General features: G+C 32.9%; 3 protein-coding genes and 1 long non-coding RNA gene across 6 annotated transcripts; 2 read left to right on the forward strand and 2 right to left on the reverse strand.

Annotated features, from left to right (window-relative positions):
* Positions 1–6,590: 6,590 nt before the first annotated feature.
* On the reverse strand, positions 6,591–8,686 carry LOC146995334 (uncharacterized). Its single transcript, XR_015042963.1, has 2 exons — positions 8,366–8,686; positions 6,591–7,505 (listed from the first exon to the last, which is right to left on the reverse strand). It is a non-coding gene; the product is annotated as an uncharacterized LOC146995334 (long non-coding RNA).
* A 379-nt stretch (positions 8,687–9,065) lies between these two features.
* On the forward strand, positions 9,066–48,555 carry CIA30 (complex I intermediate-associated protein 30). 2 transcript variants are annotated; one of them, XM_085823387.1, is made up of 4 exons: positions 9,066–9,589; positions 17,353–17,535; positions 30,686–30,871; positions 47,860–48,057. In XM_085823387.1, the coding sequence occupies exons 1-4, from the start codon at positions 9,242–9,244 to the stop codon at positions 47,974–47,976; spliced, it is 834 nt and encodes a 277-aa protein (XP_085679513.1). In that variant the 5' UTR covers positions 9,066–9,241; the 3' UTR covers positions 47,977–48,057. The 2 variants fall into 2 exon arrangements, with proteins under 2 accessions (XP_085679513.1, XP_035226160.2); XM_035370269.2 differs by lacking the exon at positions 47,860–48,057 and adding an exon at positions 48,203–48,555 and having other exon boundaries at positions 9,071–9,589.
* Positions 48,556–48,614: 59 nt separating this feature from the next.
* On the reverse strand, positions 48,615–79,341 carry Gnpnat (glucosamine 6-phosphate N-acetyltransferase). Of its 2 annotated transcripts, XM_035370270.2 has the most exons (6): positions 79,105–79,340; positions 78,768–78,921; positions 62,596–62,658; positions 54,600–54,730; positions 54,384–54,445; positions 48,615–48,892 (listed from the first exon to the last, which is right to left on the reverse strand). In XM_035370270.2, exons 1-6 carry the CDS (start codon positions 79,129–79,131, stop codon positions 48,739–48,741), a joined length of 591 nt encoding a protein of 196 aa, XP_035226161.1. In that variant the 5' UTR covers positions 79,132–79,340; the 3' UTR covers positions 48,615–48,738. The 2 variants fall into 2 exon arrangements, with proteins under 2 accessions (XP_035226161.1, XP_085679515.1); XM_085823389.1 differs by lacking the exon at positions 62,596–62,658 and having other exon boundaries at positions 79,105–79,341.
* A 207-nt stretch (positions 79,342–79,548) lies between these two features.
* On the forward strand, positions 79,549–83,747 carry LOC118198568 (gamma-tubulin complex component 3 homolog). Its single transcript, XM_035370268.2, has one exon. It carries the CDS (start codon positions 79,820–79,822, stop codon positions 82,517–82,519), a length of 2,700 nt encoding a protein of 899 aa, XP_035226159.1. The 5' UTR covers positions 79,549–79,819; the 3' UTR covers positions 82,520–83,747.
* Positions 83,748–144,179: the final 60,432 nt, after the last annotated feature.

Raw genomic sequence — 144,179 nt, forward strand, 5'->3', positions numbered from 1 at the left:
AGAAATTGAATTTAATTAAATAAATTTAAATTTAAAAACAAATTTAATTAAATAATTCTTTGCGCCATTGCTGCAAGGAATGAAATTTAAATTTAAACAAATTAAATTTAAATTTTAACTAACACGTATGAAAGTAAAAAAGTAAAAAAGCAAATTTAAAGTCAAAATTAAAAAAAGCAAATTTAAAGCCCAAAAAAAATGTGTAAACATATAAAAGATTTAATTCTCGAACTAATCTACAATATCATTTAAATTCAGAAGCATAAGCAAATCAAGTGCAAAACCAAACCATGAAAATAAATTTAGCACATTAAAATTAATCCAAACAATTTTTTTAAAAAATGCATTAGTGAATGAATGTTGAGCAGGCAGGAGACAGAAGACAGACTTAATTTTAATTTGCTAAATTAGTGAATTTATTTTCATGGATTGTTTCATGATTGTTTAATTTTCATGGATTTATTTTCATGGTTTTGCACTTGATTTTCTTATGCTTCTGAATTTAAATGATATTGTAGATTAGTCCGAGAATTAAATCTTTTATATGTTTACACTTTTTTTTGGCTTTAAATTTGCTTTTTTTAATTTTGACTTTAAATTTGCTTTTTTACTTTTTTACCTTTATGCGTGTTAGTTAAAATTTAAATTTAATTTGCTTAAATTTAAACTTTTTAATTCACTTTCAACTCTGTTGGCCCAAATAAGATAATTATCGTCACTTAATTTTTCTATATGACTCAAATTTATCATATTATATGCCATATTTTCTAATTTATATTCACTAATTATAATACAAGTCTAATTTATCTCTTAGAGAAATTGGCGATTTTGTTAAGCCTAAACAACATCAATGTTCTATCTGAAAGTTTATTAACAGAGGGGGCAACCACACTCTGCTTCCAAATGTTGGTTTTTTAAGATTGGCATATATATATAACATTCTCAAAAGAATCATCCACTTCTAACAAAAATACATTATAGCAATATACAAAAAGAAAACTTTATTAAAGAAAATCAGACATAAGAAATCTTACCACATTCTACCAAATCATAATAATGAAAAACTCTCTCTTCCAGATACATTCTTAACTCATTCTTTTTACAATTTAATATCAATGTTGCCAAAATATTAAAACTTAAAATTATGCTTTATAAACAAATACTATCAGTGTAGATGAAAGAAAAGTACTTATCTTAAAATTCCAGGCTTTCGTAGTATATCCTCACATTGTCCGCTGTTTTATTCTCGTCAACATCGGAGCGGAAATTCTTTGGAAAGATATAGGTTTTGTAAAAAAAAAAAAAAACTATTTCAAAGTAATTTAATTGATAATCACCAAGGGGAAAGGAATTTTTTTCACTTTTTTACGGAGCGCTGCAAACGTGCAGCCGCTTGCCTCGGTGATCGCAGCGCCCTCATCTTTTCCACATTCAAAACATCAACATTGGCGATGTTTTGCAACGGGTACATTAACCCTAGACTAATTTAATTATAGCTATTATGACACAAATTAGCAGATAATTAGGTTATTGCACACAAGAATTTCACTCTACTTGCACATTATAAACATCGGAAAAGATATAAACTCTAAATGAAGGAATAATATTATATTTACTAAGCAAAGTTGAGTGCCTGGACTAGGTTTCCAATTGTCTCTTCGGCAATTCTTTACCCATATTTTTCTTCTTTCTTCATTTTTCGGAAATTTTACCAATATATGATCTTTCCGTGAATGATTTGAGCAATTAATAGCTGCACATCCGCCTATTTTATACAAGCACAAGAAGTTGTTGTACCGCTATGCAGCCGCCATTAATACTCCCACTTGGGATCCTGAATGCCTGATGATTCAGCCTGGTATATAGGAGCCTTACTTTAGAAAGATGGCTCAGTAAACTGATAGGGCGATAGTTCTGAGAGAAGGTGGGATTTATTTGCGGTTTAGCAAAAACTATTAATATAGCTTGCTTCCACGGGTTAGGAAAATGAGCGAATTTGATAATGTTATTTATAATCTTAGTTAGGAAGCCTTTGATGCAAGGTCGGTGCCTTTGATGCAAGGTCACACGAAGATAAACTTGATTTAGCAAATTTCTGAAAACATTAAAATCAAAAGTGTTAAATTACAGCAACATCTATTAAACTATTTTTTAAGCAACTGCCTGGTAAATTCTAACTTTTATATAAAAACTTAATTAAATTACGAATACGTGACTAAGCTTGTACAGTATTCATGTTCATACATTGGAAATAAATTGCACTTAAATTAAAGAGCTGGAAATAGAGTCTGCATGATGCATAAAATATGATCAAATCTATTTGTTAAATATTTGAATTAATGCTTACTTTCAGGGATGTAGCTAGAGAGGGACAATTTTATATATCACTATCGGGCAAGCCCGCTACATGAGGGAAGGGATGCTTTCGTGGAACGCCCGCTTTATTCACGTTAGGTCACTTGATTTACGTATGCAATCACAAGATATACGCTAGCTCGCATGATTGCTAGCGGAGAAGCCCGCCATTTGAGCGGGAAGAAGCCTGCTTTCATTGGCCTTTATTCGAAAGTTGGACCAAACTACCAGTGAAGCCCGCTTTAATTCGATGGGATTTGAAATTTGGAGCAAACTACCAGTGTTCAGCGATTTTTTTCCCGGGCTGCGCCCGCTGTATTCACATATGCATCCACAATTTCTGAACAGTACACCGGGAATCGAAAGTTGGACCGAACTACCAGTATTCAGCGATTTTACCTGGGCTGCGCCCGCTTTATTGACGTTATTCACAAGATACTGCCACGAAAACACCTATGCAGTCAGCCTGCTTGCCGGGATTCGAAAATGGATGGAACTACCAGATTTAGCGCTTTATTCACATATGCATACAGAAGATAGTGCATAAATGATACACATGTGTAAAATCAAGAAAACACACATGGAGTCAGCCCGTTTGCCGGGATCGAAAGTTGGACCGAACTACCAGTGTTCATCGGTTTTACACGAATATGCATCCAGAAGACACTGCATACACGATACACATGCGGATTTTTATATATCATTCTAAAACATAACTTAAGATTGATTTGCAACACTTGATATAAATGATTTAATGTATTTTTACTCCTCCGAACTATTTTAATGACAAATTTATTCATTCATTTACAATGTTTATCAGATAATATCAAATCAATATGTATATCTGGTGTTACCAAAGGTTTTATTATCCTTAGCATTTTTTATATGTACTATAATTTTCTTAGTAAAAGTGCTGTACGCAAACAATGACATACTGGCAATGAAAATTTTGAGATTGTGCTAGTAAAAAAAAAAAAAATCGCTAAATCTTCTTAGCACTGATGAGGCTATCAACACTGCATAGAATCGACACCAATTCTAGTTACGAACATATAAGCAACACCATAAAATCGAATTTTTATAACGACATAATAATACATAAGAGAATTAATGCATATTTGCCCCAGAAATACAACTAAGATAATGTTTGAGATAATAAATATGGTTGCATCATTAAATAACTATGCAAAATCTTTTTTCTTGCAACTAAAAGGCTGTGTATTCATGTATTTTTCTTATTCTACTAAATGTTCTACACGTTCTTATTCTACTAAATTAAAGCTTGTTATAAATAAAACAGGAATACATAAACAATCTAATAAATTACTGAACTGATCCAAGTCCTTGCTTTCATTTGCTAACCTGTATATCTGTATACACATGTCTGTGCACGCTGTTTAATTTACTCCAAAGTTATTTAGTTACATGCAATCATATTTTGAATAATGGCTGAGAAATGAAATTACTTAAAAGTCTCTCCCCTATCAATATTTAACACTGAACAAATACTTGGGTGTTTTACATTACAGAATAACAGATTTTCTCGAAAAAGATACATGTACCCGTTTGATACTTCAAGTGAGGAAAAATACTTTCATCATTAGCTAATTTTCACCATGGAGAAAATTTTTGAAGCTACTTTAAAAACTTTTTATTACTAATACTTACTTCAAAACGAACATTGCTATAAAAGATAAGAAAAAACATTTAACTGTGCTCAGCGAGTAACAATGGTATGTATATCATTTTATAAGAAATTGTTTGGTGCATGCTATTCTATAGTGGAAAAGATTTGATATCTGTAATACTTTTTATACTATTACTCATACTACATCATCATAACTATTTTCTGAACTGGAAATTTTTTATGCTAACTATCCTGAACCACTGTAAACAGTTCTAAATAATTTAACAGGAAATGACTCACACACAGAAATTTCAACATTACTAGAATATGAAATTCAGAGTTCATCATTAACGTTAAAATAATTAACTTTTACTTTTATATGTGTCATTCTATAAATTTTCATTTGAATCATTGCTAACATAAACTGAAACACAATTTAAATTTCTGCAGGTAAAATATGCATAAAAGCATAATTGTATATGTATGTGTATTAATAATATTTAAGAGATTAATGAGCTATAATGATTTATATTTCAATACACAAATATGCATGTTTACTTTCGAAGAACACACATACACATTTATATGTATGATACACGAGAAAGAAAACTTTCCTTACGAGAAAAAATGTAATCAGTTTTTTTTTTTTTTTTTTTTTTTTTTTTTTAAATGCTTAGAACGCACGTTCATATAATGTCCAACTTTCTTTCCAATTCGAAATACGCGAATCCACCCTCTTCGTTTTGCTATCTCGTTCGATATTTTTCGAACCAAGAATGCGATAGAAGCATAACTCAGGTTCTTTGCAAGCTCGTGATTTAGACTAGTGTACACAAGAAAACGTGTGGTCTGTACTTCTTTTTAAGTTATACATATGCCCACAACAATAAAAAATAAAACGTTTAATTACTTTCCGATCACAACTCGCTTCACAAACTAGGTAGCATTGTCAAACGTAAATACCGAGCTTTAATGTTTCCACCTTTTAGCCACTAGATGGCGTATCAGAGCGCTGGAATCGCGGATAGCGTTGATGTAAGGCTCCTCTAAACCAGGCTGAATCACCAACGTTTCTCTCTTGGCGAGGGAGTGAACGCGCTGCCAATTTTGGCGCGTTTATCGCACACGCTGGCTGAATGTCTGCTGTTTTTTTAAAGATTTATTTTATAGACTCGCGGTATTTAGCGCATATAAACTTTTCGGTTAATTTATTAATTCTCGAATAGTATATAGACGTTTTCACTTAAATAAAAATTTCGCGTATATTTTGTAAACATATTCAAAATAACTTATTCTTTAGATGTTTCAGTTTCGTTAGCAGACTATAATAAATAAGATATGAATAAAAACTTTCAATAGTGTCAAATGGGGAAATAGTTAAAGCGTAGAGTGTGCAAATAAATTTATCTTAATGACATTTTAACAAAAATTTCCATAAAAACACTGTAAATTCATACTAAAAAAATAACTTAAGAATATGTTGTCATTTAAGTCTGAGGTACATGGAAATAATTGTGCAAGATTCTGAAGAAACACTTTCTTTTAAATGTGTGAAATATTTCATAACATATATGGAAGAAGAAAGTACAGCATTCTGTGTTTTGGATGCTTTTCATCAAATGTAATATAAATACGAACTAGAAACCGTAATAAAAAGTCCTTCCTCTTCAATCAGATCACCTTTGTGTTGCATTGTATTTGTAATACTTCTAAAAATCCAGTTTTTACCTAAATTAAAAAAACAGTTATTCCATAAAAGATAATAACTTTGAACGTATATAGAATGAATTTTGTAATTTGAGTTATGTTACAAAATAATTCATAGTTTATATATTTTATACTAATAATTTAGGTAAAACCTGTCCAATTTAAGAATGTGTGTTAACCACATTCTTAAATTGTAAAAGGATGACTTAACCACATGTAATTCATTTCAAAGCATAAAAGAAAGCTTATTTTTTATTTTACACAGCAACAGCATTTTCATGCAGTCAAGTTTTTTTAACTGCTAGTTATTATACATAATACTTTATTTTAAACCCATTCTTATTAGAAAGCATAACTAAAAAACTTCTTTTTAAAGCACCACAGTGATTGCAAAGAATGTCGTTAAATTTACAAAAGTATTGAAGATATATTGAACAGCATTATAACAAGAAAGTACTGTACAAAATATGTAAATTTAGCATAACTTCTTTTTTAATATTTGCATAGTTTCCTCCAAATGAACCTTAATGGGAAGTTATCTTGCGAAAATTTAAAAGTATTAAAATGGCCTCTATTTAAGATGTAACTGCATTTATAATTATTTTGTAATTGCGAATAGATTATATTATTGCAATTAGATTATGCACTTACAACATAATTGCATAAAGTAATGAAATTAAGAGTTCACAGATACAATGTAATATAATTACAATGCAATTACCTAAATTTTAATTATAATCACTTATTTCATACCACAATATTATTACAATCACAATGTAATTTAAATTGGGTACTATATTTGCATACCCTCCACTCAAAAGGAGGTACTGATAAGCCTGGAAGTTATTATCAACAAAAAGCCTGTTCAGGACAGTTTGATGACAATTTCCACCGGGCGAAAAGTACATTCTTAAGCCCAGGCAAATCATGACAATAAAAATCATTTAGTCTTATTATTGACTATATTTTAAACCCTAAATTTGAATTCTGCACCAAATTATTTACCTATATTTTAACATACTTTATGAATTATTAGAAGCGATATGGCAAATATCTTCTAAAAATAACTGTAAAATATTTGTATCCATTAATTGATTCAGATACACACTTTTATTATTTAAGTATATCAAAATAACAGTTTCATGTTCCTGAAATACAAAAATTATGGAAAAAGTTAAAGTAATATTCTTAGAAGCATATGATATTAGTCACCAGATGCAAAATTATAGTTAATTTTTTGCCCTAAATGCAATTTTATTACACAGTAGTCAAATGTGTAACTTAATAACATGTTATATAAAAAATTAATGATAATAAGTTTATCAGAAATGAATTAATTCTGCAAATAAACTTTCTGCACTTGAAAATTTTCTACACCTGAGGGGAGGGAGAGATCTAGTAAAATTAGATTTATTATAACTTCAGTTGGACCAAACACCTTCTCTCTAAATATATGCATCACTAAAGAAATAAATAAAATTATCATGCTTAAAAAACAGATATACCATACCAGTTTTTTTTCCCCTTGTTACACTTTACATTGAGAAATAACAAACTGTACAACACTGAAAAATACTATCCTTGAAATTTTGTTTAAATGAAGGAACACACACTATCTTTTTATTTAAGCATTACACTTCAAAAACAGATACACATACCAATTTATTTTCACTAGCCTTTATACTGATAACATGCCATATAAAAATGAAAAGAATTATCCTTGAAATTTAGATAAAATGAAGTAACACAATGGGAAAATTTATGCACACGGACATCTTTTTTCTATTGCATGTTGTCTGACATGATCCACAAGTGCCTAAAAATGTACCCAAAGAAACGCATTTCAATATTAACAAAAAATTGTTTACAGATTAAAATTCATTCATTTCATACCAGTATTATAAAGATCATGCATGAAACAAATCTGCTTTCCCATACTTTTAAGTAAAACTTTTATACTGGAAAATAGACTATATTTCTATATATTAGAAACAAGAAAATACTAATTTGAATGTTCTGCATTCATTTCTAAATCTTTACTCCATTGCCAAATTGTATAATACTGTGATTATAAATAAGCTTGCACAATCCTTGCAATTATTGAAGTCAGATTATATATATTTTGTCTCACACTATTCAATTTATTCTATTGACTTCAGATGTCAATGTCAAAATTCTGGAAGTTATTTTAACCAAGAAACAGTAGTGGGCACCGTGCATAAACAACTCATCTAACTTTTTAACAATAGTGATTATAAAATAAAGAAAAAATTATATATCATTCCAACGATATTGCAACTATAGTATAATGTTACATATATCTTTAGCAAACATTCAGATTTTATCTTGACTTTCCAAATTATTATTTATTTTTTAATAAATTTCAATATGCTAATGATTTTCATGTTACATTAGTATAAATTCCACAATTAGCACAGGAAAACAAAATCCGCGCTTTATATTAGAAGAGAAATTTCTTTTCCATATTCAAAACATCTACATTGGCGATGTTTGGCGACGGGTACATTAACCCTAGACTAATTTAATTATAGCTATTATTACAGAAATTAGCAGATACTCAGGTTATTGTACACAAGAATTTCACTTTACTTGCACATTATAAACATCAGAGAAGATATAAACTCTAAATGAAGGCGTAATTAACATTATACTTACTAAGCAAAGTTCAGCGCCTGGACCAGGTTTCCAATTGTCTCTTCGGCAATTATTTACCCATATTTTTCTTCTTTCTTCATTTTTAGGAAATTTTACCAATGTATGACCTTTCCGTGAATGATTTGAACAATTAATAGCTGTACATCCGCCCATTTTACACAAAAAAAACACAAAAAATTGTTGCACCGTAACCACTCAGCCGTCATTAAATCTCCCACTTGGGAGCGCGAATGCCTGATGATTCAGCCTGGTAATATTAAAGAACCTTGAGCCTGGTATATAGGAGCCTTACGTTGATGGGGAGATGTTTCAGTGCTTTGGTCGAGAGTACATGTTTTTAAATTCGGGGTCCGTTTGTAGCTCAGAAATAATAGTTTCACAAGAATTCAGAATTACTGCTGTTAGTATAGCACATTTAAGTTTGTTTACCTTCTCATCTAATTTTACTTTTAATAATTTTACATTTATTATTTTTTAATTAATTTTTTATTTCAACAGGCGTCCAGCTTTTTAGAGCATGTGTGTAAAGTGTTTCCGAACTTGAACCCTTAGCCCACAAAAATACGAAGACTTTCTTTTTGCAATATGTATATATTTTTTACATTCTTTGAATACTTTTTGATATTTTAGAAAATTTATCTAAAAAAATGTATTTGTGTTTACTAAGTTTGAAAATAATATTCTGTATTTGGTAGTTAGCACTCTACAACTCAACAGAAGGGTAGAGTTATGTTGTCTGCTACATTTAGGAATGTATTTTCAAATTGCAATGCGTAAACGGACTTTTACAATGTAATTTATTAAATGCGGTGTTAATTTTTTTCAAGTTTTATATGTTTTTCTTTCAATACAATTTTTAAAACGTACACATCCATTATGAGCATTTGTAATATTAGTCGTTTGAGGAATAACTTATGTTTCCCGTTGTATGCAATCATAGCACATCATTTTAGAAACCAACACTGTAGAAGAAATTTATTACTTCTACAGAAACGATCTTTTTCTCGTACGCAAGTTCGAAATTCATTTTATGAAAAAGATAATAGAGGTGCAGGGTATGAAGTGTATCCCGACGCAACTTTGATGGAGCATTTCAGAGATGGCCGGAAGATATTCATTGAAGAATGCAAATTATTTTTGAAAGAAGTTAAAGAAAAATTTGAACAAGATCCGAAATTATACGAGCATGGTGATACAGACGTGTTCTTCAGGTTCGATTCTGAGGTTAAGTATTAATTTCAAATTTCCCTAATTCTGAAATGTAATTATATATGTGTGTGTATATAACCTTAAAGCATCTAAAGAAAACTGGAGTCAAAGCAGGGCAATTCCTCAACAATATTAATAATTGCATCCTTGTATAAGAGGTTTAACATGGTATCTAACCAATTTAAAAAGGGATCATAGTAGTACAAACTCGAAAACTAAAAATGCAAAAGGTAAAAAATATACAAGATAATAAAAATATAAAAATTAATCTCCTTTTACTGAAACTCCAAACACCTCTATTCAATTTTTAACTACCTTTTTTAAATTTCTCATGTCACTATGTGATATGATAATTATTACTTAAACCTTAATTGGAGGTAATAGTTGGATGACAGCGTTCAAAAATGTAATGTAAATATGTACAAAAATCTTATTTCTTTACCCTTTCAATTCTTATATATATTTTCTGGGGTTTTCATCCGCAGAGAACCCATTGGCGCGTCGGGAAAGAACCCGTTGGCGCCGTTGCATTTTTACTCGCCAAGCTCGCCGTTCATTGACGATGAGCCGATCCGTAAACATGATATTTTGTAAACGTGATTTTTAGTGCATGTAAATTCAAATTAGCAGACAAAACAATATATTAAGCATATGGTAGTAAAAATTCACAGATAATAAGCATGTAGATGTAAAACTAACCGGTTAAACGTGATATACGAAAATAAATGTGTATTAAATTCAAGTTAGCACAGAAAAGAATATATTAAGCATAAGACAATATATAAGGATTTATAACGGAAATAAAAATTTATTTAAAAATATAAATTAGTATTAATATACTGAAATTAACCGGTTAAGCGTGATATACGAAAAAAATTTGTCATAAATTCCAGTTAACACAGAAAACAATATATTCCTTACACCAGCAGTGGTTTGCTAATTTTGATGACCATGGTGATGCATCGAACTATTCTGACATCTTAGATAATCAATATTTTTTATTTCAATTTAATCATCTATTTATGTCACACCTGCCATCCTCTGAAAGGTTATTGTTAGAAAAGCATTAACAATATGTTATGTTGTTAAAATTTTACTCCATAAAAAATGGATTTATTCTCATAATTTTAGATGACAATAACCAATAATAAAAATAAAAGCATTACTTAATTATTTAAAATGCACATGCACATTTTTTCGGTCTACGAAATCAAATTATTTTAGACTTTGGAAACCTCATGGTTCTTAGAGCTGTTAATAATTAAGAATACAACGTGAACAGCCGTGTTACAAATTAGCATTCACCTCTCCTTTCATCCCGAACCAAAAACCGGCATCTATCTACGAAAATATTTCTATCTATTCGTTGTTAAAAATTCAGAAAAAATAATAATAAATAAGAGAAGAATAATATAAATCTGCAAATGCGAACAACGACAGTGTTAATTCAACAAAATAAACGCAAGAGAATGGTTGCAAACTTCGAACAAGCGAATAGGATAAATCCGATGGGTTACCAAGTTTGAACTATTATCGCCAATGTTGGCGATGTTTACATTTACCGGGTTCTCTGTGGAAGTGCTTCCATTTTCTGTATCTTATTTTATAAATATCAAATATTCGGCTGATCTTTGGAATATGGTAACTGGTAGTTTGGCGATAAAGGTTACGGGTTACTACCTAGGACTTTGGTAATAATGCGAGAAGTACTCAGTTCCGATTACGCATTATTTTGTGTGAGGGAAATGAGAGATCATGAGATATGTCATGTGACATTAATGGACGAATTACAGTTCTTTAATCCGAAAAGAGGGGGAATTTGGAAAACTGTAGTACTATATTATTTTGTATTAAGCTTCAGGTTGATCTTTACATTATGGTAACTTGGCGATTTTTTGGCGAAAATTTGGCAACCAACTCTCCTACAGCAACCCTCTATTTTTTTTCCCCGCCGCCATTTTGTCTTCATGAAGTAAAGACATGTTTCTTTTCTTTTTATCTACTGAACACTTCTTCCAACACTCTACTAGCCGAATTACACTTATGCTAGAAATTTTATCAAACAAAACTGCTTAATCATGACAAATATTCACTGCAAAATTGGGAAAAAGTGCACAATACCATACTCCTTATGCGTTTTTCAAAATAACACATACACATAAACCATGTACATGCCGACTTATTTTTACTTAAAAATACATTCCAGAATTGCACAAAAATGGCATTGCGCACACTCTTCACTATATCCATGTACACTGCTTTTTTCTCATAAATTAGAAAAATTTCACGAAAATACATGACAATTTTCTGAATCTTTAAACCCGGTAAAAAGAACATATATGAAATTACCTGATCGCGAAAAAGCATTTACCCTTTCCAAATATGAACATTTCCACATATAAAATAAATAAAATATCCAAAAACTTTTACCTCTAAATCATCTTTTATATTATAAACGTCACCAACGAATTCATACCGCAACCATTACAAATACTTAGTGTCAGATATTTAAATTATTTCCATGCACGTTTATTTCAACTAAAACGTATACCAAATTCCTACAAACATAAAATTCACAAAATAACTATCATTTCATTAAAATATAATTAAATTCAAAAACAATACTTAAAATATAAATGAGCACATACATTAAATTAATAAAAATTACCTTACAATCCTAATTACTTTAAACTAAATCATTGCTAATAACAATTTTCCCAATAATACCAAATTCCTTTCCACCTTACATTTAGAACAATGCATAAAAATAATACCCTCAAATAATTAAAAATACTAACTTACCTAATCTTCTTCAGAATCTTGATTGCGTGGTGGATACACTTTTCTAATTCATTCAATAAAATTATTGAAAGATTTTTTCTGCGAATTTTTCCTCCATACTTCCTCCGCTAAATAAAAAGCAAACTTCTCTTTATCACAATGCCTAAATACCCATTTCGAATTCACTTTAGTTAGGGCCATGGGATCCAAAAATTAACAAACACTCTTTCACACAACACAGAATAAAGCTGAATACAAAATTTCCAGATTTTTTCCCGATTTCCCCTTTTTCCGATTAAAGAACCGTAATTCGTCCATTAATATCACATGACATATCCCATGATCTCTCATTTCCCTCACGCAAAATAATGCGTAATCGGAACTGAGTACTGCTCACATTATTACCAAAGTCCCAGGTAGTAACCTTTAGCGCCTCCAAAATGTTGCCAAACTACCAGTTACCATATTGTAAAGATCAACCAAGCTTCATTGTGTGTTGTGTGAAATAGTGGAAGTGTGCCTGCCACGTAATGAAGATTCTGAAGATTAGGTAAGTTAGTATTTTTAATCATTTGAGGATATTATTTTTATGCATTGTTCTAAATGTAAGGAGTAAATAAATTAGTATGATATTATTGGAAAATTGTTATTAGCAATGATTTAGTTTAAAGTAATTAGGATTGTAATCTAATGTATGTGCTTATTTATATTTGAAGTAGTGTTTTTTTTTAATTAAATTTTAATTTAATGATCGTGATTTTGTGAGTTATATGTTTGTAGTATTTTGGAATACGTTTGAGTAGAATACGTTGAGTATTTTCATACATTTTCGTGAAAGTTTTCTAATTTATGAGAAAAAAGGGTGCTACTTTGGTAGACGGTTGCACGGATTTTGGCGGTTTTCCTTTGGCGAGTAATACAACTTATGGTAAACCCATTGCTGGATAAGTTATTTATAGTAACCGATACTTTGTTGTCATTTTATTTTTAAAATAATGCATTTTATTGTGCATAAATTCCGTGTTTAAAATATTATTTATGGCTTTTAAATATTAAAAATCAATTTAATTTTGCATTTTTATTTGAAATAAAAATTGTATTGTTTATCATATTTTATGAAATTTTATGTTGTGGATGATGTAATCAATGACGTCACCTTACTTTAAAAGTAATTCGTTTTAATATGTATAAATTTAATCTAAAGTTTTAAACATTATTTATGGCTCTTAAATATTAAAATACAATTTAATTTTGCATTTTTTTTAAAAATGATTTTATTATGTATGAATTTTTAAATAATTTTAATTCTAGCCGTGATGTAATAAGCTCTCTGATTGGTTATAGAATATTTGTGCATTAACGAGCTGTAATCAGCTCCCTGATTGGTTACTGACAAGTTGTGCATTTCCGCGCCGATTTAAAATTTAATTTATATCTTCGAATTCCTTCAAAGATGTTATCTAAATTATGATTCTGATTTTTTATTGTGGTACTGATCAGTAAACAACAGGTTAAACACTCAAAAAAATGTAAGTACATATTTTTTTTTTTTTTTATTTTATAATTGTATACTTCAATTTTTGTTAAAAAAATTAATACACTATTTTCAGAAATTGCTGAGATAATTATTGTCCATATGTTTTAATGTTAATTATATTCTATATAACGTATTTTAAAGTATTTGAATTTAATAATATTCTAATTCTTTTAAATGTTGGTATGATGGTTTTTAATTTGATATTCAATTTCAGTAATATTTTAATCTAATTAAACGTTGGCCCAATGTTTTTATAGCGGTGTTTTTATTCTCTTCTTTGCTATATGAAAGTAATAATAACCTTACTTTAGTATTTTATACTCATAGTAAATGTATTTATTTACACTTGCCTGCCATCTTAAAAAACGACATTTTCAACAAAAAATTAATCCATTACTTTTAATGATATTTATTTATTTATTTTTTAAGTTTCAAATACTTTACTATGTGTAAAAACAGCGTTTTTCAAGATGGCTGACGTTTGTAAAAATCGCGCCAACAATTCGGCCAACGTAAATCGCCAAAAATCCGTGCAACTGTCTACCAAAGTAGCACCAAAAAAAGCAGTGTACATGGATATAGTGAAGAGTGTGCGCAATGCCATTTTTGTGCAATTCTGGGATTTTTTTTAAGTAAAAATAAGTCGACGTGTACATGGTTTAGTGATATTTTAATTAAATGATAGTTATTTTGTGAATTTTATGTTTGTCGGAATTTGGTATATGTTTCACTTAAAGTAAACGTGCATGGAAGTAAATTAAATATTTGACACTAAGTATTTGTAACCATTTGTAATGTTTGCGGTATGAATTCGTTGGTGACATTTATAATATAATAGATAATTTCGAGGTAAAAGTTTTTGGATATTTTATTTATTTTATACATGGAAATGTTTATCTTTGGAAAGGGAATATACTTTTTGTGATCATTTAATTTCATATATGTTCTTTTTACCGGATTTAAAGATTCACAAAATTTTCATGCATTTTCGGGAAAGTTTTTTAATTTATGAGAAAAAAGCAGTGTACATGGATATAGTGAAGAGTGTGCGCAATGCCATTTTTGTGCAATTCTGGGATGTTTTTTTAAGTAAAAAATAAGTCAACATGTACATGGTTTAGTGATATTTTAATTAAATGATAGTTATTTGGTGAATATTATGTTTGTAGGAATTTGGTATACGTTTCAGTTAAAGTAAACGTGTATGGAAATAATTTAAATATTTGACACTAAGTATTTGTAACCATTTGTAATGTTTGCGGTATGAATTTGTTGGTGATGTTTATAATTTACAGTCAAAAGTCGTTAATCCGGACTCGTCGGGACTTCGGCGATTCCGGATTATCGATTTTTTCAATTTTCTTTCTAATAGGTTTTTCAGTTTTTTACCGAAGTAGGCTCAGATTAGATTTTATTATTTAAAGCAATCTTTGCGAAAAGTTTTTCGTTTTCTTGGAATTAAAAGTTAAGCATAATTGGGAACTGCCAGTGTTTAGAGTATTATTTAAATGACTGTTTTGTTTTAAATGTATTTGTATTGCACTCTATATTTATATTTGATTTTTAAATTTTGGATTTGCACATAATGTTTTTAGAGCAATTTGGTTTTTTTCGAATGGTCATTTTACATAAAGTTTTATGATTTTCGTGCAATCAATTTGAAACAATATTTTCTTTATTCCTTTTTCCAAATGTTTTGAAGGCATGTAGGAAAAATCGTGGTACATTTGAGATTCACTTGAGGGTCATGGTATGGAGCGGATGGAATGGCCAGCTCAATCCCCAGACCTGAATCTGATAGAGCATCTTTGGGACTACCTTGGGAGACAGGTTGCTTCCTATTTCACTGACCAACAACATAATTGACAGCATGGACAATAATTTTTGTAATGTTACCACCCCATTTTTCCTCAAAACACTGTGATATACTGTTTCTTCAAGACTGGATTTCTCGGCCAAGAGTGCAATTTTTTGTTGTAATTCATGTTTGTGTTGAACTTTAGAAACATTCTTTGTCCTATTCAATAAAGAACTTTTTAGTGAACATGTCCTGTAAATTTCTTATTCTTATGTTGCTTCATTCTCAGATTGGACACTGAAAACATGCTGTTCCTTAAAATAATGTTCTTTAAAATCAATTAATCAATTAATTTGTACTTCAGTACTTTTAAATTATTTAATGTGAAGAAAACAAGTAAATTAGTACATTATGGAAAAAATAAGTAACTTTACTTGACAATCATTTAACAGTATGTAATCTTAGGTTCTTAAAACAAATACAGTCAAAAGTCGTTAATCCGGACTCGTCGGGACTTCGGCGATTCCGGATTATCGATTTTTCCAGATTATAGATCATCAGTTTAAATCTCGTAAGATGGCATGCAGAAATTCTAAAATTAAAAATATGAAACCGTAATTTATGAAATAAAGAACAATTATGATCTAAAGGGTATCAAAATTTGCAAAAAGAAAAAGTTTAATATTTATTTGTTTAATATCAACATAAACATTTCTTTCAATCTTTTTTAAAAGTTTAATATCAACATAAACATTTCTTTCAATGTAACTTGTTTAAGTTTTGCTTCGTTTCATGTGATAATATTTTCTCTTTAATTCTATTAAACAGAAATAATTTCTTGTTCAGTTACAAAGTTCCACTGTTCAAGTCCTATAATTGCTGTGTCGAGAACACCGACTAATTTGTCGATCGAAATTTTTTCGTTTTCAATAACCTCTGTTACTTTCTTCGCTATCGAAAGCGAATTATAATGACGAGGAACTTTTTTAAATCATATCAAAGACGGAGCATATCAAGATGAAATACTACATTTGGTAAGGAATTATAAGCCAAATAAAATAAAAACATCTGCGCTGAAGATAAGGATAGTGCTGACAGATCAACTTCCAATTCATTACGCGCCAGCCGCGGCGATCCCCCCGCCGAGCAGCGTGAAATTGATAAACAGATTTCGGATTTCAAAACATACTACTTTCGCTTTAGATCCTTTACATATTAACAAATATATATCGGGAATTCTATTTGATATAATCGAAAGTTTAAGCTTACTTTTATAAAATTGCTCTTAGAGTCTGCAAAAAATAATAAGCCGGATCCAATTCAAAAATTAAGGAACAACGCAATCATCAACATTAACTGAAATAGATAATTTTAGCTTATACGTCCATTATACATAAAACGCGCACGCGAAAACGTATTCTGCACTTGCGCACACTTATATGCGCAGTCGTAAAAGGTCTTACGTGCACGCATAAACGCCTATGCGCATGTGTCAACGCGCATGTGCAGAAAGTTTTTAATTTTGAGGTCCGGATTATAGATCATTCCGAATTATGGGTGTCCGAATTAACGACTTTTGACTGTATAAAATAATTACTTCATTTAATAAATACATAGTAATTGTTATCTGCAAAAAATAAATGTAGATACATTTTCTTTCAGGAATGCTTGAAGAACTGGAGAGTGTCTTCTGATAAAAGTTTCAACGAAGGGTATAGTGAATGTAATTTAATAGTAAATGACAATCGCAAGGGTGTGTTTTATGGAACTATTGATACATCACCTCCTAAAGATGGAAAAAATAGATATACTGGTTATTGTGCTATAAAATCTGTAAGAAAAAGAGTAAGTATTGCATTCTTTTCATGTTATTAACGAATTTTCATTGACTTACATATCAGTTCTAATTGTGTCTTTATATGACTCATAATTGGAGATTTACATACTGATTTGGATGTGCAGTTTTGAGATATATGATAAGAGCTCTGGCGGCACAGTGTTCCACTTCATGGAATGCCCACAAAATTAAAACAGTAAGTGCAATTTTTACAAAATTTTACATGTATACTCCTTTAGGCCTAAATAGACTGCATATAACTATTTGTGTTAAAATTTCGACTTTAAAGTATAGTGTGCCACAAAGGGTTAACAACAAGAGTTAAACTTTTTTACTGAATAATAATCATAGCAATACTATGTCCCTGTGCTCAAAAAGAAAAAAAAAAAAAAAAAGAGTATACATCATCATTCATAATCTAATTCCCTTTTTGGAATTCTCGCTCTTTGTTCTGTTAACATGTTGTTCACTGCCTTTTCATTACAAGTTTTAGATAGTGAATGTAGCAGTTGCATCACTTTAGCTATGCATGTTTGCTCAAATAATGCTAAGTCAAAAATAAAATAGCTGACGATGAATGTATCTCATTTTTTATACACTAGTACCATCTTGTATGTCATCATCAGCATTAAAACAAAATTTTCGATATATTTATAAATGTACCATTCAGCAGAAGTTTTGCATATTTTGCATTCACTTTGTGCTAAATTCAGCATGGTAACAAATTCTGTTGTAGAGGCAAATAAAAATGATCAACATAAAAGAAGAGTGCTTTTGAAAATGCATCAGGGGCATCCTCTTAGGGCATGTGGTACATGCCTGTGAATTTTAAATTATGAAAAAAAAATTACTTTTAAGCTTAATCTTATATATCATTAATTGCAGTATGTGTTATCATGTTGCCCTTGAAGTTTTGATACCATTGAACCAAAAAGGTTGGGGGAAATCCTGCCAAAATTGCACCAATTATTCCTGTGGAATTCTGAACAAAATGACATCTCTTTATTTAATTAACAATCAGTATTTGACCTGCTTGGATTTTACTCTTCATAAAAAGACTTGTCAATTTCTACTTATTCTGTTAAGCCCTCTGATTTCACTTAGAGCTGTGTTTAGAAAAGCTTTCAATAAAAACCTCTTGCAAGTAATTATTCCAGTTGATTGCTGTTTTGTCAGCCATATTAAGCTTACCATATGACATTATTAATGCACTTTCTTTTGTCTTAGATGGTAGGATAATATAACTTTAAAAATAATCTACTGCTACTTTAGAAAGCACATCCCAAATATATATATATATATATATATATATATTTCAGAATGTAAAAGAAAATACAGCAATAACAGTTACTTTATATCCGTGTTCATAAAAACAAAATGTAGCTTATCAAGAATCAGTCAGGAGTGCATCAAATGAAAGTGCAGATTTTCTGAGTGTGTTATGCAGAGCCAGCGAAAGCGGGCCTGCAAAGCCTTCTTCGCAGGCAGGCGCCGACCAGCCAAAGACATAGAGGGGGGGGGTTGTTTGTTTTGTTTTAATGCAGAAGAATGTGCACTTACCAGGGAAGAAAAATAAATGTACCTTGAATGCTACACAGGACAGGGATCATGGGCGTTTCGGCCCCTCACCTTTCCTCACACCTTGCCACCCAACCATCAGTCGTTAGATGAAATGCCACACAAAGATGTTCGAGTTCCAAAAGGCATGGGAATTCAAACTGTGAGTAAGTTTAATCTAGGTAATACCCTACACCAACTACACCCGCAGACATTGTGCACTACTCAAAATAACCCTTCTGAGCACCTAGTACCATCTAATGGTCATTTTCCATTTGTCTAGAAAGCCACATGTTATGTATCATCTACACATTCCTTCTGCGTATTTATTGAATGGTTGGCTAAGAAAACTTTCAATGTAAAATAACCTTACTACTATTGGCAAAGCAAAATCCATTTGATGAAGTATGTACTTATTTTATTTCACTTAATACAATTTCTATTTATCTTTATTTAATCGATTTTATTATATTTTTGTTTTAAAAATGTATACACTGAAATACTGCTTCTTTTTTACCATAGAAAATATTTCTGAGAGTGGGAAGGAGGGGAATTGATTAGCCCTTTCTATGGGGACAAATTTGTCATTTTGCCACATGTAAGAATGTATACAGGCGCCAACTTTTCATTTTCTTCACTGAAGTTGGAGAGGGGGGGCAAGGTTTGCATGAACGAAAATTCATGGATTATAGAGGATTTATTTTCCTCTATCATGGGAAAGCAGGTAGCATCGGTCTAAGTCCAAATTCTCAATGTTTATATAATTTATTTAATGACTAGACTCCCAATTAAGCAGCTTTTTGTGTTTGTGCAGAAAGGCCAAAGGTATATAAAAAAGGCCCTTGAGGAGCTTGTCCATTAAACACGTAGGCAGAGGCCCCAAGGTAAAGAACTGAGTTTTACATTCAGTTATTTTCATAAAACATTGAGAATCTGCATTAAATTTTTTAATATTAAGTTGGCTTCTGGGACTTCGCCTCGTACCCTGCTGGGAAATGCTGCATCAGATGCTCTTGAGGACAAGACCATGTCTTTCTTGTTAATGGTTGAAATTTCAAAATTTGATTAGTTCCTTGGAGCTAAAAACAGAATTGTCTGCATTGGTCATTTAAGCTTGGGTTTACAACGCACAGTAGAATTCATGCCAGGTGTAAACATATATTTTTTGTATATTAGAAAAACATTTTGCATTTTCATCCTCTGAAATTTTCCAATTACATGCCTTGTATGCATTGCCCCACCTCCCTGTCATTCTTTGGAGAAAATCTGAATCTGCTCAACTAGAAGGCATTTCAGATATTGAATTTAATTTTAGGGGTTTTAGGGGTATTTTTAATGGTTGTTTCTTCAAAATGCATGAATAATATTTACATAGAAAATTGAACTTCAAAATGAGGTTTACACGAGGATGGTTCTATCTGTTGCTAAGACTTTAGAGGTTGTATTCCTCCATCGGGGAAATCGAGAGTGGTTCTATCTGTTGCTAAGACTTAAGAGGTTGTATTTACATCTGGGAAATCGGACCATTTGTTGCCGCTCTTCCGCGACAGCATCTGTTGATTCCATCTTGATGAAAATTTTGGTAAAACGAAGTTTAGAATTTTTTTTTTTTTTTTTGTCTATGAATTTTATGTCCAAACATCTGTGATATTTTTAAAAATCTAGCTTTTGTTGACTGGTGATATATTAAAACGAATAACAACAATACAATAAAACATTGGAAGCATGTACGAGATTGAGGATAGTAACAAACAAAAATCAACATTAGAATTTCACAATAATTCAGTTATAAAAGGTAATGCAGTGCAACATCAAAAAGAAAGATGTGTACAGGAGTACAACAACTTCGCATAAAGCTGTTGAATGTACAGGGGAGGGATATTTACAGGGGCATTATTATGTGATTAACATTAGCTGTGAACTGATATGTTTGTTTTGTTTTCGGTGCTGTTGTGCTGGTATACAGATGGATTGGGTAAGACTTAGCTGGTGATTGGGAAGAGAGAGGGTTTGGGATCATTGTACACTGAGCTCTTGACAAGCATTTAAGTTTGACTCATCAGAAGGTCAAAATTTTCCTTATCGTTTGTTAGAAAGACGCTAATTTTTCACCAGCTGCTCGAAAAAGTTATGATAAAGGTTATTTATTGATTTATTTATTATTATTATTTTTAGTTTTTCATTATCTACAATTTAAAAAAAAATTTTTTTATTTTATTTTTCATCTTTATTCTATATTTAGCTGATGTTATGGTTTATTTTAAAAGAAGGATTAGATATTTAATATTTAAAATTGAATTTTTAAATTTAAATGAATGTAAAATTTTGATAATATGGAAACAAAGAAGAACCATCCCGTGCGCAGAAGCATACACACAAAGCTGAGAAAGATGCTGACCTTCAGAAGCAGGCAGACGCAATGTCTCACTTCATAAAAAAGATGAAGACTACTTCGGATGTAAATGATGTTCACATTGAATCAGCATCAGAATCAATTACAAAAGAACAGACATCATCCAGCCAAAGAACATCAGCTATATTGGATGAAGTTATTGAAAGGACTGACGTAACGCCAAAGGAAGAGAATGATGATCCAAGCATGGAATTAAATGAATCGGAAGTTAAAGATTACCCAGATATTTCGATGGAAGAGACTGGCATAAATGAAAACTCCTTTCCTCATATTGATTTGATGAACCTCCAAAGTGGCCAACTCTTAGCGACAAAGTGAGAATGACTTTGTCTAAAATGGAGGCCTTTAAAAAAAAAAGGTTAATGTATCTGAAAAGTATTAATGGACTTAAATTTAGAGATACATATTACAACAGAAAAATGGAAAACGGAGAATTAGTTTCCCGTACATGGCTATTATATTTCTTAAGTAAAATTCTGATTTTTGCTTCTGTTGCAAGACATTTTCACCGAATGACAGTAGTAGCCTCGTAAAAAGCTATAATGATTGGATAAATGCATCTAAAGCCTTGCATAGGCACGAGACTATTAGAGCACATATGAAATATTTCTTGCTTGAGAAAATTTGAAAAATAAAACATTTGACTCCCAAACACAAGAGATGTATAAAATGAAACAAAAACATTGGTCAAGTGTATTTAAGAAGACTGAGATCACAAAATTTCTTGGCAGCCAGAATTTAGCCTTTCGAGGTTCATCTGATGAGCTGTACCAAAAATACAATGGAAATGTCTTAAAATTAATGGATCTGTTTGCTGTTTGCAAAGTTCGACCCAGTTATATAATTTTGCATAGAAAGACCTAAAGGTAGCAGCAGAAAAGTCGTTATCTAAACAAAGATAGTCAAAATGAAATGCTGCAAATTATTGGCAGTAGTATAAGAGAGAAAATCTTACTATCTCTTCGAAAAGCCAAGTATTAATTCAGAAGTCAAACAACAAAAATCAGCGTTATATTTTCAAAATTTTCATAGGACTACTTTCGATGGTTTTACTAGACCACCATCCTCAGCTGCAAAACCGCAAATGAACGAGATAGGATATAATGATTAGATAAGATAAAGCCTGGACAAGAATAAGCAAGTGGCACCATCTGTTGATGAACCAGAACTATAACATAATTTCTTTTAAGGCCGAAGGCAAAGATAGATTGGAATTCGGATCGTTAACTGGAACAGAAAGATTTTTTTGAATGTGAAATGCCTCTAGAAAATCCAGTTCTCCAATGGAAGATGTTTTTTGAATAATTTTGGCAGCAGAAAAATTGAAAGTGTGATTTTCGGACCAACATTGTTGAGCAACAGAAGAAGACTTCTGTGTTTCCTTTTTTTCTAACGTATGCCTCATGTTCCTTGACACGAAATTTAAGGCTCCCTTAGTTTGGCCAATGTAAATTAAACCACACTGGCAAGGAATCCTATAAATACCCCAGGAATTCATATTCGGAGTGGAGTCCTTGAGTATGGAACTTGAAATTTTATTGATAAGAGAATAAACGACCCGAAAGTTAAATTTCTGCAAAATATATGCAATTTTATAGCTAATTGATGGAAAGAAGGGAATGACAACAGAATTTTTATAATCTCCTAAAACAAGAGTGTGCCTTTTAGTGTGTTGAGATGAGAATTTTTAAACTGCTTCATTAATAATTTTGGGTGAAAAGCCCCTGTCAATAGCTATTGCTTTTAAATAATTTAGTTCTTCATCAAAGGATAGTTTGGGGAAGCAAACTTGAAGAGCACAGAAAACATAGGAATAAAATGAAGCTAACTTTTATTTAGTCGGATGACATGATTTAAAGTGTGGTGGATCTTATTTTAGGAGACTATAAAAATTCTGTTGTCATTCCCTTCTTTCCATCAATTAGCTATAAAGTTGCACATATTTTGCAGAAATTTAACTTTCAGGTCGTTTATTCTCCTATCAATAAAATTTCGAGTTCCATACTCTAGGACTCCATTCCGGATATGAATTCCTGGGGTATTTATAGGATTCCTTGCCAGTGTGGTTTAATTTACATTCGCCAAACTAAGAGAGCCTTAAAATTTCACGTCAAGGAACATGAGGCATATGTTAGAAAAAAGGAAACACAGAAGTCTTCTGCTGCCAAAATTATTTAAAAAAATCTTCCATTGGAGAACTGGATTTTCTAGAGGCATTTCACATTAAAAAAAAATCCTTCTGTTCTAGTTAACGATCCGAATTCCAATCCATCTTTGCCTTCGGCCTTTAAAGAAATTATGTTTTAGTTCTGGTTTCATCAACAGATGGCACCACTTGTTTATTCTTGTCCAGGCTTTCTTATCTAATCATTATATCCTATCTCATTCATTTGCGGTTTTGCAGCTGAGGATGGTGGTTCGGTAAAACCATCAAAACTAGTCCTGTGAAAAAAATTTGAAAATATAACGCTGATTTTTTTTGTTTGACTTCTGAAATAGTATTTGTTCGGCATGTTAGTGTGTCTTAAGCCAAGTATTATTATAAATTTTTAGATTGTACTCCCGATATTAGCAAAACTTAACAGATGACTGTCGTGATATGTTTTGTCTTCTGCAATGATGGAGTATCAGAAATCAAGGAGCACTTTTAGGCTTTATTAAAGTTGATGATTCTACAGGTAATGGCCTAAACAGTAGCGGAAATGTTGAAAATGTGGAACATTCTCTTTGATGATATGAGAGGCCAGGGATATGCCAACGGCACAAATATGAAAGGAAAGGAAAATGATCTTCAGCATAATATCTAAAAAATAAATCCTCCTGCATTTTATGTTCCTTGTGATGTTCATAGTTTAAATATAATGATTAACGATGTAGCAAAGGTAAATGCAGATATAGGGTTCTTTTTTTTTTTTTTTTTTTTTTTTTTTTTTTTGGTAATTCAAGAATTATACAATGATTGATTTTCAGTTCTTTTAAAAAGCATTTCCTGTTTAACCTTAAAACCCCTCTCAAACACTCGATGGGAAAGCAAAATTGAAGCCATTCGACCTTTAAGATATCAACTAAGAGGTAATCTATTATGCTCTTTTTGAAATACCGAAGGTGAATGCTTTTCAGAAGAAGTGCAACATAAAGCACAAAGTCTGTGTTCCGAAAGCAAATATTATAAATTGATTAGTTTCTTGATACTTTGGCATGATTTGCTTAACAGAATTAATCCTTCAGCAAAGAACTGCAAGAAAAAGGTCTGCATGTTACATTAGCCTTAAAGGCAATAAGTAACTTAAAAGCGTACATGAAGAATATAGAAGTGACATCAATTACAAAAGTACTCTTGAGAAAGCTAAAGAACTTAGTGAAGAAGTGGATTGAGAGCCGCAGTTTAAAACTGTTGAAGAAGTCCGACAAAGGAAAAAGAAATGTCACTTCGATTACGAACATGTTGACAAATTCCCTCAATCTCCAGAAGAGAAGTTTACGGCAAATGTCTTTTTTGGAATTCTGGATATTGCTTGGACATCTTTAAATGAAAGATTTGATGCAATGAAAAATCACTGTGATCATTTTAGTTTTCTGGGTAATTTATCAGAAATCAATAATGCAAATCTGAAAATAAAATACAGTAAATTAGAAAAGCTGTTAAGTGGGATGACAATAAAAATATTAACGCAGAACACCTTTATGACAAAACAGTAGCTTCAAAAGACATTTTTACAGCCAGTATGAATGACCCATTCGATACTAATTGTGTCAAACAATTTATGCTTCCCATACTTCAAGCTCATATTGAGAATACTACTTAGTATTTCTGTTAGTGTTGCTAGTAGCGAAACATCATTCTCCAAATTAAAATTGATCAAAACATATTTACTGTCAAACATATCGCAGGAAAGGCTTATAAATCTAATGCTGATTGCCATTGAAAATAAAATTTGTCAAGAAATAGATGTAAAAGAAATTATAGAAAAATTTGTAAATATGAAATGCAGAAAAATATATTATTCTCGATAAACTAAAAAAAAAATTCAACAAATGCTTCAAAACTTCCTTTTCCTATACAAAAATTTAAAAAGGGGGGGCCGGGACTTCAGCTATTTTGCATTCGGGCGCCAGATAACCTTGCGCCAGTGCTGCTGTTATGAATGCTTATCCATAACTGGCACTTTGCAAAAGTTTCATGGATAGGCTAGTACATAAATAAGTATCTTAATTACTTTAGATATTCTACTTTGCCTTGAATCATGGATTTTAGAACCATAAATTTAAAACAAAATAAATTGTGTGCTACTGCAGTGGCACATACCCAAGATAGTGTAAAGGGACATATGCTCCCACCCACAAAATTTGTTCTTGCTTCTCTTCATGCCTAAAATGTTTTCATTATGAAGAGAACAAATGATTCCATCTAAATCAATTTATGAAAAAAAGAGCAGACAAGTTTTTGCCTCTGGATCAGTGTTTGTAGACGAAGACATCCCTGTCTGTAGAACATGTTCCCTCTCTCTCCACCCAACAGTTTCCTAGGAAAGAATTACAGGAGAATTAATTCTTTTTTAGCAGATAGTGATCTATGAGCACCAAAATAGGTCTTCTGAAAGTGCAGACCTCAGCATATCACCCCTATGGAGCTGAATTGTCCACGAGCGATAGTCTCAGCTCTTGATTTTCATAAACAGATAGTAGTCAGGAAATCTGGTTCAATCTCTTTTCTTTTGCTCAAATTGTTTAGTTTTTAATTTTATATCTTTAAATTTGTTTGAATGTTTTTCTTAATTTTTCAATTCGACAATGAGCAAGATGAAACAGCAGTCGCTTTTAAGTTACTTTAATTTGAAAAAAAAAAAGAATATGATCACCCAAAAGAATTTTTTAAGCTATTGTATGCTCTCACTGATTTGCACTCTACCAGTCTGTTGTTGCACTCACTTCTGCTAACTTATTTCTTTGTGTCTTTTTATCTTTGTTATAAAGCATTGTTTTCTTCGCACTTATATACAATTCGACAGCAAAATTGCAAAAATTTTAAAACCAACATATCAGTATATGCTTAGAATTTTTGATGCAGGATTAAGTTTTGGCATACATTTTCCTATTTTTATTAGTCTTTTTTAAGTTTATCATATCAGTGCTTAGTTTTCTAAGATGGCTTACAAAAAAAAATATTTTCTCCCCTCCCCTTTTTATTATTAACTAGCAGCTTTGCTGCCAGCCATCGTCTGGCTTTTAAATGTACCAGAGAAATGGCTGAAGGAAACACCAAACATTAAATTTTAAAACTGCATAGAATTTTACTCTGCAGAACAACTTCATAAAAAAAAAACGTTATTACATATAACAAAATTACAATGAAATAAGCAATATCCCTTAATACAAATATTATCCTAATAAATAAATTAACCAACTTCCCTTTGCAAAATCTTAAGAACTCAAATGGTATAAAGGAGGTTAAGAACTTTGTTTCCTAAAAAAATTACTCAAAACTTTTCAATATCTTAACAGTGAAATGAGCAATAAATAACATAAAAGAATACAAAAAACAAAAAATTCTGAAAAGCGAAGTATAATTAACGATATTTTATCTTATATTTTCAAGAGAAAAAAATTACAATGAAATAAGCTATATCTCTTAATACAAATATTAATTATCCTAATAAAAAAATTAACCAACTTTCCGTTGAAGAAAAGAAATCATGCAAAACTTTACAATATCGTACAAACAGTGAAATAAGCAAAAAATAACATGAAAGAAACTCAAAAAACAAAAAATTCCGCGCAGAATTTTACTCTGCAGAACATCTTTATAAAAAAAAAATCAATAAAAATGTATTATATATATATATATATATGACAATGAAGTATGCCAATCTCTTAAAAACAGTGACATAAGAAATACAATGAAAAATTGTTGCCGAACCCATATTTCTATAAGAATGAAACTATTCAAAATCATGCAATTTCATCAAAAATCTATCAACAACAATAAGAAAGGAAAATTGTTGCCAAAATCACATTTTTAAAGATGTGAGAAGTGTACTCGGAAGCTTCATTTAAAAAATTTTTTTAAAAATACAAAATATCATTTTTCCAAAATTCTTTTTGTAAAAGCAGTCGCAAGGATGAAAGTTTAACGTGTCCAAAAATCAAAGAAAAATAAACATTACATTTTTAAAAATAAACTTTTTTAGAAAAAATCCTGTTTAAAGGTGTTAAGCTCCATTTATTAAATAAATTCGTATTTAATCAATTTATTGAAACACGAAATTTATTTTAAGTTCGTAAAATAGCTAAGTGCCTACGTTTCATGACGATGTGAAAATGGAGTGTGTAGAGTAAAATCTCACTTTCCTATAGCCCATTATATCTCAAAATGACGCAATTTCATCACAAAACATTAAATTTAAAAAATTTGAATTCGAATTTCAAAAAAATCGCGTCAATGTGCACTGGCTCTTGTCTAGATGCACCTATGTACCAAATTTCGTAGCCGTGGGTCTATTAGCTTACATGCAGGGCGAGCAAAAGACACACACAGACATACTCTTTCTTTTATTATATGTAGAGATGTTCTGTTAACTTTAAATATCATGTTGCCACATAAAATAATGCCACAGAAAATTCAATTCAACAGCAAAATCACAAAATGTTTAAATAGAGCATAATTTTAGAATTTCCGACACATAGTGTCGTATGCTGGAGATAAAAATGTTTTATTTCATACAATGTTGAAACTGCTCACTTTTAGATCCTTGAGTTTGTTAAAGTTTTACAAAATCTGAAATATTAAATTCAAAATTAGGGTTTCCAAGTGCACATTGCATTATTCAAAATTTGACTACAAAAAATTTGGACTATGTCATTCATCTACGACTATTCATTCAAAATTTGATGGCTCTAGGTACTGCATTTTCTCACAAAGGTGAGCAACATACATACATAGCAATTCTTCATTGTTTAATATCTTTAAAAATAATACAGGATGTTATTTGGTGGCGACAGTTTAAAAAATGATTCACCATGTGAACTGACTGTGAACTGTGACTAGGGAACTGATGCAAAATCCCATTTCGAGACTAATAGCCCCTTTTTGGATTAATAACATTAAAAATTTTAAGTTGTTTTAACTTGATATAACTTCACCCTTGCAAAAATTCCAAACACCAGTTTGAAGCAGAAAAGTGGACATTAAATGATAGTGAAGAAGTAGAATATCACCTGCCTGAATTGGAAATGGAAATACAAATACAGAGCTCAAGAAATCACTGTTCTTCAAAAATTATCCAAGTTGGTATAAAAACAACACCACAGTTTGAAAAATATAACATATCAAATTATGTCAATACTAAGCTTACTGACGAAGAAATATTTTTGAAAGGTTTTTGGATGCCAATAACCAGATATGTATTTCTAAGCTTTTTATTTGGTCATGAAAGAGTGAAGTGGAAATTTCGATATAATTTGTTAGAATCTCGTAACTTATTATACAACTGAAGATGTAATTTACTGTAAATATATAATTTTAGCCAAGGAATATGCAGGAAATCAAACAATCAACCATTGGGATAATTAATTTTTCAGCCTTTTCATTTCTGGCACAAATTAACAGAAAACTTCAAAATCTCTGAAAATCAAGAAAAATAATATCACACAGATTCTTCCTTATCTTCTGATAATTTAAGAAATATTTTTCAAAGGCATAAACACACTGTAATAAATATTATTGATACTGTTACTAATGCTCGACAGGTAAAAGAAAATATTTTTAAAAAATTAGCTCTGATATAAAAATAGTATTTTTCTTGGCAGAAATAGACTTCCTTTAAGAGATCATCATGATTATAGTCAAATTAACACAACAGAGAAAAGCAAGAAACACAACCATCATGATGGAAATTCCAAATTGATGCAGGAGATGAAATGTTGGGAAAGCATTTTAAATCATCTGCTAATGATACATCCTATATATTGCTTAAAATACAAAACAAAACTATATATACTTGCAATAAAATAATGTTAAATTTGATTTAAAAAGTAAATGTTTTTGTATAATAGTAGATAAAACCACAGGTATTTCTTTGATAGAGCAAGCTCTTTTTTTTTTTTTTTTTTTTTTTATGTATTGATATATTTTATGTATCATTATTGAAAAACACAAAATATGGCATATGAAATATATGACAACTTAATGACTTTGACACCAGATTTAATGATCATACTAGCATACTTAAATTACAGCTTTACAGAATATTCAGCATACTACAAATTGAGAGCCATGTGTGCCATACATGTTGCTTAATTGATTTATACTGACTGATTCAAAATTGAATTGAGATGTGATTTGATGCTGCATCTCCCACTTTGATAGATGAATAATCTTCTTATATTTAAACATATCTATTATTATTGCATGCTGTGGGTGTTTATCTGAAATTTATATATTTGCTATATTTTCTTACATATGATATCCATAAAAATCTCAGCATTCCACAATCTCTATCCTTTTAGCATCTACCTGCATTCAAATTATGATAAATGATATATAACTATATATATCCCCTGTTTGTCAAACTTGCACTGAAATGTGAGTGTAAAGAATGTTGCCATACATCCAAAGTGTGTAGTTATGACTAATTCACTTATGGGAAGAGAAGCTCTTTCTAGGTTCTGCTCCTATTTTTATGCAGCTAGATAATTTTATGTTATGTTTCCCTTTTGAAATGCATGCTGTCATAACTTTTCAGTATTTTAACAATAGTGGTAAGGTAGACAGTCAGTTATCTTAGCTTTGGGTCCAATTTTGAATCCTGGAAAAGGCATGGATATTTGTATCTGCTCTCTCCAGAGGTTGGAAGTAAGGCAAAGAGGTGTAGGAGACCATCAGTTTCATCTCTAGGAGTGTTTTCTGGAAGTGTTTCTGGGAAATTAGCAGAGTTTCTCCTTTCTCATGGGTGTAATTTAGTCACCTTGTGTAATGTACCTTGGGAAACATCTTGAAGAGTTACAAATGTTGAGTGTGAACAAAATAATTTTGCTTTCTGAATGTATGAATCATACCTGTAAGCATTATAAATACAAATAATTTATATGTATTACAGCATAATATTAGCTGATATAAAACATTTATATTGAATATTTGTATTGAGATTTTAATTACATGCATTTATTATAATAAAGATTTTTCTTTTCAGAGATCATTTCTGCGTGATGATACTTTTTTCTGGTCATGCTTTACGCACTTAGAGTTACGAGTAAGAGGAGATGGTCGGAATTATGCTATTAATTTAGGTCTAGGAATGTACTTTGATGTTACTTGGTTTGATATGTTCACATATACATTTCATACTCATGGTGGTCCATATTGGCAAGTCATACGGGTCAGTATCATATTAGCAAATTTTGTGAAATGCATATTAAATTTGGTTTACTCTACTCTAAATTATTTACCATATTAATACACTCCTTTTGGTACTTCTCCATTGAAGAAATAGAATAATGACTTATAACTGAAAAAAAAAAAAGGGCGGGTTTGGCATTTTCTGATTATTTGTATGCCCAGTGTCAACATTCAGTAGCGTTTGTAGTGTATTTTTGAAAATGCATGTCGCAGTAGCTATTCTACTACACACATTTAAGTTATATGGATTTGCTTGCATTATATTTAGCCATTATTTCATTTCCATCACTTGTAAAATTGTAAATATTGAGCGCATAGACTTTTTCCTTCATAAAATTTCTTATTTATTATAAAATCACATTTATTATTATTATTATTTATGAGTAAAACAATTTATGAGTAAAGATAGTTACACAAATATTTTTTGGCTGATTCACAAAGTTTTAGTGCATTAACGACTTTTCATGGGGTGCAAATAATCAGAAAGTACCAAATAACTTATTATGTGCATACACATTTTATGCAGTGTAACCTCGAGATAAGAGTTTAGTTTGTTCCAGCATTGAGCTCTTATAGTGAATTTCTCGTATGTAGAAAAAAAAACTTCCTCATTGAAAATAATGGAAATCCAGTTAATCCTTTCCCCACCCCCCCAAAAAAAAACATCAACATAAAAATAAATTTTTCTAATAAATAACACTGGTAAATAATATAACTGTAGTTTACCTTTATGAAGAGTCCTGACTGGCAATAGGAATGTGAGGAAGACGAACCAACCAGTTACTGTGGGGAAGAAGAGGCCCCCCTCTGTTTCAGGAAGGCTCTCTCTTCTTGAGAATTTTACCCCACTGGAAGCAGGCTGTGGGTCATAATTACTTAACTTTCTTTCAGTTGCAGGTTGCTTTACCAAAAACTTATCTAATAACACTTGCTTCTGTCTCCTTTTTAAGATGCCTCTAAAATGTGACACTACATTGTCATTATACAATTTCATGGTGCAACCACAAACTGCTTTATTAGGGTGACTTTCTTCAAAGAAAGTTTTCACTTCTTCCCACTTTTCCAACATTTTTTTAAATCTTACTAGAAGAGAGGGCCTCATCTCCTGATCCCTCCTCCCGTAGCGAAAGCTGTTCTGCTGCCTCTTGCTGCTCCTTATGAAGTTCTTTAAGTTTGTTCATTGTAAGTTCTCCACTATGCTCCACTAACTCATCCAGATCAGCACCATCCACATCCAGAAACATACTTTTCCCCAGAGATACAATTTCTTCGACTAGCTGCACTGTGTTGTCCACAGGTTGAGGATTGAAACCTAAGTCTGAGGAGGCCTAGTATTATTCTGAGGCCACTGTTTTTTTCCATGCTGAACTCCACTGAGACTTCTTTCTAAGCCATATCAATGAGGTTTAATCAATTTAGGATGTTGAAATGATTCTTCCAAAATTCTCTGAGGGTCAGGCTTCTATTTTTGGTCACTTTAAAATACCTTTGAAAAAAGTCTTCGTATACAGCTTCTTAGGGTTGGAAATAACTTCATTCATAGGCTGGAGAAGTGGAGTGATTTTGGGAGGAAGAAACTTGACTTTTATGAACTGGAATTCCTCCAGCAAATCATTTTCAAGCTCTGGAGGGTATACAGGAGCATTATCAAGGACGAGCAAATCCTTGATCAGCAACTTATTTTCGTGAAGGTCACTTCACTGAGGGACCAAAATCTTCATTCACCCACTCAATGAAAAATTGCTGCATTACCCAGGCTTTGCTGTTGACTCGCCACATCACATTCATTTGGTTTTTCTGCATATTGCTCTCTTGAAAACTCTTGGATTTTCTGAGTGGCAAATGAGCAATGGCTTGATTTTACAATCTCTGCTTCTAACAAGAGGGTAAGCCTATCTTTCATTGGCTTGTGCCCAGCAACGCTTTTGCATGATGTAGCTCCTCTTAGGCATTTTCTTCTAAAAAAGACCTGTTTCATCACAATTAAATACTTGCTGGGAAAGAAACCCTTCACTAGTTAAGACACAATAACATGCCGAATAAATACTAATTCAGAAGTCAAACAACAAAAATCAGCATTATATTTACAAAATTTTCACAGGACTAGTTTCAATGGTTTTACCGAACCACCATCTTCAGCTGCAAAACCGCAAATGCACAAGATAGGAAATAATGATTAGATAAGATAAGAAAGCCTGGACAAGAATAAGCAAGTGGCGCCATCTGTTGGTGAAACCAGAACTAAAACATAATTTCTTTAAAGGCCGAAGGCAAATTTGGATTGGAATTAGGATTGTTAACTAGAACAGAAAGATTTTTATGAATGTGAAATGCCTCTAGAAAATCCAGTTCTCCAATGGAAGATGTTTTTTGAATAATTTTGGCAGCAGAAAAACTGAAAGTGTGGTTTTCGGACCAACAATGTTGAGCAACAGAAGACTTCTGTGTTTCCTTTTTTCTAACATATGCCTCATGTTCCTTGACGCGAAATTTTAAGGTTCTTTTAGTTTGGCCAATGTAAATTAAACCACACTGGCAAGGAATCCTATAAATACCCCAGGAATTCATATCCGGAATGGGGTCCTTGAGTATGGAACTCGGAATTTTATTGATGGGAGAATAAACAACCCGAAAGTTAAATTTCTGCAAAATATGTGCAACTTTATAGCTAATTGATGGAAAGAAGGGAATGACAACAGAATTTTTATAATCTCCTAAAACAAGAGTGTGCCTTTTAGTGTGTTGAGATGAGAATTTTTTAACTGCTTGATTAATAATGTTGGGTGGAAAGCCCCTGTCAATAGCTATTGCTTTTAAATAATTTAATTCTTCATCAAGGGCTAGTTTGGAGGAGCAAACTTGAAGAGCACGGAAAACATAGGAATAAAATGAAGCTAACTTTTGTTTAGTCGGATGACATGATTTAAAGTGTGGTGGAAGGCAAACCGATGAAGGTTTACAGTAAACCGTAGTACTGAAGTTGGATGTATTACGTGCTTATTCTTATTGCGCCACTTGCTTATTCTTGTCCAGGCTTTCTTATCTTATCTAATCATTATTTCCTATCTTGTGCATTTGTGGTTTTGCAGCTGAAGATGGTGGTTCGGTAAAACCATCGAAACTTGTCCTGTGAAAATTTTGTAAATATAACGCTGATTTTTGTTGTTTGACTTCTGAATTAGTATTTATTCGGCGTGTTATTGTGTCTTAATTATAGAAGCCCCAAACAGGCTTATTTTTTGCTTTCTTTTTTGCACGTGTTGTGGCCGCCATTTTGTGATTGCATGAGTTTCGGTAAGTACTTTTTTGCAATTTTCGAGTTATGTTTATATTTTGTATATTTGGATATTGTGCTTTGCTTGTCTGTTTTCATGCATTTTGCTTACAAACGTTTTGTTTTCTATTAATTTCAGTGAGGGGTTTTTCTGCTGTTTTGTGTGTGCTTTATTATTGTTTAGTTAATTTAGTTTGATTTTCTGTATTGTTTATCATGCCTTCATCCGTTAATCGTTTCACTAAATTAGCCAAGATGATTCAGGAATTTTTGCCTGAAACAGCAAAAATTCCTGAATCATCTTGGCTTTTTACTTAAATGTAAATGTAAAAAATTGATCCCCAATTTTATTCAAATCAAATCTAATCAAAAACCTTCGAGTCGCGTTTCAAGAATTCTGTTGAATTGCAAGCTTGCCTTACTTCGGTCCGTCATAAGGGATACACGTCAACAATTGTCCAAAATTGAACGTGAACTCAATAAGCTTCATCTGGAACTCGCTAAATCATATTCAAAATTCACTGCCCTTGAACAAAAGTCTTGGTCTAGAACGGAGAATGCAGTTAACCGTCATAAAAACACCCTTGCAGTTAAATTCGAAAAACTTGTTTTACAATCTTCCAGTTCAAGTAGTTCAAAAAATCTTCCCATTGTAAACATCAAGCCAATAGTTAATATTTCTAATGTTAGTCTTTCAGAAGAACAAGAGAGAATTCTAAAATATAATTTTAACTTCTCACAAACCTGTAAACCCTCAATTCCAAAGATTTTGGCTCCTATCGAAAAAGCTTTCAAGTTCAGTAAAGTTTCAGATTCACAGAAAGAAATGATTAGGCATCTTATCGCTCATAATGTGAAATTCAATAATAAACCTTTGAAACCAAATCTAACTGCGAGAGAAAGAGCTACATTGCGTGAAATTCATTCTAACCCGGATATTATTATTTCAAAGGCCGACAAAGGTGGCCAGATAGTCATCATGGATAGGAACACTTACATCGATGGTGTCACTAAACTCTTAAACGAAGGACCATATAATCTGATCCCTAAAGATCCTTCACCTTCGGACTTGTCAAAAATAAAAACTGCGATCAAATCTTCGCAAATCATTTCAGGCAACTTAAAACATTCACTTATCCCCTCTGTTGCGAATTGTGCCAGATTATATGCTCTTCCCAAAATTCATAAAAGTGGTATTCCTTTCCGCCCTATTGTATCAAATTTAGGTACTGCCTCGTATCCATTAGCTAAATATTTAGTTTCTAGATTTTCAACTCTATTAGACAATAACATTTACACCATAAAAAATTCAATAGAGTTTGTAAAAAAAGTTAAAAACATTTCTCTTAGTAATTTACTCATGGTTTCTTTTGATGTAAAATCATTATTCACCAATGTCCCAGTGGAGGTTGCATTAAGATGTCTAGAAACCAGACTTCGCGAATTTCATTTCTCTTGCATCGAAATTGATGAGCTAATTTCTCTCACTCAACTCTGTTTGAAACAAACACATTTTGTTTTCCAAAATAAATATTACAAGCAAACTGAGGGATTAGCCATGGGAAGCCCCCTCAGTCCCATCCTGGCTGATATCTACATGCATTATTATGAATCAAAATTGTTTGAAACTTTAAACTTCCCGGCATGGTTCCGCTACGTAGACGATACTTTTACTCTGTTTGAAGGTAATAAAGATGATTTAAATAAAGTTCTTTCAACAATGAATTCTATTGATCCCGCTATTCAGTTCACTTTTGAACTTGAGACTTGCAATTCTCTTCCGTTTCTCGACATTCTGGTCACACGTAATACATCCAACTTCAGTACTACGGTTTACCGTAAACCTTCATCGGTTTGCCTTCCACCACACTTTAAATCATGTCATCCGACTAAACAAAAGTTAGCTTCATTTTATTCCTATGTTTTCCGTGCTCTTCAAGTTTGCTCCTCCAAACTAGCCCTTGATGAAGAATTAAATTATTTAAAAGCAATAGCTATTGACAGGGGCTTTCCACCCAACATTATTAATCAAGCAGTTAAAAAATTCTCATCTCAACACACTAAAAGGCACACTCTTGTTTTAGGAGATTATAAAAATTCTGTTGTCATTCCCTTCTTTCCATCAATTAGCTATAAAGTTGCACGTATTTTGCAGAAATTTAACTTTCGGGTTGTTTATTCTCCCATCAATAAAATTCCGAGTTCCATACTCAAGGACCCCATTCCGGATATGAATTCCTGGGGTATTTATAGGATTCCTTGCCAGTGTGGTTTAATTTACATTCGCCAAACTAAGAGAGCTTTAAAATTTCGCGTCAAGGAACATGAGGCATATGTTAGAAAAAAGGAAACACAGAAGTCTTCTGTTGCTCAACATTGTTGGTCCGAAAACCACACTTTCAGTTTTTCTGCTGCCAAAATTATTCAAAAAACATCTTCCATTGGAGAACTGGATTTTCTAGAAGCATTTCACATTCATAAAAATCTTTCTGTTCTAGTTAACGATCCTAATTCCAATCCAAATTTGCCTTCGGCCTTTAAAGAAATTATGTTTTAGTTCTGGTTTCACCAACAGATGGCGCCACTTGCTTATTCTTGTCCAGGCTTTCTTATCTTATCTAATCATTATTTCCTATCTTGTGCATTTGCGGTTTTGCAGCTGAAGATGGTGGTTCGGTAAAACCATCGAAACTAGTCCTGTGAAAATTTTGTAAATATAACGCTGATTTTTGTTGTTTGACTTCTGAATTAGTAATAAGTTGTTGGAACTTTGGCCAAAATTTATGAGCAGTAGCTGTATCAGAGCTTGCAGCCTCCTCATCTCGCACAACACTGTGATCACTGGTTCTCTTTTTAAATTTCTCGAACCATCCATGGTTTGCCTTAAATGCCATCTCATCTTCAGTTGTTGTGCCTGGTGTTTTTCGGAGAAGGTCTGAGTATAGATTCTTAGCCTTAACCCAAATGATAGCTTCTGATACTGGATCACCTTATAAGTAACTGCTTCTTGTTAATCCACACCAAAAACAGCTTCTCAACATCTTCTAAGAGTTTTGGATGGTGCTTGCAAGTAATGCTAACTCCTTTGGCCACATCAAGCTTCTTAATTTCTTCCTCTTTCTTCAGAATAGTGCAGATTGTCGATGTCGAATGGACATAAGTTTTCACCAATTCCATCACTCGTACACCACGCTTATGCTTATCTATGATTTCTTTCTCAATTTCAACGGCCATGGCTTCCTCCTTTTTCTTTCCAGCATTATCTGAGGACACAGTATTCTTGAGAGGCATCGCGAAATAATTTTTTTCATATTAAATGTAAAAGACAATCAGCTTGCAAGTGCACAAACATGTAGATCAAAGAACACTAAGTGATAAGACGAGGGGATTGCCCAAGTCGAGCCTTATTGGAAAATGCGCCATGCATGCCAACAGCCTGGCTCATTAATTGAGTCAATGCGAAAAATTCATTTAGAGACGAATTTTTTGCTCATATGTTCTGTTGAATTTCTCATATATAGAGGTGCTTGTATCTCAAGGTTCCATTGTATTTTAATTAGATATTTTTTCCGAAAATCAGTCACTGAACCTACTTACAAGTTTAATTTCTTTTGTTTGGTGGAAATTTTGTTGCAATTGCTGTAAGAATAGATTTAAAGCAATTGTTCCTTTAAGTTTTGTAATAAAATGTATTTCTACAAAAATATTACTGCCAACCCTTCCACTGCAGTGTATATTTTAAAAACAAGTGTAAGACATAAAGTATCATGATTTATCTTTAAAAATCCTTGGAACTTTAAATACAAAAAAAAAAGAAGAAAAAAAGGAATGGAAAATGTCAGTGCTGTTTATGCACATGGTTACCAGAGTATGATGCAATCTGAAAATTTGCCAATTTCTGCTGAGGTGGTTATGCTAATATGTAAGTACCATCCTTCTACATAAGATAACTAAAAACTAGTATGGTATTTTTCCCTCATCATAAAAGAAGAAAATATACACCAGCAGCTACAACATTAACGAATTATTGCTTACTATGTGAGATTTTTTATACTTGTAATTTGAATAGTGGCTTCATTACTGTTTATCCATAGTAGCTATTCATAATAGTATTTCAAGGTCTTCACATAAAGGGAGTAAACAAAATCATAGTTCATAAAAGAGCTGCTCGAAAAGGGGCGTCATATTCTTTGTAAAAATAGTAGAGTTTTTAAAAAGTTCAGATCCTTGATGCGTACATGTTATTGCAATAATATATGTATTGTCTTTTAATAGTCTTTAATAGCATAGTAAATGAAAGAATTGCTGTTATTTAATATATTGAGGCAATGTTTTTGTTTAAGATTTCAATTTTAAATACTAAATCTAATGATGTAAAGCACAAATACAACAGTTATTCTATTAGGTAATAATATTGTGTTTATTTATTTATTTATTTATTTTTCCTAGTTGCTAAAAAATATTTCTAGCCACTGAAGTATGTTTAATTATAGTAATATTTACATTTAAACCTACTTTATTTAAGTATGAATAACTTTTTGATTTTAATACCATATATGAAAAAATGACTTTCTGTAAAATAATGGGTTTTTTTAAATGATTTTCCCCTTTTCACAGAATAATAAAAAGAATTATATTTTAACTCATATGAATGTTAACTCTATTTTGGTGTGTTGTGCTCAGAAAGGGATTGTGAAATTCTTCATAATAACAAAATAAATATTTTCAAATTAAAAACTGCATATTGGCAAAATCAAATTTTTGAAAATTTTTTAATATTTTTGTTATTGAACTGATCATGCATGCTTCTCTGTTTATGTAATTTGATACTCCATAATTAGATATTCTTAATATACCAATAAACACACTTGTTAAATCTTTTGTTTTACAATAACGCATCTATTTGACAAGACTTAAAATACCATTATTTCAAAATATACTCAGTTTCCAATTTTTTTGAAAAATTACAATATAATTGCACTTAATAATAGAGTTCTGATGCTACAAGTAACATTTCTGAGTACAGCACTTCTTTTTTTCAAGTAGTCTCTAACACTGAAAATTCATCAATAATTTTCCAAGAAAATTTCAAGTTCTTTTTTTCATTTTTCAATTATGATTTCTTTGATTAAGATTTCTTTTGACATATCTTTTAATGGAAATACCAAAATTTTTTTAACTGGACCTAGGAATTTCACTTCCCTTGAATTGAAATTGATTAATTATTTTTTTCTTACAAGCATTCTTTGAGCTTGTAAGCTTAAAGATCCATCTTAAAGATCTTTCCATTGTGATAAAATGTTGTACTTAAATACAGTCAAAGGTCTTTAATCCGGACTCGTCGGGGCTTCGGCGATTCCGAATTATCGATTTTTCTGGATTATAGATCATCCGTTTAAATCTGGTAAGATGGCATGCAGAAATTATAAAATTAAAAATATGAAACCATAATTTATAAAATAATGAGCAATTATGACCTAAAGGGTATAAAAAAAATAAGCTTACTATTTATTTGTTTACTTTATTAAACATTTCTTTCAACGTGCGCATGCGTAAAGCATACATTACGCATAGCTGAAATTAGAAAATTGCAACCAGAAAACTATTTGATTTGTATTTGTGATATTTATAATGACGAGGAATTTGATTTAAATCATATCAAAGATGGAGCACATCGAGATGAAATACTGCATTTAGTAAGGAATTGTAAGCCGAATAAAATAAAAACATCTGCCCTGAAGATAGCGATAGTGCTGACAGATCAACTTCCAGTTCATTGCGCGCCACAACGTTCCCCCTCCTCCCCCCGTGCAGAGCAGCGTGAAATTGATTAACAGATTTCAGAACGGTTAGATAAACAAAGGATATGCCTTTATCCAGCAATTCCACTTTTTGTTTGATGGACATCGAAACATACTTTCATTTTGTAGATCCTTTGGGAGCTCCAGCATCAGAAATTCTATTTGACATAATTGAAAGTTCAAGCTTACTTTTATAAAATTGCTCTTACAGTCTGTACAAAATAATAAGCCGGATCCAATTCGAAGATTAAGGAATAACGCAATCATCAACATCAACTGAAATAGATAATTAGATAATTTTAGCTTATACCGTCCGTTATACATTAAACGCGCACGTGAAAACGTATTCTGCGCTTGCGCACACACATATGCGCAGTCGTAAAGGTCTTACGCGCACGCGTAAATGCCTATGCGCATGCGTCAACGCGGCACATGCGCAGAAAGTTTTTAGCTTTGAGGTCCAGATTATGGGTGTCCGAATTAACGACTTTTGACTGTATAACTGTGTATTTTACTCCGTGTTTTCATAACTATCAATGATATTATCACATTGATATTTAGGTCATAAAAGAAAGGAAGTGAAATATTTCAAATAACCAGGTAATATATCTTGGGATACAGCAGATCACATAGCCATGATAAAAGTGAACTGCTGAGAAGATTAAACCAAACTTCTAAAAGAATAAGTATTATTCCTTAGGCCTCTTTTGCTGATATTTTTTATTCTTATTATTATCTATTTCTTAACCATATAATCGATGTTTCTTCTAAAATTATCCAGAATTATTGAATTAGTGTATGAGATTTCTTCAAAACTTTTTATATTGATCAGTTCAATCTTCTGTGTCCATTTTTGATATTTGCTGTTTATATAATCACCTTAAACAGTTACAAAAGTCACAAAATTTTTGGAATGCGTCAAACTTTAGCAACCATGCACACAACAGTTCTTCAGGTTTATTGAGCTGCCATTTTCATATGCATTCTTTTTGTTGTGTTCCAAATTCCTCAATATTTATTGATAAGTCATGATATTTTTTGTTTTAATTTGACTGCAGTGGAATAAACTGTAGTACAATATCTGGAGGAATGTAGTATTTTTTCACGTAATCTGTAAAGAGAACAACTGCTAAAAGTCTATTTTAAAGCGATCAGCATGACATTTCTGTCAAAACAGGAAAAAACAAAACAAAAACCTACTTGCAAGTAAGTTTATTGATTAACTTTTCAAGATAAATGCCTGATTAAAATATATATGCAGTATTCTATGTGAAATAATGTGGATGTTGTAGTCACATTGGCTGAATTGATATCCCCCTTTTTCTTTTCTTTCATTTCATGAATAAATACTTTTAATGCATGAAAAATTGATGCTAAGTATATCCATTCTTCAGTAAATTTTACATTTTTTTTAAGATATCGCAGTAAGAAGGGAAGAAGCAGCAACAGCAGTTTATCTAGAGAGAAAAGCAGAAAACAAAACTGACATGACCAAAATGAAAGTTTAATTCAGAATGATTTAAAATGTGCCTCATTGGCTTATAAGTTTTGGCTTCTAAACATGAAAGCATTATTGGCCTTATGTAGTGTTATTATGTGAGAATGATGTATTCTGTAAGAATCATATGGCTATATTTAATTTTGAAGTGACATAGTTAAAGAGATTATCCTAGGCATTTACTGTTTTTAGGACAAGAAATGAAAATAACCAAATTTAAAAAGATTGTTTGCGGACTGTTCCAAGTTAAAATTTTGATTCATATATTTTTATTTTACATGTATTCAGTACAAATTCTGAAATCTGGATGTACAATATCCAGAATGATCTAAAATTCAGACTTCCTGACAACCAGAAATTATTTTATTTATTTATTTATATGCATTATGCAATTGATATTTTTTCACAAGAAAATGTGGAGAGTTCCAATTCTTAATTTCATTTTGGTACTAAACCTCCGTACTGAAGAAGCAATCATTTATTAATATAAATTTTTCTGGTGAATAACTTGGCTCCATAACCAATTTTTTGTTTGGCATGCATCTCAAACCGTACAGACTTCAGCTAACTGGGCTGCAAAGTATTGAATGTGTTCATGAGGAAAAATTTAACAGCAATTTCTTTCTGTATGAAAAATATAAATTTCATAAATGATACTTTTAAGTTTGTTGATTAAGGACAGATTTATTAACAGTATACTGTAGAGGAAAAAAAAAACTCTTTAAATAAATTTATTAAAGTGAGAACAGGAGTAAAAATGATAATGAGTGTCTTCATTCAAAACAAATTTTAATGTTTATTTTTTATATCGAATGCTTTTACTGTTGCCATTTAAACAAAAAAAAAATCTCAACATGAAGAATTTGACAAACGGCATTTCAGTATTGCAAATGATTTTGCCATGCACCCCCTTTCCAATGAAAACTTTATACTTCATAGTCTTTCAGATATGCAGGAAATCACACTTTTCGACCAGTTCGTGTGTTTCTATGGTTAGTGTCTTTGAAAGGATCATTGTCAGTAGGAAGTGGTTGTGAGATTTTAGAATTAACGGATTCAGATGTCTGAAGATTTGTTTTTACTTCGTATTTGAGTTTTAAATATAATTTCAGTAAATCTACCTACATTCTTTGAATTTTGCCTGAAACTGTCATATCGAAAAATTTCTGAAAATGTTGTTTAACTAAATATGGCCAAGATAGGTTGATTGAAGCGAAGATGAAATCATGTTATTAAAGATGAATACATGTGAACAAATTTGCTAAGTCCTTATGTGCGAAAGCTGAATTTTTTTCTTAGCTGGTTGTTAAGAGTTGGTTTTAGAATTTGCATGTGGCTTTGCAATTTTTGTATAAAATCTGAATGCTTAGCAGTTGGGGATTCACTGAAAAATTCTACAAGCAAACAGGTCGGTGTGCCGTACATAAATTCAGCAGAACAACACAAATCTTCTTTAAAGGGTGATCAAATGCCAAGAATTAAAGGTAGAACATCAGTCCAAGAATTTGACTTTTGAAGGTGGGATTTCAGGCAGTTTTTCAAAGTTTGATGTTCAATTAAACCATTAGCTAGTGGGTGATAAGCTGTGGTGGTGTTAATTTTGAAACCTAGGTATTTGCTCAAGTATTGGAAGACTAGGCTTTCAAGCTGTCGACCTTGGTCATCTGTTATCTTCTCTGGTATTCCAAATCTGCAAATCCAAGTCGCATGTTTGTGATAGAATCTTGCAGTTTGGTCTTCCAAAGGAACAGCTTCGATCCACCAAGTAAATCTATGGATGATAGTAAGCAGATACCTAAAACCTTTTTAAGATGGTAAAGGGCCAGCAATATCGATGTTAAGGTGCTTGAAACGTTCATTTGGAATTTTGAACTCAGCAGCTGGGGCATGAGTATGTTTGTGAACTTTGGTTCGTTGGCATGCTCTAGTTCACAGTTGACAGTCTTTGTTTATGACAGGCCAAATGAATCTTTTTGCCACCAGCATCACTGTTGCACGAATTCCAGGAGGAGATAAGTTATGTATAGAGAAAAATATTCTTTCGCGAAATCCTTCAGATATGTATGGCCGATTAAAATTAGTGGAGGAATCACAGTAAATTTTCTTTTTGCTATCCACGATAGGAATTTGTACTGTTTTGAAATTTCAATTTGATTTAAGAATCTTGAGGTGTACATCCTCCAGGCAATCTGCAATAACTGTATGATCACTTGGAGCTAGAATGGCAATAGTTTCAAGTCTCGACAGTGTGTCTGCTACGATGTTTTTTTTTTCTCCAGAAATGTACCGTATGTCTGTAGTGAATTTAGCAATGTAGTTGAGTTGCCGGACTTATCTTGGGAAAGGCTTTATCTAAATTCTGTTGGAAGGCAAAGGTGATAGATTTATGATCAGTGAAGATAGTAAATGATTGTCCATCCAGAATGTGTTTAAAATTCTGTGTGGCTAGATAGATTGCAAGTAATTCGCGATCATAAGCACTGTGGTTTCTCTGCGTTGATAATAGGGATCAAGAAAAAAGGCTTAGCAATTGTTTTTCACCATTACGATAGGTGATGGATTACGGTGCCTATGGTGAAATCAGATGCATCTCTTGTTAGGGTGAACTAAAATGCGATTTACGATATTAATAAAAAGCATTCTGCGCATCTCCGTTCCAAACTAGAGATTTTTTACCGTTTTTTGATACTCCTTTAAGCAAGATTGTCAATAGTTGTTGCAGTTTGGTATGAAGAGATGGTAAAAGTTCACCACTTCTAAAAATCTGCGTAAGCTTGTGAAGGATTCCGATTTAGGATATTGTTTAATTGTATCAACTTTCGATGGAAGAGGTTTAATTTCTTCTGTTGATATTTGTAACTTAAGAATTCAACTTTGCTCAGACCAAATTTACATTTTGCAATGTTTATTCTCAGTCTGTACTTATTGAGCCTTCTGAAGACTTAATTCCAGCTTTTTTTGTGTGTGTTTCTATGTCTGAAGAAGCAATGAGAATCGTTGAGATTGAGGGCAGTGAGAATCGATATAGCAGACCAGGTTTATGAATACCATGCTAAGTCTAGGCCGCTTAGCATGGTATTCATAAACCTTTGGAAGGTTTATGCTGTGTTGCGTAGATCAAATGTCATATAAGTAAATTCAAGAAGTCCAAAAGGTGTTATAATGGCCGTCTTCGGAATATCAGCTTCCTGAACAGGAATCTGTTGATAGGCTTTTATCTGTGGTTGAAAAAATCGTTTTCCTATGCAGAATATTTGTACGGTCCGTTAGAAATGCTAGTGGGTAACGGTCTGGTATGATGTTTGCAGTTTTTTTTTTTTTTTTTTTTTTTTAAGCGAGATGTAATGGACTTAACCAGCTGCTTTTTGATGGTCTGCAGAGACCCTCCTGAAGATTCTTTTTTGCAGCAACCAACTTTCGAGAAAGTCTTCTGACTTTAGACAGTATAGGGTGTTCTTTAATTTTATAATTTTTTATGCTGGTTTTATATAAGGAAAGAAATTTATTTAAAATGGTTCTATATTGGTTTTGGAAAATATTAGCAATGAGTTTAGGAGTGATGCCTACGTATACGCATCAACTTGTGACTACATAATCATATTTTGTTTATGTAGGTTGATATGTTACTGATTATGTAGGTATTAAAGTTAATCAGCCATAATTCGACAGTTGCAGAGAAGAAACAAATATTTGGGGGATTGGGTTTCCAAAAAGGAGGAATTTTTAGACTTACCCTGCCAGTTTTTAATCTCTTCGATTCTGTTTCAGTATTCTCGTTTGTAGACGAGAATCGCAATTAATCGATTATGAACGCGGTCACAAATTTATAGGTTCTTTGATTAAGGATGATAATGTAATAGCATGATAATATAGAGAACAAACTTCTTTTAATAAATTTATTAACGAGAGAACAGGAGTAAAATCATAACGAGTCTCTTTGAAAACAAATTTTTATTTTTATTTTTATATTAAATTTTTTTACTTTTGACCCTTGAGCAAAAAGAAAATCGCAGCGCGAAGAATTTGACAGACAGCGTTTCAGTTTTGCAAACGATGTCGTCAAAGTTCTGATAGATCAAAAGATATTTAGTGTTGTTCAAATTGAGAATAACTGAATTGTTACTCAGATTACCCCCAGATTCGGCGCCAGAGCTGATGAAGCCACAGCAGGTCCCAGAATTTAGGGGGAGCAAAATTTTTAAAATTTAGACAGGTGCCAAATAACAAAATTAGGACGACAAAATTTTTAGAATTTAGAGAGCGCTTGGCAGCAGAATTTAAGACACATAGAGACTGCATGAGGCTTCAGAATGTCTAGCGCAAGCCGTAGATATAAGACTTGCATGCATGTGGTAATTTATTTGGGAACCAGATAATCATGTGCAGAAAGTAGGCGTAAGTATAGAAATAACTAATGTATAATTCAGGCCTAACTCCGTCAGCCTGTGATAAAAGCAAGACAAAATTTAGCAGAACAACATATCTTAGTCACAAATTTCATAATCATCGCCAATAGTATATAGCAGATACTAGCAGAGCTTTATGATGATAGCCATGAATTTGAAGGTTTTCAAATATCGCAAATTACACTCCTGCTCAAAAAATAAACAACAAAGGCAGAACATGGTATAAAGCAAAAACTATTTATTGGATGTGTGAAATTGATCCAAGAGGTTGGTGTAGCATTACCAGACCACATAGTTAACAATAAAGCAAAGGCATACAAAAACACATGTATTACAACCATTACATTGTGAAAGACTAAGTGGATTGGAAGAATGTGCAGTGAAAACATCATGCTAATAACAGGTGTGATACCCTCTAGCTGAAATGCATGCTTGACAACAATAACACAAGCTAGCAATAGTGTAGTTAATCACGTGGTGTGGCAGTAGTACCCATTCCTATAATAATGCATGTCTGAGCTCATAGAGGATGCCTGCGGCACACTGTGACCTGTTATCTATTGTTCCAACAAGTCCCACATATGTTGTATGGGATTCAGGTAGCACACCACAGCAGAAGTGAAATTGTTTCACTCTTCAGTTAACTCTGATCTAGAGTTCTATGGGGGCAGACATTGTCATCCATAAATATCACATTGGTACCCATTGCAGCAATAAACAGATACACAAGAGGATATAGAATTTTGTTGCTATATCGAACAGCTGTGACGAAACAACAAACATGTAGAGGTCGGTACAGCCGTTTTTTGATATCCCAGCCCATACAAAAATGCCTCCTCCTCTTTAATAGCTTGATGATCTTTGGCACCCAGTAGCATGTCCCTGGCTCTCACCATATCATTGCCCTTCGAGAATTATTCTGGATGTTAAATCAAGACTCATTTGTAAAGAGACTAGGGCCCCATTTCTCTGGTGTCCAAATGCAATGTTCACGGGCCCAATTCAACTGCAGTCTGACATGCAATAGAGACAAAACACATACCACAGGTCATCGGGCATGCAGTCGACACGACACAGTTTAGCGCAATATGGGCCATCCTGCAACAGCAGAGAGATGTGATACCAGCTGTCATGCTGTTCGTGATCTATGATGTCTTGCACATAGCAACAGGAAGTGAACATCTTTTCATAGCAACAAGAAGTTATCGTCTGCCACTGTGGTAATTGTCCAGTTTCCAGACCCACATCTTCTACAGGGATTTTAATCCCTCTGGCAACAATTCCACAGCCTGTGACACTACGATGCACATTCAGCTCTCTCGCAACAGTGGATTGTCTTGCACCAGCCCAACAGAATCCAGTGCATTTCATCTTGCACGTGGTGTCTTGGGCTCATGCTTTCCGCTTTGGCTATCTCCGATTATACAGGTCCACCAGTGGCCGGGCGGTAAAGTCGCTGAACACTGGTAGTTCGGTCCAAGGTTCGAATCCTGCAAACGGGCTGGCTGCATGGGTGTTTTCGTGGTTTTCCCCATGTGTAACATGTATACGAGCCAGTTTCCCTTAGAAAGTCCTCCACGAAGGCATCCCTCCCTTAGGCAGATAGCCCTAGTGTGCTTTGCCATAATTAAATACACCAATACACACCAATTATACAGAACTGTTACTGCTCACGAACTGATGCATAGGTGTGGCATACCCTTTCTTAAGGCATTGTGGTGTGACTGCAGGATTCTGTTTTATGCTAATGTTAGTTGCCTGTTTGCATTCAGAGATGCAACCTTTCCCTCATATGTAAATTCTATGTTATAATTTCCCTTACATTCATACCTTTTCTTTTAATGATTGTTGCTTATTTTTTAGTACAAGTATATTTGTATTTATATAGTAAATTAATTAGTATAAATTATTTTATGGAAAAAAATAATTTGATAGAAATATTAAATATTTTAGTGATTGTATAAATGCATTTTAAATGGTCTTTGACAGGTCAGGGACTGTTCATCTTGGAAAATACAGCAACTATCAATACTGATTTTAGTTTATATTCTCAGAATACTGATATTTTCAAAGGTGACTACCAAAAGAAGATGTACTTATATATGACCGTTCTGTATTTTTTATTAAATGGAGATAAAGTATTGTCTTGTTACAAAAGCATTGTCTTATATTCAAGATAACATATTGGTCCAAGTTTTTCATCATTTTAAATTAATAAAAATTATGATTGAAATGGCAGCTATTTTGAGATTCTTTTGCATCTTAATGTATTAGAATTTTAAAAATATAGTTTATAATAGACTATATTTTATATTTTTGTATTTTATTTTAGATACCATTTTCAAAATTTTTCTTAACATCGAAAGGAAGAATACAAGACAAGCAAAGTCAGATACCTTTAAATAAAGTAAACAGTGTGGGGATTACAGCTGCTGCTGTTCCTGGACCTTTTAGATTAGAGATAGATTACATTGGTTGTCATCTTGATCGTACACACAAGGAAAAAACTGCTTATGAACTGTACACTACGCCTAAATACTATGTTTCCAATTAATAAATTGTTTTATATGAAAAAGTGTAAATTCTTTAGGGTGCACTATATGTGCTCATGTTATCTCAAATGTGCATCTTTATTAAATGCTTATGTTATTCCAGGATTAGCAATAAATATGAAATTTATTTAAAGCTGGGGAAAATTTTTGTTGTAAGTAAAGGATAAGTAGTGATAATAAAAAACACATAAATAACAAAGTATATTTTATTTCTTAAACCATTTATATTTTCTGTAAAGAAAGATTTGTGCGTTTAAGTTATTTTGTACAAGTAATTTTTACAACCAAAACACTAACATGAATTTTAAATTCAACATTATTCTTTAAATCTTATGGTCATCATATTATTATTTCCACTTTCACATGCAAATCCAAACTGATTGTAAAATTTGACCATTTTGTCTTTACAGTCAAGGGTAATTTTATAGCATCCTATATATTCTGCTAACAACCGAATTGTAAGTACCATTCTGTAAAGAGAAAATATAAATTAGGATGTTTACAATATTCAGATATTTAAATAATATTAAACTTCTACCCAATACTAATTCAGAAGTCAAACAACAAAAATCAGCATTAAACCTACAAAATTTTCACAGGACTAGTTTCGATGGTTTTACCGAACCATCATCTTCAGCTGCAAAACCGCAAATGGTCCTGTGAAAATTTTGTAGGTTTAACGCTGATTTTTGTTGTTTGACTTCTGAATTAGTATTTATTCGGCGTGTTATTGTGTCTTAATTCTACCCAATAGTTTGATATTGAGGATATCAGTATGTATGTAATAAAAATAGTTAGTGTTGGATATTATATATATGAAAACAGTTGAAAATTAATTTTGTAACACTTTTGGAATATATATATATATATATATATATGGAAAGATATCAAAATTACAGGAACTATTCCAACTAATAAATAAATATAATTAGTAAAGACTTTGCAGTGAACTTGCCAATCTGTTCTTTTTATTTTACTTATATTATCTATTCATAATAAAAATGATAAATGCTGGAAATAAAAATTAATCATTATTGAAAATTATCCAAAATGCTGAATATAGTTAGTTCATTAATATGTATAATTTTAATTTGTTCATGTTATTTTGGTTTTCAAATAATATATTTTAATGTATTAATTTTTGCTTAGAATATCTGACTATAAATTGCAGCAATTGCACTCTGATTATGAATTGCTTCTGCCAAGGCTACTCTTTCTCATTTTAGTTCAGTCCAGGCTTCTGAATGATAGATTTCTCAAATTAATGGCCTTAAAAATAGCTTACATCAGTTAAGCAAAAAAAAAAAAAAAAAAAAAAAAAAAAGTTACTTTTAATGGAATTAACACAACAAATAAAGGTAAGTGGAATTTTTATATTTGTTACATATAGAGTACAAAGTCCGTAATCCGGAATGATCTATAATCCGACCTCAAAGCCACAAACTTTTTTTTTTGTATGCTTTACACATGTGCATAAAGAATGCGCATACATTACGCTGAACCACAGTCATAACACCTTGGTTCTATACTCTTATTAAGTATAGCGCATGCTTTATTTTGTGTGTTAGTACTTGAATAACCGTTATTCCTCGAATCTCGAATGCGGATTTTTCTCATAAATTTTTAATTTCTCTTTGAATTCAGGAACAGTTTTACACCCATACAAAATAATTTTGTAACTACTCTGAACTGGTATCCCATTGATTACATAATCAAGAATTGATGAATCATCAACAGAACCGTGACTGGCTATTTCACACATAACAATAAAATATTCGGAAAGGGATTCATAGTCTAAATGAACCGCATTTTTTCTACTTAGCACGATATTACTTGCGTAATCAGAACAGCTTGGCTTAATGATTTGTTTCTCTAACCATTCTGAAATCTGTTTATTAATTTCATGCTGCTCTGCGGACGTTGCGGTGCACAATGAACTGGAAGTTGATCTGTTAGCACTATCCTTATCTTCAGGGCAGATGTTTTTATTTTATTCGGCTTATAATTCCTTACTAAATGTAGTATTTCATCTCGATGTACTCCGTCTTTGATATGATTTAAATAAATTTCTTCATCATTATAAATATCACGAATACACATCAAATAGTTTTCTGGTTACAATTTTCTAATTTCAATTATGCGTAATGTATGCTTTATGCATGTGTGCGTTGAAAGAAATGTTTAATAAAGTAAACAAATAAATATTAAGTTTTTTTTTTTGTAAAATTTGATACCCTTTAGATCATAATTGCTCTTTCATAAATTATGGTTTCATATTTTTAATTGTATAATTTCTGCATGCCATCTTACCAGATTTAAATTGATGATCTATAATTTGGAAAAAACCCTAATCCGGAATCGCCGAAGTCCCAACGAGTCGACTTTGTACTGTACATATATATATCTTTTGTGTAAATGCTTAAGTATGCAGTGAAAAAGATTTTTTTTCCTTCAAAAGGATTATCTCTGATATAAAAAATAAAGGATAATAAAATGTACAAATAAAAATTTTTTCATGTAAAAAATTTATAAATACTAAGTAGTTATTAATATATGAATAAATATTATGCTTTTGCTACTTAAAATGCACATACAATAGAAAATATAAAATACAGTAGATCTCTGCTATGAAATTTTTCAGAGGATTAGGAACAGCATAGAGTGAGAAAATTTATTAAAAAGAAAGCTTTTTAAAAGTGAGACAGTCAATGAGGTAATCAAAAAAGACAAATTACAGAAATTTAAAATGATTTTAGGCAATTTGTTAAATATACCAATGTTTTCTGTTTTTGAGAAATAATCCGTTATAGATTAAGCTTCCTCAACATGATACTATAATAGTATACTGCACTCAAGCAATTTTCTATAGTGTGAGATTCAGTAATAATCTAAGTATACAGTACAATACAAAGTCTCACAGTTTTACAGTACAAAGACAAAGTCTATACTATACAATACAAAGTCTGAAATCTGAACGTCCAATATTTAGAATGATTTAAAATCCAAATGAAGGGCCTGCAGCAGGGTCCAACTCCACATTTTTAAATTTTCAAAAAATTAAAAAATTCGTTTTTTAACTTATGTTCTAAACATTTGTCCTCATTAAAAGTGCTAGTAAAAGTAATTTTTTATGGCTACTCCAATGGCTTTTTACCCCAATGCAAAGAATGATTTTTTTTTTAACAAAAACAAACCATGACCACAAAATCTACCAAAGTGGAGCTGTATCCTTCTTGCTACAAGCCCTTCAAATCTTCCTGACAACAAGCAGTTTTTTCCCTCTTTATATGCATTATTTGATATTTTTTTTTTTTCAATAAAACGTAATTACATAAAATTTTCAGCTCCATAACTAACATTTTACTTGGCATACATCTCAAACCAAAATATTCTACATCAAAACAAAGCTGATTTTACACTTACTAGATAATTTATATTCCTGGTGCCATTATTTATTATTATCTAGATAAGCTCAGGACCAACACCAGAGCTGGTGCAGTCGTATCAGGCAGCAAAATTAAGGGAAGGCAAAATTTTTAGAATTTAGACAAGCACCTAACAACAAAATTAAGAGATTACACAATCTTCAGAATTTAGGGAAGGCACACAGATGAAAAATTTAGGGATGCCAAAATTTTCAGAATTTAGAACGCACAAAAACTACACCAACCTGCAAAATGTGAACAAAACTGCTCCTTTAAGCGATCAGATCAGAACCGTTCACTGAAGTTAATTAGTTCTTTTTGACGATTTACCGCTTACTAAAAATGACCTTGATGAATGTGTTTGGACTAGACATGGATCAAGAGCCGTGTGCAAAGGTGAGGGAAAAGCAGAAAAACTTGAACAAGGAATGGGATAGCTGGAATCAATTCAACCAAACTGCTCACTCCCTGCACTGATTTCTTTCAACTGTACTGAGATTTTCTAAAAAACTTTTCCATATAGAACAACAATAAAATTCTGGAATAAAAAATAATGAAAACTAAACTCACTTTTCTTAAAGATTACCATTATTACTATAATTGATATTTTGTTGCTACTACAAAACACAGTGTGAAAATAAATTTTTAGATCAGAGGCAGATCCCAAAAGAACAGCAAATTGCTAACAATACTGGCATTTTCCTTTTTTTTTTTTTTTTATCTAATTTGGCAAAATGATGCCAAATATAGCTCAAGGTTCTTCTATTTGGTAGGATCCATATTTTGTTCTGCAACCTTGAAAAAATACATCACATGGAAAAATTTATGTTTAGAAATATATACTTATGTTTAATTTATGTTTAGAAATAAGTCTAAAGAAGATTAAAGAGAAATTCACCGCTCTTGATTATAAGGTGTTAGTAAAATAAGTAAATAAATAAAAATATAATTTATTATTTTACATAGCAAATAATGAAGACTCCGGAATCAGATGCGCAGCTACAACAGGAGCAATGAAAACTGCTCCTGTAATGACAACTCCAAAGGACGCAGATCTGTGACTAATGTCGGAGTGCTGACAGCTGGGAATCCGAGAAATAAATTCCTATTTACTTTAAACAGATCCTCGCATTGTCAGATGGAAGAAAAAACTTCATCCATTTGCAAACAGGGGTGATGAGATTCATTGAGATGCGTCGGTTTATTTAATGTTTTGTTTTTTAAATATTAGATGGAACACAAACAAGACAAAAGCACACTTATATACATACATAACACATATACACGCATAAAAAATAGGTCAGAGACGTTTCCGGTAAATAATCAAGGCAAGACTGCTGGTGTTTACATTAAGAGGAATCAAATTTTTGGACACTTTCCAACAACAGCACTCGATAAACTGTTACAGAACTGCCATTCCATTTTCGCCGGAGTCTGATCAGTTTAGCCAATCGTTCATCTCTAGCACAAACCCTAGATAATACTTACGTGTATGTGGGAGTTTATTTGGGAATCAGATAAGCCTTACACAGATGCAAAAAGTAGGCTTAAGTATATAAATAACCAAACTAAGGTATAATTCAGGCCTAACTTTGTCAGCCTGCAACCAAGACAAAATTTAGCAAAGCAACATTTCTTTAGTCACTAATTTCATGACACATCGCCAATAGTATATAGGAGAGCTTTATGATAATAATGAATTGAAAACTATGTGAAATCTTCTGAAATTTTCGTCTTCCAGTTACAGAAGTAGGGATTGTTTATATACATTAGGGGAGGAGAGGGGGAGCACATATTCATAGCTTAATAGTCAGGTGGCAAGATCAGTTAATAGGCTAAATTAATATATCTTTAAATGAAGTTAAGAATGAGATACAATAGGTTGACATACTGGAGACACCTTTAAATATATATATAAAAGATATTTTGCAGATAACCAGTCTGCTTTAGCAGTTGGAGCTGGAATGATTGGTTTGATCACATTCATCATCTTATATAGGTTGCTGTGCTCAGAATTGACATCAAGATGTATGGAAGATTGAAGGGAAAGTCTCTTTTGCAACACAGTTTGGTAGTGATTTAAAATGCTTCTCTAACATTGAGGCTGTTTCTGTGCTGGGGTTTGGAGTTTCACAATGCTCAATTCCCAACAAAGATATTTGTTAAATATGTCACAGAGCTTCCATATTTATTAACTGAATGGGACAATGCTAAACCCCAGCATAAAAACAGCCTCAAAATTAGAGAGGTTTTTGAAATCATCATCCCCCTTCAATCTTTCTCAAATCTAGATGTCAATTCTGAGTATAGCAGTGCTGGAATGTGATCACACCACCCATACTAGCTCCAGTTGAGGAAATGGATGGGCTCCCTGTGAAAGATCCTTTAATTTTATATATGTGTTGTTTATTTTGGAACTTTAAAAATCAAACTTATTTCAAGAAAAAACTTCTCATCCAAATTTTACTGTATATTCTAAAGTTTGCATGTTACATTTAAAATCCCCCCTATACAAAAAGAAAAATGAATAACTTACAATTTTCCAAGTTGCTTTCCTCTATAATCATTGCTGATTACAACATCTTCTAATCTACCTCTCTGAAATGGAATATGAAATTTCATATTTCATTGTATATTTAAATGTGTTTAAAGTTCTTATCCTTTAAAGCTAGACACTTAAGCAGATATTAGTTATGAGGGTCTTAAAAGTTTAAATACTAAGCTTTTAATATATAAACTAAGATGTAGTTACCAGTCCTGCAGAATGGATAAATTTTTTTTCCACAGCTAATGTTGCAGTTCCTATGACTTGTTTCGTCAAGAGATCTTCGATAACAGTAACAAAATATCTATTTTTGTGCATTTTCATTTCGTTAAATGTATCTGAAAAAAAAAAAAAAAATTCAAGTCATGTTTAAATTGACAAAAATTCAGAAGCATAAAGAGCAGTAATTATATAAAAAATATTATGCAAAATTTATGCAAATTAAGAAATTTTAATATTTGAAGCATGGGAAAGATTGACTGTATATTATTAAAATTTTTATGAAATAATCTACTTTATTCTTTTGATATCTTGGATACCTCTAAGATTCAATGACAATTTTTGACTTCATAATATATAACCTTGCAGCTTAATTTTATTACTGTTACTTAATATAGTTTAACTGTGCCGGCTGCCACCATGAGCACAAACTCACGTGTGATATTTCGACCAATTTATTGATGAATTAGGGTGGATGGACATAAATGAGGCTGTAGGGATATTTTCTATTCTTATTTTTTCCCTGTTTATTTTCACTCTCAAAGAGAGCAAATATAAGGAGGAAGAAAATTACTTTATAACATGGTGATAATTATTTGTGATTAACTGTTTGATTATATTTAATTTTCGTCGAAAGCCTCAGTTGAACAGAGAATCAATATCAAATTTTGTGTTTGCTTGGGAAAGAGTGCAACAAAGACTTGATGAAACATGTGTATGACAAAGAGACAAAATGTTGAAACATGTGTATGGAAGTGAAACATTGTTGAGAACGGAAGCTTTTGAGTAGCAATGTCATTTCAAAGAAGGCAGGGAAAGTACAGAAGATGACAAACACTGTGGCATCCCATGACTTCGCGTGCCAATGAAAACATCAAAAAGGTGTCTGCGGCAGTACATGCAAACAGGCAACAAACAGTTTGCCAAATAGCAGAATCAGTTGGGATATCAGAGGCCACATTCAGCGGATACTGACTAAGGATCTTAACATACATCGGTTGTGTCAACATATAATTCCCCACATGCTAAACACAGACCAAAAGGGAATTCGAATGGAAATGGCAGGAGATTTAATCTCGACTGTTGACAAAAATCCTTCCTTACTTGGCAGAACTGTTACTGGAGATGAGAAATGGTGTTTTTTGTGTGACCCGCAAACCAAGAGAGCATTGGCAAGATGGAAATCGCCACAATCTCCACAGAAGCAGAAATTCCGCCAGGATCGCTCTAAAGGAAAGGTCATGCTAGAGGTATTCGATATCCAGGGCATTGTGCATCTGGAATTTATCCCTGAAGGATGCACTGTGAACAAAGAAGGCTGCATCGAAATCCTGCGTCGTTTGCGTGAGTCGATCCAAATAAAGAGACCAAAAATGTGGGCTGAACAGTCATGGGTGCTGTTGCATGACAACGCCCCTGCTCACTGATCCCTACTCGTCAATGACCTTCTTGTAAAAATGAAAACAAGTGTTTTGCCTCCTCCTCCTTACTCAGCTGATCTCACACCCTGCAATTTCTTCTTATTTCCTAAACTGACAAGATGCCTGTAAGGTCGTCGATTTCAATCTTCAGATGAAGTTAAATGCGCATTGCAGGCTGAATTAAAGGACATGGCCAAAAATGGATTCCATATACGCTTCGATAAACTTTACAGGCGCTAACAAAAGTGTGTTGTTGCCCAAGGGTTTTATTTCGAAGGAGGATGTGTTTCTGCAATTTAATTCATAATATTTTTTACATTATAGTCTCAGTCTGGGAACTTTTGAATCCTACCTCACATGCAGCACAAAACACAGCAAAAGAAATAAACAATTTTCAAAACATAAAAAATTATTAATACAGTCAAAAGTCGTTAATTCGGACACCCATAATCCGGAATGATCTATAATCCGAACCTCAAAGCTAAAAACTTTCTGCACATGTGCCGCATTGACGCATGCGCATAGGCGTTTACGCGTGCGCGTAAGACCTTTACGACTGCGCATATGTGTGCGTGCAAGCGCAGAATACGTTTTCGCATGTGCGTTTAATGTATAACAGACTGTATAAGCTAAAATTATCTAATTATCTATTTCAGTTGATGTTGATGATTGCGTTGTTCCTTAATCTTTGAATTGGATCTGGCTTATTATTTTGTACAGACTGTAAGAGCTATTTTTTTAAAGTAAGCTTGAACTTTCAATTATGTCAAATAGAATTTCCGATGGTGGAGCTCCCAAAGGATCTACAAAACGAAAGTATGTTTCGATGTCCATCAAACAAAAAGTGGAATTGCTGGATAAAGGCATATCCTTTGTTTATCTAACCGTTCCGAAATCTGTTTATCAATTTCACGCTGCTCTGCGCGGGGGAAGGAGGGGAAACGTCGTGGCGCGCAATGAACTGTCAGCACTATCGTTATCTTTAGGGCAGATGTTTTTATTTTATTCGGCTTACAATTCCTTACTAAATGCAGTATTTCATCTCGATGTGCTCCGTCTTTAATATGATTTAAATCAAATTCCTCGTCATTATAAATATCACGAATACAAATCAAATAGTTTTCTGGTTGCAATTTTCAAATTTCGGCTATGCGTAAAGTATGCTTTATGCATGCGCGCGTCGAAAGAAATGTTTAATAAAGTAAACAAATAAATAGTAAGCTTATTTTTTTTATACCCTTTAGGTCATAATTGCTCATTATTTTATAAATTACGGTTTCATATTTTTAATTTTATAATTTCTGCATGCTATCTTACCAGATTTAAACTGATGATCTATAATCTGGAAAAATCGATAATTCGGAATTGCCGAAGTCCCGACGAGTCCAGATTAAAGACCTTTGACTGTATTAAATAATAATAAATCTGAGCGTGAAAATTTGAGCAAAATGGCAGAAAGAAAAAGTGTGTAAAAAAAACAATTTTAATGGTGCCATCTATCGATCAGTTAAGAAAGATAGATCACCTATTGGAAGAATACCCAAAATTTAAATACAGTACAAAATCCGAGATCCAGACTCATTGGGAATTCAGCGATTCCAGAGTTGGGATTTTTCTGGATATTAAGATCATCGGTTTAACACTTGTAAGATGGCATGTAGAAATTATAAAATAAAAATAATGAAGAATTTATGATCTAAAGGGTTGTAAAATTTACAAAAAAAAAAAAAAAAAAAAAAAAAAAAGCTTAATATTTATTTGTTTACTTTATTAAACATTTTTTTTTAATGTAAGTTGTTTGTTGCTTTTTTTGTGCTAATATTTTCTCTTTAATTCTGTAGACAGACATAATTTCTTATTCAGTAACAAAGTTTCAAGATCTGTAATTGCTGTGTCGAGAATTACGAACTAATTTGTCAATCGAAATTTTTTTGTTTTCAATAACCTCTCTGTCACTTTCTTGATTATTGGTAGTACAGTCAAAAGTCTTTAATCCGGACGTCCATAAACCGAAATGATCTATAATCCAGACCTCAAAGCTACAAACTTTCTGCGCATTTGTAAACGCATAATACGCTTATGCATGTATAACGCTTATGCATGTTTAATGTATAACGGATGGTATAAGCTGAACAAAAATTATCTAATTATCTATTTCAGTTAATGCTGCAGATTGTGTTGTTCCTTAATCTTCTAATTGGATCTGGCTTATTATTTTTTGCAGAGCAATTTTATAAAAGTAAGCTTGAACTTTCGATTATGTCAAAAAGAATTTCCGACTCTGGAGCTGCCAAAGCATCTACAAAGCGAAAGCATGTTTCGATGTCCATCAAACAAAAAGTGGAATTGCTGCAAAAAATGGATAAGGCATATCCTTTGTTTCTCTAACCATTCCGAAATCTGTTTATCAATTTCACGCTGCTCTGCGAGGGGGGGACATTGTGGCACGCAATGAACTGCAAGTTAATCAGTCAGCACTATCCTTATCTTCAGGGCAGATGTTTTTATTTTATTCAGCTTATACAGTCAAAAGTCTTTAATCCGGACTCGTCAGGACTTCGGCGATTCCGGATGATCGATTTTTCTGGATTATAGATCATCATTTTAAATTTGGTAAGATGGCATGCAGAAATTATAAAATTAAAAATATGAAACCGTAATTTCTGAAATAAAGAGCAATTATGATCTAAAGGGTATTAAAATTTACAAAAAAAAAGCTTAATATTTATTTTTTTACTTTATTAAACACTTCTTTCAACGCGCGCATGCGTAAAGCATACATTACGAATGGTCGAAATTAGAAAATTGCAACCAGAAAACTATTTGATGTGTACTCATGATATTTATAATGACGAGGAATTTGATTTAAATCATATCAAAGACTGAATACATCGAGATGAAATACTACATTTAGTAAGGAATTATAAGCTGAATAAAATAAAAACATCTGCGCTAAAGATAAGGATACAGCTGGCAGATCAAGTTCCAGATCATTGCGTGCTGCGATGTCCCACCCCACCCCGCAGGGCAGCGTGAAATTGATAAACAGATTTCGGAATGGTTAGAGAAACAAAGGATATGCCTTTATTCATTTTTTGCAGCAATTCCACTTTTTGTTTGATGGACATCGAAACATACTTTCGCTTTGGCAGCTCTAGCATCGGAAATTCTGTTTGACATAATTGAAAGTTCAAGCTTACTTTTATAAAGTTGCTCTAACAGTCTGCAAAAAATAATAAGCCAGATCCAATTCGAAGAACAAGGAAAACGCAATCTGCAACATTAACTGAAATAGATAATTAGATCATTTTAGCTTAGCTTATGCCGTCTGTTATACATTAAATGCGCATGCGTAAAAGTATTACGCGCATGCATGAATGCCTATGCGCATGCACGAACGCATTATGCATTGACGCATGCGCAGAAAGTTTGTAGATTTGAGTTCCGGATTATAGATCATTCCGGGTTATGGGTGTCCAGATTAACGACTTTTGTCTGTAATTCCTTACTTTATTACTGTATTTCATATCGATATACTCTCTTTGATATGATTTAAATCAAATTCCTCATCATCATAAATATCACGAATACACATCAAATAGTTTTCTAATTTCGACTATGTGTAATGTATGCTTTACGCATGCGTGCATTGAAAGAAATGTTTAATAAAGTAAACAAATAAATATTAAATTTTTTTTCTGTAAATTTTGATACCCTCTAGATCATAATTGCTCTTTATTTCATAAATTACGGTTTCATATATTTAATTTTATAATTTCTGCATGCCATCTTGCCAGATTTAAATTGATGATCTATAATCCGGAAAAACCAATAATCCAGAATCACCGAAGTCCCAACGAGTCCGGATTAAAGACTTTTGACTGTAGTATTTTCTGGATCTAGAACCATACTACAGATTTCGCTGACCATTAATTGATTAATAATTGGGGCAATGCCATTGCAATGAAAAACTTCTGTTATATTGTCTTCATTTATTACTGCTTCTCCACATTTCTTTAAAAATTCCCATTAATTGGAAAATTTAGCCTTTGATTTGCGATATCTGAAAACCTTCAGATTCGCGGCTATCATATTTATCAGCCTCACCATGAAATATACTAGCTGACCTAAAATTATGCAAAGCACTTTTTAAAGTAACTGGAGACACATCCTCCCACGCAGCAGATTTTATGTCAAAGTATTTAAAAAATTCTTGAATAGTCTTATCATTATTAAAAAAATTTAACAGGGATTTTAAAAATTCTACTTTATATTTCCATTTCAGCACGCACACTATTCCAATATATATAGGCTGAATAACTGATGTATAATTTTGGGGAAAGAATAATAGGAATACATTAAATTTCACTAAAACTTTAGATGAAGTATGAGCCAAACAGTTCTCTACAATCAGGACAATTTTCACATTATCAGGTAAATCAACTGAATTTTGCCGAGCCTTGGGTATGAAATGATTTTCCAAACCATTCATTAACACTTGTGTCATCAGTATTCTTATTTGAACAATATATTACGGGAAACTCTTTACTCGAGGTTGTGTATTTTTTCCGATTACGAAAAGTTTGCACACGTGTGTTCCTGCCACATTTTCGCATGCAAAAATTGCTAGTCTCACTTTGGTATCTTTGATACAAGTTGGACCCTTATCTGTAGAGTTGCGGAGGTATTTTGCGGTACATATTGGCAGAAAAGACCAGTTTCATCAGCGTTGTAAATTTGTTCTAGAGATAATGATTAATGAGCTCAATGAATTCATCTGCAAATAGCTCAGCAGCTTCAGTATCAGCTGAAGCTTTTTTACCTGAAATTCTTAATTGCCCTATACCAGGGCAAATTTTGTTAATTTGGTTAACCAACTTGTAGAATATGTACACACAGTTTCTAAGTTCATTTCTTAGTGAAAAATTTTAGCTTGTGCCATTAGCATTTGACAGGTCAATGGTACGCCCTCGCTGTGACGCTGTCTGACCCATTCAGTTTTTCACTTTGTCATGATCTTCACTTTTAGCATAAAGAAGAATTTTCCTGTTATTCATTGCGAGCGAGGTGTCGGAATCCACAAAAAATTCAAAAAGGCCATACTCCTCGCACAATTTTGAGACGGATATACCTTTATCCATTTTTTGAAGCAATTCCACATTTTGTGTAATGGACATCAAAATATGCTTTCGCTTTGTAGATCCAGTCGCAGCTTCAGAGTTAGAAACTCTTTTCGACATGATCAAAAGCTGAAACTTTAATTTTCACCAAAAACAGCCTACAAAAAATAATTAAGCTGGATCAAATGAGAAAGTTAAGGAACAGCGCAAACCACTATATTGGCTGAAATTCTTGGAATCAGTAAGTATAATTTTAGCCTGGCTTAATAGCATCCACTCTACATTATTGGGTATGTATCATGAGGTCGGTGATGAAAGAAAGTTGTTCCGCTAAATTTTGCCTTGCTTCTATCACTCACTAGATATCTATCTAGATATCTTACCACCTGATGCAGTCTCTGCGGGTCCTAAATTCTACTACCAAGCATCTCCCTAAGTTCTAAATTTTTGAGGCCCCTAAATTTTGGATCCCAGTGTTTTCCCTAAATTCTAAATATATTTTCATCCTCCCTTTTTTTTTTCCTCGGTGCTTTTCTAAATTTCAAAAATCTTGTCTTCTTTTAATATCTGCCACCTGGTGCGGCCATACGGGTTCTGGCGACGGTTCTGGGTTTACGGGAAAATATGGAAAGAAACTTTTATTAAATTTTTCCTCGTCAATATTTCTTAATGTAACTTAGATCTGTAATCATTGGCAAGCATAAGAATATCAATATAAAAGGTTACCATAGTCTTTGTACTTATATAAAAAAATTATAAATATAAAAAAAGTGGGTTTAAGAGTCATTACTCAAGTTGTTATGTGTTGATAAATATGCGATGATGAAAGCAAAATATAATAAATAATCATTCGCCACGTTGGGCATCAAGGATATAAAATATTAGTAGGTGTAAAACCAATGATGTTTCAATCCAGAATGTTTTGGTTTGAGATGTATGCCAATCAGAGCCAAATTATTGATCAGACAAATGCTAAATTATTGTTTCTTCAATAATGAGGTATTTAATTAATTCCAAAGGGAAATTAAGAATCGGGACTCTCCACGTGTTTTATCTACAGGAGAAAAATCAAATGCTCATCCATAAAGTAAAAGTTGTTGGCGGTTTTGAGGTCCGAATTTCAGATCATTCCGGATCTCAGACTTTGTGCTGTATAATAAATGAAACATGAATAAGAAAGTGAGTAAATATATATTTGGGGGATGCAATTTTGAAATCTGCCTCAGGTATTAAAAGTAGATATGATGCTTTCTTTCTTTTTTTTTTTTTTTTTTTTTTTAAATTCTATGTATAATGTTGCTACATAAATGATATTAAAAAAACATAATAAAAAATTTCATCTTTTAAAATTAAAAGAAACATAACGTGCATGGAAATTATATCTAACTATTAAACTATACACTTTTAGAATGATAAAAAATTTTAATATATAATTTACCTTACCATGGAAAGTTTTTTCTGAAACATCACCAACTCTTGTTAGTTGAGATAAAAGCTCTAAATAACCTATAAAGTCATAAAAATGCCCATTTAATTATACTATCAAATTAATATGAACAACATCTATATATATATAAATTAATAATGTAATTGTGATAGTGTATAAGTAATATTGTTTATTACTAGGTTTATCGAACATCCTATGAAAATTCCCAGATGAATACATTTTGCTTGTGGCAAAGAAATTTTTTTAAAAAAATTCTATGAATTTTGCAATGTACCAAACTATTTAACAAATGTTTAACAGCTAATTGAGAGTCTATAGAAATTTTTTTGAGTTAAAAAATAATCAGTTTCAATAATTTTCAGAGTAAACAGACTTAAATAACATACACATGAACTTAATTTAAATACAAACTGAATATTCCTATTTTGAAAGGCATGGAATTGAAAATGTTGAAATTTGTGGCTTCTTCCTAGATTTAAAATACAGTGGTAGATAACTAAAATAAATGCTTTAAATTTGCATCAACTATGACTGTATGGTGGCCAATTTAATATTAAAAACCATCAATTTTAGAACACGCTGTAGCATATCTATACAAAATAATAGGCCTCACATGAAATTTGCACACATATCTGTATATCAGAGATAAATTTTTGATCATGTAATGCTTAAAATGGAAAATATCTACAACTTTTCTATCTTTCTGAATAAAAAAACAAAGGGAGGGGTCATTACTTCATTTTTCTATTAACTGTCTTCAGTAAAAAAATGTGGAAAAGCTTTTTCCAAAGAGATCACATAATCAGAAGAAAATTAGGAGCTTAGTAATAAAACCAAGGCCCATATAAGGACCAACCTTATGAGTGTGTTGTGACATCATGCTTATCCATTACTGGCATTAAATCACATTATTTGATAAGCTGTTTTTTCATCAAAATTAGTGAACAGGAAAGTATTTAAGTATCCTAAGTAATTCTTTTTGTTTCCAAGGGTCATTAATTGTCATCAACATATATGGCAAGAGTAATATATGGTGCTTGTGGAATATTGTTAGCATAAATATTATGTGGATTTAAAAAAAAAAAGTTTCAAGCATCTGTATTTGAAAAGTAATTATTGTGGAGGGAATACTTTATCCCCAGAATGTAGACAGATGGCATTAGTTGTCTAGCAGTGGTTGTGTGGATACATAGAGTAAGTTCTGTGTCAGAGAGATTGAAATGGCAAAACATTTAGAAAAGTGGTCTCGCTTGACAGGTGCAAGCTGTGTTTCGCTGTCCTGATTGAGTATCTGGAGTGTAGTCATATTGTTACTGCTGACCATTATTGATCACTTTGACAAGGTTACACGAAGCCATCTGATGCAAGTGCCCTGACATGTTGAATGATGGTGTCATCCTCTTGCATGACAATGCCCGGCCCTGTACAAACTCAAGAATTGCCGCAAAAGTGGGAAGTCTGGAGTTACCCTCCCCCATATAGTCCAAATTTAGCATCCAACGACTATTTCCGTTTTCTGAAATTGAAGAAACATTTATCTAGATGAGGTTATCTTCAGACAGTGACGTAAAAACAAGATTTGATGATTATGTGAGGAAAATGATAAGCAAGTATGCCTCTTAATTCCCTCTTGTATTTTTTGTCTATTGCTAATAAATAATTTTTTATAACCCATGTAACCTTTTTGGGGGTGATCCATCATCATATTAAATAACATGGGTCTAGAAAGGAATCTCTGTGGAACGCCCAACAAAATAGCATAATGCAAAACATGGTGTTAAAAGAATGAATAACAAAGTGCCTTATTGTGTATATAAGTAGGAATTTAGATATGATTTTTACTGTGTTATGTAATCCTGAGGAACCCAAAGAAAATTTTGCATATGAAAACACATGAGACTCTATTAAAAGTCTTAATAGAAGAGAGTTTCTTAACTTCTATACTGAAGTGAATATTCCAGCAATGTTTTTCCAGTCTAGCAGAAATAAATTCAACCAGTCTATGTATCTGATGACTTGTGACCAGATGGGTCCTACATTTATACTGGTGATTGTAGTATGTTTGTATATATATATACACATATATATGTATATGTTATGTGTGTGTGTGTTTGCATATATGTGTGTGCGATGTTGTAGTTTTTGCAGAAGGTAAAACCAATTCACTCTTTAGTCATGGCTAAGAAAACTGTTGCTTAGGTGACGACTGGTGCAAAAATCACAACTGGCTTGATGGTTAGAACATATTTATTTTGCACAGGAATAATTATTCAGAAATACATTTTTGCTGAAATTGGCACAACACTAGGGATGCTAAATGCACCCCAGAATTTCTATATGCACAGTTTACATTTCAGAAAATAAAGAAAGAAGGCGAAATAAGAGATATGGTTTATTTTAGCAGCAGCAGGTGGGGAAAAAGTAATGCATACTCAGTGTGGTCATATTTATTCATTACAGTTGGAATGTCTTTGTGTTAATCCTGAACAACATAGGCTAAAGTTTACAGCAATGCAGATACTGCAGGAAGAGTCACGTAACAAACTGAAGTAGTGGAAAATGGTACAAAGTATATTTTTGAAGTGGAGATGTATTTAATTAAAATTTATGAATTTAAAGGTCTATTTCCAAATGGTTTCCAATAAGTTTAGTAATTTTGTTTCATATTTTATATTTTACATATCCACCCCCTCTTCAAAGAGAAAAAGGCTTGGCCAGAGAAAAGCCTTTCGAGAAGAAATCATTAATGTTAGCAAAGGAAGAGAAAGTTTGTATATATTTGCAGTTGCAATAAGAAAGCAAATGAAGTGCTTCAAAGACTTACTGTTTAGGTTTCATTGTGCCCAATCACTTTTTCTGGGCTGCATCATTTCTAGATAAATCCATATCATACGACTTGCATAATGCTGATGATGTAGCTAATTTGGAAATTAAACAGAAACTTTTTTCTTAATAAGCTGCTATATTGGAATAACTGGTCACTTTGCATCTATTTCTGTTCTCGGTAAGACACGGCCTCACTGTCTCTTCCTATCGCAAAAGTATCAAAAATGTAAATGTTCGTGAATAGGCATGATTAAAGTGCAAAGTGAATTGTGGTTGCAAATGCCAATTGATATAAAGATGAATATTTAATATGCCGCGGCTGCCAAATTTGCTGTTCATTATGGATTCAACATTCTATGTTTTATGCTATCAATGCTTCTATACCATTATATCTAAATTTATTGTTTCATTACATATATATCCTGGGGGGAATTTTACTGTGCAGTTAGAAAGTATCCACAATTTTATAGAGAGAGTATCATATTTTAAATAATAGCATAATTAGCAGCACAACAAAGCAAACAGAGCGAAGTAGTATCTTGACTGCAGGAGAGTCCTGCAGTCAAAACTTCAGTTCGAAAAGCTTCAGTTCTTGAAATTGTGAGCTTAGGTTCTGAATTAGTAACGTCATCAGCATTATGCAAACCATGCAAGATGGATTGACCTAGAAATGACGCAGTCCAGAAAAGTTACAATTTTTAGAATAGAGAGGGGGAATTACAGGATTCATTTTGATTTACATATTTTTTTGTCTTAGACATATTTTGCATGTGTGTAATCTTGACAATTTTTTAACTGCATTGTTGATTCTATCAATACCTAGACTTTAAATTTGTGATACAGCCTGAAACTCCAAAATGAAAAATTGAATTACTATTATTTTCAGATAGTTTGGAGATGAATTGTGAAAGCTTATTATTTGAGATGATAAGCTTTAGCAATTCACCACTATGAATTTTTGAGATGAATTGTGAAGAACAAGCTCTGCATGTGCTAATTCCATGTTTCCACACAAAACAAATTCTAAATACCGATGCGATATTTAAAATCTGATGTAGCTTGCCAAATGATATTACATTGGATATGTAGCATTATGGCAATGCATACTATGGACTATGTGTCTAAAAACAGAGATGCTTCCGTGGAAGACTTTCTACAGAATCGGTCACACAATATTGGTAAGGCCCCCAAACTGATTTGGATCTATACCAAAAATTAAACAATTAAATTATGCTTTTTTCTTAAAAATTCTTATTAAGTGATTGAGGTCGTAGAGTGCTGTGATCAGTTAAATATTTAATCCAAGGCCTCTGGGCAGCATTTGTAAGATTTATAGCATTTTGAATTTCTGAATGAAGAGAAGATTTCAGTTAAGAGAAATTTTTCCTTTTATATTGTATGCATCCAAAACATTAAAAGTAAAATCATAACTCCTTTAGTTTCCTTTTCAGTGAGTGTAGGCAACTTGTAAGCAAAATGGAAGAATATTCTTTTTAACCCTTTGATGGTTATGAACGAGTTCAGCTCGCAATCGAATCATGCTTCATAATGCGTGCAAACGAGTTCCGCTCGGGAGCAAGATTTTGACCAAAATGGTTAGTAACGAGCACTACTCGCGTAGTGAAATTTTTCCCCAATGCGCGCTCACGAGCTGACTTCGTTCACCATTATTATTCTGCACTGATTGTGTTTCAAAGGAATGCTACTCGCAAAATTTTTAAAAAAGAAATTTTTAAAACATGCGAGGCGAGCTATCTACGGCATCGCCAGAGAAAGGTGACATTTTCGGAAGAACGGCGGGGAAAACAGCTGCCACTTTCGACTACTCTTTACTCCTATTGCTGCGCGAATTAAGTAAATGGAAACTGTTCATTTCCATAACCGTCAAAGGGTTAATTGTCTTGCATGTCAGTCAGCTGAAGTCTCATTTACCAGAGTGTTATGTTTATACAACACTTAAAATATCAGTCCCACTAAAATGTTGTGCTTTTAAGTGTGCATTAAGAAAACAATATCAGTTATGAACTTCATATATAATCTTGCTAGTTTTACTGTCTACAGATGATAGTACAAGTTCCATGAATTTCTTTGCATAATGAAGGTGGATTTTTTTTTTTTTTTTTTTTTTTTTTTTTTGACCTTGTTCATTTTATACGTATTTTGGTGCGGTTTTTAGGGTGTTTGTACAGTAAAATGGCTCAAAAGCGAAAGTTAGATAGGTATGATGATGATTATGATTGTTATACAGAAAGCTTATCAAGTTTTGAATCTGATGAAGACTTTGTTCACAGTATTTCAAGCTCAGAAGACAATTCAAGCGATGAGGAAGATTTTTCGAGTCTTCAACAGTGGTGTATAATTGATTCAAGTTCTCACGCTTCTAACCGATTTAGTTTTACTGGTGATGTAGGCATGAAAGCTTGCGTGACAAATATTTCTGAAATTCTCTATTAGAAAGAACCTACTAGACGATGTGTGGTATGTTGCAGCAAAAATGATGCTAATGGAAAAAGAATTCGCTGTGAAACACGTACGTATTGCAAAGACTGTAATGCCCCATTATGTGCAATTCCATGTTTTAAAGTATATCACACACAAAAAGATTTTTAGGTAATTACTGTATTTATACTGTGCTTCATAAAGTTTTACATTAGTTGTATTTATTTAGTCCTATCAATTTAATATTTGTCTTATATTTATAATTAACTATTATTATTTATATAATTGGTTATAATCATTTATAATTTACTGTTTAATAATTATTTTAAAGTACGTAAAAACTGTTATTTACGTACTAAAAATACTTTAAGAAATTTATAAAATGTGCGAGGTGAGCTGTCTATGGCATCGCCAGAGAAAGGTGACATTTTCGGAAGAACAGCGGGGGAAAACAGCTGCCACTTTCGACCACTCTTTACTCCTAATGCTGCGCGAATTAAGTAAACGGAAACTGCTCATTTCAATAACCATCAAAGGGTTAATTGTCTCGCATGTCAGTCAGCTGAAGTCTCATTTACCAGAGTGTTATGTTTATACAACACTTAAAATATCAGTCCCACTAAAATGTTGTGCTTTTAAGTGTGCATTAAGAAAACAATATCAGTTATGAACTTCATATATAATCTTGCTAGTACTTTCAGTAATTTCTGGATTACTCTAAAGTCTGAAAGTAAGAATACATTTTTATACAGTCAAAAGTCATTAATTCGGACACCCATAATCCGGAATGATCTATAATCTGGACCTCAAAGCTACAAAATGTCTGTGCATGCACATAAGACCTTTACAGCTGCGCATATGCGTGTGCACATGAGCACAATACGTTTACTCATGCGTGTTTAATGTATAATGGACGGTATAAGCTAAAATTATCTAATTATCTATTTCAGTTAATGTTGCAGATTACGTTGTTCCTTGAATCTTCGAATTGGATTTATTTTATTTGGCGTATAATTCCTTACTAAATGCAGTATTTCATCTCGATGTACTCCGTCTTTGATATGATTTAAATCATATTCCTTGTCATTATTATTCGCTTCCGATAGTGAAGAAAGTGACACAGAGTTTATTGAAAATGAAAAAATTTCGATTGACAAATTAGTCGGTATTATCGACACAACAATTATAGGACTTGAACAGCAGAACTTTGTAACTGAAGAAGAAATTATGTCTGTTTATAGAATTAAAGAGAAAGTATTATCACAGAAAATGAAGCAACTTAAACAACTTACATTGAAAGAAATGTTTAATAAAGTAAACAAATAACTTTTAAGCTTTTTGGTACTTACGTATTAACGCAACCAGGCCAAAATTCGCATAAATCGCCAAATTTGGTGACCCTACTTATGGCAACCTTATGTTAATTTATTAAAGCGAGGTGTGCGTAGTTCGTAGATTCCTTCATTGCCTACATTGTGCCGTTCGTAGATGTTTTTTTAAGTTAAAACATGTCGCTGTGTACATGGATTCTTGTCTATATTTCGAACTTTAAGCTTAAAATGTCTCCAAAAACGCGGTTTTCGCACATGCAAAAACTACGTTTTGAACACACGATTTAAGCTAAAAATCCGAAACAAAAACAAAAAATTTAGATAGCAAAAACATAAAGTTTCTAACCAAAAATATTTGACAAGAACCCATGTACACAGCGACATGTTTTAACTTAAAAAAACATATACGAATGGCACAATGTAGACAACGAACGAATCTACGAACTACGCACACCTCGCTTTAATAAATTAACATAAGGTTGCCATAAGTAGGGTAAAGAAAATAATATAAAAAACTGTATTAAAAATTATCTGTAATTAATAAATGTACATTTTCTTTCTATTCATACTTTTTTACTCAAACTTACAAATCGCGCCAACCTGGTTGCGATAATACGCAAGTACCAGCTCTTTTTTTTGTAAATTTTGATATCCTTTAGATCATAATTGTTCTTTATTTCACAAATTATGGTTTCATATTTTTAATTTTATAATTTCTGCATGCCATCTTACCAGATTTAAACTGATGATCTATAATCCGGAAAAATTGATAATTCGGAATCGCCGAAGTCCCGACGAGTCCGGATTAACGACTTTTAACTGTATATATTTGATAGTTACCAATTTTTCAAAAAACAGCATTTTATTTCTTATCATTAGACAAAAAGGCAATTTAAAACTGGCATAGATTTTGAATAGAAAAATTATGATTGATTCACTTTCAGTATCATAGCTGAAAACCTTGAAATATGAAAAACTTGGAGGCTCCTGGCCAAAAAATCAGAAGGTTTTTGTGCCATTTCAAAAGACATCCAATTTGGCTTAAATTAAATTTATACTATATGATTCTGATTACTGAATCACTTATAATTTGACCCTGGTGTAAAATATATTAATATTTAGTTAGATACAGTACAAAGTCCGTAATCCGGAATGATCTATAATCCAGACCTCAAAGCCACAAACTTTACGCATGCGTACATTGAAAGAAATGTTTAATAAAGTAAACAAATAAATATTAACCTTTTTTTTTTTTTTTTTTTGTAAAATTTGATACCCTTTAGATCATAATTGCTCTTTATTTCATAAATTACGGTTTCATATTTTTAATTGTATAATTTCTGCATGCCATCTTACCGGATTTAAATTGATGATCTATAATCTGGAAAAAACCCTAATCCGGAATCGCCGAAGTCCCGAAGAGTCCAGATTACAGACTTTGTACTGTATTTTAAATTTTATGTTCTTTGGTTAACTTCATTTTGCAATTTTCTTATGCTTTTATACTGAGAAAATGCCAGGTAAAGAAGAAAGCTTTTATTTATCAAAGTATGTTTAAACATGATGAAAATAAATTTAATAATTCATGTATCTACTATTGTGCTGATAAAAACTGGTACTCTTCTGTTATCGGGACCAGATTTGAAATGTATGTATATATGCACATGTATTTGTAGGTATGTGCATATGTGTGTGTATACATGTATGCCTACATATACACAAGCATACATAAACAAAATAATCCACACATACCTGCATATTTACACACATTTCTGAATCCAGTCCTCATAACAGAAGAGTACATAAAAACTCAGTAAGCCCCATTTACTGAAGTAAAACCAAGTTCAGTATATGGTTCAGTAAGTTCCATATACTGAAGTAAAACAAAATTAAACTCAAATACAGTACAAAGTCCAAAATCCGAATATTTAATATCTTGAATGATATGATATCTGGACCTCCAGACTACCAGAAATTCTTTTTTTCTTCTTCCCACAAATAACAGTATAATAGGGGGAGGCAGGTACGTCATAAAAGTGATTTTTTTTCTCCCAACCAGTTGAGATTCCTGTATGTCAGTTTAATGACAATGCACTGACTGACATATACTTGTATTAAAACTAGCATTCAGCTGCTAATTCTTAGCAGCTCTTTCCGGGTATCTCAATTGATCCATGAAAAGGCCTGACAGGTTAAAAATTTCTTAAGTAATCTTTTAAGAGAATCGGGAAAAGAAAAAGAGAGGCACTTTCATCTCTGAAAAAGATCACTATATCAGGAAAAGGTGATCTGATCAGCACAGGAGTAAGTTCAGCTGGAGAGGGAGGTGGAAACCTGCATTTGGAGGGCAGGGCTTCTGGAGAAAGTGCTGGGCACATGATCTTGAAAGGGCAGCCAAAGCCTTGGATTAGTGTTTAATAAGGAGCAGTAGAAAACTGAGGAAAACATGTGAGGCAATAAGGTACAAGTCCAACTTTGTAAGTAAATCTAATGATAAATTAATTACTTAGGTCATGAATTGATGCCACTGATTTAGTAGCTTTGCTTCCTTTCATTTCATAAGGAATTACGATATTGACTGATATCAGACATGAACATACTTCAAGCCCTTGAATGGTTATGGAGGGGATAGGCAACATTTTCCTTCTCACCTGAACAATAAGTGAAGCATCAAGATTTATTTGAAGTGGGTGTTGCTCATACAAAGTTTCTTTTCTTTGCACAGTAGTAAAGAGAAAATGAATTAGATTACAAAGAACTTGCATTTAGTTAATATAGCAAATTGCTCTCTTCCTTAACTTTCTAATTTGATCCAGTTTATTATTATTACAGCTATTTATCAGCATTAAAATTTGAAATTTTATTTATTTCAAAAAGAGTTTTAATTTCTGGAGTTATAGCAGGATATGCAAAGGGAAAGCATGTTTGGTACTTCCCTTCTATAGCAACCTTGTCGCAATTCGGAAATTAAGAAAGTGCTATTTCAAAATTAGGCAAAACAATAGCCTTATTTTGACATAGATTTCTGAAAGTTATAAAAATGTAAGTTTTTCTAATTAGTGGAATTTCTTAAGAAATATGTGATAATAAATGAAGTTGATATAACAAAATTTTTCTATTGCAATAACAATGCCTCAGTAAGCAATCAATAAATGGATGCAAAAAATGTCATTTGGTATTAAATCCAGAAAATTATTGTTACCCGTATCAAAGAAAGGAACTAAGATTTTTTTTTTTTTTTTTTTTTTTTTTTTTAGAATTAAAAGATTTCTAGTGATAGTTTATTGAGAATTTTTGATTCGACAATTACAGGATTTGAACATGGAAACTTAAGTAAGTGAACAAGAAATTATGTCTGTCCATAAAATTAAAGAGAAAGCATTAACACAAAAAACAAAGTAGCTTAAACAACTACATTGAAAGAAATGTTTAATAAAATAAACAAGTAAATAATGAGTTTTTTCGGGAGGGCTAAATTTCGATTCCTTTACGATCATAAACACTTTATTCTACGTTAAACAATTACTTCATATTTTAATTTTATAATTTCTACATGTTATTTTACTAGATTTAAATCTACGATCTAAAATCCAGAAATTTCTGAAATGCAAAATTACCAAAGGGTTAGCCTATATTTTAGGGTGTCCCTTGGATTATAGCCAAGTTGTTTTTTCATTTATGGTAACCTGAGTAGTTGAATGTTATGAAACCCTATTATGATGTGATTGGTTGTATGATTACAGTGAATTTGATTGATGGCAAAATATTTGTAAGGGTTTATTATTCATGTGTTGTATACTGGTTAGAAAGTATGTTGCTTATTTTGTGCTTTACATGGTAAAATGGCTATATGTGATAAGATTAATTTGAAGTTTTTGTACGATTTGGAAGGAAAGTGAAAAAAAGCTTTAATTGATGGGTGTGTAAATGAAGGTTTACTTAATAGCCATTATAAGTGTCCTGTTTTTACGAAGGAAATGTGTATCGTTGAACGTAAAGTTCGTTCAGATGGCTTTGAATGCGTTTGTCGCAAGAAAGGTTCAAATGCTCACCATATAAAGTGTTCCATTAGAAAAGGAACATGGTTTGAGGAAAGTTTTTGGATGCTGTTAAGGAATTTTGTGTGCCACCGACTGAAAACATAGGAACTTCTAAATAAGATAAATGGATATTTCCTTTGAGTAGTGCGTAGATGCAATAAGATGCATTTCCTTTTTTTATATTATTTCATTGTTTGATTTAAAATGCAGTTTATCGAGATTACATATTTTTTGTTTGGCTCTAGTGTAGAATTGTGTGCTCCTTCAATTTTTAAGTGAAAATAGATCGATGTGTACATGGACAAAGTCAAGTCAGTGCACAATGCTGAGTTTGTGCAATTCTCTGATTCGTTTAAGTGAAAATAGATCAGTGTGTATATGAACACAGAGTTTGTGCAATTCTTTGACTTTTTATTTTGGTTTTGTGTAGCGGCCATCTTGAAATTGCACCTTGCTAGCGCCAATCTTGTCGTCAAAAAACAATCGCTGAAAAAACAAGGGGCACCCAATTGTAAACTTTTACCTTTTCATTTAATTATGTTTTATTGCATTATGTTTTGGACATCATTTTACTCAGGAGGGCATTGGATGTAAACAGGAGTAGCACCAAAAAAAATCGCCAATTTTTGCCAAGGGGCACCCTGAAATATATTTTTACCCAACAAAGTCTCGACAAGTCTGGATCTCGGACTTTATGTTGTATTAACTGATTAACCCTTTGATGTGCGGTGGTCACGCCCTAAAACCACCATTTTCCAAATTTTTTCCTCCTCTTTTTTCCGAAATTTTTTAATGAAAATGAAATGATTACTGATCTTTTACATCTAAATAACACAAAATGACTGTAGAATCATATATGTTTTAGGTATTAATACTTCAGATGGGATGACTTTTAAAATTCGTTTTCGATGAGACAAAATAACTTTCTTTTATTAATATAAAAAACTTTAAATTTCAAAAGTTAGTCATCACACATCATGATTTCTATCATAAGCAATAAAAAATTGCAGTAATTAAACTGCATATATATAAAAAAAAAAACCTCTATATGTATGGCATTTGCTATGTGGTTTCAGGGCACGACCACTGCACCACTAAAGCATTGTGTCACAATGCTTACAATCCTCTAGAGGCTCGGTGGTCGCGCCTTGAAACCACTGGCGTTTGCTTCTCAATGGCGTTCGCTTGCTTTTCAAATAGGAATGTTTATTTTTACTCGGATATAGATAAAGGGCTTTGAAACCACAGAGTTATTTTATTACTAAACAAAACATGCACCTGCCCAGTATAAAGGTCTTTCTTTTCCAAATACCTTTCTCTGACATCAACACACTTGCTCCCCAAGCTAGTATTGTAATTTTATATATTATTTCCTGTGGTTTAAACTTAATGTAAATATACTTTGCTATAATTAAAAATAGATATTGTGTAAAATTTTTATTTAAATTAAAAATATTTTCTGAATATTTTGGGACGAAATACGAATAAAATAAGTATGAATGGGAAACGAACAATCCGTACAAAGCCAAAAAGACCAAGCCCCCCCCCCATTAACATAAAAAACCACAAATTTCATGTGCCAGATGAAAAAAAAAATTATATAATGCTGGACATATACCAGTGAAATTTAAATCCAGGCAGTGTACATTTTGTAGCACAAGGAAGAAACCTCATAGAACAAGATGTATACAAAACGTGTAGTGTGGGTGTATGCATGTGCCAAAAAGACAAAACATGCTTTGAACAGTGTCACAAAAAAAAAAAAAAAAAAAATTGTTCTTTGAAATTAAAAAAAAAAACCACCGAGTTCTTTTTTATCCTTATTTTATTGAGTTTTTTCATCCATTTATCCAAATGTCCTTATTATATAGGTACTTATATTTTCACTGCTATAGAAAAAATTGCATAAATGTTTATTTTGTAATTTTTTCTGACAATTTCTATTTTTTTTTTTAAATCCGTAAATTTCGTCATTTATTGGAAACACGCGCGGAAAATGGTAAGTTTTTTTTCCCTACTACATCAGTAAGTTTCAAAGGCCTGGACGCGCGGTGGTTTCACAGTGCGATCACCACCCACAGAACAATGGGCAAGAGTAGATTTTTTTTAATTCATATATTATTTGTCTCTAGGATCATGATATTCAATTTCTAGAGTTTTTAGTTAAAAAAATTATAAAAATAATATTGCGCCCATCAAAGGGTTAAACAATAATTCACACAAAGTTTTACCAATGTCTGTATTAGGTTAAGATAATTCAGATCATATTATGCTGAAAATCATTGGAAATAGCAGAATGGAATTGACAAAAGGTTGATCTTTACAATATGGTAACTGGTAGTTTGGCGACATTTTGGAGGCGATAAAGTTTACTACCTGGCACTTTGATAATAATGTGAGCAGTACTCAGTTCCGATTACGCATTATTTTGTGTGAGGGAAATGAGAGATCATGGGATATGTCATGTGATATTAATGGACGAATTACGGTTCCTTAATCGGAAAAGGGGGGAAATCGGGAAAAAATCTGGAAATTTTGTATGTTGCTTTATTCTGTGTTGTGTGAAACAGTGTTCGTGAATTTTTGGATCCCATGGCCGTAACTAAAGTGAATTCGAAATGGGTATTTATGTATGTATTAATTTAATGTATGTGCTCATTTATATTTTAAGTAGTGTTTTTGAATTTAATTATATTTTAATTAAATGATAGTTATTTTGTGAATTTTATGTTTGTAGGAATTCGGTATACGTTTTAGTTGAAGTAAACGTGCATGGAAATAATTTAAATATCTGACAATAAGTATTTGTAATGGTTCCGGTATGAATTCATTGGTGATGTGTATAATGTAATAGATGATTTAGAGGCAAAAGTTTTTGGATATTTTATTTATTTTATATGTGGAAATGTTCATTACTTTTTCGCGATCAGGTAATTTCATATATGTTCTTGTTACCGGGTTTAAAGATTGAGAAAATTGTCATGTATTTTCGTGAAATTTTTCTAATTTATGAGAAAAAAGCAGTATACATGGATATAGTGAAGAGTGTGCGCAATGCCATTTTTGTGCAATTCTGGGATGTTTTTTTAAGTAAAAATAAGTCGGCGTGTACATGGTTTAGTGATATTTTAATTAAATGATAGTTATTTTGTGAATTTTATGTTTGTAGGACTTTGATTATACGTTTAAGTTGAAGTAAACGTGCATGGAAATAATTTAAATATTTGACACTAAGTATTTGTAAAGTTTGCGGTATGAATTCGTTGGTGACGTTTATAATGTAATAGATGATTTAGAATATTTAGAATGTAATAGGTAAAAGTTTTTGGATATTTTATTTATTTTATATGTGGAAATGTTCATATTTGGAAAGGGTAAATACTTTTTCGCGATCAGGTAATTTCATATATGTTCTTTTTACCGGGTTTAAAGATTAAGAAAATTGTCATGTATTTTCATAAAAATTTTTCTAATTAATGAGAAAAAAGCAGTGTACGTGGATATAGTGAAGAGTGTGCGCAATGCCATTTTTGTGCAATTCTGGGATGTTTTTTTAAGTAAAAATAAGTCGGCGTGTACATGGTTTATGTGTATGTGTTATTTTGAAAAACGCGTAAGGAGTATGGTATTGTGCACTTTTTCCCAATTTTGCAGTGAATATTTGTCATGATGTCATGATTATTGTTAGATAAAATTTCTAGCATAAGTGTAATTCGGCTAGTAGATTGTTGGAAGAAGTGTTCAGTAGATAAAAAGAAAAGAAACATGTCTTTACTTCGTGAAGACAAAATGGCGACGGGAAAAAAAAATAGAGGGTTGCTGTAGGAGAGTTGGTCGCCAAATTTTCGCCAAAAAAACGCCAAGTTACCATAATGTAAAGATCAACCTGACAAAATTTAAATTTAAATAATTTTATAAATTTCATTTATTGTTGGAAAACATTTACCTCAATAAGGGTTAAAAGTTAAGAGCCAGAAGATTCAGTAATATACTAGGATGGATCTCATAGCAGCTACGCAGTATTTTTAACATCCTGCAAGATTATTTCATTTGAAAGCATTTTAGTCTTGATTAGACTGGAAGAAAAATATGCCAGTATTTAATTTAAAGCTAGGCAAATCAGCAGTTAATTACAAAATTTTTATTATCATTTTCAAAATCTATGCCAGCCTAAGGTTGATTTTTGACTAAATTTAAATCTTAGTGTTGGTTGAAAATAAACTGTAAATAGAAAAATAATCAATGTTTTCACCAGGGTTCCATGAAAAATTCCTATAGTAACTGGGAGATTTCACCCTTCTTATGTTTTGTTTCACAAAGGAATGTCACCATAGAACTTCTTATATATTTAACATGCTAGCTGAAAGTAAAATTTAATGAGTTTTTTTTTTTACTTGATGACATATCAAGTAAAAAAAGTTCATCAAGATGTAACTTATCAAGTTCATTAAGATGTAACTTAAATTTGCCATATATTTAAGTAAAAATTCATCGGTGAATCTTCGGATTATGGTAACTTGGCGATGTTTTGGCGACCAACTAGTTTTTTTTATGGACGCCATTTTGTTTTCACGAAGTAAAGGCATTTTTTTTTTCCTTTACTCAACATTTTTTACAACAATCTGCTAGCCGAATTACGCTTATGCTAGAACTTTTATGGGACAAATGTGCTTAATCATGACGAAGATTAGGTGCGAAATTGAGAGAAAGTGCAGAATCGCCCACTGCTTGCCGCGTTTTTAAGAATTGCACATACACGGTCCCATTCTTGACTTTATCCATGTACACATCGACTTATTTTCACTTAAAAAGTCAAAGAAAATTGACAAAAATCCAATTCTTCTTACTCTCGTAAAAAGCGCAAACAAATAAGTGGGCGATTCTGCATTTTAGCAGCGAAATTCCTTCCAAGTGCTTATTAGTTAAAATCACGATCGGAATTTTCCAGAAAATGTAGCATTACATGTCTCATGATCTCTCATTTCTCCGAGACAAAATAATCTGTGATTCGAACTTCTCAGATTATTGCTAAAGTCATAGCTAGTAACCTTTATCGCCTTACCAAAATGTCGCCAAACTACCTGTTACCATATTCCAAAGATTAGCCGATTCATCAATTCCTTCTGGAAAACATAACTTCCAGCTCTTGAAAAGCTTTAAAAATGTAGCTTCTAGCTCTAGAAAACATAACTCAAATTTCAAGCTCCAAAATCAAAGCAATTTTGAAGTTTGAAGTTAATAATGGGAAATATAAGATGTCAACTTCACCCACATATCAGATGTTTAATCAGCAAAATAAACAAATCCTTTATTCCTGAACAACTCAAAACAGTACATTAATCTACTTAAATGTTACTACATGTAATCATATTTATTTTTAAAAGTATTTGAATAATTATTTGAACTTAATATTTTTTTCAGTTAAGCCGAAAACATTTATGCTTTTCTTTAAAAAAAAATGAAATTTCAAACAGCATTTTTAGAATGGAATAAACAAGTCACATATGGCAAGATAACTAAGAATAAACTCACCTTTGTGATAATCACTTAAGCACAAAGGTCTAACAATTAGATTTTCTCCAGGGTTAGATATTGATATTGGAGGATTAAAATGAACATGGCTGTTCTTGAAATCCAACTTGAAAAGTATTTCCGCAGAATACAAAAATTCATCATCTTCAGTAAGCTGAAAAGCAGAACATACATAAACAGAGATAATTTATTTTATATTTAAAAAACTACTTTCGTTTGAGATAAATAGGAAGAAATATATCATAATACCTGAAAGCATTTGAAAATATGCTTTATAAAAATTTAATTATAGTATGAAACAAATTAGTTTGCATGTTTTCTGTTATTGAATACTTACGTTATTTGCGCTGTCACCAGGATTCATAATCGTACAAATTAATAAATTTTTAGAATATCAGCAAATGAAGTTTTTTACCGTCAAGAAAAATAAGTATTAAATTCTTAAACAAGTTATGGAGAATATGTCCTTAATTTTGGAAAAAGAGGTTTCAACAAACCAGTCAGCTTTTAATTTCAAGGATTACAGCTCACCTTACAACATTCCACAGTCGTCTGCTTATATGAAACCGGTACTGCTATTAAACTAACTGATGCCATTCCAATAAAAGCAAAGCACTTTTCTTTCGCTGTTAATTATGATGAACACTAGATTAATGCATGTCTTGCCTTGAAATAATCTTTTCTGTGAAAAATAAAATATGAAAGTTGCATAAGGGAAAATTCTAATTCTGAGAGTATTTGAATTATTGTGAGAGAAAAAAAAATAGTTCTATTATTGTAGAAAGCACTGTAACTGTACCTTCCAAAATAAAAATGTAGCAGACGTTTAAATTTTATATTAAACTGTATCAGATTTGAAGCATCTAGCATATGCACTAATAATATTCCAGAATACGCCGCTATGGGGTTTCAGCAAATGTATCTATGACTGTTTTCAAGAAATTTCTCTTTCTTTGTTTTTGTTTGAAATTGTAAATAATATTCGTGTATTTGTCCATTTACCCCGTTTTTTATATTGGTGGTTACGTACTGGAAATTAAAAGTCTTTCACTATGAATTCTCAAACACATACAAATCATACGTCAGCTTCTTTAGTGCAGAAATTAGTATGTCATATCACTAGAAAGCCTGCTGACTTAGTTAAATTAGAATATCGTAATGCTCTTCAAGTACTGAACTGTTCTTTCATCAACTTCGATAGCGACGAGTTTTCAATATGCGAAAAAATAAAAAAGAAGTTCATGATGGATGAAAGAGTTAAAGATGCCTTAACATTTGTTGAACTATACCGTAAACTCCAAAGTACCTCAGTATTAAAAAATAAAGCAAGTGTATTACATTTGTTGTATTGCTTATATGGATTTGGTAGCGAAAAGTTAGACATGGGCCAGTGTGTTGCTAGTTGCCCAAAATTAGGAACTTTGAATTCAGATCCATCATTAAAAGTACATGATATCATTAATAGACAAATAAACAAATCCTGTTCAAATACTGCTGATTTAACAGGACAGTTTCTAAAAAATCCGAACAAAGATCCCATAACAGATATGCGATTTCTTAAATATATGAATAAACCGAATATTTATCAAGATAATTTAGAATCTATTCCAACAAGGGTTTCTCAAGTGGCTGCTATGTTTGCTACTAGCACAGAAAAACATTACATTCTTCCATCCAGTTTAAAACAAGAATATTTAAATAATACTAAAGCAACTGATGAATGTAATTCGCATCATGCTGGCAACTCACTAGCAAGAAACCTAAGACCTGTTTTGCGTGATATATTGTATGTAATTCAAGGTCTTAGAGGAGATTTATTATTTTGGGAACCTGAAAAAAATAATTTCAGTGTATCATTTAAAGATGATTTTCCAAACCCAATAAAAAGATTAACACTGCGGTTTGTGGAATTGGGTTGGATGTATTATCGTATTAATGAGTATTGTACATCAGAAAGTTGGGAAAAGTCACATGGACTTATTGCACAGAGTTTTGTTGCTGCTCTAAAATCAAAACTAATTGATTATTATAAATTAATTGCTGAATTGGAAGCATTTTTACTTCAAGAAATCAGCTTAGAACATTTAAATACCAATTCAAATTCTTTAACTTTACATAAATTATCCGTATGGCTTTTTGAACCTCATATGCAGTTGAAAATGCTTGCTTCTGTTGTAGATGCCTGTAGAGGTAAAAAAGGAGGTGCTCTTGCATCTATTTTATATTCACATTTGCAACATGGAGACTATTATGTCAGAGAACTTATCCAATATTTGCTGCAAGTTGCTACTCAGCCACTTTTTAAAATGTTGAGTAGTTGGATATTTTGTGGTGAGTTAGAAGATCCTTTTGGAGAATTCTTAGTTGCTACTAATATTGGAATTTCAGATGTGTGCCTATGGCAAGAAAAATACTGCTTGAATAAATCTATGATTCCATCATTCATAACTATGGAGCAAGCAAGGAAAATTCTTTCAACAGGTAAAGCAATAAACTTTCTAAGACAGGTGTGCCAAGACAACACTTTTGTACGAGATGAACAAAGACGCATCAAAGCACTTGAACTAATGAGCACTGAATCTTTATTTTCTCATGAAAAAGGAGCAAATTTTGAAAGCATATTAGAAAAAAATTATGTTAGAACTAGCAAAATAGTCTTGCAAGTTTTGCATGAGAAATATAATTTAATGGACCATTTATTGGCTATGAGGAATTATTTCCTATTAGGTCAGGGTGATTTCATCAGACATTTGATGGATCTCTTAGATGCTGATTTAGCTAAACCCGTGAAAAATGTATACATTCATAACATCACTGGAGTGTTAGAAAGTGCAATAAGGGCCACTAATGCCCAATTTCATAACCCAGAAGTATTGCAAAGGTTAGATGTTAGATTATTAGATATATCTGTAATAGGGGATACGGGGTGGGATGTATTTACATTGGATTATCATGCTGGAGGTCCTATTGGAACAGTTTTTACACCTCATTGCATGAATTCTTACGTGAGACTTTTCACTGCTTTATGGAGGGCTAAACGGATGGAATTCATATTGAATAAAATCTCTCAGTCTCGAGCAACTTATCTGAAATGGCAAACAAGAATTCCAGAAGTCACTCCTGTTCTGCATCAGTGCCACATTACTTTAGCTCAAATGGTACATTTTGTGCAGCAAATGGAGTACTATATGGCATTTGAAGTTATGGAATGTTGCTGGGCTGATTTATTATTAAAAATATCTTCTGCACAAGATTTGGACCAGGTCATTGCAGCACATGAAAATTTCTTAGATACTTTATTAACAAGAGCATTGCTGGATGAAGAATCTTTAATTCTTCGCACGCAGTTGAAGGCTATTTATGATTTAATTATAGATTTTGACAAAATCCAAAGCTTATTTTGGAATCATATAAAAGAAGTTGTAGAGAAATTAAATGATCAAGATGAGCTTAACAACTCTAATATTAATTCAGAGACATGGAGTATATCTGCAAAACAAAAGAAAGAATATAATGAACTTATAGCAGTTTTGAAGAGTAAGCATATTCCTACTACAAAAGCTGAACTTAAAATTTTGTCCCATTCTTATGAAGATATGGTACAAAAATTTCTGATTATGTTAAATGATCAAGATGACCCTAACCTTCGATTTCTGAGCTTTCGTTTAGATTTTAATGAACATTTTAAGAGAAAAAATTCACGTCTTCAGACGTCACTTACTTACCAGAATCGTAGAAAATCAATCAAGTAGAAAATTTTCTTATGTCCTTATTGTCTCAGAATGTTTCCTTAATATGATAATGAACATCTGTGGTATGTTTTGTTATAATATATGAAATTTAGCATGCAGTAGCTTAGTTCCAAGTTGTATATTAATTTAAGAACTACTATGCTTATGTCACCTGTTCTGCAAAGTACAAATGAACTATTATTAACTGTTTTGTTGTATTTCTCTGCTACTGTTAACTGTCACTTTAATAGATTTTTCAGCTAATCTTTGGATTATGGTAACTTGGTGATTTTTTGGCGACTAACCCTGCTACAGCAACCTGCTAGTTTTTGTTTGGATGCCATTTTGTTTTCACGAAGTAAAGGCTTTTCTTTTTTTTTTCCCCAACAATCTGCTAGCCGAATTATGCTAGAACTTTTATGGAACAAAAGTGCTTAATAATGAAGAAGATTAGGTGCGAAATTGGTAAAATGTGCAGAATCGCAAACTGCGTGCCGCATTTTTAAGAATTGCACATGTACACGTCGACCTATTTTCACTTAAAAAAAATCCCAGAATTGCACAAAAATGGCATTGCGCACTCTCTTGACTTTATCCATGTACACTGCTAAAGTCCTAGCTAGTAACCTTTATCGCCTTACCAAAATGTCACCAAACTACCTGTTACCATATTCCAAAGATTAGCTGATTTTTCATCTAAAACTTTTAGATGCAGTTCCCCCCCCCAGACTATAAATTTATGCAAAATAGGAATTATTGAATAAATGCCAATAACTCGCTAAGCGCTATAATTCGGCTTTATCTGGTCATCAGATTTTTTGTCACTTGGCACATATTAACTTATAATTTAAAATATTTTACTTTCTTACATTTTTTTAATAATGTAAATATCATCTTGATGAATGTAAGTTTATGAGAATAGAGACTAAAATTAGTAATTATACAAATTTAGCTGATAGATACTGTTTAAATACAGGTCTTCATGACAGATCTAAATTTCTGCACAGCTGAGAGGGTTAAATGCATGAGATAATTTTATGTACTTAATAATTTGCATGTTAATTCTGACACAATTAACAGCTACAGCAACTGTGTCAAATTTATCTAATTAATATATTTTCATGTAATTATATACAGCTGAAATCGAACACAAAATTTCACAGCTTTTATGGCCTTGTTATTTGTTTTGCTGTTCTTTTCTTTAAAATGTAATGAGTAAAATTACATGATATAAAGTTCTTTTAGCTTCTGCAATTTTTTTAAAAAATTTTTGTAGTTTAGAGATGCTAATTTATTATCTTAGGATTTTGAAATGTGTTTTCTATAAATGAGAATTTATTTCAGCAAAATTAAAACGTGTATGAATAATAATATAAATATATGCTATTCAACTTTAATATTTTTAGTTTCACTGTTACTGATAGTGGCAAATCTTAATGTAGAGTGCTCATCTCACTTGAACTATCATCCTAAGAAGAGAATATTTTTACTAAATTTTAAAATTAGTTAATAATTGGGGGCGGGGTCCTCTGGTCATTGTGACTTGCATGATCATATAAATTTGGCTATGGGTACTGAATGCAAGTTTATTTTGTAAATTGTTTTCAGAAATTGTTAATAATTATGAATTAATATACCATATTTACTCACATTTTACTTAATTTATCATCCAAAAATAAGGAGGGGAAAATTTTGTGAATAATTTAATTTCATTAAGACACAGTTACAGTGAGAACAAAACAAATGAAAACTATTCATAAATAAACTACCAATAACTGTCATATTGCTATTTATTTAAAAGAAACCTACATTTTAATAAGAATATATACTAATATTACCATTGTAGTATCTAATAAGCTATCTTCATTTTTACTTTCCTGTAACTTGAATCTTGCCTGTTCTCATTATTGTCTACTGTTGCCTCAAATTGTTTTAATCATACTAGAAGTGCTATCTGTTTCATCAACGACAGCTTGCAAGTGATCGCCTTTCTGTCTGTCTTCCTACTTCAGATAATCTTCAGAACCATTAAAAGAACATTAGATATTTCCATTTTATTGAAGTTCATTGTTATTGCTTCATCAATCAAAACCCTTGCACTCAAATTCCATGAGCAAATCAATTAGTAAGATGGAAACTATACAGACAAATACAGATTACAGAGTTCATTTTCAGAATGTCTTGAAGAAGTGGAAAATTTCATGAATACTTTAAAAATTTTCAGAACCTTATTCTAGAAAGCTAGCAAGTAAATATGGTAGTTTTAATTGTAGATAATACAAAACTTCTTTATTATGTTTACGTTTTCCTTCCCAAGACAGGGAGATTTAACAATATGTATGCATTGTCAAGTTTTTTATATCTTTTTTAACATTAGAGTGGATCGATTATAAAAAAGTTGGGTAAAGTGCAGAATTGCCCACTTATTTGTTTGGTGCTTTTTACAACAGTAAGAAGAATTGGATTTTTGTCAATTTTGACCTTTTTAAGTGAAAATAGGTCGATGTGTACATGGATAAATTCAAGGGAGTGTTTTGTGGAATTCTGGGATTTTTTTAAAGTGAAAATAGGTCGATATATACATGGACACCGAGTATGTGCAATTCTTAAAAACGCGCCAAGCAGTGGGTGATTCCGCACTTTCCCCAAAATGTTAACTTCCTCTAATTAGTATTATACTCTAATTTCTTCCATTTGTTGAGATGATGAAATGCTCATTGTTATGTTTTGTAAAGTTTAAAACTGAGATTGTTAGTCATGCTCCAATCATTTTCAAAGATGATGCAAAAAAGAAAAAAAAAAAAAATAGTGTGGGAATTACTTCCTTGTAAAATTCTTTAGAAATTATTTGTCATCAGAATCATTTCCTATGGTGTTATAAATGTTTTTTATCTAGATGAATTTATCTCAAAATATAATTTATTTGGGTGGCTTACAGTGTTGATCGTTAAATTGTAAGAAATAACATGTACTTTCAAAACTTCACTTTGTGTATACATAGCTGAAATATATTTACCATTTTTTAATTTTTTAAAATGTATTTACCGTTTAATTTTTCACTTTTTCCCCCTTTAAATTAAAATGCAGTTAAAGTTTTAATGTTTAAAGGTTTACTGTGTAAAAAATAAAAAAAATATGTATGTCTTAAAGGGTAGTGTGAGATAACCATTACAATTTCTGATTCTGTGATTGTAAATAGTAATTCCTAACCTTGTACTAGATACTCTTCCATTAATTTTGACTAAATATCACACATTAATATCACTGTATGTGATTATAACATTGTATAATATAGAAATATATATTGCCAAATGTGTAAGTTACTATTTAATTGTTTATTATTGATGCCAAATGTATTTATTTATGTTTGTTATTTTATTCATATAGTAAACTCTAAATCCATGTAATGAAGAAATTTAGCTCAGATTATTCATAAATTGAATTTGTTGTACACTGTAATATACTTTAAAAACTTTTGAGAAGCTATTTGTTACTTAATGTATTTTATTGTGAAATATAATCAATTATTACTGCCATTATTCCATGCTAAAAAAAAAAGGACAGAACTTTGCAAAAGATTTTTTTTTTTTTTTTTTTTTAAATGTAAGTTTATAAGATTTGTAGTCATATGTGTCACCTAAAAAGGTTAACATTCAAAATATGAATGCGATGAAATATTCTTGAAAGCTGTAAATTTGTATGCTAGTTTTGTAGACATATAATAAGATTTCCAAGCAAAAATTTAAGAGGAATTGTTTTCAGATCTTTTTGTTAAAGCTCTCAAATAATGGTATTTGCCCTTTTGAAATGCAGAACGTTTATAAACTGTTTCAGCAAAATAACAGGATGATAGTATCCAACAGTATTTGCAATGGAATCTAGGATCATATTCAACTTTTGAATGTCAGAATAGCCTACTGTTAAATATTTAAGTTGAACTTTCAATAATTAAAAAAAAAGAGAGTTATTAAAATCATAAGTTGCACAGTCCCATTCAGATCAGAAAAAGACTCAAAAGTGGCATGCAAGGATACCGTTGCACAATTTACACCAATAAGTGGAAGACTGGCACATGCTTTTATAGACGCTTGGTATCAGGTTTTGCCTGCTGCAATGATTCTTGCAACAAGATCGCTCTCAGAGTCCATGGGTGTCTCGTACACTAATGATGTCATCTGCCCCCAGAACTATGATGGTGAAGTATGCTGGGGGTGCCATTATGCATAAACCATATGCCCCTCTGCATGATGAGCAGGGCAGACTAAAAGGCACATGCTGCAAGAAGACACAGTATGCTGTGCTGGTCAGACATTCTTGTGACATCCACCAGGAAATTACCAAAAATACTTGCCAAGATGTTTTCAGTAGATTTCTGCTTGTGTTTATTAAAGACAGTAACAATGGGGTTGATTTTAGTCCAGATGTAATTTTTTGTGAGTGCTAAAAGTACTTTTCCAGTCAAATAAAGGCTTTATCACTGAATAAAACTAAGGCAGAAAACTGCAGATTGTTTGTTGTTACCTGGAGCATCCACTTCATAAACTCCTCATCCTCATACCTACTAAGGATAGTCATCTGAATTTAAAGATAATCATTCTGCATGTAGAAGAGATGCATGCATGTGTTACATATAATATTTAATACTACTAGGTTATTTTAAAAACCAGTACTGGAAATCTTTGCTTGCATACTTGAAAAAAGACCTAGTGCTGATCTCTCCAAAACTTCCACTCTTCCACACACTTTACTTATGTTCTGTATCTCTTTTTGGTATAGCAAGGAAGCTTGTTGCATGCAATCAGGTGTCAGCAAGCACTGGTAAAGCTGGAATGATATAGAATATAAAGCATTAGACATCATTTACAGTATAATCATTGTATTTTGCATCCATTTCAGTTTGCTTAGTACATATGGCTCATGAAGTTATTTTAGATGATGTTATCATGGTAATAACTGAAGCTTTGAGGATGTGATGCTTTTAAAGAACATTTGTTTCAGCTGATTTTTTATTGAACCTTGGTGACCCAATCAGCTACAACTGTTGATGCTGGTTTCTTTTACTAAAACTCTGCATATAGCAAATGCTTGACAGTGATGTTCTGGATATGTGCTGCTTCTCTACAGACCAGAAGTCATGATTTTTACTTATTGGACATGATTCAAAGTTACTTTTTCCTGGCACTCTGAGTAGAATGCAGCCTAGGCTTCTTTATAAATATTGTTCGGCCTGATTGGTACTCATCCCTCTTATTTTGTTAAGACAGTTTATTAATATGACTGTATATAAAAGATTTCCAAACCATGTAATTTCATCGGTATTTCATTATATGCAATCCTCAATATGAAATTCAGTGTTTTTCTTGTTTATATGTGCAGAAATATGGTAAATGCATTAAATTATCTATACTTTTTATTAGTGTAACTACCTTGAAAGAAGTCATCAGTTCTCAGAATATGCCAGGCTTTGGCAAGTTCTTCCTTTTAAAAATCAATGCTCCCATTTTTTGACTTTTTTGGGGGGAGCTTTATTGCAAGTTTTGGTATTTTTTTATTGACAAATCTTCATATTTTGGTCATAAATTTAGTTTTTAAATATTCACTTAAAGGTTTTAACTGCAACAAAAGAAACTGAGTTAACATTTTTGAAGGAATGTAATGTTTTGCTGCATAAACAACTGTTCTGAATTTATTCTTGAAGTGTTCATCATAAAACTTCTGCCACCCCAAAAGCTAAAATCCATTTATAAGTAATTTATTAATTTTCAGGATAAAAACCTAACTAAAACAATAAAATATGTAAGTTTGGAATAAGTAATTCTGTGCAGTTATAAATATTTTTTTTCATCAGCGAAAATTGCCAAACTACATCAAGAGGGCTGTGCTAACTTAATTATCTAATGATGCTCTAACTTCATGATCTGCATTAAATGCTTTTATAATTACAGTCGTCTGCAAAAGTTTAAGACCACACATGGAAAAATCAGATTTATTGGAATTCCACAGCAAAAACATGTTATAAATGAAAAAATAGACTTACAAGGTTATTAAAGTATAGTCAGTATTTTCTCGGACCTCTTTTATTTTTTATCATCGCTGCAGTCCTTTTAGGCACACTATAAACAAGAGACTGGCAGTAAGCTTGAGAAATCTCTGTACACCCGACATGCTTTATTGCTTCAACAAGTTCTGTAGCACTGGATGGTAGCTTCTTGGCGACTTTATTTTTCACAATACACCAAGGTTATTAAAGTATAGTCAGTATTTTTCGGACCTCTTTTATTTTTTATCATTGCTGCGGTCCTTTTAGGCACACTATAAACAAGAGACTGGCAGTAAGCTTGAGAAATCTCTGTACACCCGACATACTTTATTGCTTCAACAAATTCTGTAGCACTGGATGGTAGCTTCTTGGCGACTTTATTTTTCACAATACACCACAGATTCTCTATGGGATTCAAATCTGGGCTGTTACCTGGCCAATAAAGCAATTGGATTTGAGTAGCCTTCAGATAGCCCTTAACATTCCTTTCCCTGTGACACGGAGCCCCATCATGTATGAAAATTGAACAATGTCCAAGTGAATCCAAGTGAAGCTTCAACTTGTCTTGTAACAAATTAAGGTACCGACTGCTGTTCATCGTGGTTTTAGGTGGCTGGACATGTACACCAGCAGTACCAAACGCAGAAATTGCACCCCATATCATCTGGCTTGGAGGGTGTTTCACTCTTGGACTTGTATATCTGTCATCATATCTTTTTCTAAATGGGCAACGAATACATTTAGCACATGCAGAAAATTGCTGCACACTTGACTCATCAGAAAATAACACTGTAATCCACTGTTGTTCCGTCCAATTCTGATATTATCTGGCCAAAGTCAGTCCTTCCTTTTTCATACTTTAGGTAAGTCGAGGTTTCTTTGCAGGTTTATAGGAAAATAAATCACAATCTTTAGTCAAGCATCTTGAAATAGCACTCAAACTGACATTGGTACCTTTTGCAGGCAGAGTAGCTCTAATTTTATTGCAGGAGGTGGTTGGACATCAAGTGGTCATCCTTCTTATCACATGATCATCACGTACAAAAGTTTTTCTTGGACGATCGCTTCTCTTAAGATCCGTATAATTTCCTGAAATTTTGAATTTACTGATAGATTGATGCATGCCCGTCTTGCTGACATTTACCTTCAAACTTATTTCATGTTCAAAAAAGCCAACTTCATGCAGGGCTACTATTTTTGCCATTTTTCAATAGTAAGTGAAGGTTTTTTACCTATTACAAGAATTATACAACAGCACTGTGTATGCAAAATCCAATAATGAACTACTAATAAACAAGACCACATTATATTTATAGCAGTAGAAAGTGTTTGATGCAATCAAAGCATAAGAGAACACAATCATGAGCGAAAATGGTGCAATTTGTTAAAATACAGGAAAACGGCTAGTGGTCTTAAACTTTTGCACGTGACTGTATTTGCATGGTAACAGGCACATGACTAAGAGTTCAGTAATACTACATAGATAGGATCTGTTAAATGGTGTATCTTTTCTTATATTCTAAATAATAGACTTAAAAATCATGTAAAATGTATTCTTCTAAACAATCAGATGATAAAGGGGATAAGCCATTAAACACATTGATGGTTTCAGCCTGTTTTGATTTGCAGTAGCAAAGTCAGCTTGTTGCTTAGGTGTTTTTGTAATTTGTTTTGTATAATTCAAGTATGTAAGCCAGCTTCTCATAGAAATTCTTCCGTGTAAGCAGCTCATTTATGGCAGATAATTTTCAGACATTTTAACAGTTCATACTGTAGGGTTTCAAAAGCTTTCTTACACAGTTTTATGTGCACACTCTAAAATATGAGTATGATCTATGCCAAATTGTATCTGCCCTTCAATAATTTAGTATTGCAAAGAAAACAGATTTTATTTTAATATAATGATACTAGTAATTGTGCTGGAAAGTTTGTTTCAAACCTACAGACCAAATGCTAATATTATTGAGCTAAGAAAGAGAAGTTATAATCTATATTAGGTTCACAAGTAAATTTACATGGTTGGAATAAAAAAATTATTTTTGGAGCTTAAAATAACACACCCTCCAAGCCAGATTATATGGGGTGCAATTTCTGCATTTGGTACTGCTGATGTACGTGTCCTGCCACCTAAAACCACGATGAACGTCAGTCGGTACCTTAATTTGTTACAAGGGAAGTTGAAGCTTCACTTGGATGTTCACAGATGTTCAAATTTCATACATGATGGTGCTCCGTGTCACAGGGAAAGGAATGTTAAGGACTATCTGAGGGCTACTCAAATCCAAGTGCTTGATTGGCCAGGTAACAGCCCAGATTTGAATTTTTTGCATCAGTTTGTGAAGGATGCATTCCTTGGAAATATTCTATGTAGACTGATGAAATTTTATATGGTACACTTGCTTACTTAGAAGGTGGAAATTCATTCTTCTATCCATATTTATCTCTAATTTTTTTCTGTTGACTTATTTCTTTTTATATTATTATTACAAATTTTGTACTAGTATCCTGTCTGTAAAATTACATAGTTTCAACTGTATTTATTAAATTCTAGCTTGTTATTTTATTTTATTTATTTATTTTTCCACGGTGATGGAATGTCACAAGTGTATAAATTGTTATTGCTGATTAATTCCTATTGTAATTTTTTGCAAAAAAATTTACTAAGCTTTATTATCAAGTTAGCATTCATAAAATTTTCCTTTTATAATAGAAGATATAATTAAAGTGAAATATTCCTGCATTCAAAAGTATTTAATAAACAGAATATGGTAAATGTTCTGGACAGAAAAATATGCATCTATTTAAACAGAAGATTTCTTTTTATCTTTTTTTACAATATTTGATATAAATTAAATTATTTTTTGGTTCGAATATAGTATGCAATTGCTATTCTGTGACATGCACATTATAGTTTGAAATTTACCCCAATTTTTTTTTCTTTCTAAATGGTTTTTATGATTGCAATTTTTACAGTCATTATAGTTATTAAGCATAAAGAAATCAAAGTTGTATTTTGTAATTCATATGAATTGAATGCTTAAATTTCTCACACTTTCATTTAACTTTCTTTGTATTCTAAGCATGTTTTAATGATGTAAATTTTATATATCCTTTTAAAATGTAAATGACTCCTATCAGCATTCTTATTGTTGAATATTACTGAGAAAAATAGCAATATAGAATATAAAAATTAATGTTCTGAAATATTTATTTGTGGGAATCCTGGCATGCATTTTACCTTTCAAATTAACAAGAAACGCTTAGCTTACTTGATAATATGAAATAGTTATTATTGGGGTATATTTATAGAAGTCCGATTGACTTCAAGACTTTGTAATTTGCTGTAAGCACATATTTTTATTTTATTAATTTATGTGACTAAAATTATTGGATAAAAATTTAAATTAAGAGCAATGGTTAATGTTACTATGGCAGCATCTTTCATAATTAGTCATAATGAAATTATGTATTTATCTAGTATTATGTATATGTAGCGTTTAATTCTTGCATTATATTAATTTTAAAGCTAATATATTTTATGGAATAATATGCTTAGAACTAATAGTAGCTCTAAGCAAATTAGTTTGTGATTTGTATATGCAAATTACCGGGAACTGTTTGTAAATATGTTAATTGAATACACTAAATATTGCAGTATTTGTCAAGTTTGAGCTATGCATGACTTGATCATTTACACTCAGGGGATCATTTATTAGTGATAAAATTTCCTTTCAGTTTATTGATATTTATATTTGATTTTTCTGAGCAGGTTAAACATTTAATTTTAAGTGGAAGTAAAGATCTAAGTACAAAGTAGATTAATCAATAATGGTTTATTTACTAGTCTGAAATTTATGTAGTTTATAAAGTGTGTTTTTGTTTGTTTGTTTGTTTGTTTGTGTGTTGTTGTTGTTCTGTTATAATTTATTTGATGTTTTACAAATGGTTTTCTCCAGTGTTTATTGCTTATATTATTATGACATTTTTTAAAAATGTATCATTCATTGTTGTATGTTTAAATTTGTCTTATCATTTGACATTATTGCATTTAATTTTTTAGCATTATTTCTTTGTATTAATAATAACCTGCACATATAATCCTAAAACATTTTATGTAGTAGGCATTCAAGCATAAAAACTTTGCTCTTTGATCATCATTCAAAAACTAGTACATTTATAAAATAAAGTTGTTACAGAGATTTCCACTACTATTTTATTGCAAGATTCAGTTTTAGTGTTTGTTTCATTTATTAAATGATAATAATTGTGCCATATTTACTAAAATAAGCATAATCTAGTTATATTAAATTATTTTGACTTTTTTATGTTCATTATAATTTTTTTTAATTTAAAAAAAAAGGTCATTTTCTCTGTTTGTCATATAATTTATTCAAATAATAAAAAATGTCTGTACTTATTGTATGTATTTTTGTGTTAATTATTCAAACAAAGCACCTGAAAATAAATCATGAAAATTTATTATATTATCTAAATCATTTTTGACTATAATATTAGTATATACAAAGTTTGTATACATTATAGCTGCATTCTTTTAAGATAGAAAGTGCCATATTCTTCTGTACTTTTCTGCAAGTATTTTTATTTATATATTTGGCGAAATGCCATAATTAAGCATTTTAAATTTCGTCACATATTTGCTTTACTTTGTTTATTTCTATTTTTAAGACTTCAGTATTAAGATAAATGTATATTTATGTAGAGTCTGTCATGGTAAAATTGTATTTTTTCATTAAAAGTTGCATAAAGAAGTTTCTAAATTTCAGTGAGCTCAAGTTATGTAAATATCTTGAATCAAATATATTTTATTTACGTAACTTTTTATTTGCTTCTAATCTAAAAATAAAAAAGATTCTTGTTAAATACATTACAAACTGAATTTACACACTAATATTTAGTTGTTAGAAAATAAGTACTATTTTCATATAATAAATATATAGGATGATTCAATTCCACTGTGTGCTGTTTTGGCTTTTGCGCTCTTCTGCACAGGTAAAATGCAATCATATATCAACAACTTGTTTTTATTTTATTTTTATCATTTGTACAGGAAAATTTTAAAAATAAATTTTAATGTTTTACTTATTCCATTCATTAAACAGTTAATATGTTATGCCCTTCTTTTATTCTTGATAATTCTTTCAAATGTTTTAAATTATAGTAAAAGGCTTTATCATCATTACCCTTTTTTTTTGTTTTTGTGTGGTTTTAAAATATATATATATATATATATATATATATACACCTCATGGAATTTCATAATTTCAGGGAATGTGGTCAACCTTTTATTTACCTGTTAACCTGTTAAGTATTCAGTTTTAGTTTATAAATACAGTCAAAAGTCGTTAATTCGGACACCCATAATCCGGACCTCAAAGCTAAAAACTTTCTGCGCATGCGCCACGTTGGCACATGCGCACAGCCGTTTTACGCGTGCGCGTAAGACCTTGACTACTGCGCATATGCGTGTGCGCAAGTGCAGAATACGTTTTCGCCTGCGCGTTTAATGTATAACGGACGGTGTAAGCTAAAATTATCTAATTATCTATTTCAGTTAATGATTGCATTGTTCCTTAATCTTCGAATTGGATCCCGCTTATTATTTTTTGCAGACTGTAAGAGCAATTTTATAAAAGTAAACTTGAACTTTCGATTATGTCAAATAGAATTTCCGATGCTGGAACTTCCAAATGATCTACAAAACGAAAGTATGTTTCGATGTCCAACAAACAAAAAGTGGAATTGCTGCAAAAAATGGATAAAGACATGAAGAATGTGACAGAGAGGTTAGTGAAAACGAAAAAATTTCGATTGACAAGTTAGTCGGTATTCTCGGCACAGCAATTAACGGGACTTGAACAGCCGAACTTTGTAACTGAACAAGAAATTCTGTCTGTTTATAGAATTAAAGAGAAAGTATTATCACATAAAACGAAGCAACTTAAACAACTTACATTGAAAGAAATGTTTAATAAAGTAAACAAATAAATATTAAGCTTTTTTTTTTTTTTTTTTTTGTAAATTTTTATACCCTTTAGATCATAATTGTTCTTTATTTCATAAATTATGGTTTCATATTTTTAATTTTAGAATTTCTGCATGCCATCTTACGAGATTTAAACTGATCATCTATAATCCGGAAAAATCGATAATCCGGAATCGCCGAAGTCCCGACGAGTCCGGATTAACGACTTTTGACTGTATAAAAAACTATGTTTATTCAAGTTTTGGTATTTATCAACATGTTTTTATACTTGTAAACACAGTAAAAAATAATCAAAATTTAAATAAATTAACATGTTTTTTTTTTTTTTTTTTTTTTTTTTTTTTTTTTTTTTAGGTTTGGAAAAGAAGGGGGATGATTGTGTAGCAGTGGTAAAAAGGGTGCATGAGACAAAAAAGGTTAAGATCCACTGATATAGACCATCTTTGGATTAGATTATGTTAAACTAACCTGGTAGACCATAAAGCACATGCAAAAATATTACTAAAAGCTGTTCTTTTATAGGAATATTGTAAGCGATCTCCTAATACTATAATATTTTGGATTTAAAAAAAATATCATACAACTAATATTAAAATTTGTAGTAAACATTCAGTGTTTGATTACATTAAACTTTTTCACATTGTTATTATAAAAATGGAATTCTAAAGACACATTTCGTATTCTTAAATAGTCTGGTTTCTCTTATATGATGTGACTTACTTTTAGTACTGTTTTTCTTCTCTAAATTCAATTTAATTATTACTTATGCACAAAGTTTAATCATCAAGATTCTTTTGCTGAAAAAGACTCAGGTCATAAATTTTCTCTTGAAATGCAATGATGCTTTTTGTTTGAAATCATTTGCAAACTAAAGTTTAATTTTTTTTTTTTTCCTTTTTTGAAATTAATTAAAAATGTAGATTTTTTTTAATTTAGAATTTTAAGTAATCTTGTTGTTTTAAACTAACAGAAATAAACTCATGTGAATGCTTATAAATTCTAATATTTAGGATTTTCAGTAAATGCCCTAAAACTTGGAAACTATAAGGACTTTGAACTTTTCAGATGTATTAACTATTCTAGTATTAACTAATGTACTATTAGTTTCCTAGTAGAAAGCAGAAAAATAGTGAAAATAAATAAAAATTTTAATTAGAACTCATGGATACATATTAAATGGTATTTTGGAAATATTCTGTGCTTGCTTTAAAGTTGCATGCTGATTAAAAAAAGCATAAGTCTTATTGAACTCTTAGGATTGTTCAATAAGCAATAGTTTCTCTCTCTTATATTGATTTTTATGTTTTAAGACCAAGGTCTTTTTAAATAATGTTGCGTGCGTACGGGTTCGTTATGAAGTGAATGCACAAGTCCGATGAAAAATGAACAAAACTTTTTATTATCACAACAAAAATACTTAAATTTTCTCAAATTATCATGCAGTATTACAATATCTCACAGTAGTTATCTTTTAACTACTCAAATGTACAACAGAACGTAATTCAAAACAGCTAACGAACGCTAATCCGCGAATTCGCTATAATCAACAACAACAGTTTTCTAAACAACAACAAACTAAGCAACTACTACAAACTGAGATGTTTTCCTCCTTTTATAAGATTTTAAAATCACGCGCTAGAATTTTCCAGTACTTTCTCGAAATCAAAAAGAGATATTTATTTTTTTAATGCACGCGCTCTTGTATTTTCAATTTTCCGGCTTAGCTTTCTTTTAATATTCGTCACGCGCTGCACTGCGCGAGAAATAAAACCATTTAATTTATAATTAAACTAACATTAGCTTTTTAAATACCAAATTCGTAACACTGCCCCCTTCCCAAGGACTGCACGTCCCGGGCAGTACAATCCCTGGACAGGAAGCTAAACTTACAACTGTGGCATAAACATTACATTACAATATCAAACAACATGAACAATAAATGCAATAACTAACTTAAACAAATCAAATGCTATCAAATACTAAATACAAAACAAATACTAAATACAAATCAAATACTAAATGCAAATCAAATACACATTTAAAAACAAAAAGGACCATGGTCTGATACTATTTACAATTATTTACATTACGTACTATGGCCATAGTAATGAGCTAACCTGTCGTAATGAACGACTTTAGGTTTAGAGTTCGAAGACTTACGAATCCGAACCACGACGTCATTCAGCCTGTTTAGAACTGTGTACGGGCCGTCCCAAGGTGACTGTAATTTCGGACAAAGTCCTTTCCGTCGAGTCGGATTCCACAACCACACCTTGTCTCCTTCGTGGAATTGATGTTCAGTAGCTCTTGTGTTGTATCGGGTCTTCATCTTCTCCGTCGCTAAGTACACTCGCTCTCGTGCAAAGTTGTGCATCACTTCAAACCGGGCCTGGAGACCTTGAATATATTCCTCAGACGATGAAGGAGGGCGACCAAATAATAGATCACAAGGCAAACGAAGGTCACGACCGAAGAGCATCTGGGATGGGGAATAGCCGGTAGTCATGTGGACAGCACTGCGGTAAGCCCGTAAAAACAGAGATAATTTCTTGTCCCAGTTCTTCTGGTTTCTGAAAACCACTAATGAGAGATTATTAAGAAAGGTTCGATTGAACCTCTCTACCATACCGTCCGACTGGGGATGTAATGGCGTCGTTTGGGTTTTGTCAGTGCCGAGTAGATTGCATAGTTCTTTGATTACTACCGAGGTAAAATTCCTTCCCTGATTGGAATGTAACTGAAGAGGCACTCCGAACCTGGAAATCCAGTGCTGTATCATCACCTCAGCTACTGTAACAACCTCTTAATCAGGAATAGGATAAGCTTCAGGCCACTTGGTGAAGTAATCAATGACAACGAGTATTGTTGCCATCAGCAGTTCGTGACAGAGGTCCCAAGATGTCAAAGGCGATACGCTCTAACGGCGCACCTACGTTGTAACGTTGCAGCTTGCCTCGGCTGCGTTTCCTCGGTCCTTTCCGACCTGCACAGGCATCGCAAGATCGGCACCACTCTTGCACGTCATCCTTTGCATTATTCCAGTAAAAGCGCTCACGAACTCTCTGTAAGGTCTTCATTATTCCAAAGTGACCTCCCGTAGGGCTGTTATGTAGTTCTTTAAGGACATCAGGAATGCGGGATCTTGGAAGTATCAGCTGCCATCGGAAGGTCTTCCCATCATCCGATTCGAATTTCCGGTATAAGACGACGTTTCGAATGTGAAGTGAATCCCAGAGTGCCCAATATTGTTTGGTTGTAGGACTACAGATAGAAATGTCCTGCCAGGTAGGTTTTCTGTTTGACGACTCCATTAGATCAATTATGGGTTTAATGTCGCGGTCTTCCTGCTGGTCTTTTCTGACTTCATCATCACTCCACGGTTCTCGATCAGCCGATGTTGATGTTGTAATTTGTCTTGCGACCGGAGTCAGCAGCTCGTATTTCGCTTCCACCCTGGAACAATATCGACAGTTTTCTTGGCAAGGTCTTCTAGACAGGGCGTCGGCGTTTCCGTGTGATGATCCCTTACGATGACGGATAGTGATGTCATATTCTTGGAGTCTCTGTATCCACCTGGCTATTCGACCCTCAGGATTCTTGAAATTTAAAAGCCAGGTCAATGATGCATCCTCGGTGCGGAGCAGGAATTTTCTGCCGTATAGATAGTGATGGAACTGTTCTACAGCTTTGACTATAGCGAGCAACTCTTTCCTGGTGACACAATAATTCCGCTCCGGTTTAGACAGGCACTTGCTCCAGTACGCTACTACACGTTCTTGGCCGTCTATTTCTTGGGACAAAACAGCACCGACACTTTCATTGCTCGCGTCGGTGTCGAGAATAAATGGTCGGTCGTGCTGAGGATACGTCAGGATTGGAGCAGATGTTAAAGCCTCCTTTAAGTTGTTAAATGCATCGTCGCATTCTTTTGTCCACAAGAACTTTTGGTTGCTCTCTGTCAGCTTGTGAAGGGGTCTTGCGATGGAAGAAAAGTCCTTCACGAATCTCCTATAGTAGGTGCAAAGCCCTAGGAAGCTTCTCAGCTGATGGACATTTTCGGGACGTTTCCAGGATTTAACCGCTGATACCTTTTCAGGATCCGTGCGCACACCTTCTGCAGAGATGACATGTCCCAGGTAAGTCACTTCCTTTCGGAACAATTTGCATTTAGCGGGACTCAGCTTTAGATTGGCTTCTTTCAGTTTCTGAAGCACCTTTCTAAGATTTTCTAGATGCTCTTCAAAACTCTTTCCGACGATGATGATATCGTCCAGGTATATCAGACAGGCTTCATAGGAAAGTCCTTTCAAAACAGTCTCCATGAGTCGTTCGAATGGTGCCGGCGCATTACACAGTCCAAACGGCATCACCTTGAATTGCCAAAGCCCTTGTCCCGTAGTAAATTCCGTCTTTTCTCGGTCATGAGGGTGTATTTCTACCTGCCAATACCCACTCTTTAAATCAAGCGTTGAGAACCACTTGCTTCCAGAAAGAGTGTCTAGAATGTCGTCAATTCTAGGAAGAGGGTAACTGTCTTTCTTCGTAACCTCATTCAACCGGCGATAGTCAACGCAAAATCTTGTTGAGCCGTCTTTCTTTCTGACGAGAACGATGGGAGATGCCCATGGACTTGTTGAAGGCTCGATGACATCGCCTTCTTCCATATCTTTTAACAGTGTTTGCACCTCTTCCTGTTTAGCAAACGGCAGACGCCTTGGATGTTGCTTGATCGGGGGATGATCGCCGGTATCTATTCTATGTTTTGTCAAACTAGTTCGACCCACGTCAGAAGACGAGCGGGAAAAAACAACTTGAAGATCTTTAATAACGCGATCGGCAGCATTCTTCTCTTCATCGTTTAATTGCGCATTCTGAAGTAACTCTGATGTAATGCTTTCTGAAGACACGGATTCTTGGATGTTACTCTTTCTATCAACGGTGGTTACTGGAGTACATGTTGCAACCACTTCACCTTTCTTAATAACTCTCGCCTTCTCAGTTACATTGGCGACTCTCACCGGGATAACCGTTCTGGATAGGTCGACGAGTGTTGAGGCTACTAGTACTCCTTTTGGGCTATTACAGTTATCGGGATATTCTATGATGCCGTAGCGGAAATTTCTATTTTCGGCTATGGATCCAGGAAGTAAAAACTCGGTTCTTGCGGGAATTGTGATATCATCTTGAGCTATAATTTTGTGGATAGATTTCACTCCATCATTAATTCCGAATAGGGCTATGTCCTCAGATGTAGAACGCAATTCGTTATTTTTAAAGTCCAAGGAAAAATTGTATTTCCTTAGAAAGTCCAATCCGAGTATGCAAGAATCAGTGATCTCTGCTACATATGCCGTGTGATGGTAAGCGGCACTTCCAAACGTGATGTTAACGTTTATTTTTCCATCGATGTCGATCTTCTCACCGGACACAGTCTGGAGGGTAACGCAGGGCGGCGTCCAGATAAGTTTGTTTCCCAGTTGTTGAGCCAAATCTTTTCGGATGATGGTAACGTTAGCTCCTGTATCTATCGTCATATTGCAAGGAACTCCATTAATATGTCCTATTATAAAAAGTCCATTACTGCCGCCCTTCACTGCAGAAATCTGAAACGCTTTAAACTGGGGCTTTTCATTATCTGGCAACCTCCGCCTCACGAGATGACCACTAATTAGTTTCCCTGCTGTTTGTTAGGAGCGGTCTTAACATCCGTACCCTGGGGTATTCTGCAGTTTCGTCGTATGTGTTCTTCAGCACCGCAGTTCCAGCACTTAACGGTCGGTTTCTTCTCACCAATATTCCGTCTCAAGGCGTCCAGTTGTCTAGTTAAATCGTCTAGACGAGCGGTGACTTTATTCCCTGGCTCCTTGACTTGAGCAGCTCTGACTGGGTGGCGGTCCCGACGAGTGGCTTGCTGGGCTGCCTCGAATTTCATGGCGTACACTAAAGCGCTTTTCAAATCTTTAACATCCGCCATTCGCAGTGCTTTCTGTATTTGAGGGTCCCGGATGCCATCGACGAAATATTGCAGCGACAGGATTTCCCTCATTTCTCTCAGGCACTCCGTAAAGGCGAGGTGGGACAGCCTTTCAACATCTGTGGCGAGTTCCTGGAGTGATTCGGTGGGCTTCTGTTGACGGGATTTTAATTGAAGCCTGCTGTAGTCTTTTAAACATTTCTCGCCAAAGCGCAGCTCCAATGCGCCGGATAGAGCTTCGAAGTCAAGTCTTTGGTTTTCAGGAAGCGTCTGTAGGATATCCGCTGCGTCTGCTCTCAGCGAAGCGGCGAGATGACAGGACTTAGTTTGGGAATCCCATCCATTCGCATCCGCCACTATAGAAAATTGTGTTTTATACACTTGCCAGGAGGTCTTCCCATCATAAGTGGATAACTTCAGAGAGGGACGAGCAGGCATGGGTAAAAATTTAAAACCATCACTATTGTTCCCTGCCGTCGCTACGAATTTCTTTAAAATATCCACTTCTTTGGCTACTGCAGAAACCCTATCATCAATTTGTTGTTCGATTTGGTGTTGGACGGCACAAACTCTTCCTTCTATATGTTCTTTTACAGAAGAAACTCTTTCTTCTTCTTCTTTCACCGAAGAAACTCTTTCTTCAATTTGATCTTTTACAGAAGAAACTTTTTCTTCATTTTGTCCAACTTTATTTTCAACTGTGTCAATTCTGCCTTCCATAGCTTCAAATTTATTTTCTATTATGCAGGTAATTTCTCTTTTCATTTCTTCTTGACCAGCTTGAACGGCTTTCATTTCGTCCTTAACGGATTCCTGGCCAATTTCATTTCTTCCTTAACGGATTCCTGGCCCAATTTCATTTCTTCTTTAAATGAGGCAAAGGCTGATATTAAATGTCTTAATTGCTCTTCCGTCGCTCTTGTTATTGGCATTCAAATCCCACTTCTGACACCAAAAATTGTTGCGTGCGTACGGGTTCGTTATGAAGTGAATGCACAAGTCCGATGAAAAATGAACAAAACTTTTTATTATCACAACAAAAATACTTAAATTTTCTCAAATTATCATGCAGTATTACAATATCTCACAGTAGTTATCTTTTAACTACTCAAATGTACAATAGAACGTAATTCAAAACAGCTAAAGAACGCTAATCCGCGAATTCGCTATAATCAACAACAGCAGTTTTCTAAACAACAACAAACTAAGCAACTACTACAAACTGAGATGTTTTCCTCCTTTTATAAGATTTTAAAATCACGCGCTAGAATTTTCCAGTACTTTCTCGAAATCAAAAAGAGATATTTATTTATTTAATGCACGCGCTCTTGTATTTTCAATTTTCCGGCTTAGCTTTCTTTTAATATTCGTCACGCGCTGCACTGCGCGAGAAATAAAACCATTTAATTTATAATTAAACTAACATTAGCTTTTTAAATACCAAATTCGTAACAATATATTATTTAATTTTTCTTCCTATTTAAATAAATGAAACTTGCATTCTGAACAGATCATACATGTATACTTAACAATGTTTTTCATTTTCTTTAAAGTACACTATGTAAAGTTTTAAATGTAGGACATCTTTAAGAAAAGGAGGGAGGGACATTTTAAAAAAAATTAAAAATCAGCATGTCAAATCATATTAACTGTTATAGTTGTTTCATTAAGTATTTATTTATTAGATATGATATTTAACATCTGTGTATTTTAATGCTGCAGTATGCATTTGTTCATTTATAATCATTTTCAAGCAGTTCTGTGTAAATGTTTGTCAGATAAAATCGATGCGTGAAACTTTATATTTAACTTATGGATATTACAAGGTATATGACTCATAAATATTTTTGTTGAGGTAAATGTTTCCATTTTGTAAATTCTGTTCCTGTTACAAATAAAAACAATCTTGAGAAAATGCTATCCTTTTGGAAAAGAGCAAAATTTATATATGTGTTGTATGTGTGTTATATGTATATATTTACATATGTTTAAGTAGCATAAATAAAATCTTGATTGCTTAAACTTGCTTATTTATTAAAATTTCAAAATTTGCTCAAGTCTTCTGTGTGGCTTTAACAGTGATGTAGCTGATCTTCTGTAGCAAGTAGCTAAAACATATTGTTACGAATTTGGTATTTAAAAAGCTAATGTTAGTTCAATTATAAATTAAATGGTTTTATTTCTCGCGCAGTGCAGCGCGTGACGAATATTAAAAGAAAGGTAAGCCGGAAAATTGAAAATACAAGAGCGCGTGCATTAAATAAATAAATATCTCTTTTTGATTTCGAGAAAGTACTGGAAAATTCTAGCGCGTGATTTTAAAATCTTATAAAAGGAGGAAAACATCTCAGTTTGTAGTAGTTGTAGTAGTTGCTTAGTTTGTTGTTGTTTAGAAAACTGCCGTTGTTGATTATAGCGAATTCGCGGATTAGCGTTCTTTAGCTGTTTTGAATTACGTTCTATTGTACATTTAAGTAGTTAAAAGATAACTACTGTGAGATATTGTGATACTGCATGATAATTTGAGAAAATTTAAGCATTTCTGTTGTGATAATAATAAATTTTTGTTCATTTTTCATCGGACATGTGCATTCATTTCATAACGAACCCGTACGCACGCAACAATTTTTGGTGTCAGAAGTGGGATTTGAATGCCAATAACAAGAGCGATGGAAGAACAATTCAGGCAAATGATGACTGCATTTGCTGCTTTCCAAGAAAAGATGGAAGGAGCCGTCAACTCCGTTAAGAAAGATATAAAAGCTGTACAAGAAAAGATGGAAGCTGGCCAAACATCTTTAAAGAAGAAATTAAAGAGAAAATGGATGCTGGTCAAATATCCGTTAAGGAAGAAATGAAATTGGGCCAGGAATGCGTTAAGGAAGAGATGAAATCCCTTAAAGACGAGATGAAAGCAGGTCAGGACGAAATGAAAAGAGAAATTACCTGCGTAATAGAAAATAAATTTGAGGCTATGGAAGGCAGAATAGACGCGGTTGAAACTAAAGTTGGACAAATAGAAGAAAGAGTTTCTTCGGTAAAAGAACAAGTAGAAGAAAGAATTTCTTCTGTAAAAGAACATATAGAAGAGAGAGTTTCTTCCGTCGAACAACAAATTGATGATAGGGTTTCTGCTGCCGTCGCCAAAGTTGACAGCCTAAAGAAGTGCATAGCGACGGTAGGAAACAATTCTGAAGGTTTCAAATTTTTATCGATGCCTGCTCGTTCCGTTCTGAAACTATCTACATATGATGGGAAGACCTCCTGGCAGGTGTATAGGACACAATTTTCTATCGTTGCGGATGCGAATGGATGGGATTCCCAAGCTAAGGCCTGTCACCTCGCCGCTTCTCTGAGAGCAGACGCAGCGGATATCCTGCAGACGCTTCCCGAAAATCAAAGGCTAGATTTCGAAGCTCTATCCGGCGCACTGGAGCTGCGCTTTGGCGAGAAATGTTTAAAAGACTACAGCAGGCTTCAGTTAAAATCCCGTCAGCAGAAGCCCACCGAATCACTCCAGGAACTCGCCACGGATGTTGAAAGGCTGTCACATCACGCCTTTTCGGAGTGCCCGACAGAAACAAGGGAAATCCTGTCCCTGCAATATTTTATCGATGGCATCCGGAACCCTGAAATACAGAAAGCACTGCGAATGGCGGATGTTAAAGATCAGCGCTTTACTGTAAGCCATGAAATTTGAGGCAGCCCAGCAAGCCACCCGTCGAGACCGCCATCCAGTTAGAGCTATGCGAGTCCATGAGCCAGTGGATCAACTGATGGCTCGTTTAGATGATTTAGCCAGACAAGTCGACGCTTTGATACGGAGTAGGAGGGAGAAGAAAGTGGCTCTAAGGTGTTGGAGATGTGGTAGTGAAGGTCACCTAAGACGGAATTGCAGAACACCCCAGGGTACGGAATATAAAGCAGATGATTTTACCAGACAAGTCAGTGGCTTGAGACGGAACATAAGTGAAAAGAAACTAATTCTAAAATGCTGGAACTGCGGAGTTGAAGGCCACATACGAAGAAATTGCAGAACATCCCGAGGTACGGAAAATAAGACCATTTCCCAGCAACGACGCAGTAAACAAATTAGTGACCATATCGAGGAACGGAGGTTGTCAGATAATGAAAAACCTTGCTTTAAAGCGCTTAAAATTTATACAGTGAGTGGCAACAGTAACGGAATGTCCATTAATGGGAATATCGATGGAGTTCCTTGCGATATGATCATTGACACAGGAGCTAATATTACCATCATTAGGAAAGATTTAGCTGAACAGTTTAAAGATAAACTTATTTGGACGCCATCCTGTGTTACCTTCAGACTGCGTCTGGTGATAAGATCGACATAACTGGGAAGTTAAACGTAAGCATCACGTTTGGAAATGCCGCCTACCATAACACGGCTTATGTGGCGGATATCACAGATCCATGCATACTCGGATTGGACTTTTTAAGGAAATACAATTTTTCCTTAGACTTCAAAAACAACAAACTGCTTTCAGCATCTGATTGCATGACTATCCATCCTCAAAAGGGATCCTCATCTGGAAATGCCGACGCCTTGTCCGAAAGACACAGCTCAGGAAGCTGCCGAAATCGTGCTAGGGCCAAAAAGAAACGCAAGACTACCAGCTATTCTCCATCTCAGATGCTCTTCGGTCGAGACCTTCGTCTGCCTTGTGACCTCCTGTTTGATCGCCGCACGGATGCTCCTTCATCGCCTGAGGAACACATCCAAGATGTCCAGGCCCGTTTTGAAGTGATGCACCATTCCGCACGAAAGCGAGTGAACTTTGCGACGGAGAAGGTGAAGACCACATACGACACGAGAGCTACTGGACATAAATTCAAAGAAGGAGACAAGGTGTCGTTGAGGAACCCGATTCAACGAACAGAACTCAGTTCTAAATTACAGTCACCTTCGGATGGTCCATATACAGTCCTGAAGAGACTGAATGACGTCATGATCCGTAAGTGTTCGAACTCTAAACCTAAAGTCGTTCATTACGACATGTTAGCTCAATACTATGGCCATAGTACGTAATGTAAATAATTGTAAATAGTATCAGACCATGGTCCTTTTTGTTTATAAATGTGTATTTGATTTGATTTGTGTTTAGTATTTGTTTTGTATTTAGTATTTGATAGCATTTGATTTGCTTTATGTATTGCATTTATTGTTCATGTTGTTTATTATTGTAATGTAATGCTTATTAATGCATTTATGCTACAGTTGTAAGTTTAGCTTCCTGTCCAGGGATTGTACTGCCCGGGACGTGCAGTCCTTGGGAAGGGGGCAGTGTTACGAATTTGGTATTTAAAAAGCTAATGTTAGTTCAATTATAAATTAAATGGTTTTATTTCTCGCGCAGTGCAGCGCGTGACGAATATTAAAAGAAAGCTAAGCCGGAAAATTGAAAATACAAGAGCGCGTGCATTAAATAAATAAATATCTCTTTTTGATTTCGAGAAAGTACTGGAAAATTCTAGCGCGTGATTTTAAAATCTTACAAAAGGAGGAAAACATCTCAGTTTGTAGTAGTTGTAGTAGTTGCTTAGTTTGTTGTTGTTTAGAAAACTGCCGTTGTTGATTATAGCGAATTCGCGGATTAGCGTTCTTTAGCTGTTTTGAATTACGTTCTATTGTACATTTAAGTAGTTAAAAGATAACTACTGTGAGATATTGTGATACTGCATGATAATTTGAGAAAATTTAAGCATTTCTGTTGTGATAATAATAAATTTTTGTTCATTTTTCATCGGACTTGTGCATTCATTTCATAACGAACCCGTAGGCACGCAACAATATATTTTTTATTAATCAGAATATTCCACATTTATTACTAAAGAATTTGTGCAATAATTCTTGCAACAGTTCTAGAAACATTACTGTCATTTTGTGTTGAAATTAGCATTTGCTAATTTGGCAGTTGGTAAGAAATGTACTGTGGCCCTAAAATATCTGTAAGTATATACAGTCAAAAGTCGTTAATCCGGACTCATCGGGACTTCGGCGATTCCGGATTATAGATCATCAGTTTAAAACTGGTAAGATGGCATGCAGAAATTATAAAATAAAAATTATGAAACCGTAATTTATGAAATAAAGAACAATTATGATCTAAATGGTATCAAAATTTACAAAAAAAAAAAACAACTTAATATTTATTTGTTTACTTTTCTTTCTTCGCTTTCGGAAGCGAATTATAATGACGAGGAACTTGATTTAAATCATATCAAAGACGGAGTACATTGAGATGAAATACTACATTTAATAAGGAATTATAAGCGAAATAAAATAAAAGCATCTGCCCCGAAGATAATGATAATGCTGACAGATCAACTTCGAATTCATTGCGCGCCGCGGCGTCCTCCCGCCGCTGAGCAGCGTGAAATTGATAAACAGCTTTCGGAATGGTTAGATATGCCTTTATCCATTTTGGTGCTACTTTGGTAGACGGTTGCACGGATTTTGGCGAGATTTTGGCAATTTTTCTTTTGGCGAGTAATACGACTTATGGTAAACCCATTGCTGGATAAGTTATTTATGGTAACCGATACATTGTTGACATTTTATTTAAAAATAATGCGTTTTATTATGCATAAATTCCGTGTTTTAAATATTATTTATGGCTTCTAAATATTAAAAATCAATTTAATTTTGCATTTTTATTTGAAATAAAAATTTTATTCTTTATCATATTTTATGAAATTTTATGCTGTGGATGATGTAATCAATGACGTCACCTTACTTTAAAAGTAATTGGTTTTAATATCTATAAATTTAATCTAATGTTTTAAACATTATTTATGTCTGTTAAATATTAAAATACAATTTAATTTTGCATTTCTTTTTAAAATGATTTTATTATGTATGATTATTTAAATAATTTTAATTCTAGGCGTGATGTAATCAGCTCTATGATTGGTTATAGAATATTTGTGCATTAATGAGCTGTAATCAGCTCCCTGATAGGTTGCTGAAAATTTGTGCATTACCGCGCCATTTTAAAATTTAATTCATATCTTCGAATCCCTTCAAAGATGAATGTTGTTTTTGATAAGTACCAAGAAATTCTGGTTTCGGAATCAAAAAATTGTCCTTTGAGACCTTATTTTTGCCAGACTGGCTTTCCTAATCAAAGATTTATTTATAAATTCTTACAAGGGTCAGAGGAAATTTATTTTAAATTTTTTAAGGAAACGTCGCTAATTGTTTCTTCAATGAAGTGCGAAAATGTAGATCACAGATGAAGACCGTTAGAAGAGCCGATTCTGAGACGGCCGTATATGATATTGTGGTCATGTTGGAAGAAATAACCGCTTTAACGGTAAGAAAATTATTAGACATTCCTCCTTTTTTACCGACAATAAACTAATTGCTGTCATTTTAGCTCTAGTGTACGAAGCGTTCTTATTTACTTATTTTAAAGTATTTAATTTAAGTAATATTTTAATTCTTTTAAACGTTGGTATGATGGTTTTTAATTCGATATTCAATTTACGTAATATTTTAATCCAATTAAACGTTGGCGAATGTTTTTATAGTGGTATTTTTATTCGATTTCTATGCTATATGAAAGTAATAATTTAACCTTTCTTTAGTATTTTATACTCGTAGTAAATGTATTTATTCTATATAATATATATATATATATATATATATATTATATTATATTATATTATATATAACGTATTTTAAAGTGCTTAAATTTAGTAATATTCTAATTCTTTTAAATGTTAGATGATGTTTTTTATTTCGATATTCAATTTCAGTAATATTTTAATCTAATTAAACGTTGGCACAATGTTTTTATAGCGATGTTTTTATTCTCTTCTTTGCTATATGAAAATAATAATAACCTTACTTTAGTATTTTATACTCATAGTAAATGTATTTATTTACACTTGCCTGCCATCTTAAAAAACGACATTTTCAACAAAAAAATTAATCCATTATTTCTAACGATATTTATTTTTTTTTTAAAGTTTTGAATACTTTACTATGCTTAAAAACAGCGTTTTTCAAGATGGCTGACATTTGTAGAAATCGCGCCAACAACTGCGCCAACGTAAATCGCCAAAAATCCGTGCAACCGTCTACCAAAGTAGCACCTCCATTTTTTACAGCAATTCCACTTTTTGTTTGATGGACATCGAAACATACTTTCGCTTTGTAGATCCTTTGGGAGCTCCAGCATCGAAAATTCTATTTGACATAATCGAAAGTTCAAGCTTACTTTTATAAAATTGCTCTAACAGTCTGCAAAAAATAATAAGCCGGATCCAATTCGAAGATTAAGGAACAACGCAATCTGGAACATTAACTGAAATAGATAATTAGATAATTTTAGCTTAGCTTTACGTAATAGATTTTGTTCACTTTATAGTACTTGATTAAAAACAAATTAAGGTACTATTCCGTTTTGAGGACCGTAAGAAAATTGCAGCGAAAATGTATGCGCAAAAGCGCCAAATCTAGCGTACGCGTTGATTTAAGATTCGATAAGTATATATACAGTGAAAAGTCGTCAATCCGGACGTGCATAATCCGGAATATCTATAATCCGGACCTCAAAGCTACAAATTTTCTGCGCATGCGTGAACGCATACTGCATTCACGAAAGAGCATATACGTTTACGCATGCGCGTAATACCTTTACGCATGCGCATATGCGTGTACACATGCGCATAATACGTTTACGCATGCGCGTTTAATGTATAACGGACGGTATAAGCTAAGCTAAAATTATCTAATTATCTATTTCAGTTAATGTTCCAGATTGCGTTGTTCCTTAATCTTCTAATTAGATCCGGCTTATTATTTTTTGCAGACTGTTAGAGCAATTTTATAAAAGTAAGCTTGAACTTTCTATTATGTCAAATAGAATTTCTAATGCTGGATACTGCCAAAAAATCTACAAAGCGAAAACATGTTTCGATGTCCATCAAATAAAAAGTGGAATTGCTGCAAAAAATGGATAAAGGCATATTCTTTGTTTCTCTAACCATTCCGAAATATGTTTACCAATTTCACGCTGCTCTGAGGGGGGGACGTCGCGGGGCGCAATGAACTGAAAGTTGATCTGTCAGCACTATCCTTATCTTCAGGACTGCTGTTTCTATTTTATTCGGCTTATAGTTCCTTACTAAATGTAGTATTTCATCTCGATGTACTCCGTCTTTGATATAATTTAAATCAAGTTCCTCGTCATTATAAATATCGCGAATACACATCAATTAGTTTTCGGGTTGCAATTTTCTAATTTCGACTATGCGTAATGTAGGCTTTACGCAAGCGCGCTCTGAAAGAAATGTTTAATAAAGTAAACAAATAAATATTAAGATTTTTTTTTGTAAATTTTGATACCCTTTAGATCATAATTGTTCTTTATTTCATAAATTACGGTTTCATATTTTTAATTTTATAATTTCTGCGTGCCATCTTACCAGATTTAAACTGATGATCTATAATCCGGAATCGCCGAAGTCCCGACGAGTCCGGATTAAAGACTTTTGACTGTAGTATAGTCAAAAGTCTTTAATCCGGACTCGGCGGGACAGTAGCACGATGGGACAGTAGCAGGATATTTCTTAAGACGCCATTGAAATACTAGTTTAATTTTTAAATCCTTTTTTGATTTTAAATCCTTTTTTGATATTCTATGGATTTAACAATTTGGGAATTGCGCATGACGAAAAGTCGGCAATAGAAGTTTGGTTAAAGTGCAGAATCACCCACTGCTTGACGCGTTTTTAAGAATTGCACATACTCTCTATCCATGTGTACATCGACCTATTTTCACTTGAAAAAAATCCTAGAATTGCACAAAAATGGCACTGCGCACACCCTTGACTTTATCTACGGGGGTTGTAAATTAAATAGTGGCAACTTAACCTTGAAACTCGCAAATAGGATATTGGGGCGGGGAGGTGGCGTCGATGTGTAGTGTGCAAAAAACAGTCGATCTGCTTAGAAGGGTAGTTGTTGTGGGGCGTTAAAGTGAGGAGTTTCGTTTCCATCGCTCTAAAGCATGTTTTCAAAAGGTGATCAGCGCTCGTGGCTTAAAATCGAAGTTGCCGTGCAAAAATGCAGCAGAATGCTATCGAGGATTAGTGGAAGCCTGTGGCACAAATGCTTTACCGTATAGGACAGTAGCACGATGGGTTCAAGCATTTCGTTATAGTCGAAATGAGACTGCGGATTTGCAATGCACAGGTCGGCCCTCCATTCCTCAAGAGCAGAATTGACATCCTGAGCTGTCTCCTCACCATAGATCGCCGATGGACTGTCCGAGAAGTATCCTTAGAGGTTGGTCTGATCATCAAACGGTGTGGCACCTAATGAAGAAATCTCTCAACATGAGGAAAATTGCTTCCCGCTGGGTTCCACATCGACTAACCGAAGTACAGAAATGGCACCGGTATGCATTGGCTGGCACCCACTTGGAGAGATACCGCAATGAAGGAGACGCATTTCTGCAGCGTATTCTCGCCATTAATGAGACATGGGCACGAGTCTATGAGCCTGAATTAAAGCGTCAATCAAAGGAATGGCGTCACCAAGGTTCACCACGTCCACAAAAATTTCGACAGGAACCCAGTCGGGTGAAGATTATGCTGATTGGGGCATACGACTGGGACGGTGTGATTCTTACACATGCTGTACCTGAAGATCAAACTGTCAACGCAGATTACTATTGCTAATTTCTACAGCTCCATCTGCGGCTATGCAGCGCAAAGGTCCACGTTTATTGCACAACAGTATCTCTATCGTATTGCATGACAACGCTCGTTGCCATGTCGCACCAATGTCATTCTCCTTTTGCGACGATGGCAATGGGAAATCCTGGAACACCCTCTCTACTCACTCGACTCCCTTGTGACTTCGATCTGTTTCCGAAGTTGAAGGAACCCCTCCGAGGTCACCGATTTCATGACGTTTCATCTGTACTCCACGCAGTAGGGCGCTCAGTCGCTCACATCAACAACCAATACCTTGTCACTGGTCTACAACGGCTTCCCGACATTTGGCAAAAGGTTATAAGCTTTGCTGGTGATTACACAGAAGGAATGTAATGCAGTTGTACTTGTAAGTTCATTGAAAATTGATTTATACCTTAGACCTAAAGAGTGCATTCGACACCCTCTGGTGGCCAGCAATTAAGCAGGCCCTCAGAGGAGCACACTGCCCCTCCAACCTATTCAACATCTTCAACAGCTACCTCCACGACCGCCATATTCAGTTTGTAAATAACGACGGTACGACATCCAAGGTACAAGAAAAAGGTTGTCCGCAGGGGTCCTGTGTGGGACCGACACTCTGGAACCTCACCTTCAATTCAGTCCTTGAAACCAACTGGCTACAGCATACAAACATCACTGCTTATGCAGACGACGTAGCCCTGCTCGTAAGAGGACGCACCAGGAAAGAACTGGAACGCAACAGCACAGAGACCTGCACCTTATTTACCACCGCATGCAACAAATTAAAGCTCACGATCTCCATAGGAAAATCGTCAGCAATAATAATTCCCAGACGAAATATCAATCCAACTCGTCGTCCATGCATAAAACTCCTAGGCCGAAACATCAAAATTGTGCGGAATCTCAAGTATTTAGGGATAGTATGGGACCAAGGTCTCACTTGGATTCCGCATATCATGGAAACCAGAAACAAGACGTCAATTATCGCCCGCATAGCAAGACAATTTCAAGGTCGCAACTGGGGCCAAAACCCCCACATCCAAAAAGTGCTATACCTCACAGTTGTAGAAAAAATAGCTTTATACGCTGCAGTGATCTGGGCGCAGCCAATGGGTACTCGCAAGATCAGGCAACTTACAACGCTACAACGCCCCTTCGCCCTGCAATTAAGCAAAGCCTACCGCACAACCGCCACCAGTGCAGCAACAGTTCTAGCCGGCATATTACCACTCCATATAAAAGCAGAGATGGAGGCAACTTTTACTAAATTGATCTACCTACGCAAAGATGCAACTTTCGCAAATACCAGCTACAGTCCAGTCCAGTTCGAACGTCCCTCCACTTCTACCCATACTCATCTAGCTCTCAGAGGAAGTGGAACCCACATCAAAATTGACAAGCAACAGACTCACACCTCGACACACGCACCACGGAATGGGAACCAGATCTACACAGGCGGTTCAAAGCAGGAGAATGGTGTAGGCAGTGCTTTTGTGCACTATGAGAATGGCAAAACTGTACACGACTGGCAAGGACAACTTCGCACTCACAATAGCATCTTCCAGGCGGAAGTACTGGGAATTACGGCAGCAGTGCAACATCTCATAGATTGCCAGATCCCACGAGCAAATATCTATACCGATAGCCTTTCAACTTTACTTGCACTTAAGAACCATCATCATGTCTCACCTCTCATACTCAGTCTCCAACATCTCCTTATGCAACACCCTCATTACCATTTCAATCTAGTCTGGGTTAAAGCCCATGCGAATAATGAGGGCAACGAGGCTGCTGACACGTTGGCCAAAGATGCAATTTCCAACCCGACAGCCCAACCCATCACCGTACCTGCGCCCTGCTCTTATCTAAAGGGCCTCCTACGAGAGCAAAGAATGCACCAATGGCAACGTGAGTGGACAGAATGCGAGACAGGCAGACGGACTTTCACCTACCTCCCGAAAGTTTCCGCCGATCGACTCTTTGCCGTAGCACCTCTCACCTACTTCATCACGGGTCACGGCCCGTTTCCCAGCTATTACAATCGCCACGGCATCTCAAATACAGATATCTGTGTCTGTGGATCAGAATGGTCACCAGACCATTACGTATTTGAATGTCCTTTGACGGCTGCACACCATCTTCCGCTACCTACAAATAATAGGAACGCCTATCACCGGTCCCTTATAACGCATAAAGGAGCAGTTAATTCAATCTCCAGCATCATGAATACCATCGCGGCATTGGGCACAGACCTTTGCCTACCGTGCTAAAATGACGCTATGGTGTACTGACGATAAGCTCTAAGACTAGTCCAGTGAATTTTACAATATCTGGGCTTCACCACAACTGTGTGTTTAAGCTCCCCTGCCCACAATCTAAAGTGGCAATACTAACAATTCGCAAATATGTGGCATCTCCTTAGAGAGATGTGTTATGCCTCCATAATGATACGTGTGTAATCCCTTCAACAGCATGTGAACAACATCTTACGCAGTGTTAGTGAACGCTTGTGTGCCTCACGGTGCACACATTGCTGGGGCACTGCCCAATAATTAGTGCTACAACATCCTCGTGCCTTTTATGAGTGTTTTTATCTATGTTCTTAGCGATGCTACAATAATCAACGCCTTAGCGATCTAACCGCACTCTTCCTCTGCACACATGAGTATTCATGAACTCATCATTCATCATTCAAGATGTACTTGTATTTATATCCAACAGAACTGCCTTACACTAACATTGTGCTCCAGCTTTCATGTGACTTCATGTACTCCATTTATCTTTTTGTGCCTTAAGTGACTATGTGTATGTACCTGTGTTTTGTGCTCTCTGTTTATGCATTTTACGCATTGTGCTTTGTGTATTGTTGCCTATGCATTTTAATGTTTTTTTTTATTTTTTTTTTAAATTATTAATGCGTACGTCTTATTATCCAAGTATTTTTAGTTTAACTACCTACTATCTGTAACACCACAGCTTTCCTCTTCAAACTGTAATACAATCCTACTAATGCCCTTGTAAGGCCATGTACTTTCCTTTGACAACCTCAATAATCTCCTGGTGCAGCCTCGTGTGGTTCCAGGAAGCTTTTGCCGTAGTTAAGCCCCGTTCACAAGAGCAGATTCGACCGGTAGCGAAAACCGGTTCTTCCAACGTGTCCCGTTCACATGGAACAAGCATTAACTGCCTCGCCGAATTGGAGGTAGAACTTGGTTGAATGTTTCTTACCTCTCGGGAGCAGGGCAAATGGGGAGATTTCCCGTACTATACTGCGCGGTTCACTTAATTTTAGTTACTGCTCGCTGGACTGTCAGCGAAACAATCGCGCTGATAGATGTCTGGAGATGTGATAGCATCCCCCCCCCCCCAAAATTAGACAGAACTGTACAAGATACGGAAATTATAGGCAAATACAGACAAGGTTTATCTGATGCTAGGTAATCCAAAAATATCGTTCAAATTAAAACTAAAGTTAAAACAAGTGCATATCGGCTTCAACGCAAAAAGGGACTCGGTACCTTTTGAATGATTTTTTTTTTTAAATTTAAGCATTTTCATCTACTTAATAATTATGAATCATCATTTAATAATTATGAATATTATTAAATGGTTTTGTGAGACAAAATAATTTTGAGCTGAAAAAAAGTTTTTGCTAGCATTTTTTTTAATTTAAATTTTTGAAGAAAAATTTTACGATTAAAATGTCTTTCTTCTCCTACAATTTTCAATGTCTCCCCCCCCAGTTTTTTATTGTATTTATTAGAGTGTTCTTAATAACTTCAAGGAATGATTTTGCAATTAATAAATTAGTTTCTGAGGGGGGGAAAATACACTTTTATCTAAAATCTTTAAAACAAATATGATCTCAGTCACATTTTCATTTCAAATAATTTTTTCCGCAAGTATTTTGCAAAATCCATCCTTGTTTCTATAAAGTATATAATTTTATATAAGCAGTAAAAATAATAAAAAATTTAATCCATACCTGTATATGTTTTAGGAGTAAAAGGATTTATTGGAAAAAGTGCAAAAGTTTCTCAGTTTGCATTTGCAGTTTAAAGAATTCAAACTGTCTAAATAGACATTTAATCATTTCAAATCTTTAAAATTTTATTACTGAATTTCAATATACATATATGTATATAAATCAAACCTAGTGCTATTTATTCAATTGGTAAATATAAACATAAATTACAATCCTTTTTTTAAAACCTTATGTGGCCAGAAAAATTGCAAAAACTCATAAAACGCAAGCAGAATTTTTCTTTACCTGTTTTTGTTTTGTAAAACACGTTCAAAACAATTTTAATACATTAATTACTTATAATATTGCTGCGTGCGTACGGGTTTGTAATAGATTGATAATAGTTTTTAAGAGTTGTCATTGCACTCAAATCCGATGATAGCTTAATTAATTTTATTTTATCAACATAAACACTTCAAAGTTCTGGAATTTTCCACAGAAATACTCGTACAAGTGTTTAGCATATCACTAAGTATAATCAGTAGTTATGCTTCAATCTAAAGAACATTAAACACAACGCATCTTAAGAGAAAGTTAACTCAGAAATATCTCCAATCTCACGCTGAACTAACAACTGGTAACAATAACAACTTATATAGCGTAAATAATGTCATAAAAATAGTGTGGTATAATGAGATTATTACTTTGAAACCGATGTTTCGAACTGATGCCCAAGAAGAACCAATATTTTCCATTCTGCTTCATTGCATATCTTTCAAAAAAGTACAAAATCATCCATTTAATTTCCTTTATCATTTTTTTTAATGCGAAAAGTTTGTTTTATAAACTGTGAAAATGTCGGAAGTTTGTAACCGATGTATTTTTAGATATGAAATTTTAAAATTAATGGGCGTCAAAAAGTCTAAAAATATGAACGATTTTCAAAAATTCTCCCAAAATATTTTTAAAAAAAAATTACGCTAAAAATTTCATTTAATTTTTTTTCTTTCACAGTGTGTTATGGTGCAAACTATAATATTCTGAGATTCTCAGTTTATTTGTTAATATTTGCAAAAAGTCGTTTCAACTTTAAATTTGAAAAAAAAAATCTAATCCTCTAAAAATCAAAAGCGTGACACCACATCCACAAGCAGTGTATGTACAAAGTTTGAGTTCTATGTCATATCGGGAAGCAGTTTAAAAATTCATTACCATCTTTTAACCATAGCGACAAGCACCAAGAGTGAACTAAATAACAGCTTATAAAATAATAATAATAATTAAAAAGCATATATTTTTCAGGAACCATTACGAAAGTTCAGGTAACAGTTACGAAAGTACACATTACAAAATTAACAACAGTAAACCACGTTAAAAATGTGTGAACAGTATTAGAAATCTGCCAATTCGGAGACGTGATTGTTCATAGAGGCTTTAGGTGTAAAGGGGAAGGAAGACGGTGGTCTTCTGAACGGGTCCTAAAGACGAAACTCTTTCATGTCTCCTTTTTCTCCCCTTGCTAACGGCAGCTGTGCGAAGGAGCGTTGCATGTGAACGGGGCTTTAGAGGAGGGTTTGGAACACATGCCTGTTTACCTCTGTTAGACACCAGGCGTTACAGTCCTCCGTAACCTACCTACCTACCTATGTTGCCATTACTTAATTTACAGCCCTCGTATGTACACATCAATCTATTTTCACTTAAAAAGTAAAAAAAAATTGACAAAAATCCAATTCTTCTTACTCTTGTAAAAAGCGGCAAACAAATAAGTGAGCGATTTTGCACATTACTGAGAATATTTTCAAAGAAAAGTCATCATTCATTATAGACAATAACGTTTGAACAACCAACGAGATGAAATTATGCTTTAGCGATAAGTCGGTAGCGAAATAGCGATACAGGCATCCATTCAGTTATGTTCAGCAATTTTTATATAAATTACAATAATGATCTGAAACAGTTATTTACTCTTATGCTTCTATTTAGTCATGTTTAGCCTTTTTCATCTAAATAATAATAATAAAAAAGTATTATATGAAATCAGCCTTTCATCTGAATTAAAACATCAATCTTAGATACTTCCTTTCTTGCAGCAATTATTATGTTGCCGCAATTATTTTTGGCAGCATTGGCATCAACAATAATTTGGCGATTTTTTACGGCCCTCGAAACCGAATAGTACCCAAATTACTATTTATATACACTCATGTCCATAAATTAAGGATAATGCAAAATCAGGCAAAGGAAGAGTTAAGCAAAAGAAATTTGACTCTTTTCTAAAGCTTATTTATTAAACAAAAAGTAAAGAGCAAAAGAAGATGCTATATGTTTGATATTATTAAAAAAAATTAGCGATTTTTTCTCCCTGGAGCAAATTACAAAAAAAAAAAAAAAAAAAAAAAAAAAAAAAAACTATTTACAAAAAAACCAATATTACATGGTTGGTATGATTGTTAATACATTGTATGTCTCCCAGACGATGCAATACAGTCCGTACAACGCCTAGGCATGCTGAGTATCAAATTATCGATCTGATCTTGGGGAATATTACACCACTCAAAAAGCAATGCTCTCCGAAGTTCCGGTAGACATGTAGGAGGAGGTTGACGGACTGCAACTCGTCGGCCAAGCATGTCCCACACGTGCTCTACTGGATTCAAGTCCGGTGAGAATGCTGGCCAGTCCATACGGGTGATATCCTCCGATCGCTTAGGATGTTTGCACGGTGAGGACGGGCGTTGTCATCCATAAACACAAATTGTGCGCCCATGGCGCCCCGAAACAAACGTGCATGTGTTCCAGAATGACGTCCCGATAGATTTGGCTTATCATGGTTCCAATTTGAACATGCAGGTTAGTTCTGGAACCCAGAATAATTCCACTCCACGCGAGCACTCCTGCACCACCGTTCAATGATGTTTTCTTAGTGGTAACGGGTATCTGGAGCTCTCCATATGAAAGTCCGGCGAGAATCAGACTACAAGCTAAACCTGGACTCTTCAGAAAACATCATACAAGCCCACTGTTGCGGTGTCCACAATGCATGCTCTCTACTCCAGGCTAAACGCAGGCGACAGTGAGTTGCAGTAAGTGGAACGCATCTAACAGGTCTACGAGAATATTGAAGAAGCAATTAGCGAGATTTCCTCCAAAAATTTTAAATAATTTTCCTCAGACCCTTGTAACAATTTATAAATAAATCTTTGATTAGGAAAACCAGGTTGGCCAAAATAAGGTCTCAAAGGACAATTTTTTGATTCCGATACCAATAATTCTTGGTACTTACCAATAACAACATTAATCTTTTAAAGGGACATATCCGTTTCCTATGAAATGTAAGAAATTCGAAAAGATGAATAATAAAATTTTAAAATGGCGCGGTAATGCACAAATATTCAGTAACCAATCAGGGAGCTGATTACAGCTCGTTAATGCACAAATATTCTGTAACCAATTAGGGAGCTGATTACATCACGTTTAGAATTAATAAATAATCATACATAACAATATCATTTAAAAAAATGCAAAATTAAATTGTATTTTAATATTTAACAGCCATAAATAATGTTTAAAACTTTAGATTAAATTTATAGATATTAAAACTAATTACTTTTAAAGTAAGGTAACGTCATTGATTACATCATTCACAACATAAAATTTTATAAATATCATAAACAATAAAAATTTTATTTCAAATAAAAATGCAAAATTAAATTGATTTATAATATTTAGAAGCCATAAATAATATTTAAAACACAGAATTTATGCATAATAAAACGCATTATTATTTAAATAAAATGACAACAAAGTATCGGTTACCATAAATAACTTATCCAGCAATGGATTTACCATAAGTCGTATTACTCGCCAAAAGAAAAATCGCCAAAATCCGCGCAACCGTCTACCAAAGTAGCACCTATATTAACCCTCTCAGCATTACGGACGGATTTTTCCGTACTGAAAAATGGCTTTCCAAATCGACAGACACGGATTATTTTGCCTGCTTTTGATGAATCCGAAAGCGTTTCAAACGACTTTTTCTGCCTTACATTTTCCGCCTCGAAATCATTGACGACGAAATATTCTGTACTGTCGTTCCCTCCGACCTCCTGTCGCGCTTCATTGGTGGTGGGGAAACAGCGATCGTTAGAGAAAGATGTTACAATGGGAGGGTCATAAATAAAAACATCAAATCCAGCCGTACCATCTGCCGACCTGAGGGCGATTTTCGTGTCGAAACTGGAAAATACCGGAAAGCCTTCAACGCAAACCTTTCTGCATGGTGAAAAATTTGCGAAACAAAATTTCTTTTGCAAAAGTAAATGTAATTTGCACGGAACCCATGAATAACTTTTAAAGGATTGAGCATCACCTAATTTACAAATAATTTCTTTTAGCATAGAATAAATACTTAAACAGGTATCTTACAACATAGTGTAGTATATATATATATATATATACACACACCCGGAGGTCATACGAAATGACCGCTGTTCTAGATATTATAAATTGTAATTAAAATGATTTATGCAAAGGTGTCTGCTAATTTAAAGTGAATTACCTAGGGCAAGCGGCGAGGACGCCCCTTTGCTTACTGCCCCACAGGGTTCCCCCTTCTACTTGCTTAATTGCTTAAAGTAGAGTGCAATGAAGGAAACCACTGGCGGTACATTTCTTCTTAAGTCAATCAATAAAGGTGATTTAAAAAATGAAATGGTAATTCACATGTCAAAGATCTCTTTGTACACAATTCTTGTGTAGATCTTTCCACCATTTATAAGCTCGCCTTGCCATCCATTATTTTTAATTTTACATCCGTTCTTTCACGAACTCTTGAACAGGCAACATAAAGTTGACCGTGTTCAAATGCAGGCTCAGGTAAAAAAATGCCAACACGCTTAAGCGTTTGGCCCTGAGACTTATGGATGGTCATAGGAAAGGCAAGTTTTACAGGAAATTGTCTACGTCTCAATTGAAACGGCAACCCTGTGCCTTGGCAAGTACAGTTACGCAAGCAACCAATAAACTATCGGCGATAAACAGGCACTTAAGCAGCATATATATATGGGGTGCAGTAACATTATCTCCTCCGAAACGGCTGGCTCCCGGGCTTAGCGAAGAACACCATTGGATTCCGCAGGTCCGTGGCACGACATTTTGACCATTCGCGTCTTCTTGGGACTTTAATTAGCGGAGATATTAATTAAAAACTAATTTTCCCCTACGTTTTCCCTACATTCTTCACTTTCTTTCTTGGGTTTCCCCTATTAGAGGGATTTGGCTACATGCCAAATTCTTTTCTCTCGAATATCTACGGAACGGCGCCGAATTGAAATTCGAGACGCATATCCTCGGATTCCAAAAAATTCTCCGAATCCATCAATACTGTTCTCATCTTCGTGCGACTTTAATCAGCCGAGATATTAATTAAAAACTGAGGAAACGTTAATTTCCGCGCTCATTTTTCAGAGTGGCAACAATAAACTATAGGTGACACACATTTTAGCCGCTTATATAGTATATAAAAAGATATATATCATGTGCATTTGGTGACTTGACGTATTAAAGGCATTGTTGTATATAATATAAATATTTGCTTGTTATTTTACGAAATAGAGTGTCTGGAGCCCATTCAAATACCCTGTAGAATTTTAACAAATTATTTTATAGGATACAAATATGCACATGCTTTTTATGAAATATGCAAACCTCATGCAAATATAATTCTGTTTTATTAAAATTAAGGATTATGAAATTAATTTTAATATAAATATATTACTTTACATAAAGAAATCTGCAGGCATCTTTATTCCCATTATTTTTCTATTATTGTCATCGCAAAAAATAATAACAGTCTTTATCTTATAATAAGGTAATTAGATTAGTTTAAAAATACGACCTGTGAAACTTTTTATCCTCTTTGCTTCAGTTTTTCTTATGACAGTTACGCATATTCTTTAATTTAATATAAGATCCACTTATTTTAAATACGTTTCTAAAACGTTTTATAAAAAATAAGAAAATAATGCTAGCGCAAAATATTTGGTTGAAAAGTTATGTAAAACTGGGTTCAGTACCCAAAAAAATAAATAAAAAATGAAAACAGATTTTATATTAGATCCAAACGGGCAATTTGTTTTATTTACAGACACATACATGTTTCGAGAGCATTTGGGTTAACGCAACTTAGGGTTAAAAATATTTAGACACAGGCTCGCAGGCTGTGGACAAAAATGTTTTATTCCTTACAGTGTTGCCATTGCTCGCTTTGAAACTGTTGAGTTTTTTTAATCAAAAATCCGTTTACGTTTTACAGAATATGAAATAGACAATAAAAACATATGTCAGATTCTAAATTCGGTCTTCCAAGTGTCCTTGTTCGAGTGGAGGACTATGTGATCCAAAATGTGAGGACTCTAGCTAACGTTGTTTTTCTGCATTGCGAAAAGCATACATACGTTCATGTAGGTTCTCATTATTTAGTTTCTTTAAATAAATGCAGGGCGATAATATTTTTTAGCAACAGTTTGAAAAGTGATTCGGGCATTTAAAGTGATTCGACACAATGCCGTTTCGAAACTAGTAGCCCTTCTGTACTAACACTCATTTGGACTTAAAACTGATTTGGTTAAAAAGGAATTATAAAATTAAAAACATTAAAATAAAATCCAGAAGCTTTCAGTTTTTATATTACGCCCAAAGGAACTTTTTGACGCTTTATATGTCACTTTTATTTATTAAATACCATGTTCTTCGCAATTAAAGCACATAAATTCCAATTCAATAGTAATATCATAAAATATTTAAAAACAGCATATCTTTAGAATTTCCGATAAACAGTCTCGCACGCAGGAGATAAAAATATTTTATTCATTACAGTGTTACCACTGCTCGCTTTGAAACTGTTGAGTTTCATAATAAAACATTCGTCAAAGTTTTACAAAATATGAAAGAGATAATAAAACAAATTCGAACTTAAAAGTTCCAGTTTCCAGTGTGCATATTCGAGGGGAGGATTACGTTATTCTTAATTTGATGGCTTTAGGTACTGTATTTTGAACAATGCAAGACAAATATTCATGAATATTCTTAATAATTTATTTTTTTTAAATATAGTACAGGACGATAATATTTGGTGGCAACAATTTAAAAGTTGATTCGTTTATAGTGAAACGCTATAAAATGCCGTTTTGAGACTAGTAGCCCATCTGTTCTAGCGCCCCTTTAGGATAAAAAAAACTATGATTTTAAAAAATGAATTTGTAAATATATATATATATAATCCGTTTTTAAATTTTGTATATATTATGCACATATTTATTATAAAATTGAAGCATTTTGCAGAAGAATTTCCTACAAAATTGTACTCACAGAAATGCGTTCTTACATTCGGTTGAACGATACTGAGAAAAGTTTAGCCTCTATTTCTAAAAACAGATGAAGTATTTTCAAATGGGGTGCATGTTGAAAAGAAGCGGTAATGTAAAACCAAAACGGCTAGAAGAAAGAATAGAATATGCGTTAAAAATTAGAAGAGGGATGATAAGAATGAAAGGCAATGTGCATTGTCATTCTACGTATTATATATGGTACCTTTGATGAAAAAGACTTCTTTTCTGCTATCCAGGAGAGTCAGTACGCCCTGGACATATATAACTCTTATCTATTCGTATAACTTGGCTCACATAGTAAAATTTAGAACGATGCGAAGGAAAATTCGAAAGTGCAGTTTATATTTAAATTTTTCTAATATCGATATTACCTGCTAATTGCATTAAAATTAGCTAACTACAGAGCACATGAAATATAGTAAGACTTCGAATTCTCTTATTGCGGGTGTCGAGTTTAGTACTGTATGCGAATAAATTTTTTGAATTGGTTTCGTCTAGTTGAACCTTGCTAATAGCCGAATGATAAAACACTTGCCGATAGTTTGATTTAGGTTCGAACATAGGTGAATGGGATGACTGCATCATAAGTGTTTTGTGCAAAGTCAGTTTTCCTTAGAAAGCCCTTTAACGATGGCAGCCCTGGTATGTTTGCAATAAGTATCTCTCCTATGTTCTGCAATATCAAATAGTATAAACTGTTTTTTATTGAAAATGAATAAATTACGTTTTTTGTTTTGTAAAAAAAAAGTATCTTGTTGAATTTTAATATCTTAGAGGAAAGAAGGGAAAAAAGTTTATATATTTATTTCTAACTGAATCAGCCAGCCACGGGAACAAAACTTAATTTTGCTTCTTTTAGTTGAAGTAGAAATATATTGTGCATTTTGGTGAATAAAAAGCGTTTTACACATCAGTTTTGCTTTAGAATGTCTGTTTTGTATTTTGTTTTACGGAAATTAAAATCTTTAATTTTTTTGTTGTAAACCCTACATGGGGAAAACATTCTCTGTATAAAAAAAATAGCAGTCACATATGTACGTAATAATAAATAAATATGAGCCTATAGGAAGCAAACCTATTGCCAAGACTTTCATAAATATTAGGATAGATTGTGATCATATTATCCCGGGTATTCGTTGAAATTAGTTGAATTTCTGTTCCAAAGCTTACTTCTACTTCAGTGTATGCTTTATATAATTTCTAATATTCGCACTTTGAGCATGTATATTCTTAAGCACATAAATATTCTTGAGAAAAACCTAACTGAAAGAAGATGAATCCAAGCATGATCAGTTCTGCACAATTTTATTTTAAAATTCGTTATCATTTGCATTTTTTTGAGCACAAACATAATTTTTTTCTTTTCATATTTCAAAACTTTAACCATTTACACCCTTTAAAAATAACTGCATATTATTTTACAGAAAAATGAAATTTAAGAAAGTATAGAATACTGGAAAATCTTAATTCATTATTTCGAAAACCAAATTATAAATATAAATATTTATAAAACTTTATGTTTCTGCATTAGGTAATTACACTGAAAGTAATGCTGATAGAAAATTGCCTCTATTTACTATAATATTTGGACACAAAATATGTTCAATTTCCCGACTGCACATACAAAACTTATATTCAATAAAACGCATCAAGAGCGTTGGCCCATCAGCGAACGAGCAATCTCTGAACACTGAGAATTCGAGTTTCGGCGAACGAGCTCACTGCGTAGGCGTTTTCTTTGTTTTACCAACTTGCAACGTGTATATAAGACAGTTTTACTCAGAAATTCCTCCACGAAGACATCCCTACCTTTAGGTAGGTGGCCTTCGAGTGCTTTGCCATAGTCAAATTAAATAAAATTAAAAAAATAAGTAAGCATCAGGAGCATTAAACTAGAATCTCTGTTTAATTCTTTCTATATATATAGAAAGAGAAAGAATTAAAGCCATAGAGATTAATAAAACCATAAGAATCAATCTGTCAAAATGCGATGTCTTTTTTTCATTAATGCTCTTATAATTTTTCAACGCAAGAATTTCTAAGAGCACCTGTTTATTTGCTCTTAGCCCCCCCCCCCTAAAAAAAATAAGTAGTGGAATAGTAAAATACAGTGGTGGCCAAAATTGTGAACACTTTTGGAAATTTTTATGTTTTTGAAATTTGTATGCTTATAGAAAATGTTACGTTTCGCAAAATGCAAACTTGTATATATCATTTCAAAGAGAATTTATTACTGAATTCAATACAAAACACAAAATTCAATTATTTGCAATACAAAAAAGTTATATGTACTTTAATATAAATAAAAAACAGAGTTATGAAGTGGTTTGTAACGTCTAGCTTTCCTGGCCAATCACTGCTCTTGTTCTGAGAACCAATCAAATGTTAGTAACTGCCATCATGTTTACACTTGAAACAATTCATTAGTTTGCTTTGTTCTGTAGAAGAAGGACCTGTTTCTTATACACTGCAATTACAAGTAGGAAGTTTTCTAAAAATTTTTAATATTTAGTCAAGAAGCAATGACATCAAATAAAAGAGTAGATTGGACACCTAGAAAGAGATGTAATATTATTGTGTTACGAGAAAGTGGTCTTTCCTATGCTGAAATTGCAAGACAGGTGGGTGGTTCAGTGACTACATCTAGAGTCCGAAAATTTTGTTTACGATATCAGGAGACAAATTCAATAAAAAACAAAGAAGGAAAAGGCCGAAAAAGGTGCATCACATCTATTGATGACAGAGGAATAAAAATACTATGTCTCCAAGATAGAAAAATGTCATCAGCGGCCATCAGAAGTGATCTGAATGATGCTGGTGTTTCTGTCAGTTCAAGAACAATCAGGAGAAGATTAACAGATGTTGGACGGAGAAGTAGAATTCCACGAAAAAAGCCTTATCTTAATTCTCAGGAACGAAAAAAAAAAGACTACAGTGGGCAAAGGAACACATTAATTGGACACATGATCAGTGGTCACAAGTTATATGGAGTGATGAAACTAAGATATCGTTATTCGGTAGTGATGGGCGAAAATATGTAAGACGTAGAATAGGAGAAGAGCTACATCCTGACTGCATTCAAGCAACTGTGAAGAACCCAGTTAGTGTTATGATTTGGTCATGCATGCCAGCAGATGGTATTGGTCGCCTTCACGTCATCGATGGGACACTGAATGCCAGAAAATACATTGACACCATTCTAGAACCAAAACTTCTACCTTCCATCAGAGATCTCTTTCCCAACAATGCTACGTTTATTTTTCAGCAGGATTCTGCTCCTTGCCACACGGCCAAAATATCGAAAGAGTGGTTTCGTGCAAAGAGCATTAAATTGTTGTCATGGCCAAGAAACAGTCCTGACCTCAATCCTATCGAAAATTTGTGGCACCGTTTGAAACCTCTTGTCCGAATGAGGTGCCCATCAAATAAAAGGGAACTAATTGAGGCTATAATTGTTTCCTGGCATCATGTAATAACGAAAGAAGAGCTTAAAACTCTTGTCAGCTCAATGAAACGTCGATGTGAAGCTGGAATGAAAAATAAAGGGTACCCTACTAAGTACTGATAACTCACTGCAATCATCACTATCTAATGTATATCGATAACTATTATCGTTTAACTTTTTTTTTGTATTGCAAATAATTGAACTTTGTGTTTTGTATTGAATTCAGTAATAAATTCTCTTTAAAATGATATATACAAGTTTGCATTTTGTGAAACCTATCGTTTTCTATAAGCATACAAAGTTCAAAAACATAAAAATTTCCAAAAGTGTCCACAATTTTGGCCACCACTGTATACTGGTATTTTCTTAGATTTCAAAGAAAACAATAGCATTATGGCACAATTAATAAACTCGCGGCTTTCCTTACTCATGGCTATACACAAAAGCGGAAAATTGCATGACAAAAACTTAGACGTCTGATAAGCAAATAAGTTTTTTACTTTATGTTTAATTAATTAGTTCTGTCATTATACCAAGTAAATTGTGAAATATTATTTATATCCGCAGCTTCAAATAAACTCTGGATCAAAAATACCTGAAGTTGCAAATAAAATAAGAAATTTTCTAATTTAACAAAATATTTTACTTTATTAAAAAAGTAAACTATCGAAGATCATATTGTTTTGGTGAGAAAATATTCCTTTTATCCTAGCAAGCAATCTTATATAAGAGGTAAATTCAATAACTAAAGTGAAGGGTATTAGAAACACAAAAATATTTTTTAATATTACTGCCGTATGCACATTGATTTCCATAAAATTTAAATATATATATAAACACGCACACATACATGTATACATACATAAAAATGGAGGTTATGAACGAGAAAAAAATTAAACATTTAAATTTTTTTCTTTTAAAGTCTTGATTTTCAATTTCCATCAAAATTTTCATTTGATAACAAAATCCATAGCATAAAGCGAACAGTTACTGTTACAAGGTCAGATCGCTTTCGAAGCATTCTACTTCTTGAAAACTCCCGAAGGGCAAAGCTCTGACAGTGATTGATTCTTTTAGAGCCTTTTATTAGAGCTAATTAGTTCATCTGGATGATTACCCGCAGGAGTAGAGGGTAAAGAAAAACTGCTTAACGCTTTGGGTGGATACAGTGACAGAAAACATCCACGCTGTGGAAGCATTTCGTTGACAAAGCTACTGACGCTTTACAAAACAATACCTTATCTCTTTCAAAACCTCCTGGGGGTTAGTATATTGATTGAAAACTTGATTATAACAGCTAAAATATTGAAACATTCCGTGTTGAAGTTTAAAAAGGAATTAGGGGGAAAGTGCAGAATCGTCCACTGCTTGGCGCGTTTTTTAGAATTGTACATACTCGATATCCATGTACACATCTACCTCTTTTCACTTAAAATAACATCCCAGAATTGCACAAAAATGGCATTGCGCACTCCCTTGACTTTATCCATGTACATATTGACCTATTTTCACTTAAAAAGGTCAAAGAAAATTGACAAAAATCCAATTTTTCTTACTCTTGTAAAAACCGCCAAACAAACGCAAATGAAATAATTGGGCGATTCTGCACTTTTGCCGGAATTAGTGGCATGAAATAATCTACACACACACACACACACACAGATCATATTTTATTCTCGAGTGTCAAGATGTAGCAACATCTTTTTACTCGACTTCTGATAAGAATCAGATGGGAGGAGAAAGAATAGGGTGGAAGGAAGTGTAGGAGGCGGAAAAAGAGAGTCAGGTCCCCGCCAGCGACGGCGAGAAAAGGGGAGGGGTAAGTTCAGTGTCGCTATAAGATGTAACCGCGGGAGGTAAACCGCAGAGTCAGTTTAGCGTGAATGAGTCAATTAAGGTTGTAATTCTTATGTGAGTAGGATGTCACATGGGTACCGATGTTTTTCACTGGGATGCGGGGATTGTCTGAGGGTTCTAATAAGGCTATTACTGTGGGTTTGTACTGAATAAAAGAAGCTGACCGCTAATCGTTTAATATGCTCTTGAATAAGTTCGATTTGAAGGTCTCTGTAAATGTAGATGTTTGGAATATACCAAGGAGCATTGATAATTTCTCGTAGAATTTTATTTTGCGGAATTTGTAATTGTTTAATATTGGTTTTAGCTGCATGTCCCCAGATCGGAGCTGCATAAAGGAGGGCTGGACGAAGTATGGAGCGATATAAAATTAATTTGTTTGTAGTAAATAAGTTGCTTTTTCTACCAAGAAGAGGTCGCATAGTAGCTGTGCAGGACTTAAAAGAGAAGGGCTAGCTCATACAGCGTTTTCCCCTGAATCAGGCAGTGGAAAGTGATGACGTAGCAATGATGCCACTGAGCGCGGAGATGCAATTGACAACATAGAAATTAGCGTTTTAAATTTGAAGAACCAGCGTTTAAAATGAGCTGTGTGTGAAAGATAGCTATAATTTGGAAGAGACAATGTTACTGCAGTATGCATTTTACACTGAACATTAAAAAATTTAATAGTACTTTCTCAATTTTAAAATAATAGATAAAATGCGCTACTCTTAGCATAAAGTTCCTTTTTTTATTTGCAGTGAATTTTTTTTCTTTAAATGCCTGTTTGTTTCTAATCATTTCTTTATCTGCATGTTAACTAAGAGAACTGTACTACTGCTTCTAAGATAACTATAATAACAGCTATTTAAAATTAATCAAAAATCAACCTTAAATTGGCATAGTTTTAAATATGTATGATTATATATGGCAAAATTTCTGATAATCTAACTTTGAGTTTCAGCCTAATTGTAAATTTTACATTGGCATATTTTTCTCCCGATTCAATATAATAACATATATATTTTTTAAAATTATTTTGTAACTTAGGCTTACATCAATATTTCATTTAAATAAATACATGTAAGATTGTTATTTTAATTTAGACAAAACAACTTTACTCACAGTACCTAAAATAATTATTTAAATTTTCAAAAGTGGGGGTTAAGGGGGCAGGTCTTCTTATGCCAATTACTTTAATATTATACTTTATATATGTTTTATCTAGAATGCTAAGCTAGCACAAAATCGAATCAATAATAACAGAGGATACAATAAAAATAACTGTAACAATAACTTAACAGAATTAGTTCTCATTTGAAATATGCTTTACGCTATTAACTTCTAAAATGTCATCTAGAAATATTTCAAATCATAACATATTATACATATGCTTACTTGTACAGTCGCAGTGCAACAACAAGTTGTTGAAACATTATTTATTGTCTGCCACATTCGAAGCAATCCATTTTTTTTTTTTTCCTTTTGGGTTGCTTTTCTTTGGGGAAAAACATATGCATTTCTATTTAAGAAACGTATTCTAATAAAAGTTCTCACTCTGCAAAATAAACGAATTGCTTCTCTGTTAACTTCAGGATAATGTTTCTCCAGTTTATTAATTAAAGAGCCAATTAAATGCTTCCCTTTATAGTAAGTTGAACCATGAACTGCACAAAATATATTTTCGAACTCATAAACTGTATTCATCCATGTATGGGAAGGTGTAGTCAAACCTCCTAAGGACAATAATTTAATCCATTCTGAATTAAATATTGGTTCATCAGCACTATTTTTAGATATTGTTCCCAATGATGGGTCTTTGTCTTGCACACGATAGGCAATATAACCTGCAACATATGTTAATGCTTCTTTTTCGGCGGTCGAAAATTGTCTGTCGGAATTCAATTCTAATTCCCAAGCCATAGGAGAAGGTTCCTCTATGAAATCCAAATCCAAATCATCAATAGTATATAATGGAAAAGCATCTTCCTCCTCAGTTTTCAAAGCCCTTTCAAGTATTTCTGATGTTAAATATGAATCAATATTTCTGCTTTCTTTAGTCATGCATACTTTTGAAGATAAATTTGGCAGCTTATTAGCGAGTATTAATTGCTTTAAGCGGTGTATAACTTCACTAGGTGATGGAGGTCATTAAACCTACCAAGCCCTCGAATCTGACTAAAGAGACTTTCAAGTGCATCCTGAGTTAATCTAGAGGTTAAAATATATTTAGCATCATACGATGATAAAAAAGAATTTATTGAAATTATTATTCCCTTTTGGAAAGGCAGTAAGTTGGCTTTTCCCTGAACTCTTAATCCACCAATGACTTTCTTCATTAATTCCAAAACTTGAATTTGTTTTTCATGATGTTCATTTAATCCAAATGCTGCTTTAAGTATTTTATCTGAAGGAGGGTATGTTTTGGTACTATTCATAATATCGAAAAAATTGTCGATTAACTCAAAGAAGTCGGATGCTTTTTTATTTCCTGTGAGGTGGAGTATACCCTTTGCGGTAGTTCTTAAAAATAATGATTTCGCAAGAGCGACTTTTTGTCTCTCGTTTCCCTTGACAATTAAATAATTTGGTTTTAGTTTGTGACACAATTTAATTTCTCCTGAATCTTTATTTAAAACCTCTTTAATAATATCAACATTTAAAACAGTTCCATCTTCTAAAACAAATCCTTTATCTAAAAAGTGGTTTCTCAGTAATTTGAGGCAGTGCGCTAAATCTGCAAAAACCCATATGTTTTTCGTTTTCAATACTGGATTTGGAAATTGAGAACTATTAATCGAAATTTGTATCTCTTTCCACAAAGTACTAGATCCTCCTAAATCAGACACTATTGCTTTCACTTCTACTCCAGATGATTTAATATGTCTTATGAGTGAAAAAGTTCTTTCTTCATTGGAGTGTTAAAATAAAAAAATATTGGTTGTTTCCATTGCGAAATGAGACCTCTGATCAAAACAAACTGCACTTTTTGAAAAGGACCGAGAATTTGGTCCAGCTTAGAATCTATGTGCATTTCGTCGAAACTGAGAACGCATATTTTTTTTCTACAGAATTCAAATATTCGCATCTTTCCTTCATTAAAGCAAGAACATCACTCTGAATTCCTAGACTACATTAAAAAATTTAGCGCACCATCTCTTTAATGTGCTAGTGCTAGGTAAAGGAATTCCCATTTTTTCTTTCCAAAAATCGTAGCTTTTAGATGACAGAGCTCCTATGACAATGCAACGTGAAATATCTTCACTAGTCCACCTTCTTTTCTAGCAATGCGTTAATCTGCGTCTTTGTAAAAATATGCTTTAGATGTTTTTCCAAATTCTTCGATCTGTGCTGTTTTTTTCCTAAATTTCGCTGTTTTGGATTTTAATTTCTGAATTTCCGATACAAATTTCTTTCTAGATATCATCCACCTTCTTTGTCGCTGAGCAAACATTCTAAAATTTTTCTTCTCTATTTTTCAATATTTTATTACAATTTTCTAAGGATATTATTTTGTTATTCAAATTACCAATACATTCTTGTTTATCTTTATACTTAGGGCATTCAGGGATATTGTCACATAGGGCATAGTCACTTGTGAGTTTTATTTCAAAATCATTCACATTTGATTTATTATTGTCAGCTTCAATTTCGTTCTCGGCCTCAAAATAAATTTTCTTTGGGCTTAATTCGTGTAGTCTTTCAAAAGCACTCTGCATTAGTTTTCTTTTCAAATGTCTCCGATTTCTTGGTGTTATTTCGTTTACAGCACACGATAAATTTACTTTCGGCACAGTATTGCATTTCAACAGTTTCTTTTGCGGCAATCCAAGCAAGCGATTTCTCATGTCATCTTCATAATCACTGCACAGAAAATGTTCGCTGCAAATTCTTGCATTTCTCACATTAATAGAATCCTGTCTTCGACATTTATGTATCTATTCTTTCGTCAAAAGCAAAATGTCCTTGGGGAAAGCATGAAATACAATATCTCTTCCCTTCGTATTTCTATAAGTGTTAAGGCACGTTGCTACAGCACAAGAAGCCACATTACATAAAGGGGCCGATGCTATTCGCACCACCGGTGGGATTAGCCGCTTAAGCTATTCGCACCAACATTAACCACGCATGCGCATTGAGTTGCCAGATCCGTCATTTGAACCCAATTGAAAGGAATGGATTCTACGCATGCAAACTGTTGTAGTGAATCTTTTTTTTTTTTTTTTTTTTTTTTTTTTTTTTTTTTTTTAAAGGCGGGTTACTAACTTGGCGTAGTTTATCACTTTTTAAACGTTGGCGACTTTCAAAAGTTTAGATAGGAAAATGGGTTCCTTTTCTTATAAAAAGAAGGAACACATTTTCTTTTATTAAAGTATATATAAAAAAGGGCCGATTTTTATGTTCGCAATGTTTATCCTTTTCCTGAACGGCTGGAATAGTTTAAATGACTGATTTGGGAGGGGGCACAAAATCTTGTTTACATTTTTTCTATTTAGAATACATTTAGCTTTAAAGATGTGTTTTGCGCAATCAAGACTTTAATTCATTCCTCTTTGAAAAAGTTCGTCCAAGAAAAGATAATAAAAATTAGACAGAGGATTTCTGTGTAGAAAATTTAGACATGAAATAAGTTAAAAGCGATTATATCAACTATTAAATGAATTATTCTGTATGCCTGCTTATTTTTTTTTATGGAAATACTTGGCATTTTAGGAACACCAAAAGTACTTCCAAGAACTTTGAAATATTAGTACAAACACATTAATAAATTAAATCGAAATAAATAATGGGATGTAATTTAAAAGACAGAAATAATTTAATGTAACAGATTTAGATTTAAAAATTTGTACACACAAATGATGTATCAGATTTTATAAGGTAATTCATAAATAACTTTGATTCATAAATAACTTTGATTTTGAAATATGGCATTTGAACCTACAATTATGTGTGGATACTGAAAACGTGATGAATAAATAAGAATAGTATAATTTTCAGTAAGTTTTCTTATTGAATAATAAATTCTGACAGTTTTATGCTATAAGACTAGGGTTTAAGTTTGCATAAAAATTCCTCCGTTAAATAAAAGAATTTAAGTAATTTCTGTAGCTTTTTTGTCAATACATTAAAGATTTCTTAACTAATTACTTGTCCTCGCTTGCATTTAGAACCATCATTAAATCCCTATTTTATCTAATAATTTCCTGAACATTATCATGTATATAGATTAACTTCGTCTTTGTGACTGATGATTATTAATTGCAAATTATTCTCTTGCTGGTGAACTATTAACAACTCTTTCTGTTGCTGAGTTAGGGTTTAAAACCTTCGCTCTCGCTACCGCCTGCCTTACGGAAATCGGCGTAAAATGCTGGTACCTGGGCTGATTGTGCGCATGCGCGAACGTAGGTTGCGTGAATAGCCTGTAAAGGCCCGTTTACACTAGCGGAACTTTGGTCCCAAGAAACGTACGCTAACGTTAAGTTGTTACTCCCAAGGATCCCACCCGTTTACACTTGTTAAGTCTCAAAGCCTAAGAATTACTACCCCCAACCAATCAAGTCGCTTTGATTTGCGCATTGGCAATATTTCCTATTTTGGGGTACAATGTCGAAAGTTTTCGGTAGAATGTCTAAAGTTAAAAAAGCTGAAGAAAGAAAGCGCGTTATGCATTTAGCCATTTAATTATTTTAGTAATTTAATATGTATGTATTTGCTGTACAAAAGCGTTTGCGTTCCAAGGCGGGAATGGGTTCGGTCAATTTTTCAAGAGCGAGATACGTATTCCGCTCATGCAGCATTGTTTCCGTCACTGAGGCAGAAGTACCCAGAATTATTTTTCAATTATACTCGAATGACGGTAAGTTATTTTTATTTTTTAGCAAAACCTAAAAGTAAAAATTGAAGGAAAGACTGTCAAATATTTCTTTTTATATATCAGTAAATTAGTATTTTTTTCCCTTAGTAATTTATACTAAGGAAATAGGATTAATGATTACATTGCGATTTGATTACCGACAAAATGAATAATTTCAGTGTTTATTTTGGTAACTCGGCGATTTTTTCGCGAAAATTTGGCGACCAACCCTGCTACAGCAACCTGCTAGTTTTTTTTCGGGGGGGGACGCCATTTTATTTTCACGAAGTAAAGGCTTTTTTTTTTTTTTTTTTTTTTTTTTTTGTTTGTTTTTTTAACTCAACATTTTTTTCCAACAATCTGCTAGCCGAATTACGCATATGCTAGAATTTTTATGGAACAAAAGTGCTTAATCATGACGAAGATTAGGTGCGAAATTGGGAGAAAGTGCAGAATCGCCCACTGCTTGCCGCGTTTTTAAGAATTGCACATACACGGTATCATCCATGTACACGTCGACCTATTTTCACCTAAAAAAAATCCCAGAATTGCACAAAAATGGCATTGCCCACACTCTTGACTTTATCCATGTACACTGCTAAAGTCCTAGCTAGTAACCTTTATCGCCTTACCAAAATGTCGCCAAACTACCTGTTACCATATTCCAAAGATTAGCCTTTATTTTTTATATAATTATGGACTAGCATTAGTTATAACTAATTAGTTTAATTGGTTTATTAAGCGCATTATTAATAAAGGTTGTTTATAATTCGATTACCTTAATGAAACATAATATCAGATGGAGTATAATGTAAAATTACTAAATGTGCCAGATGTTGGACAGTCAACATTTTAATGCACTATCGTGTATTAGGATATGTTCCTCTGTTAGAAAATACCCAGCATTCTGTATCCGTAGATTTTTTAATTATTACTGTCATGAATTCTATTAGTATTGCTTCACTTTGTCATGAAAATACTTTTGTAGAACCAGAAATATAAAATAATTAGGCTTTTAAATAATATATTCTAGAGAATTTGGGAGATCCATCAAAAGACTTGCTTTTAAAAGATTTTCTGCATTCCTGTTCCACCTGTGTTTTATATTTGACAAATGAGCAATAAAATTAAATCATGTCAATATTTAAAAAAAAAAAATCATTTTTGGAGAATATTGTAGTAATATGATGAAAAACACTTTACCTCCAAAAGAATGTAAGAATAATTGTATCAAAATAGATTATTTAATGAAATTCTACTACCTGAAAAATTAAGCAATTATTAGAGTATAAGAGTGAAATTGAAATGGAGAGTAATTTTCCTTTTAATCAGAATTATCATATTTTATTTTTTCAAATTTGTAAGATAAATAACTGAATATTTTTCACTGATCATAGTTGCAGCAACACAGTATATATTTCGGCAATATAGTATATAGTGATGCCCCTCATGTTAAGCACCTTCAATAGTCAAAAGTATTCCTGAGAATATAAACAAACATTGGTAATGACAATCACAGATAACCATATTCTCTGAAGGTTGCTATAATATCCCGTCGGTGGCTAAATAAATAAAAACACTGAACATTAACTGTTCAATACCTGATGAAAGGGTTTAGAACATAGGCATTTTGTGCATATCTGTCCAAGATATGAATGTAAATTAGTTTACCTTAAAAAATCTTCCTGATGACATTATTTAGGTTAGTAGGGTTACCTTTAGGCAGGTAACCCTAGTGTGTGGTGCATAATCAAATAATCATGTTGAAGGTGATCACCTTCACAGAAGGCTGAAATCATTTCTAATTATGGAGTTTATGTTATTTTTGTTAATAATATGCGATTAATCGCTAAATGTGTTAATTGTTAGAAATAGTAAGATTATACTTCAAGCAATTTTTCAAGAACACAAAATTATTTTCTCTTACTTTGGCTAATCATTTTAGCACAATATAAACTATTTTGTATTTGTTTTTATATTAACTAGATAATTAAATATAGTTCTGATGTTCAATTTACTTATAAGTATAATATTATTGAATTTACATGTAGGGAGAACAATATGATCATCTTCTACATTTACTGCAAGATAAACTACAGCAAGAAACACGTTTTAGGAAATCAATTTCAGCGTCTGAGAGACTTGCCATCTGTTTAACGTAAATATAAATATATACATTTGTTTTGAAAGCAGTGTCGACGTTAGACAATTTACCGCCGGTGCAAACTCCACAAATCGGAAATTCTGCCACCTGATTCCTTTCTAAATTCTAATAATTTTTCCATCTGGTGTGGTCACCCTGGTTGCATATGCTCTGGTACCAGCTCTATTTGAAAGTCTTTATTACATCTAATTCCAGTTTTGTGTAGTATATATAATTGAAAATTAATGTTCTTGTCAGAACATTTTATACTTCTGTCTAATTGAACTTTTTAAAATTCATATTTTTTTTTTAAATTTGTAATGCATTTAAAAAATTATGAATAGGAACATAATTTTATCAAAATAAGTTACATAAATAAAGCATTTATTTTCTGTGGTTTAATAATAAGAAAGAAAATTGCAATCTCTTTGAAACTGACCCCCCCCCCAAAAAGGAACCTTTTTTAAAACTTGCATACTGTTACAGATTGCTCTTTGTTCATTTTTATACAACATGTTTTTAAAACTGCAAAAATTTAATTATTGATTCAGAAAGTTTTTGTAGATTTCTAGAATCTGGAACTAATTATACAGACCTGGCATACACTTTCCGTATTTCTAAATCTTCAGTTTCATATATTATTCGAGAGACCTGTGATGTCATATGGCAAGCCTTACAGCCACTGGTTATGGCTATACCAGCATCATCAGATGAATGGGCTGCATTAGCAGAAGGTTTTGAATATAAATGGAATTTTCCCAACTGTGTTGGTGCAATCGATGGTATGTATTATGTCTTGCATTCCATATTTATTTGTCAGTGAGTACTTTTGAAATACAAAAATTGCATTATATTAAAATTAGGCAAATGAAGATTCTTTTCAAAGATAAATATAAAATATTGTAGAATCATCTAACTTGATATATGAGCTGTCTTAAAATATCAAAAGACTGGAATTGTTTCATATAAATAAATGAAAGTGTGAAATGAAAAACAAATTTTAATATAAAAAGGAATTTTTTTGCAAGTTTCTAATTTAAGAACTTTTTTAAGAACTGAATTTATTATTGGAAAAAGTATTTATATTAATTTTTATTATTAAAGTGTATATTATTTTTCTTTAGGCAATTAATAATTGTTGCTTTTTTTTTTCTTGTAGGTAAGCATATCAGAATACAAGCTCCACCGTCAGCTGGATCAACATATTATAATTATAAGGGCTATAAGCTATAACAGCATAGTCCTAATGGCAGCGGCAGATGCTAGTTACACTTTCCTTTATGTTGATTCAGGCAACTATGGACGCATCAGTGATGGTGGAATTTTCAGTAACTGTTCACTAGGTAAAGCTTTGGTTAGTGAAACTTTGTTTTCATTGCCAAATCCAACACCATTATTAAATAGTGATCGAGTTTTGCCTTTTGTATTTGTTGGAGATGAGGCTTTTTCACTCAGGAAAAATATTTTACGCCCTTATCCTGACAAATTTCTGTCGAATGAAAGAAAAATTTTTAATTACAGACTTTCTCGAGCAAGGAGGTGCGTTGAAAATGCTTTCGGCATATTGGCGTCTAAGTGGAGCGTACTTCGTACTGAAATTGCCCTGAACCCAGAGCATGCAAATAAAGTAGTTTTGGCATGCTGTTGCCTTCATAATTACTTAATGAAAAATGAGTTGGGAAAGGCAGCTAAGAAATACTGTCCAGTGAACTTTGCTGATTCTCTTCTTTCAAATGCCACTATTAAAGAAGGTATGTGGGGAACAGAAGAATTTACATGGCAACCTCTTGGCCGTCTAGGGGCCAATAATTCATCCCGTGCTGCATCTGCAGTTCGAGATAATTTTTGTGAATATTTTTCTGCAGAAGGAGCAGTACCATGGCAAGAAAGGAAAGCATTTCTTGTGTAAATTTATTTTTTGAAAATATTTATGAAATATGTAAATAAAACAATAAAACAACTGATTAGTGTTATGTACAAATAATTTCATTTATTTCTTGCGATAATTTGTAAAAATTGTATTTTCGTTTCCAATTTTTTTTTCATCAGTCATTTTTTTCAAATCACTATGGAGACTCAATAAAAATAATTTATCATCATCGTCATCATCATTTTCACACCGATGGTGATTTTTTAAATATTTATTTGTTTCATCAATAACAGAAAGCAATGAACTTTCAATTGTTTCTTTCTTTTTTCTTTTCTTCCCTCTAGGAGTATTTTCATCATTATTATTTGAATTAGTGTTATCTAAGATTTGTCTGGAGCTTGATGCAGGTGATAAAGGTGATTCACATGAGGGCATAACGTGAATAACAGATGGCTCCACATATATATGTGGATGGGCCGTTAAGGCCCATCCACACGAGGACGCTCCCGACGTAATTGACGTAACTTTTTTGAGGCCGGCGTAAATTCGCGTGACGCAGAAGACATAAAACTGAGTTCGCTCCTGTTCAGCTTTTTCGCCCGAGACGCGCGCGTATAGCCAATAGCCGACCGAGTTCTTATCACGTGTCATAGGGCCCTATTCATGACATTTTTAACCCCAGCGTTAAGTGAGATTTACGGAATCACGTGGTACTCTGACGTCACAAGTAGTTAAATCGCAAGTATTGGTATTCTCATCAAAGCTAGCTTTAAATTTGACCGTTAAATTGACGAGACGGCTGTTAAAGTAAGGGCAGGTCTGACCCTTCGTGTTAAATAAACAGATGGTTATATTTCCGGCAATAAACATGGCGGAAGGTTTTGCGTCAGTTTTAGCTGAAGCGTATTTGGATGAAATTAGTCGAATTTTTCTGCGTCGGCAAGGAATATTCCGCGATCGAAGCAATGCGTTCGATTTACATACAATATAGACAATGGATAATTAATTATCGTCAAGATTAATGAATTCCGGGACCAGGAGAGTGTCGTTGCTGAGGTAAGTTCAGCTTTGTATTTTTCCATAGAATGTTAGAAAAATTACTCTTCGTATTTCTTCAAAATGTGTATTTTTATTTCACTGTCACTTATTGACGATCAACTGTTTCTATAAATACAAAATGAATTGCGGAATGTGCATGTGTTTGTGCAGTAAAATATCGCCAATACTGTTTGTGATGTTTCTTTTGTTATTGCAAATAGTTTATACTGTTTGTAAAATTGTATCCTACATTTCATGTTAACTTTGTGCTGACTTATCACAAAGGTTAAAAATGTGATGTGCCTTATTTTTAATTAATTTTACTGTACGACTGGTAATTTAAAGTAGCATTCTATTTTGATTCTAATATTGTCGCCAAATCTCTTAGTTGGCGCCAGTGTTAAAAACTTGATAGTGTGATCTAAATTATAAATAATTTTGTTTATTCTTTATAGTAAGATAAATATATTCTGTATTTTTTATGAATTTTGAAGACGTTAAGTATGAATTTAAATATTCGACAAATTGTTTTGAGCCCATTATCATGCTTTATTCTAGTAGTAAATCTTCATGTTGTATTTTTAAGTATACTTACTTTAAATTTATTTAAATGTATGAACAGGAAATATGTTTTAAGTAGCTTTACGAAATTAATTCTATTTTCGCATAAAAATTAAAATTTACCAGAAAATTGCATTCTTAAAAGTGTGATTAAATTCATTTAATACATGTAACTGTTATTAAATACTAGTGCTTTAGATTTTAATGTTAAATTTCATGCATGAAGTACATTTTATTTGTTCATAAATTTCTCGTGGAAGATCTCATGTTCAGCTAAATCAAATTTACTTTTGTGTGACCTTAAATTTGAGCCATCGATCGTGAATTTGTTTTGGCATATTCGTAATTTTGATTGGAAAACTTAGTGCTACTGTGAAAGAATGATCAACTGATTTTTACCTTATTATTGTAACTGACTTACAGGATTTTTCATAATGTGATGTTGCAATTGAATCTTATATAGGTTATGGAATTATCATTAAATATTCAGATAAGTATAATATTAACAGCATATGTATGTTTTATCATCATTTAATGCATGTAAATTCTTATAAATTTATCAGTATTTTTCTATGTATTACAAAAAGTGGCTATCAATAACAAATAATTGATTAGTAAATAATATTTGCAAATTCCGTATTTAAAGGTATTATTTTTATTGATTTATGTATGCATTATTTTTTAAATTTCGTTTTACCTAAATAAAGGTGAAAAAATGTTTTTGATGTGGAATTTTTACTCTACTAAATCTATAGAAAAATTAATTTTTTTGCCATCCGAGAACTGAAGTATTTTTTACAGCATTCTGCACTTCAATCTAAGCATTTTAATTTAAAGGTGCATGTCTTGAACCAGTATTTAAAATCATAAAACCTTTAGCTGCCTTTTCTGGAAACACATGCAAAATAACACTTTTAACCAGTTTGCTACAATAGTAGATGTTAGATTCCATATGAACAAACTTCAAATAGCATATTTAAAATAAAAAAAAACATGCTTTATATGCAGACATGCTATTAATTTTTTTCAGAAGTTTAAACTGTGAACTTGCTAAATATATTAAAGCGCCAGCATGCACTTATATATTTATCATGTAAAAATTTATTGACAATTTTAGAAAATTATCTGTTAATTCAGGAAAGCTTTAGAAACTTAAAAATTACTGAAGTTGTATTCATACCAATTTGTACCCACAGCTTTAACGGCCTCTAAATATTTTAACATGTAATGTAAATAAAAGTAATATGCTTAATTCCATCGGTACTGAAATGCCATAGCTGAGAAATTAAGAATTATCATACAAATAGAGCCCTGAGAGACTTCTAATTTTTATATGACACATGAAATTACCTTGAATTCTAAAAGGAAAAAGTTAAATAACTATGAAAGTATGATTATAAATCCAGTACAACCTCATAAAAATTTAAGCATACAGCTGGGAGAAATTTATTGTCAAAAAACAGATTTTGAGATGCTTAACATTATACATGTATTTAACTTTTAAAATAACTTAAATCATATGAGAAATTTGGCAGTTTAAAAAAAATACAAGAAAGAAGCTGAACTGCAGAGAAAAGAAGGGGGTCAAAAGCCACACATCTTTATATGAATGCAAAAATTCGGAAGTTTGGATACTCTAGAATGTTAAATAATAACGTTTTAGCGAACACTGCTAAAGAGCCAAAAATGGCACCCCAAAACCCTGAAATACAACCTTAAAGCGTGGCTACAATACGAGGCCCACGCTTGAACATGGCTGATGAGTCAACCTGTATCTCTAGTAGCTGTAATATGATTGGCTTATTTTAACGAACTTCCCCAACTCTCGAACGAAGGTTACTTACTGTAAGGATCCCTCCGACGGCCGTTGTCACGAATGCCAATTTAACCAACAGTCCTTACGGTTACTGGAGCTGTGAAATTTAGCGGTCGTCCGTTATGGAGATTTCATGTTATGTTTTTACCACCAATCCTCGAATTCCATATCACAGATTATGTTCTTACTGCATTAATATAAATATTAACAAGACATAGTGCACAATAAAAATTAAGCTTTATTTAGGAACATCGCGCATACTCCCCGACAGCCTGCCTGTTTCGCTCTGCTCGCTACTCGTAAGAAACTTCTCCTCTAGGGTTGCCACACTTATCGGAGCGCTCCAAGGCGCGCTCCTTATCGCCATCACCACAGAGTTTCCCCCCAGTTCCTTTAATGGCTATTCAAAGGAACGACATAGGTTATGAAATTATCTCAGAGGATCCGTACTGTCGGGTATTTTTTACATGATTACAAAATTAGAATATAAAATTAGAAAAGATCAAAATGCAATTCAATATATAACAAGGTATTGACACATATAATAAACATGAAATAACAAGAAATATGTTAAGATATGAATTAAAAAAAAGTTTTAAATTGTTACGTAAGAAGCAAGTTTCTTAGGGAAGTGAACATGTCTTCCCGATCTGGTGACAGTTTGTGTCTTAGAGAGTTCGTTTGCAGATTTATTCTGCTGAACTGTCTTTAAGTCTTTATTTGTTTTCAGTTCAGGCAAATTAGAGTCCGAAAGCAAATAGGCTGGTTTCACACGGTCTATAGACACAGTAGATTTCAGACCGTTAATATCAATTGTAAAAGTTTTGTCCGTTCTAGAAAGGACTTTATGCGGACCTGTATATGGTTGGCACAGAGGTGGCTTTACTCGATCGACACGTAAGTATACATGCGTACACGACTTTAAGGTAGCACTTACGTAACACTTTTCTTGGCAATGTGCAGATGTTGCTATTGGATTGAATTGTTGCATTCTATGCCGAAGATTCGTGATAAGTTGAGTGTCATATGGAGATATATTAGATGACGTTATCATATCACTAGGCAGCTTGAGAGTTGTGCCATACACCAGTTCAGCACAAGATGACTGTAGATCCTCCTTTACGGCTATCCGAATACCAAGCATAACAACTGGTAGTGTTTCAGTCCAGTTATTGGTCTCGTGAACCTTGAGAGAAGATTTTAAATGTCGATGAAATCGTTCAACAATGCCGTTGGACATTGGATGATAGGCTGTTGTTGTGATTCTGTTCGTACCCAAAATGAGCGTAAATTCTACAAAAAGTGCGGATCTCATTTGAGAACCTTGGTCTGTTGTTATGATCGATGTGCAGCCAAAACGAGATATCCAACAGTTGAAGATGGCTCTGCAAATGGTTTCCGTTTTCATATCCGGGATGGGAATGGCTTCAGGACATCTGGAGAATCTATCTATTAGAGTCAAAAGGTACACGTTGCCTTCTGATGGAGGTAACGGTCCGACGATATCCATATGGATTTCTGAAAAACTTGCATCAGGAAGAGAGAATGTGCCCAGTGGTGCTTTAGTATGCCTAGTAATTTTCGATTTTTGGCAAGATTCACAGGATTTCACCCAATTTTTGATATGACGTTTCATATCGGGCCATACATAACGAGAACAAATAAGCGTCGTAGTAGCTGCAATTCCTGGATGTGACAGATTATGCAGATGATTAAAGATGAGTCTGCGAAAGGAATTCGGAACAAATGGACGAAGAATGTCTGTTGATATGTCACAAAGAATATTACCATCAGAATATTGGCACGGTTTAAATTCCAGTTTCTAAGATGATGTGTTGTTTTTGAGTATGTCTTGTACCTCCGGATCATGCCGTTGAGCTTCCTAAATTTTTTTAAAATCCAAAAATGGAGATTTTGTTATGGAATCAATTTCGATTTTTGAAAGAGCGTCAGCAACGACGTTTTTTGAACCTTGCACATGCCTAATATCAGTAGAGTACTGAGAAATAAAATCTAAATGGCGCAATTGTCGAGGTGAACATTTATGAGGGTTCTGTTTAAAAGCGTATATTAACGGTTTTTGATCCGTATAAGTTATAAAATTTCTGCCCTCTAACATGTGTCGGAATTTCTTAATTGCAGAATAAATTGGAAATAATTCCCTATCGTACGCGGACCATTTCTGTTGACTTTTATTGAGTTTCATAGAGAAAAATGCTATAGGTTCCCACGTTCGTTGAGACAACTGCATAAGTGTGCCGCCTATTGCGACGTCTGAGGCATCTACCCAGATGCTTAGCTGGGCTCCGGGAATAGGGTGTCTCAAAAGGGTAGCCTGAGCAATGGCATTTTTGGCAGCAATAAAGGCTTATTCAGCATTCTCGTTTCAATTTAATTGTGGGGATGAATCCTGAACACGAGAACGAGATTTCTTTTTATTAATATAGCCTTCTAACAATTTTATTAAAGGAGAAAGAATATGTGCTGCTTTAGGTATGAAACATCTGTAAAAGTTAAACATGCCTAAAAATCGGCGAAGCTGAGTGAGAGCGGTAGGTTGAGGAAATTCTAAAATACATTTGACTTTGTCAGGAAGAGGTTCAATTCCGTTTTCACTAAGGTGAAAACCTAAGAAATCAATAGACGTTTGACCAAAGGTGCATTTTGAAACATTTATGCAAAGTCCATATTCCTGAAGTTTGGAAAATAAAGCTTTCAAATGCCTGCAATGTTCCTCAGAATCTTTAGAGGCTATGAGCAAGTCATCGACAAAAGCGTAAACACCTTCTAAATCCCGCGTGACTTCATCTATAAAACGTTGAAAAGTCGAATTGCATACGGGTACTTTCGAATAAACCGAATGGTGTGCATATGGCGGTTTTGTGGATGTCGGCTGGGTTAATTGGTATTTGATGGTATGCCTTAATCAGGTCGACATGACTAAAAATTTTAGTACCGTGCAATGCAGCAGTAAAATCGGCTAAGCATGGAATAGGATATTTGTCTTTTATTGTTTAAGCGTTCAA

Source organism: Stegodyphus dumicola, chromosome 9 (genome assembly GCF_044657685.1).
Source record: "Stegodyphus dumicola isolate Sdum_Otavi_A_Nest chromosome 9, ASM4465768v1".
In the NCBI taxonomy this organism is placed as follows: domain Eukaryota; kingdom Metazoa; phylum Arthropoda; class Arachnida; order Araneae; family Eresidae; genus Stegodyphus; species Stegodyphus dumicola.

Bases quoted from the DNA above. Each gene is read 5' to 3' on its own strand.
- CIA30 (XM_035370269.2), top strand. From the start codon at position 9,242: ATGAGCATTTGTAATATTAGTCGTTTGAGGAATAACTTATGTTTCCCG. The intron at 9,590-17,352 runs GTTAAGTATTAA...ATTTTCTTTCAG, and splicing joins TCTTCAGGTTCGATTCTGAG to GAATGCTTGAAGAACTGGAG. The intron at 30,872-48,202 runs GTCAGTATCATA...ATTTTATTTTAG, and splicing joins CATATTGGCAAGTCATACGG to ATACCATTTTCAAAATTTTT.
- Gnpnat (XM_035370270.2), bottom strand. From the start codon at position 79,131: ATGAATCCTGGTGACAGCGCAAATAAC. The intron at 62,659-78,767 runs GTGAGTTTATTC...ATGACTTTATAG, and splicing joins CTTAAGTGATTATCACAAAG to GTTATTTAGAGCTTTTATCT. The intron at 48,893-54,383 runs GTAAGTTATTCA...TTCTCTTTACAG, and splicing joins GGAAAGCAACTTGGAAAATT to AATGGTACTTACAATTCGGT.
- LOC118198568 (XM_035370268.2), top strand. From the start codon at position 79,820: ATGAATTCTCAAACACATACAAATCATACGTCAGCTTCTTTAGTGCAG.